Source organism: Carcharhinus amblyrhynchos, chromosome 9 (genome assembly GCF_965287045.1).
Source record: "Carcharhinus amblyrhynchos chromosome 9, sCarAmb.v2.hapA, whole genome shotgun sequence".
Classification (NCBI taxonomy): Eukaryota; Metazoa; Chordata; class Chondrichthyes; order Carcharhiniformes; family Carcharhinidae; genus Carcharhinus; species Carcharhinus amblyrhynchos.
Window position 1 is genome coordinate 71,415,104 of NC_137332.1, and position 144,179 is coordinate 71,559,282.

Genomic DNA, 144,179 nt, shown 5'->3' on the forward strand with positions numbered 1-144,179 from the left:
TTTCATGATATCATGTTTTTGGGAAGATCGTTCTCCATGTGTTCGGGACGATTAGTCAAGAAGCATAATTACCCCATTGTCAGTGTAGTTTTTAGCATGGCATCAATGACAATGGTACAGTATAAAAGTGACAAATCAGAGAGCTTATTTTAACAATGGAGGCTGTGCCAGTGACCTTCTGTGGAGCCAGGAGAAGCAATATGAATGCAACTCTGGGCTGTTTCTGCAGCAGCCTCCAGTGGTCCATTTAAGGGCTACAGATCAGACCAGGACTGAGCTCATGTTCCAAACTGGACCATAGTGTCTCAGAATCAAAAACCCACCTTCAGAAACAAAAGGGAACTGTGGTCTCCCAAGGTAAAAGGTCCCTTTACCCAGCCGTAGATGCATTGCCTTTAGCAGGGCTGGAAGCCCACTGACCACACTTCTGACGTAGTTATCTCCTGTCAACATTGATCTGACTGAAAGTCGGCTGATAATCGGCCCCAGGTATGCAGGGGGGTGCACTGAGCAGTGGCTGGTCTCTGAGGTAAATGTTGGTAACATTATGACACAGGCAGACCTTTCAAGGACAAACAGTGCTGTATTTGGAGCTAAACAACACTTCCTTTTAAATTGGCTGAATGTCTAATAGCCGCATAAGAGTTGCTTGTCTCGCAGAGTCAGAAGGAGTAGGAAACATTCCATCAGGCCTCGAGTTCCACACTGGCAGCTGCTGTTAAAATGTGTACCAGGAGCCAACATAGTGTGAAGGATGTTTTTCAACGTTTGACTGTTTACCTGGAAACTCAATGTTTAGAGAACAAAATCTGCTAACCTGACGTATTCTGTGGAAAATAACGACAGAATGTGTTTACGGCTCAAACTGTTGCTTTCTTTTCTCTAACAGACAAGCGATCCCAAGTGCTCCAAGTTGATTTCTTCCCAAACTATCCATGTATTCCTGAATCCGATTGCACAACACGTTCCCTTCGGATTCTGCCATAGGCCAAGTGCTCATCAATTTCATAAACAAATATTCATTACTGGATAAAAGTAGATATCAACTGGATTTCACATTAACAGACAGAATAATCCATTGGCTCTGAAATGTCAGTGATCTAGAATGTTGATTCCGTTATTCCCTCTCCATAGGTGCTGCCAGACCTGCTAAGTATTTCCGGCATGTACTTTTTTTTTATTTCAGAGTAACCATTAAATCTGATGCAATGGGCAGAATTTGCAATGGGTAGACCTGAAGTTTGGTAGGCTTGGGAAGGGAGCACCCAAAAATAGGGTGGAAATTCTATTGGATTAGATCCACAACATGGCCCCAGCTTCATGGGATTCTGGGGCACAGCTGGCACAAAAGTTATACATCACATTAGGAGGCTATCCTTAAAAGGGTTACAGTCCATCAATGCCAGTCTGGCATGCTACCCAGGCCAGAGGCACGCCATTCAATAGGGAAGGTGTTTTGCTAATAAACAGCTGTACCCGTTACTGTGGAGAACATTCATCTGCCCATCCGATGGCCCTTACCCACTTGCACCTTCTTATTATTCCCCCATTTGTGGCCAGAGACCACAATGAATATATTCCTGTCTTCCCTCCTGATTCAGCCGTGCCTACATCTGATTTGGGTCTTCTGGGTCCTCCAGTCTCAGGAACCCACCCCTCCACCATCCAAGTTCCAAGGACTGGCTCCTCCAAAATTTCCTTCAACAATCTGACGTTGGGACCCTATTAGGTTCTGAGGCCACAAATGGTCTCAATGCACCTGCTGAAGTCACTTTATGTCAGGGAACTTAGTAACTGGCTCCAGATAAGCATGGTGGGTGGAGCTGAAAGCAGAAAGCCTGATAAGGATGGAAAAATGACTTAACTGCTAATATAAAATGCCAATCAGTCCCCATGTATAAAAGAAATCATACATGGGATGGGGGCACCTCTGACCAGGCCAACATTTATTGCTTATCTCTTGTTGCCCTAGAGAAGGCGGTGGTGAGCTGCCTTCTTGAAATGCTGCAGTCTCTGAGTGAGTACACCCACAGTGCTGTTCAGAAGGGAATTATAGCATTTTAACTCAGTGACTGTGAAGGAACAGTGATATAGTTCCAAGTCAGGATGGTGCGTGGCTTTGAGGGGAGCCTGAAAGTGGCTCTGAAGAAGAGTCAGATAGACTGTCTGTTTTTCTCTCTCCACAGATGCTGCCAGACATGCTGTTTTTCCAGCATATTCCGTTCTTACTGAGGTGGTGGTGTCTCCCTGCATTCATTGCTGTTGCCTTTCTACATGATAGAGGTCACAGGTTTGGAAGAGGATGTAATCGATAAGGGCGAGGCTGCTTTCTAAAGCTGCAGAGGAAGACTGGTTCTCAAAGGAATTAAGCATGAAAATCATATGATACTCAAGGGAACGACTGAGAAATATTTCAAAATGACAGAACTCAGCATAGCATACAACGTTAATAAAATTACAAGAAATCAAACAGTGCAACACCAGTGCGCAGAAAACACAAATCAGAAGCATTAGAGCAGGCTACCTCTAACCCCGCTGCAAATGCCAGAGTTGTACCAAGGCAAAGTATTAGGAAATGCAGGTTAAAAAAATTCTGATGGCACAGAGGTGTCACAAGTGTATATTAATTCTATAGATATTACCAGTCATGGTAAATTACCATAGGAGAGGGACAGACTGATTTCCTCTCAACACATACCCAAAAGCAATATCATAGAATCATAGAATTCTTACAGTGCAGAAAGAGGCCATTTGGGCCATCGAGTTTGCACCGACTTTCTCTGACAGAGTATCTTATCCAGGCTCTTGCCCCTAAAATATCCCTGTAACCTGACACATTTATAGAATGTAGAACATAGAACAGTACAGCACAGTACAGGCCCTTCAGCCCTCAATATTGTGCCGAGCTTTGTCCAAAACCAAGATCAAGCTATCCCACTCCCTATCAATCTGAGGTGAATTTACCACAGCTAATCCCCTAACCCACGCATCTTGGGACACAAAGAGGCAATTTAGCATGGCCCTAACCCGCACATCTTGGGACTGTGGGAGGAAACAGGAGCACCCAGAGGAAAGCCATGCAGACATGGGAATAATGTGCAAATGGGATGGATAGGATAGAGGTGGAAAGACTCTTCCCGCTCAAAAAAGACAGTAGGACTAGGGGGCACAGCCTCAAGATAAAGGGGGGGCAGTTCAGAACGGAGTTGAGGAGGAACTTCTTCACTCAAAGGGTGGTGAATCTCTGGAATTCTCTGCCCGTTGAAGTGGTGGAGGCTGCCTCGCTAAATATTTTTAAGAAGCGGGTTGATGGGTTTTTGATAAGAGAGGGGATTAAGGGTTATGGGGAGAGGGCGGGAAAGTGGAACTGAGCCACGACAGATCAGCCATGATCTTATTGAATGGCGGGGCAGGCTCGAAGGGCCAGATGGCCTACTCCTGCTCCTATTTCTTATGTTCTTATGTTCTTATGTTACCCAAGGCCAGAATTGAACACGGTTCCCTGGTGCTGTGAGGCAGCAGTGCTAACCGCTGTGCCACCGTGCAGCTCCAGTATGTTTTTCAAGTTAACTTTATAAAGTACAGGCGGTCGTGTGTTTTTCTAACCCCTCATTTTGTTTTACTGTGATCCAATTTTACTAAATGTCCACAGCAAACTTGAGTTAGGATTCATTATTTCACACATGCAACTCAGCAAAAATGGAGTGTTTGCAACATCCCAGACTGCAGACACAGAGTGAAGGTGTGGGGTAGAAGGAATGAATTACCCAGTATAGGACCGCAGAATATGAATATTAATTCATGTGAGTTCCAGAGTTCAAAGTCAGACTCCACATGGGTGTTTCTTTCATGGTGGTATTCCCATTGCAATGCGTTTCTAGCTGGTTAAACGATTGATGCTGCTGCATGATGGGCTTTTCTGTGATAAAACCACTTGATAGGTGTTGAAATTAGATTTTAGATTCAAGCAGGCTTTGTGGAATTGAGGTTACTTACCTGCCTTTGTTCCTGGACTCCTATCCAATCAATGTTAAAAACAGCAGTCTGGCTGTCTGTTGCCAATGATGTATTATTAAATTGTCCTAAAGGCTTGAGGCTGGGGTCATGTGGCTTGTCTATTGAAGGCTAATCACAGCCTAATAATTAGTTTCAGTGCTCCTGACCAGGGTTCCATTGTTCCTCCTTTGAAAGGAGATGTCTTGGAGATTCACATCTCTTCCAGTAATAAGGTTCTATTCTTCTTCTTTGTGATAGCTCAGGGTAGAGGAGCCAGTTTGTCTGCACATCCTTCACTTCTTTTGATTAGATGCTGTTTGTACAATGAAGTGTGAAATTCCAGAAACTAAGAAAATGTTTATTTTTTCTTGAAACTACAGCAGATAATTTCCAGAGGGCCAAACCTGTGATCAGGTGACTTGTAACAGCCGTCTTAATGTTTATATATTCAGCAGAAAAAGCCCAGTTTAAAACAAAATAGCATAAAATGTTTTAAACATTATAAATAGATTGTTGGGTTTCTTTCTGTGCTGTAGCAATCTAGCAATCATTTCATTTGTGATCATTAGGGTGGCATGGTGGCACAGTGGTTAGCACTGCTGCCTCACAGCACCAGGGATCTGGGCTCAATTCCTGGTTTGGGTCACATATGTGGAGTTTGCACATTCTCCCCACGTCTGCCTGGGTTTCCTCCCGGTGCTCCAGTTTCCTCCTATAGTCCAGGGATGTGTAGGTTAGGTGGATTGGCCATGCTAAATTACCCCTTCATGTCAAGGGGACTAGTTAGGGTAAAATGCATGGGGCTACAGGCACAGGTCTGGTTGGGATTGTGGTCAGTGCAGACTTGATGGGCTGAATAGCCTCCTTTTGCACCACAGAGATTCTATAATCCCATAATTAATTGAATGATTGTTATACTGAGAGTTGTGCAAACTTACAGGTCCATTTTAGGGCATATCACTTTATTGACTATCACTGCTGGGTGATGTCGGTCTATAGAAATACTTACTTTTGTGGCCTCAGTAATAGTGTCATTTGAGACTCTAGAGATATGCAGACTTCTATTTTAGCAAAATTACTCCTCATGTGGTTCTCATCCCCTTATCATCCCTGGCTAAACAGCATCTGGAGCTGAGGCTATCCATATATTGCAGGTGAATGCATCAAATTCTTAACAAGACATTGCCAACATTTGAATCATGTGCAGCTTTTTGCAAATCACAGTCCTCTGGAGGTTTGATTAAATTATGCATTTGAGCTTGCTTAGGCCAAGGGCCTATAGTATTTTTTTCTCTAGGTGCCAGAATGTAGGTTAGTCTAGAAGTGTGCCGAATCTGCTGGCACTTACACCACAACATTTATTGAGGAGATTAAGAGATATTGCAGGGGCCTCACTCTTGTCATGGGCCTCTCAGGTGTGCTGCTCCAATACCCTGGCATTTGCAGCTGGAACCACAACATCCATCATGTCATGAATGTCAGTTCCTTTTCCTTGTTCCTCATGTGAGGAGGCCTCCGGCTCCTGCATGTCCCTGTCTGAAAATTCCTTGCTCCTTTGCTGTGCAAAGTTGTGTGGGACACAGCAGACTACTATAGAAATGTTGGGTTCCCAAAGACTAGTGACCAAGGACATATAATAAATGATAATTTATTCACTAACTGAGCAGCTATTGAACGCTCGTACTCTGGCAACGTTCCAGGGAAAACTCCCGCACTTCAGTCACATGACCTCTTAAGTAACTGCATCATCACATCATCATGTGATCGCTTGGTCTACAACCACAGTGGTCCTAGAGACATTGGCTGGAACATTTTGGCCTCACTTGAGCAAGACTGGAAATTCCTGCCCAAGGTCAATGGAAACTCCCCTTGTGAGACTCTTGCCCGCTCTGATTCTGGGCGCATGAGGTGGTAGATTTCCACTCTATGAGGTACATACTGCAGCGCTCCACCTGAGTGGCCCAGGCAGTGGAACCCATCTTCTGTATGCCAATGGTTTGTTCTATTGTTTGCTGTGTTGAGGTGTAAATGGCATTCTACTAATCCTCTGCTGGGTTTTGTGGGTCACGAACCAGATCTCCAATGGATATCCCCTGTCCTTCAAGAGACATACCTGCAATTGCTGAGTGGTGGTGGTTTGGGGCAGGAGTGGGTGGATGGGGAGAGTGTTGTGATATCAAAGAGTGACTTAGCATGCCGGAATCATGTAGATATTTACCTACCCAGTTGTGAACTTGAAAGCACATGATTCTTGGTTGTTATAGTGTTAATTACAAGGTACCAAGTATAATGTGATGGAATGGTGAGTTAACAAGTATGAATGACATGCTAATCCATTAAAAATAGCTTCCTATCATTTGCCAGGAGGTGGTTTGGTCCGCCTTCAATCCGTCGCAAGCTTAATTCCTTACTTTCACCTCAGGAACCTAACCTTTTGCCTCCCACAAAATTAAGTGCACCCACCAGCCTCATTTCCCATAGCCAGCAGAACTCAAGCTTGTCCATTGATTCCGTCTACACTTCCCACTTTCTCTGAAAGGACTTTAGAATGGACCTACCTTTTATTAAGTTGATCTTCCTCTACACCCCAGCTATGACTGTAACACTATATTCTGCACCCTTCCCTTTTCCCCCATGTACTCGATGAATGGTATCTTTTGTCTGAATAGAGTGCAAGAAACAATACTTTTCACTGTATACCAATACCTGTGATAATAATAAATCAAGTCTTCAACATTTTTATATCTGGTGAAGAAAATTCTTTAAAGGACAAAATAAACAATCTCTTTGAACATCCTGATGATATTTTTCTAGGATTGTACATGGCAGGGACCTGGAGATGGATTTTTAATTCCTGCAGACACCAGCCCTATCCTAGAGTGTTGGTAACCTCATCATGGAGTTTTGTGTTTGAATGGCCTAAAGCCAATTGTACTGCCAAACGTGAGTTAATTAATTTCACATCATTATGTCCGCAGGTTTCTTTGCACTGTCAGAGGTGTGATTGGGAGGAATTTTATTCATTCTTATCTGTGCGCAGAGCCTCCAGGTAAAAGGTAGTATATCATTTATCACAACTGAATTGTACTTATAAAAAGAAAGTAACATTTGCACCACAGAAATGCAAGGCAATGACCACTGCCAACAAGAGAGGATCTAACCATCTCCCCTTGATGTTTAAAGGCCACATGAATCCATCACTGAAACCTCCACCATCAATGTCTTGGTGGTTACCATTGAACAGAAACTGAACTGGACCAGACATTCTTTGGCTTCAAGAGGAGGTAAGAGGCTTGGAAGTTTGAGGCAAATAACTCATTTCCTGACTTCCCAAAGCATGTCCATCATCCACAATGTACAAATTAAGAGTGTGATGGAATACTGTCCACTTGCCTGGATGAGTGCCTCTTCAACAATACTCAGGAACAATTACACCATCCAAAATGAGACAGGCCCATCACCCCATTCACTTGCTCCACCACCAGTATGCAGTGGCAGCAGTACTGCAATGCAGCAACTCACTAACTCCTTCAACAGCAACTTCCAAACTGGCAACCTCTACTATCTAGTAGGACAAGGGCAGGAGACACCTTGGAATCCCACCAAGCATAGCTTGTCTTTCTAATCACATAATCATCGTGACTGGGACTATATCATCACTATCGCTGGAAATTTGGAACTCTCTCCCTAACAGAACTGTGGGCGCACCTACACAAAACATGGTCGTTCAAGAAAGGCAGCTCCAGGGTAATTAGGAATAGGTAATCAATGCTGGCCTCACCAAAGATGCTGAAATCCCAACAATAAACTAAAGTAAGAATTGGACATATCTGCCTTTGACTGAGCATACAAAGAACAAAGAATAACCCAGCACGGGAAACAGGCCCTTCGGCCCAACGAGCCCACATCGCCATTTCAACAAAGCATTTTCCTACACCTACCCTGCCCCGTGTGTATGTGAATGGTACCCTAATGTAGCCAGATTCAGGGGAGAATAGTGTAGAGTCAATTTGGTACACCAATCAGCCTAAGAGCACATCATTGGGGTGTGGGAGGAAACCGGAGCACCCGGAGGAAACCCACGCAACCACAGAGAGAATGCGTAAACTCCCACAGACAGGCCCAAATCCATGTATCTGCACAGCAATCAGTGATAGTCACTGAGCTGTTGTGGTGCCTGTCTGCTGGTCCAGGTTTAAGCACACACAACGACACAAGTACTAGGCCACTCCCGGAACCTCCAAGAGCAGCCCACGCATGACCCACCGTGTGCATGCCCCTCGTTTGACAACAAGGTGGACTGACACCTGTGGATTAAAAGAGACAAAACATTAACATGTAATATTACATTTCCAGTGTCATCCCGAGGCTCTGACCCTTTTTAATACCGTCTACTATAACCCTCCATCCCTGTTTTGCTCATGTGTCTATCTAAGTAAACCTTAAACAAGTCCAGCATGAATGGTGTTTTTCTGGTTGGTGATCAGTGACTAGGTCATAAAACCCTACAGTGCAGAAAGAGGCCCTTCTGCCCATTGAGCCTGCACTGAATGCAATCCCACCCAGGCACTACCCCCATATCACGACATATTATACCCACTAATCCCCTCTAACCTACATATCCCTGGACACTAAAGGGCAATTTCTTAGCATGACCAATCAACCTAATCCACACATCTTTGGACTGTGGGAGGAGACCGGAGTAACCAGAGGAAACCCACGCAGACACGAGGAGAATGTGCAAACTCCACACAGACAGTGACCCGAGCAAGGAATCAAACCCAGGACCCTAGAGCTGTGAAGCAGCAGTGCTAGCCACTGTGCTACTGTGCCGCCCACACGGTGGTGTCTCAGGGATCAGTGTTGGGACCGCAATTGTTTACGATTTACATAGATGATTTGGAATTGGGGACCTAGTGTGGTGTGTCAAAATTCACAGATGACACTAAGATGGGTGGAAGAGCAAAGAGTGCAAAGGACGCTGGAAGTCTGCAAAGGAATATAGATAACCTAAGTGCGTGGGGCAATGCAGCCTGTGCTCCCTGGCACTGCCCAAGGGGCAAGTGCCCATGCCCAGGGTGCACCTTGGCACTGCCCATCAGGCATCAGGCAGTGCCAAGGGGGATGGGCCCATTGTGGGTGGGGCCTAGGGACAATTGATGGTGGTAGGGAGTCCCGCTGCTATTCTGAATTGGGACCGGTTTGGGATGGAGGGAGGGCAGTGATTGGGGTGGGCTGAGGGGGTTGATCTGTCGGGGAGGGGGTGCGGTCTGCTGGGGGTGGGGGGGCCTGCCTCCAGGGGGGTCTGACCCGGTGCAGTCAGCAGGGGGATGGTCTGCTGGGGTGAGGGGGACGAGGGGATCATCACTGCTGGGGATGGGGCCTGGGCATTGGGGCACTCTGGGATGGGGGGGTGGTGGGGAGGGGTGGGGGGGTGGGCGGTGTTGGTGTCAGGGCTGGCCCAGAAATTGTTGTGGGAGCTGCGATCGGGCTGAAGGAGCAGCACTGTGGTGGTCCCAGGCTGGCCAGCGATTGAGCTAGCCAGCAAACGGTGAGACTGACTGATCAGGACCACTGCGCATTTGCAGAGTTCCAGAACTGTCAAACTCCAGCCTGAAAAGGTCCCCCTCCCCTGGGATTTTATTGAGATTCACGATGGGGGGCCTCTTTAGTACAGACTGCGGAGATTCAGGTGAGAAGCTGAATTGTCACAACTGGCGTGATCTAGAACAGCTTTGCCACTAATTCAGCACTTTTGGGAGATTTGCCTCCCTTGTCTCTTGCCATCCATATATGAATCAATGATGGATCCTGGCCCTTTAAGCTGTTGCATGTGTTTCTATTCTGGCTGCAGAATGGCATTCCCACTCACAAATCAATGTCTTCTCAATCAGAGGTGCTAACAACACCAGGACTTCACCCAGTGCAGATAAGAGGTAACTTTCCTGCCTTACCACATTGTTTGCAATTATTGATCCAAAGGAAAATGCCTGCATTCTAACCCCTTGAGTTCAATTATTTGTTAGGAAAAATTAACACAAAAGAACTAAATGATGACCTATTTTGTGCCAACAATGATTTATTGGTTTACCCTGTGAGATCTCAGTATCTTTCATTAACTCTCCAACCCTTTGGGATCTCTATTGTCTTCCAGCCCTGTCCTGCTGTGTATCCCTGATTTTTATCACTCCAACATTAGCAGCCATGCCTTCAGCTGTCACATCCCTAAGTTCAGGAATTCCTAACCTACACCTATCCGCTTATCTCTCTCGCTTTAATATGCACATTAAAATCAACTCCTTTAACCAAGCAATGTCAAACATTATCTGACAACAGTCCAGTGAAGGAACTTGGGTGTTTTACTACAGTAAAGGTATCATAGGTCATATGGGGTTGAGTCATCTCCTCACTCCGAGGCCTAAAGGTTGTAACTTCAGTTCCACTCCAGAGATTTGAGGAGAAAAATCTAGGCCGAAACTCCCATGAATTACTGAGCGAGTATCCGAGAGATGCTATCTTTCAGCTGAAATGTTAAACCTAGGCCCCTGGATTGGTAGGGCAAACCTGGGCCTGAGGGAATACATTGAAGGACAGAGCTAGGCATTGAGGGCACATGGGCACAAAAGGGTTGAGTGGAAGGGCAGAGCTTAGCACAGGGGGATATGCAGAGAGGAGGGATGAGGACTGGAGGACCTTTGTGATTTTTGTTCATGGGGACAATGTCTTACAGCACTGAGGCAGGTCTTACAGCCCATCTCTGCACACGGTAACCCCTGTAGCAGCCTCTGTACTTCTCACCTGGTGGACTGGCCCAACTTCAGCCCATACCAAGCCCCAGCCCCTTGCAGTGAAGGTCCTGACTTTCTCTTGAGGCAAGTGAGCTAAGTAGGGAATTTTCCCAACTCACTGACTCACCTCATATGAAAGTCCAGGCCCATTGGTTAGTCACTCTCACGCTCCAGACCATAGGTTCAATTCCCACTGTAGAGATTTGAGCACAAAAACCTGCACTAACCCTCCACTGACAAACTGAATGAGCATCGAGGAGGCGCTTTCTTTCAAATGAAATGTTAAATCTGCTCTCTCAGATAGACGTAAGAGATCCCATAGCATTATATAAAAAAGAGTGGGGCGTTCATCCTTGCTAATATTAATCCCTTGACCAATATCAATAAAATGAATTATTCTTACTATTAGTAGGATTTTGATCTGTGCAAGTTAGTTACTGAATTTCCTATTCTCAGAAAGTATTTCACTGGCCACAGAGTATTCTGGATGAGGTTGTGAAATGTGCTACATAAATGAAACTCTTGCTTCTCTATATAATTGCAAGTTGCTCTTATTGCGACCCAAATGTAACTTATTTTGTGGTAACTTCAGGCCAGAGAGACACATTCACAAGGAGGAAGGGGTTGGGTTTTTCCTGTTTCGATTACCTCCAATCAGTTCATCCTGCAGCTTTGCAGAAGTTGTCAACCAGGACAGAAGAATGTATTATTTCACCATCTGTCCCTGCATTCTTCTCCTCTACACAGCCATTGTTTCTGCCCTCAGTACAAGGTCACTAGTATTCAACGAAAGCAAACATGCAAGAACTTGCACGTGTAAGAGTTTTTGCAACAACATTGTACAATTTCATTCCTTAAAACCCAATTGAATTGTCATTGTGTTTAGCAAAGGAAAACCTCATTTCTTAAAACCTCTGACAGAAACCTTGGCCCCTGTATTTGTGGAGACGGGGTTGTGGTCGTGGGTTGTATCCTGTGAAGCTGGCTGAAGCAGGAAATGAAGTGGATGGGGGGAGCGACATTACATTCTGCAGGAGGTGAAATGTCAGCTTCCTGATAGTAGGATGAAAGTTGGTGGTGGATTAAAGGCGAGCCTTGGTTCCTGATAGCCAGCAACAGGAAGCTACTGTCAATGCACAGGGTGTCATGTATACTCATTAAAACTCATGGTCTCTAGATTCAATTGTAAATTTGAATTAAGTTGGCAGTAAATGAGAATGATTCACATCTGGTTCAAGGTGATGTGCAGCAGGTGAGGTAGTCTATCTGATTGATTTGGAATGAATAAAAATGGTTTTTCTTGGAGGGGGATTTTTATTGGGCCTAAGCTGTTGCATCGGGATCAGGTAGCAGCCGTCCAGGAAGGTTGAAGTATGGCCACCCGAGGGAAGGATGTTGAGTTGTTGGAAAGCATAGGAGGGAGCTGAGCCACAGAGGAAGGGTCATTCTGTACTGATAGCTCAAGCAGGATAAAGGGAGAGTTGAGTGTAACGGTGGGCAGATCATGGGTGATAGAGGGAGGCTCAAAGGTGACAGTTGGCATATTGACGATGAAAGGTGCCGAGGTGGAGAGACAGTGATCGGAGGTTGGTGCGGGGATAGGGGATGGTTGGGGTGGGGGGGGGCGGGGGGGGGGGGGGGGGGGGTGCGGGGGGGGGGGGGTTGCGGGTGGCGGATTCTGCAGCTCAATGTTAATAGGGGATAGCTCTGTGTTGCCAGACAATTGTTAGTGGGTGGGTGGTTTGAGAGTCGCAGAAGACAGTGTTGGATGATTGAGGGTGGATCAAAGCGAGTGGACATGACTGAGATCCTTGCAGAGAGGAAGTGTCCAGGGACATAGCTGCGAAAGCAATAGAGATGGTTTTAGAGCAAGTTGAGGAGGGAGCTGGCCATAGTGGGGATGAGGGGAGACCAGGGTGTCATTGATGCAGAACAGCGGGCACCCCAGAGATCCACAGTCATCAAGTCAGGAAGGAGGGTGAAATAGGCTGGATGGACAGATCGCTGCCTCTGTTTGTACTTCCCCTCAGGCGGCAAAACTCACATGCACCGAATGCTTTTCATTACTGTGGTGATGGAGAACGGGAGGAGCTGACAGAGGACTTCCCAGAGGCCAGGCACCTCAGTGGCCTGTTCAGTTCAGGATGCTGGCCATCAGGGGTCAGTGTGATGCCAAAAAACATCATGTAACCAAATATACTGCATGCAGAGTAACTGTCTAAAAAGGCCAGAGAGGTAACGTCAGAGATGGCTGAGAGTAGCAAGGTAGGAAAAAACTGACTTATGGCATCTGTTGCAGGACTTATAACCCTGGAATGGAAGACAATGTAACACCAGTAGCCTGAAAAATCACTGTGGCCTAGAATTTCTATGCCATTCTGTTATTCAGGGCTCCATTGTGGGCACATTTGGCACCTCCCAGTCAACCACACGTAGCAGCATGAGGGAGTTCATTAATATCATGTCCAAAAGGGCCAATGATTTTGTGTGATTCATCACAGACCCTGAGAGCCAGGTAGCCAGAGCTATTGGATCCAGCTCCATATCTTCCTCAGGTAGAAGGATCACATACATGTCCTGATGTGGTGCTGTGTGTTTAAAATGCCTTTATGGGATAGCGGTATGACAGCACTAGAAGAGAAATATGATCCACTTTTGCTTTTGCTTTGAATATGCACATATCTGGATGGAGATCAGGCTGCTCCATTCTGCATCTTGGGTTATCACCATTGTGTAGAGCCCATTGCCAGAGTGACAGGATGCTGGTCTGAGCATATATCCAGCAGTCACTGATTGTACTGCTGGACCTGGCTCTTTCCATGGTGGTAGCCACGTGTGCTGGAGATATGACAGATCTCATGGCTTAGATGGCCTACTCCACCTTTCACTCAAGGCTGCATGTAACCTTTGACATCTCTGCCAGATTTTCGTTGTCTGACCATGTGTCTCTGGTAGGGTTCATCCCCTACATGGGGCTCAGCATAGGCCTAGTTCCACACAGTCCTCCAACTGTCAGCAACCCTGACTGTCAAATCCTCTATCAGCTGCTGTGACGTATCTCTGATGTGTTCCCTAGTTTGTGACACTGAGCCTAATTGCGAATGCATTCCCAACAAGGTGATTGTCTTTGCACTGCTGAAGGGTATGAGGGAAAGATGTAATGGTTCAACCTCCACCTGCTCTGTGTCAACATCCACAGAGGTGGGAGTTCTGGTTTGCGGCAGACTGTGGCTGATCTACAAGGACCTGTACTGGAGAACACAAAGAATTAACTTGAGATAATGCACAATCCCATGTCCCAATGCAGTGTCACAGTGTCTGCTGTTTGTTGGCTTGGCAGTCCGGCCTCACCATCTGCAGCTGAGAATCTATCCTACTTTCTGGCCAAACTGACCACCTTCTCCTCAGGGTGGGTCAATATGTGGAGGTCACCATCAGTCTTCAAGCACTCCCTGACGTTAGGCAACCTTTTATCTTGCTCATTTTATGGTTGCAGCAGAATTTGAACTGTCAAAATATCGACTCAGGCAGCCAGACTGGTGCTGCTGGATTGTAGGCACTGTCGGCCTGTCTGTGTGTCTTAAAAATATGAACCCTGGACCTTTGACCCATTGAGGTAACAGCAGGGTCATCAGCCTCCCAGCTCCGCTCACCACGCCACTGGTTTCGATTCTGAATATCTAATTGGCTGCCTCCACATGGCAGAAGCCTCATACACTTCCAGCCCCACAACCAGAACCTTGATGTGGCGCTTGCTGAACCATGTTCCACCTTTAAGCTGCTGCCCATTTAGTTCCCAACTTTCTTCCCGCACCTGGGAAGCTGACAATTCACCTCCTGCAGAATTAAATGCATCCCGTCCTGTCTCGTATCATGCACCCAGGAATTTCACGCGATCCACCCATTATCTGCAGTGTGTGGTAGGGGTGGAGGATGAAGGTTTCTAGTGGCTGTGAGAAACAGAAATGCAGACAAGTGTCGAATTCTCATCAGGATCTCATTTGAATAGTTTTCTCCATTGCCTGGCTGACTGTTGTGGATCCCTTTATGGGATTGGATCACGGCATCACTAGAAAGAAGTGCATCGTATGATCTAGTTTTAGTTACACTTTTGCTTAGTGCAGAGCACAACCCAGACAGCTCTGCTGCTGATGTGTCTTCAGGCTTTATACCTGGGTATATCTATTCTCATGTACCTAGTCTCAATAAATGAACCCACAATGCGTTTACACAATCCCTTATCAGGAATTGGTGCCTTTATATCATCATAAAAGCATAGCACAGATAATCAGCCAAATTGAGAGGCTAGTTATCTGTGTCGGGTAGACAGCAGCCAGTAGGAGGAAAACAGAGATTCAGAACAGTCTTCAGATTGAGTGAAAGGAGGGATTTTGGATCCTGGAGAGTGAATGCAAGTTTGCTTGAGGGAACCAGAAATCAAACTTCACCCAAAACCTAATTAGCAAAAATTGGATTCTAAAAGTCTGATAAAAATTTGAGGCAGGAACCTTACTATCAGTTTGAATTAACTGAGCTGCTTCTCCAGAGCAAGTTAATCATTCACCACCTCTACCATTAACTCCCACCCTCCCCCCACCCCACCACCCCCATCCAACCCATCTCCATATAAACTGGAAATGGGCCCTTTCACAGCAGGCTGCAGTGAGGATTCAGACTAATGAAATTTTAGCCTCTCCCTCTCCCCTGTTTTCCCGCTTTCGTGGGCAGGGAAGAGGTAACAAATTCCCTCCCCACTTGGCTCAGACTTTGACCTGTGGCAATGAAGTCAGGGTAAGCACAGCAAAGGTACATTATTGGGACACATACACCATATTGCCTTTGGTTCCATCATTGTAAGTTTCCCAATTTGCACTTTCTGTAAAAGATTCATTCTCAGATATCGGTGCTGAGGACAAAACCAGCATTTATTGGTCATCCCTAATTGCCTTTGAGAAGGTGATGTTGAGCTGTCTTCCTGAACTGTTATAATCCTTGTGGTGAAGGTGCTATGAAGTAGGTCAGGGAGAGTTTCAGGATTTTGATCCAGTGACAGTGAACCTTGAAGCACACAACTTTCAATCTACCACTTTCCCCCTTGCTTTCTTTACCTCTGGGAACACATTCTCTCATTAACTGCTTTAAGCATAGTAAATTTTCCCTTACTGATATTCTGGCCTCTTTCCTCAGGAGGGAAATCCTTCCCACAGATGTGTTCTGCACAGGAACTGTTTCTTGTTTTCTCTCTCAGTGGGTCTGGGGAATGATGGAAGAGTTGATAGATTGATCAACTCCCGCCTTCTCCCTCTGCGAGTGCAAGTATTTTGAATGTCAACACATTGTTCATTTGCCAGATACAAACTGAATTCTGCTGAGTTCTGGGTAAACAAAATAACTGCACTCAGAGTCAAACTTGTTTTAAGTAGATTTTTCATGGTCATTTGGAATAATGGCTGACAGACAGGTGGGTTTATCTGGTAGGTGTTTGATTGTTTCAAAGCCTCATTAACTCTGTGTGTTGTTAACTAAAAACACGACTCAAAATCAACAAGTTTCGGATTGTTTATCCTCCACCTTGAGTTCCATTCATTTACAACTGTTCCTCACGTCAATGTATTGAAGGAATGTTGACATAACAGTGCTAGAACATTCATAGAAATCATAGAAACCCTACAGTGCAGAAGGAGGCTATTCAGCCCATCAACTCTTCACCAACAACAATCCCATGTCTGGCCCTATCTCCACAATTAACATGGCCAATCAACTTAATTTGGACTGCGGGAGGAAACCTACACAGACACGGGGAGAATGTGCAAACTCCACATAGAAGTGACCCAAGCCGGGAATTGAACCCGGGTCCCTGGAGCTGTGAGGCATCAGTGCCAGCTACTGTGCCACCATGTCGCCCCAAATGTGAATTCCCATACCGGGAGTCGAAAATTTCCATACTGGGAGTCGAAGTCAATAATGATTGTACTTGTCATTATGTATGAGGCATTTAATTATTCTGTTATTCATCAGTGCGTAGTACATATACCCTTACGTCGATTAAAGAAATAACAAATCGTCCTTCTTCAGGATGTTCCATTGCGGTTACAGACAGTGCTGCAGACTGGGAAACATGAAGGTCCATTAGTAACATTTAACCACCTAGTCCTTTGGAGTTGGCAAACTGTTTTGACAAGTTTTTGAAAGAAGATTTGGTAAGAACTTGCCCAAGCCCTGGAGGTCTCACTCGGGTAGTTTTCGGGTGGCACTTGGGTAAGAAGTGGGACGCGATATTGCCAGAAAGGGGCGATTAAGCCAACATGCTGGGCTGGCAGCCAATTAGAGACAGTGGGACAGCGTTCCGCATCGCCAGCCCCATCAGAGGGCAGGCAGCTCTGGAGCCTTGGCCGCACTCAAAGAGGTGCCACACTGAGGCAGCAAGGACAACATGAGGGCACTGCTATTTTGAGGCACCCTATGAAGGTGGGCATTCAATAAATCGTGAAGCAGGTAGGACACACAGTACAGGGTGGGTGGAGGGGGGACCCCTTTGGCGGCAGTGTTGGGCTGACAGGATGTGATTGGCTGCCGGCAGCCCTCTGCCTGTGCCACAGAGCTTCCATGTAATTGGCAGCCTCCCGTAGTGGTCATGGGGCTGCTCTGCCATTGACCAAATACAGGCAACCAGGAACAATCACCCTTAAATTGTCCATTGCTTATTCGGATAACAAGCTGCTCGCAATCCTACCAATGGGAAACTTTCTCAATCAGCATTTTACTGATCCTCACACCTCCATCCCCCACACCTCGCTAACTGGTAAAATTTCAGTGGGCTTTTAAAACAAGAATCAGGACAGATAGCAATATTAATACTGTGACCTGCAAGTTCATGAACCAGTCCACGATACCTTTCCACGCAAAGTCTGCCATTGAAGCTTTTGCATGTGTGGGTGGCAAGTGCTTAGCATTGCTGCCTCGCTGCGCCAGGGACCCAGGTTCAATTCCAGCCTCGGGTCACAGTCTGTATGGAGTTTGCATGTTCTGCCTGTGTCTGTGTGGGTTTTCCCTGGGTGCTTCGGTTTCCTCTCACAGTCCAAAGGTGTGCTGGTTAGTTTGATTGGCCATGCCAAATTGACCATTAGTGTCAGGGGGATTTGTAGGTTAAATAGTGAGATTAATGGAATAGGGTTTGGGTGGGATTGTAGTCAGTGCTGACTCGATGGGCCGAGTGGCCTCCTTCTGTAGTGTAGGGATTTTATGTGTGCAAGTTTTATAGCAGTTAATGTGGAAATTAAAAGTAGCATGGCTTGATCAGCATTGGCTAAGAACAGGCTGCATTACTGTTGATGAACATTTCCAATCTTTCCCAAAGGAAATCATTTGCATCCTGCAACATTCTGTATAGGATATCCTGGTGTCTTTCTGATTGGGAAATGACTTGCTGAGACACAGCATTACTATCCATTCAAAAAAACAACTCATTCATGGATTCTTGATTTTGAACCAAAGGCGTGATGGAGAAAAGCCTCCCCTAGCCTTGGGAAGGTGAAATATTGCTCCCTGTGTATCCTTCCCGAAGCCATTAGGAGCAGCATTTTCCTGCTGCTTCCCCATGTCGACACGAAGGACAGCCAAGCTAGAGTGTGAATTCATGTACAGCAACAATGTTAATATGGTACAGAGGAGATGAGGCTGAGCTATTTGGAGAGTGAGTTTCACATTGTACTGCCAAAAGCTTTTCAAGTCATGGAAACAACCTTTCTAATTATCTGAAGACGCATTCAGCCGAGATCAGTCAGCGATTCAAAGGTGTTTTCTCCCCCACTGTTATTGTGTGGTCATTTTTATTAGTACAAGCAGCAATTATGTCCCAGCAATCATAAATCTAATATATATATCTTATGTGATTTCCTAACTAACTTCAGCAAGGAGATTTCTTGGTTTGTCTGACTATCAATTATGAATATGAGAAACAGAAGTTAATTCCTGCACTACATTTTCATAGAATCATGAAACTTCCTTTGAATTTCGCATCAGGTATCAGCAAATCATCTTCACTCTCATTTCACATTCCAACCACAAACAAAGAAACATTGGAATTAGGAGAAGGAGTCGGCAATTCAGCTAATCGAGCCCACTCCGCCATTTAACATGATCGTTGCTGACCTTATCCTGGTCTCAACTTCACTTTCCTGCCTGCTCCCCATAGCCCTTAATCCCGCTTTTCATCAGAAACATATCTATCTCTTTCTTGGTCTGTTGACTGATTCTGCCTCCACTGCACTCTGGAGCAGTAATTTCCACAGATTCACAACCTTCTGAGACAAAGAGTTTCTCCTCATCTCAGTTTTGGACCTACCTCCCCTCACTCTAAATCTGTGACCTCTTGTTCTAGACTGCCCACAAGGGGGCACATTTGATCAATCTCCACTTTATCACAGAATCACAGAATACTGCAGTGCACAAGAGCTCCTTCGACCCTTCCGGTCTTTAGTGACGCATGAAATGCCCTGACCTGTCCACCTAATCCCACTTGCCAGCAAGGTCCGTAGCCTTGAATATTATGGCATGCCAAGTACTCATCCAGGAACTTTTTAAAGGATGTGAGGCATCTCACCTCCACCACCCTCCCAGGCAGCGCATTCCAGACCATCACCACCCTCTGAGTAAAAAATTTTTTCTCAAATCTCTCCTATACCTTCTACCCCTCACTTTTAATTTGTGTCTCATCACAACTGACCCATCAACTAAAGGGAACAGCTGCTCCCTGTGTATCCTGTCCATGTTCCTCGTAATCTTGAACACCTCAATCAAGTTGCCCTTCAGACTTCTCTGCACCAATGAAAACAACCCAAGCCTACCCAACCTCTCTTCATAATTTAAATGTTCCATCCCGGATAGCATCCTGGTGAATCTCCTCTGCACCCCCTCCGTTGTATTCATGTCCTTCCTATAATGTGGTGACCACAATTGCATATTGTACTCTAGCTGTGGCCTCACCAAAGTTTGATACAACTCCATCTTGACTTTTCTGCTTTTGTAATCTATGCCCCGATTGCCTTTTTCACCACCCTATCTACCTGCCTTTCTGCCTTCAGAGATCTATGGACAAACACGCCAAGGTCCCTCTGTTCTTCAGAACTTCTTGGTGTCAGTCATTTCCTTCCTTGTCAAATTACGCCTTCCAAAGTGTGTCACCTCACACTTTTCAGGGTTAAATTCCATCTGCCCATTTGGCCACCTCATACCCTAGACACTCAACCTCACTGTTAACCATCCAGCTAATTTTGGTGTCATCAGCAAACTTACAGATCTTACCCCCCACATAGTCATCTATGTCATTTATATAAATAACTAACAATAGTGGGCACAGCATGGATTCCTGTGGTATGCCACTGGCCTCCAGCCATCTGTCATCATCCTCTGTCTCCTACCGCTAAGACAATTTTGAATCCACCTTGTCAGATCACCGTGTACCCCATGTGCATTTGGCTTCTTAATCAGTTTCCCATGTGGGACTTTGTCAAAGGTTTTGCTGAAATCCATGTAAGCTACATCAACTGCACTACCCTAATCCACATGCTTGGTTACATGCTCAAAAAATTCAATCAAATTTGTTCAGCATGACCTCCCTCTGACAAAACCATGCTGTCTATCCCTGAGCAAACATTGCCTCTCCAAATGGAGATAGATTCTCTCCTCCAGAATCTTCTCCAGTAGTCTCCCAACCACAGACGTGAGACTCACTGGTCTCTAATTCCCTGGCTTGTCTCTACAAACTTTTTTAAATAGTGGGACCATTCTTCAGGCTGTTCTTCAGTCCTTTGGCACCTCCCCAGTGGCCAGGGAAGAATTAAAAATTTGGGTCAGAGCCCCTGCAATTTCCTCCCTTGCCTCCCACAATAGCCTAGGATGCAATTCATCAGGACCTGGAGCTTTGCGCGATACCTTGTCACTCCCTGTGATAATTTTCTCTGGAGTCTCACAGTCTCTCTCCCCAGGTTCCATAACTACCTCCTCATTCTCATGGGTAAAGACAGATGTGAAATCATTACCATTTTATATCAATATCGTTTTATATCTGCCAATCAGATCCCCCTCATTCTTCCAAACTCCAGCGATTACAAGCCTAAGTGATTCAGCCGGTTCTTGCATGGCAGCCCTTTCATCCCTGGAATCAATCTGGTGAACCTCCTCTGAACTGCCTTCAGTGCCAGCATATCCTTCCTCAAACACAGAGACCAGAACTGACATGATGTTCTAGGTGTGGCCTCACCAATAATATGTACAATTAGAACAACATTTCTACTTTTAAAATCCAGTTTTTTTTGCAATAAATGCCAAGTTTCCATTTGCCTTTCTTATTATATGCTGCACCTGCACACACACTTCCTGCGATTCATGCACACCCGAATCCCTCTGCACTGGTGAACTTTGAATCTGCTTCTCATTTAAATAATAATTTGCACTTTTATTTTTCCAACCAAAATAGATAATCTCACACTTACCCACATTAAACTCCAGCTGCCAGGTTCTGCTCCACTCTTCTAGCCTATCAATATCCATCTGTAAACTCTTTGGGGGTGATTTTACCATTGCATTGTGCCCATTTTAGGGTGTGAAAGTTTGGTAAAGTCGGGCGTGAGGTGAGTAGTGTGATCTGTGTCCGTTTCTGCACCGTTTTGCACTTTACCAAGGCCCGAAAATGGCAATGATCGGGAACCCACCCAAAACAGGCGCGACATCAATTTAAATATTTTTGCATGGATTCAATCCACTTAATGAGCAGTACATCCCACTTTACCACAGTTTGCCGTTACTACCACACTTGCCCAACCTGGAATAGACATGTTCAATAAAAGTTCAATTCAGGCACTCCATCAGTGAGGATTAGTGAGGAGGTAAGTGCTTGTTATTGGATGGGTCTGTGCTGCTTATGGGGATTCCTTTCATGATGTCTATGTTGTGTTTCCGGTTAGGAGGGCTCTGCGAGTGTGTGTGTGTGTGTGTGTGTGTGGGTGGGGGGGGGTAGTGGTGGGAGGGACAGGGGGATGCTTTGTTCAGCAGGGTGTCTGATGTCTGATTTGTAGCACTGACCTCAGGTTTTGGGAATGCTGCTGGGTCCTAATGCACACAGCACTCTTTCAGCTGAGGATGTGCCCAAATCCCTTTGAAATTGCACTGCTGCAGCCTCAGAACTTTTCAAGCAGCAGTGTCTATGCTCACTGCTGCATGGGTTCTGGGCGAGTAATACTGGGGGTAGGATAGGGGGTTGCAGCTGTGTTGGTAGGGTGCCTGTGGGTGGGGAATGGGGGGGCTGTATTGGTGGAGGATCTGTGGGTGGAGTACGGGGGGGGGCTGTGTTGGTGGGGAGTCTGTGGGTGGGGAAATGGGGGGCTGTGTTGATGGGAGGTCTGTGGGTGGGGAATGGGGGACTATGTTGGTGGGGGGTCTGTGGGTGGGGAATAGCAGACTGTGTTGCTGAGGGGCCTGTGGGTGGGGAATGGGGATGTGTATTGGTGGGGGGTTTGTTGATGGGAAATCAGGGGCTGTGTTGGTGGAGGCTCTATGGGTGGGGAATGGGGGGATGTGTTGCTGGGGGTCTGTGAGTGGGGAACAGTAGGGCTGTGTTGATGGGGGGGTCAGTGGGTGAGGAATGGGGGCCTGTGGGTGTTGAATGAGGGGGCTGTGTTGGTTGGGGGGGGGGCTCTGCGGGTAGGGAATTTGGGGACAGCGTTGCTGGGGGCCTGTGGGTAGGGAATGGGGACTGTGTTGGTCGGTGGGGGGGGGTCTGTGGGTGGAGAATTGGGGAGATGTGTTGGTGGGGGTCTGGGGCTGGGGAATGGGGGAACTGTGTTGCTGGGGGTCTGGGGGTGGAGAATGTGGGTCTGTGTTGGGGGGGGTCTGTGGGTGGAGAATGGGAGGCTGTGTTGGGGGGTCTGTGGGTGGAGAATGGGGGGCTGTGTTGGGGGCTCTGTGGGTGGGGAATGGGGGGCTGTGTTGGTGGGGGTCTGTGGGTGGGAATGGGGGTGTGTGTTGCTGAGGAGGCTGTGAGTGGGGGATGGGGGACTGTGTTGGGGGGTCTGTGGGTGGGGAATGGGGGGCTGTTTGGTGGGGGGGGCCTGTGGGTGGGGAATGAGGGTGTGTGTTGGTTGGGCTCCTGTGGGCAGTGTATGTTGCTGGACTAGCAGCATTCCTTAACCTTTCCGTGTGTTTCTTCCCTTCACCAAATTCGCCCACCCTTCAGAGTGATGAGATGGCTTTTGCGATGCAACCAATCGATCTTGCTGTTCTTTCAGTTGCTGCTGGAGCTGAGGAGGAGGAGCTGGAGGATGAATTGCAGGAACAGGAGGCCCAAGCCTTACCACTTGCACAGCCAGACGGAGACGATCACCAGAGGGAGGAGGTGGCCACCATTCACCCAGAGGGGGTTGCAGGAGAAGGAGGAAGCAGAAACCCCAGCAGTTCTGCACACGAGTGTCAATTGAACAAATGACAGAGACCATGTGCTGCCAACAGCTCTGGGCCACAATGAGACAGTGCAACACCTGTGCCACTTGTTGCAGGACCTGGTACCTTGGGGCGGGCGGGGGGGCACCGCTCTCGGTGGCGAACAAATTGACGGTCGCTCTGAACTTTTATGCCACTGGCTCCTTCCAGACCCCCAGCAGAGCTGAATGTGGCATTTCACAGTCTGCTGTCCACACCTGTGTCAGGGATGTCACGGATGCCCAGTATGCCCAGGCTGGGCAGTATATCACATTTCACCCGGACCAGGCCCAGCAGGAAGCCCGAGCTTCAGCATTCATGATCATTGCAAGGATGCCGAATATGTAGGGAGCTATAGACTGCACCCATGTCATCCTCAAGACCCCGCTTCAGAATCCACAAAGATTCTTTGATAGAAAGGGGTTCCGCTCACTATATGTCCAACTGGTTTTTGACCACAAGATGAGCAACACGAAGGAGGTGAAGGAAAGTGTTAAATTAAAAGCGGAGGAATTTAGAGTAGCTAAGAGCAGTGGGCGAGAAGAGGATTGGGAAAGGTTTAAATGTCAACAAAGATTGACAAAAAAGTTGATAAAGGAGGGTAGAAGAAGCTATGAAGCTGGGCTAGCGCTTAATATAAAAAAGGATAGCAAGAGTTTTTATAAATATATAAAAAGGAAGAGGCTGGCTAGGGTGAACGTTGGTCCTTTAGAGGATGAGAAAGGGGACCTAGTGGTAGGGGATGGGGATATGGCTAAGGTCTTGAATAACTTTTTTGTTTCTGTCTTCACGGAGGAGGACGTGAATAATTTGCCGGGTGTTAGCGATGGAAAGGTGGTAGGACTGGAGGGTCTTAATGACATTACTGTTACTAGAGAGGTGGTGCGCGACAGACTGGAGGGGCTGATTGTGGACAAGTCCCCAGGACCGGATGGAATGCATCCGAGGGTTCTGAAAGAAATGGCGGAGGTGATAGTGGATGCCTTGGTGGTTATTTTCCAGACGTCGCTGGATTCCGGGGAAGTGCCGGAGGATTGGAAAACGGCTAATGTTACGCCGTTGTTTAAGAAGGGTGCCAGGCAAAAGGCGGGGAATTACAGGCCGGTTAGTTTAACGTCTGTGGTAGGTAAAATGTTAGAATCCGTCATTAAGGAGGAAATTGCGAGGCATCTTGAAGGGAATTGCTTGATAGGGCAGACGCAACACGGTTTCATTAAAGGGAAGTCGTGTCTGACAAATTTACTGGAGTTCTATGAGGATGTGTCTAGGGCGGTGGATAGAGGAGAGCCGGTGGATGTGGTCTTTCTGGATTTTCAGAAGGCGTTTGATAAGGTACCTCACAAGAGGTTACTGCAGAAGGTCAGAGGACATGGAGTTGGGGGTAGGGTGTTAGCGTGGATAGAGGATTGGTTGTCAAATAGGAGGCAGAGAGTGGGGGTCAATGGGTGCTATTCGGATTGGCGGTTGGTGACTAGTGGGGTGCCCCAGGGGTCGGTGCTGGGGCCTCAGCTATTTACCATTTATATAGATGATCTGGAGGAGGGAACCGAGTGTAGGGTGTCGAAATTTGCTGATGACACCAAGATTGGGGGAAAGGCAAATTGTGCGGAGGGTGTGGAGAGTCTGCAGAAGGATCTAGATAGGCTGGGCGAATGGGCCAGGAAATGGCAAATGGAATTTAATGTTGGCAAGTGTGAGGTGGTCCACTTTGGTAGGAAGAATGGTAGGAAGGACTATTACTTACGTGGCGAAAAACTGCAGCAGGCGACGGTGCAGAGGGACCTCGGGGTCCTTGTGCATGAGTCGCAAAAACCCAGCCTGCAGGTGCAGCAGGTGGTCAGGAAGGCGAATGGGATGCTGGCCTTCATAGCGAGGGGGATTGAATATAAAAGTAGGGAGGTCTTGCTGCAGCTGTATAGGGCATTGGTGAGGCCGCAGCTGGAGTACTGTGTGCAGTTTTGGGCGCCGCACCTGCGCAAGGATATTTTGGCCTTGGAGGGAGTGCAGAGGAGGTTTACTAGGCTGATACCGGAGTTGAGGGGGTTGAGCTATGAGGAGAGGCTGAATAAACTAGGCTTGTACTCGTTAGAGTTTAGAAGAATGAGGGGAGATCTCATTGAGACGTATAAGATGATGAATGGGATGGATAGGATAGAGGTGGAAAGACTCTTCCCGCTCAAAAAAGACAGTAGGACTAGGGGGCACAGCCTCAAGATAAAGGGGGGGCGGTTCAGAACAGAGTTGAGGAGGAACTTCTTCACTCAAAGGGTGGTGAATCTCTGGAATTCTCTGCCCGTTGAAGTGGTGGAGGCTGCCTCGCTAAATATTTTTAAGAAGCGGGTTGATGGGTTTTTGATAAGAGAGGGGATTAAGGGTTATGGGGAGAGGGCGGGAAAGTGGAACTGAGCCACGACAGATCAGCCATGATCTTATTGAATGGCGGGGCAGGCTCGAAGGGCCAGATGGCCTACTCCTGCTCCTATTTCTTATGTTCTTATGTTCTTATGTAACATGCACATCTGCACCAGACACCCCAGCAGCTTGCAAGACAGTTTGATTCTGAAGAGCTCAGACATCCCAGAGGCCTTTGAGGAGGAGCCCAGGCTGCAGTGATGGCTCATGGGTGACATGGAGCACCTGCTTTGGACTTGGCTGATGACGTCTGTGGGGAGGCCTGTGACTGAGGTAGAGACCTGGGATAACGAGGCCCATGTTGCCACCCACGCGATAGTGGAGAGGTGCATGGGGCTCCCGAAAATACGGTTCAGGTGCCTGGACTGCTCTGGCAGGGCCCTACAATACGGCAGGGTTTCCAGCACATTAAGCCCCACCCACAGGCTTCTACAGTGAGAATCCGATTCACTGATATTTTTGCAAGCAGCATGAGTATGGGGGGGTGGTGGGAACAAAAAACAGGCCCAGAAAATGGATCTGAAACATTCTGTTTCAAGTCTGCCCAGCACTGAGACAAAAAAGGATAAAATAGTGCCCTCTGTTTGCTGCTTGCCACCCAGTCTGTTTTAACCCTTATACGGTGGACAAATAACTACAAGTAGACGTCTTGTTAGTACAACCAATATTTATTTAAACCCACACAATCAACAATCACCCACCCAACCAACAATAAGTTATCTTACAGGAAAATACTAGAATTCAAGTACAATACAAGACTTTGACTTAACTTTGCGTGACTGACAAGTGCCCAAGCAGATATTGGCCTTTATCTGTGTGCTGGTCTCGGTAGTCGTCTGCATAGTCTGGTCCTTTGGTCTGGTGTGGCGCTCTGGCTCTGATCCTCCTTCCTTCCTTCTCGGGTGTGGTGGCTCTCCTTGTGCTGGCGATGTTCACCATTCTTGTAGCTTGTTTGTGGGGGCAGAGAGAGAGAGAGATTCCTGGTTGTGCAGCACCCTTTATACCTCATTTGGTTTCAAGCCCCTTTTTGGCCATTGCCAATCAATCAATCAGGACTTGATCACCCTGATCGATAAGAGGCCAATCAGGTGCTACCACACCAATCTCTGGGTGTGACCCCAGCGGCCATGTCTGTAGGTGTTGGAGGCACATAGGTCATATACCTCCCTCCTAAATAAGGGTTCCCGGTGCCCCTATGTCTGGTACACAACCCAGTGTGACCAGAAAGCCTCTTTCATCCCGGAGACAACCCATATCCTGTTTATTCACTCAGCAGGGTTGCAGCCTGTTTGTCTCTGCCTTTAAACTGCAGCCTGTCGGTTTAGTTTCTTGCCCAATTGTTCCAGAGTGCTTTACAAAACACCATTTTAGATGGTCCGTTTGGCTACATGTCTCTGTTTGCAGATCATTTATATAATTGTAAATATTTGAGGTCTAAGAACTGACCCCTATGGTACCCCAATAATTACAGTTCGCCATCCAGAGAAGGACCAATTTATCATGACCTTCTGCTTTCTGCCAGTCAGCCAATCCTCAATCCAGTCTAGTACTCTACCCCCAATCCCCTCCGATCTCACCTTCTGGGTCAGTCTTTCATACAGCACCTTGTCAAATGCCTTCTGGAAGTTTAGATATATCACATCCACAAGTTTCCCATTTTTTTCATGGGATGGGAACACCAACAAATTGCTCTTGAACTGGCTAGGCCATCTCAGGAGGCCGTAAGATTCAACCACATTGCTGTAGACCCTGAGGCCAGATCATGAAAGGACGGCAGATTTTCTTCCCTTAGTGAACCAGCTGGGCTAATGCTTTCATGGCCATTATTAAACTTTAAATTCCCAATTTTTCTTGGATTCAAATTCCACCATCTGCCAATGGTGATGGTACCAAATAAACCTGTTGGATTTTAACCCAGCATTGTGAGACATCTAACTGTGCTTACCCCAGCCCAATGCTGGCATCATCACTTTCCCTGACTCCAGTCACTGAAGAGATTGCTGAAGAGGTCTCTGGAACGTTATCCTGTGTGTCTGGATTAATACTCCAGTAATAAAACCACTACATCACCATCTCCCCAGACCTGCCAACGAATGTATGGGGAACCAAATAACCATGTCGACAAGCTTTTCCTTTTCCATGTAAAAAATTACCTTCTCTACAAGTCTACGTGATTATGAGAGTTACGGGCAGTGTGGATAGTCAGAAGCTTTTTCCCAGGATGGAAGAATCAATTACGAAGGGACATAAGTTTAAGGTGCGAGGGATAAGGTTTAAAGGACATGTACAAGACAGATTTTTACACGGAGGGTGTTGGGTGCCTGGAACTCCCTGCAGGGGGAGGCAGTGGAAGTGGATACAATAGTGACTCCCAAAGGGTGCCTTGACAAATACATGAATAGGATGGTACTGGAGGGATATGGTCTCCAGAAGGGTAGGTGGATTTAGTTGAGTCGGGAAACATGGTTGGTACAGGCTTGGAGGGCCAAAGGGCCTAATCCTGTGCTGTAACTTTCTTTGTTTTTTGTTCTTTGTTCTGATTTTTTTAAATGTTGCCTACTGATGTGGATGCATAGTATGTGTATGGACTTCTTTCAGCGCCTATGTTATAGGGTTCTGCCAATTATGCAGCAAGAGACCTGGGGACAAAAAGTGGATGTTGGCAGCACAAGTGGTTTCCTCCCTGCAACAAAATGGGTCAATGACTGCAGAGTGTATGGCGCAAGAAAGGAAAGTGCCTTAAACAAGGTGAAAAGAGTGGAAATACTCCCAAGAGAGTCAGGAGCTAGAGATGAATATAGTGGCCATTACTAAGGAGAAGGTGCTAGGGAGGCTGAAGGGTCTGAAGGTGGATAAATCATGCATACCAGAGCTCTCAAATTGATTGCTGAAGAGATGGTGAAGGCATTAGCAGTGATCTATCGGGAATCACTGGGGTCAGGGAAAGTGATGATGCCAGCGTTGGACTGGGGTAAGCACAGTTAGAAGTCTCACAATGCCAGGTTAAAGTCCAACAGGTTTATTTGGTAGCACAAGCTTTCAGAGTGTTGCTCCTTCTTCAGATGAGTGAAGAAGGAGCCAGACTCCGAAAGCTTGTGCTATCAAATAAAACTGTTGGTCAGGGAGAGTCCCCGAGGACTGGAAAATAGCTAATGTAACACCCCTGTTTAAGGACGAAGGGAAGCAAATGATGGGAAATTAAAGCCAGTTAGCCTGACCTCGGTTGTTCGTAAGATTTTGGAGTCCATTATTAAGGATGAAATTTCGAAATACTTGGAAGTTCATGGTAAAATACCACAAAGCCAACATGGTTTCATTAAGGAGAGGTCATATCTAATAAATTTATTGGAATTTGTTGAGGAGGTAATGTGCAGGTTAGACAAAGGAGAACCAGTGGATGTTATCCATTTGGATTTCCAGGGGCATTTGTTAAGGTGCCATACAGGAGGCTGCTGAATAAGATAAGAATCCATGGTGTTCGAGGCATGGTGCTGGCATAGATAGAAGATTGGTTGACAGGTAAGAGACAGAGAGTAGGGATAAAGGGGTCCTTTTCAAGATGACAGCCGATGATTGGTGGAGTTCCATAGCAGTCAGTGTTAGTTCACAACTTTTCACTTTATACAGCAATGATCTAGATGAAGGAACTGACGACACTGTGGCCATGTTTGCAGATGATACAAAGATAGGTAGAGGGACAGGTAGTATTGAGTATGTGGGGAGGTTGCAGAAGTACTTGGACAGGTCAGGAGAGTGAGCAAAGCAGTTGCAGATGGAATACAAAGTGGGAAAGTGTGAGGTTATGCACCTCGGTAGGAAGAATAGAGGCTAGACTATTTTCTAAATGTGGAGAAAATTCAGAAATCAGAGTTCAAAGGGACTTGGGACCCCTAGTCCAGGGCTCTCTCAAGCTTGGGTTGCAGGTTGAGTTGGTAGTTAGGACAGCAAATGCAATGTTAGCCTTCATTTTGAGAGAACTAGAATGCAAAATAAGGGATGTACTGCTGAAGCTTTACAGGGCTCTGGTCAGACCACATTTGAAATATTGTGAACAATTTTGGGCCCTGTATCTAAGGAAGGATGTGCTGACCTTGGAGAGGGAGCAGGAGTTCATGAGATTGATCCCAGGAATGAAAAGCTTGACATTTAAGGAGCATTTCAGTGTCTGGGCCTGTACTCAATGGAGTTTAGAAGGATGAAGGGCGACTTCCTTGAAACTTAGAGAATAGTGAAAGGCCTGGATAGAGTGGACGTGGGGAGAGTGTTTCCATTGGTAGGAGAGACTATGATCTGAGGGCACAGTCTCAGAATAAAGGGACAACTCTTTAGAACCAAGATGAAGAGGAATTTCTTCAGCAGAAGGTGGTGAATCTATGGAATTCATTGCCACAGAAGGCTTTGGAGGCCACGTCATTGAGCGTTTTTAAAACATAGATAAATAGTTCTTGATTGGTAAGAGTATCAAAGATTACAGAGAAAAGGCAGGAGAATGGGATTGAGAAACATATCAGCCATGCTTGAATGACAGAGCAGACTTGATGGGCCAAATGGCCTAATTCTGCTCCTATATTTTCTGGTGTTATGATCAGGCAGCATCTCTGCTGAGTGTAGGGTTGCCAAGCACCGTGATTATCCTGGGATATAGTTTTATGTTTATTTATTAGTATCACAGTAGGCTTAGCCCATTTGGTTCACTAAGGGAAGAAAATCTGCTGTCCTTTCATGATCTGGCCTACAGGTCCACAGCAGTGTGGTTGACTCTTACTGCCCTCTGAAATGGCCTAGCCAGTTTTTCACTCAGTATAAGATTTGGGGACAAGGTCTGCCCCCGCTTGGCCAGCTCACTTGGCAGCCATTTAACAACTATTGGGTAGTTATTGGCATGCTGTGGGCCTACATCAGGGGTGGTAGTCTCGTCTCCAAGACTGCAAGACAATTAAATCCCTGCAGCGCCACTAGTGGGACTGCAGCCAGTCCTGAAGTAGGCATTCAGCAATGAAGGCAGGGATTTAAGGCAAGTCTGGGATCTTAGCAGGCCCCAGACAGGCCAGCGAATTGAATGGGTGTGGATGTATTTGATGGTGTGGACACAGCAGAGTGATTGGGGAAAAGCGAGTGTTGGGGGAGCCTCTAAATTGGTAACAGGAGTCCTGAAAATGGTAGCACCCCACCTCTGGACAGCCCACCGGCCCAACCAGTGAAATCTGTCGACTTGGCTTCGACCTTTCCCATCACAGGTAAAATCTAAGCGATAATGGGAGAAGAGGCTGAGGTCACAACTGACCTGCAGATGAGTGGGTGATCCTCCCAACACCTTCCCCCACTGCTGGTATAATAGCAGTGATGTGGGGACAGATAAGTGGCTGCAGGCACTCATAGCATGGAGCAAAATTTACCAATGCTCCGACCAACTGACAATCACCACCGCCCCCCCCCGCCAACACCCCGATGTTGTTAGCGATGAAGGCTTCCACAAGTGAAATATTCCATCAGTCTGAATTGTTCAAACAGACTTTGATTTTTAACAAGGTTTTCCTTTAAAATTGATCTGACCTCACAATGCTCTATGACAGCATAATTCTGTTACCATGGAAACTTTCCCAGCTATGATGACATAGTCAACAAAAACAGCTGTGCACTTCATTTCCGCTTGGGTCAACGTGTTGCGAACACTGTCGATCTTAGTGCTGTTTAGTGTATTTCTTGCCTTTTTCTTTCTCAGTGGTTTTTAGAGTTATTGGAAAAGCGTTATTTGAAGTGGAGTGAAAGAACAACCACTGCGGGAGCCTCACGCAGGTTTTGCGTGAAGCGCTATCAGGTATTTTGAAATCACTCAGAGTTGAGCAGAATTTGTCAAAGTTGGAATGTTAGGCCAAATTCAGATGCGGGAGAAATGGAAACATGAATGCCAGTGAGAGTGATCCTGTCTGCATTGTGGCAATTGGCAATGGCTCCCCACAACCAAAACTAAATTGGCCACTTTTGTGTCTGAACTGGGGCAAATGGAAAGTGTTTCTTCTGTCAGAGGTGCCACCTTCAGGATGGAACACTTTATCAAGTCTCTGTCCCTTAGGTGGTCATAAGATCCCATGATACTATTCAAAAAACAATAACAGAGTTATCAATCCTGTTCTGGCCAATATCGATTTTAAACCAAGTTTATTAAAATAGATGATTTATTCGGTATCGCATCGCTGTGTGTGACAATTGCTGTATGCAAATTATCTGGTCTCTTTTATATCTAATATCAGTGATGGTAACCATTGAAGCACCTGGGAAGTGGGAAATGTTTTGGGATATCCTTTGAAGTTCTATTTTGGATGATGTATTGAGGTGCCTGATGGATTATATCCCAGGCTAGCTCAGTGGTCAAGTTAAAGTTGAAATTTTCTTATTGAGACAAAGTAAACATTAAAAAGGCAATGGACATGAAGTTTGCTGTTGGCATCTGCTTAGGTCTGACTGCCATCTTCTACCTTCTATGTTTAATTTAGGCTTGATTGCAGTCTGATGTTTGTCTCATTTATATCTTAGATTTGACTGCACATCATCTTAAAAGTCACACTTGCAAGTAATCCAACGTCCGTGCTGCTGTTTAGAAGCAGAAAGGTGATTAACTATTTTCACTTCTTCATTTATGTTGTCATGGTTGAAACACAATTCATGGTTACAGACTTATGCTGCAGTCGTCAGACTGTAGTGAGATCAATGACACGAGGCAAAGATCACGCGGAATCATTGCTTCTTAAAAAAACGTTTTGAAAAATTGGCCAGAATTTTAGAGTCCCTTGTTACAGCCAATGAAGTACTTATGGTAATTTTTTCAAACTGCTTGTGGGAACTCGCTAACTGCAAATTGTCAACAGCATTTCCTGCGTTACAGCCAATGAAGTACTTCTGGTATGAAGCTCTTTGGGCATCCTTCCAGTTGTGCAAGGTGCTATAGAAATCAAAAATCCCATTTTGAGTGGCCCACTGAGGTATCTGAAGGATTCAATCCCAGGCTGTCTCGGCTGACATGTGTTGGTTTCTCCTGTGACAATTTAACAGGGCATTCAGATCTTGAGAGAATGGCATGAATGTGACATTATTGAAGCCCATGCCAGCTGGCTGAGAAGGTAAAAAGTAAAGAGAAAGGAACATGTTTCTTTGAACACCAGAGTAAAAAGAACTGTGCAAAATCTCAGAAGCACGTGGAGACCATGGAGTGCCACAGAGAGGCAACACAATTGGATGAGGGGAGATTCAATTTGAATAAATGCATTGAGAAATGTTGACTGCACAAATTAAAGCATTATGTTTCTGAGGAAGACTTAGCAAACCCTGAAAGGGCAAGAAAATGGTGGCATATGAAAACTGTGACATTTTTCACCCAGTGTTTAAGTTTGGATGCAATCTTCAACCTTAAGTTTTTAATTTAATTTTGATGTAAATCTGATGTGTTCTCCTTTATATTTTAGATTTGACTGGATATTATCTTCGAAGTCTACTTGTATAAAATAATCCAAGTTTTGTGCAGCTGTTTGGAAAGAAGACAGGTGATTGTTTATCCTCAGTTGGTCACTATATTGTCAGAACTAAAATATTTTACCGCAGATCACAGTGTTTAAATTGACGGGGTGTGTAAGACAACCCTGTTTTCAGCCCCAATCGTTGGTGAGATTATCCAGCCTCCCAGCTGTAAGTTTCCCGTCAGTGGGAGGTAGGACGTTGTTTGCGAGTGGCAGGAGTCTTTGTGCCCGCTGCAGTCATTGACGTCACCCCACGCCGGCAGGTGAATAAGTCAACCCCAGCACCCCACCCCTGCCCCACGCAGCCCCCCACCTCCCCCATCACCACTCTACTTGCAGCTTTTCAGACACAACATGCCATATTCACACTGATAGTCAACTTCAATCTTTCACCCCACAGATAGAGGTTTAACTTACCGGTATGCAATAACTAGTGCAAGAGGTCCAGCAAGTGATATGGGCTGTGTTGCGAAAATGTGTGGGAGTTTAAGATATGCCCACAGAAAGCAAATACGCCACATGGTGAATGATCAAAATGGTGACCACCCACAACCAGTTTGACCATTCATTTTTATGCTCAGCATATAAGTCAAATCACACTTATTGATGTTTTGAGGTTCTACTTTGGGTGATGTACTGGGGTGCCTAATAGATTTATAACCCAGACTGGCTCACTGGTCATGTTAAACTTGAAATTTTCTTATTCAGACAAAGTGAACATTAAAAAGACAATGAACATGAAGTCTGCTTTTTGCATTTATTTACGTCTGACTGCCATCTTCTACCTTCCAGGTTTAATTTAGCCTTGACTCCAATCTGATGTTTGTCTCATTTATATCTTAGATTTGTCTGCACATCATCTTTCAAGTCACACGTGGAAGCAATCCACGTCCGTGCTGCTTTTTAGAAGCAGAAAGGTAAATAACTATTTTCATTTCTTCATTTATGTTGTCATGGTTGAAACACATTTCATGGTCACAGATTTATACTGCAGTCGTCAGACCGTAGTGAGATCAATGACACAAGGCAAAGATCACTCAGAATCATTGCTTCTTAGAAAAACTTTTTGAAAAATTGTCCGGAATTTTACAATCCCTCGTCATAGGGTTGGCAGGCAGTAGACACAATTACATTGAGTCAGTTGGCAGGGGATGCTTGTGTCCATTGTCTACTTGGCTCCACTGGTATGTTACCATGGTGGTAGGATCGTTGGCAGGTACCTGCCCTCCTTTAGACCACTTGAGCTCAATTGATAAACTATTAAGGGGTTTTCTTCCTCAGCTGCAGCTCATATTTTATGTGAGGGACAGGGCCAAAATCTCATTGTGGCCAATGAGCAACCCATCCCAGCAGCAAGGCCCAGCTCTTCCTGGAGTACCCCTTCCCATTCTGGATATTCAAGCACACCACCCCCAATCATCCCCTTTCCAGGTTCGGATTGATGACTCCTTCTCACTTACCTTCAAGACCATAAGATATGGGAGCAGAATTAGGCCGTTTGGCACTTCAAGGCTATGCCACCATTCAATCATGACTGCTAAGTTCCTCAATCCCACTCTCGGATGTTGGTGAAGCCACATCTGGAGTATTATGCGCAGTTTTAGTGTCCTTATCTGAGGAAGGATATCCTTTCTATAGAGGGAATACACACTCTTTGCCACTTCAGGAATTGTCTTACTTGGTGACATCAGGTTCGTTAGTTATTCTGCAATATTCGGCCCATGGGGAGGTGGCATTCACCAGGAAAACAGACAGAACAAAGATCGTTTTGGAAAGTGTGCTTTTAATAGTGCCCATTGCAAATGAAGAATTGAAGTATACTTGAGTTAACTATATGCTGTGAAAGTTGGTGGAGTACTTTGTCATTCATCGCTGATTTCACCAGTTTAAATATAACTCTAACAAATGAAGCAACTTAACTATTAACTGTTGAACAATATTTAAAAGTGAAAGGAAACAACTTTACTTTTTGGCTTATGACTATCCAAGTTCCAAAAAAACCCCATTCATGCATAAAACAAATCCACTTTAAAATGTTTTATTTATTTGTTTAGTATTGTCACAAGTAGGCTTACATTAACACTGCAATGCAGTTACTGTGAAAATTCCTAGTCGCACACTCCAGCACCTGTTCGGGTACACTAAGGGAGAATTCAGCATGGCCAAACCACTTAACCTGCACATTTTTTAGATTGTGGGAGGAAACCAGAGCACCTGGAAGAAACCCACACAGACATGTGGATAGCATTAAGCAGAGGTTGAAGAGATACCTTTAACCTATCTCTTTAAACTATGCTTAATCTCTTCATCCTATGCTTAATGCTATCTCCACTCACATTGTCTGCTCCTTTAAGACTTGATTAGTTGTAAAGAATCGCACTCTAATCAGTATTCTGTAAACTGAGTGAGTGTCTTTACATGCCCTGTTTGTGATCAGAACTCCCCATTCACCTGACGAAGGAGCAGCACTCTGAAAGCTAGTGGCATTTGCTATCAAATAAATCTGTTGGACTTTAACCTGGTGTTCTGAGACTTCTTACTGTGTTCACTCAGTCCAATGCTGGCATTTCCACATCATTAGTGCTGCACCATGACAACCCTGCAAGAAGTAGGTGTCAGTCTTGCCACTCAATCTGACATATGTAGGTTGCTGAGATTTGTGCACATAATCTGGGCTGACAAATGTGTCCAGTACTGGGCATGTGTTGCGCTGCCAGAGGCACCATCTTTCAGAAGAGACATTTAAACCAAGCTTCATCTGCCCACTCCAGCAGTCATTTGATTCCATGGTATTATTCTAAGAAAAGAGTAAGGCAGGTTTTAGTGGTGTTCTGACCAACATTTATTTATTCTCAGACAACACTACTTAAACAGATTATCTTGTCATCATCACATTGCTGTTTGTGGGAGCTTGCTGTGTGCAAATTGATTTCCCTACTTCCCTGTATTATCACAGTAACTATACTTCAAAGGCCCCTAATTCACTTCTCCTTTGGAACACTCTAATGTTGTGAAATTTGCAATTGTCTTCTTTCAAAGTAATAAACCATGGAACAAAAAAACTGGCAAGTGTCACACTGACAAACCCAGCACTAGTCCACACTAACTATTTTTCAGCTAGTTTTTATCCCAATCTTCATATCTTCCTGGAAGGTGAAAAATCCACAAACTGGTCTGGGACATTGATGACAGGATATCACTCCTGCTGAGATGATAATCATCTTCTATTATCTCCACAAGAGATAGCAGTTAGTCTCTATGTCCTTTGTGCTTTTGATGTGTCCTTGTCTTAAAACAGAGTGTGAATTCATTGTTTTTCTCTTTGTATCATACGCTAGCAATTTAGCCAGTGATTGAATTTACATCCTCAGCCATCGTTGACTTTTGTGTCTATTTTTAAAATCACTGGCCTTATTTAAAAGTTCTTTATGTTCATACATATTATTCGATTTTCTTCATCATCATGACATGAGAAATGTCTTATCAATTCATTTAGACAGTGAAGGCTGAAGAGAGAATGGACAAGACTTTCTGCAGTAAGCTTCCCCGCTGCATCAGTGGAGGCCCCCCGCCATTGGAAGAACCTGACACTATGAGCGACGAATTTGGTTATTTAAACCTATCGTTGCCAGAATCGAAGCGCAACCACACGGAACAGTTGACAAATCTCTCCCAATCTGGGAGTGTTAAAAGCAGACGCAAATGGGTGAGTCTAGAATGGAGCTGAAAGGAAATTACAGATTTGTTGAGGGGTATTCTATCAGTTTTCATATTAGATGCTGATAAAATATCAATAGTACAGAGAAACCTATAAGTACATCAAAGTGGGAAACCTATTGAATCTAATATAAGGAGTAAAATAATAATGGAGAAAATACTAGAATTTCAGTTCGGTAGTCCTACTGGGTAATTTTAAGGAACTGGTGGGATAATTGCAGGCATCCTGGATATAATTTCCAACATGCTCTATATTGTGGAATTATGTGGTTAGATTGTAAAATAGGAATGTCACTCCATTATTTATCATTTAAGAAGGGTGAGAGAAACCCAGGAAACTTTGGGGGTGATTCTCCCATCACAACCCTTAAATTTTCTGGTCAGTCGGGTTGGGAGATGCGCGTGTAGGCCATTTCACAGGTTCCCCATGAGCGTTTACAACCTGCTTGCATCTCCCAACCGGAAAGAAATGGCACCACAGGGACTGCGCAGAAAACTGGTGTGCCGCTGATTTGCATGTCTTACCATACCCCAGCATGCCATTATCGGGATCGACATGGCAATCTCCAGCCACATTTCCATCTCCCACCTCTTTGGCGTGATGTCACTTTGGCGCGAATCAGAGTAGGTATATAAAAGTCTCAACCTGGTGTGGCAGCCTTGAATTGGCATGAGGAGTTAACTGCTGCTAACGGAGCATGGGGGATGTTGCAGGCAGGCCCTGGAGATGCCTGGTGGCCTTTGTCCTGCTGTCTTCAAGTGTTGGCCCATTGACCAGTGATATCTGGGGTGAAGGGTTGGGGGGGGCGCAGAAGGCTTCCATTTTATCAGAGCTCTCTGGGTGAGGTTCCATGAAAGAGTTCTGCTCAGCCCTCCCCTCCAGGGCACTTTGCAGTGACATTATCTTGCCGTGGGGTGTGGTCAGGGGTTGTACTAAGTGCTGGTATTACGGGGTTGGGGATGAGTGTACCATGTGCTGACTAAGGCCTAACCAGATGAAGCAGCTGCTGCTCCAGGCCAGGCTACAGAGGTTCAGACAGGGACTGCATGGAATCTGCTGTCACTGGGCTCACATCTGGTGCTGATTTGCAGTCTGTCCCTGCCCTGTGACACAGACCAGCAACGCATGCCTGTAACAGATGCTGCAGTTGCACATGTAGCAATGGCTCAAGGGTGCACATTGCCCACGGCTGCACACTGACCTGCATAATCTGTGCCAGCATTTGGCATGATGGGAATCTCACACAACCCTAACCGGGCCACTCGTTGTGTGGTGTTGCCAACTCCCACAAGTGGGAGTTCTGGCCCAACTGAGGGATTGGGGTGGTGCTGGGTCTATGCAGCCAATTGTAATAATTTGTCATTCCATGCTGATTCCAAACCCCACTGTGTAGATGGATCGTAGTTTTCTCAATTTGGAGTTGGCCATTGTGGTGGCTCTAGGGGTAGAGGAGGAGGAGGAACAGACAGCTTAGAAGGTGGTGGGTATGGAGAGACAACCACAAGAGCAGCCACCACCAGACCCTCAGGAAGGAGGACATGGGGCTGCTGCTCAGGGCCAGGAGGTGGGTGAGCATCTCCCGAGAGGATGCACAGAAAATGGAGGATGCTGAGGCTAAGGAGGTACAGGCCCCACAATTCCTTCCAGGCTCTCTCAAAGGAGATGTGCTGTTGTCGGCTGTGCCTGTCCAAGACCACCGTGAGACACCTTTGTGAGGTGCACTCACACCTGCCACTTCAGGGGAGGGGCGGCCACTCGTTCCCTGTTGATGGGAATGTTATGGCTGCCCCAAAGTTTAATGACTCTGGCTCACTTCAGGCACCTGTGACACAGATATGGGTCATGATATGGGTCTGATGTGGGCCGTGCACAGCAGGATACCTGGGCTCTCAGCTTCGCTTCTATTGCTGGGATTCCCCATCCAGAGAGCAGTGACCGGGACACACATCGCCTTGCAGGCCCCATATACAGGGCCCCAGCAATTTGTGAACAAGAAGGGATTCCATTCCCTGAACATCTAAATCGTCTGCGACCATCTAATGAGGATCATGCAGGTCAATGCATGTCCCCCAGGGAGTGTTCATGACAGCTTTGTGCTCAGGCAGTCAGACATCCCTGGGCTCTTTGAAGACCAGCCCAGGCTCTTGGGATGTCTACTGGGTGACAAGGGGTACCCACTAAGGTCATGGCTGATGATGCCTGTGCAGAGGCCCCAGACCGAGGCAGAGACCCACTACAACAAGGCCCATGCAGCCACCCGGTCCATCGTTGAGCGGTGCATTGGCTTGCTGAAACTGCGGTTTCACTGCTTGGACCGTTCTGAGGGGCCCTCCAGTGTGACCCTGTGCATGCTTCATGCATCGTTATCATTTGCTGCTCTTTTCACAATTGGAAAGGAGGAGGAGGACGAGCAGCGAAGGGGCCAGGTGTGCACCCCACCACATGAATAGCCGCAAGAAACAAGGCAGGCGGCAAGAACATAAGAAACAGGAGCAGGAGTAGGCCAACTAGCCCTTCGAGCCTGCCCCGCCATTCAATAAGATCATGGCTGATCTGTCGTGGCTCAGTTCCACATTCCCGCCCTCTCCCCATAACCCTTAATCCCCTCTCGGCAGCCTTGATTGCAGCTGGTGCTGTGCAGTGAAGCGGGTGCAACCAACACATGTCCACCACTCCCCAGGAGCAAGTGCAGCCACTATTCCCCCTCCAAACCACCTGGACCCCCAAACCACATCACCCTTCCCATGCTCCTGTCATCCCACTACCCTGTCCCCCAGAATCTTCCAACCCTATTAATCTGCCTGGACTGGCAGTGGTTGTGAGTCTTGACTGGAGGATGATGACGACTCGCTGTTGTACACACTGGGATCCTGCCCCTGGTGCCACTCAAGTCTGTACTTGGAATGCACACTGTCACATAGCCATAAGGGTTGGGGACACGTGCCTTTTGGCCAATGTGGGGTAGGGGGTGAGTGGTGGGGGCACTTGCACCAAGGATCTGGTGGATGTTGGGGAAGGTAGGGCAGGCACTCTGAAACATTGGCTGAGTCTTCAGGCTCAGCAGACAGCACCTCTATGTTTGGGACTCAGGAACACTCAGCTCTGTGGGGGATGAGGGGGGAATCAGAAACACATTAGTCACAGCTGTGAGGTGCAATTAACAGTTTATTATGTTCTTAACATTATTGATTAATAAATCCTGACTACTGGTGACCTTCACCTGTGCCCTCTAGTGAACTATAACTTTCTAATTTTGTGTGGTCTACTGCTTCTTCTAGATCTGGAGGGCTCCGGCTGACTTGCGGATGGCAAGGTTTCGTGCCACCCTGTTCACCTCACTGCTCTTGAGATGCCCTGGTGTGAGGAAGAGGGGAATTGGAAGGTCTTGGGACATCCGGGATCTCCTGGGTGTAAGGCCCCAGCATGGGCTCAAGCCCTTCCTCTTCCCTTGGGGTGCCCAGAGGCTCCAGGGACACTCCATGGGATGCCAGGGTAGCTGGACTGAGCTCCAAAGTTCTGGCATCACCTGGCTTTGTCAGTCCTGGAGGCCTAGATGTGTCTGCCCCATGATTTGTGATCCCTCAGCCCTGTTCCTCTGCTTCAGCATTCTGTAAGCAAGCCAGGCTCTGGAGCCTCTCAGCAGTAGCCCTCTGAGCCTGGGCTAAATTGTCGAGTCTCACAGCCACTGCCTGCTGCATCTCCAGAACGCCAGCGAGAGTCCCAGCCGTGGCCAGTAGTATCTCCCACACATCCCCGACACCCACGGCCAAAGAACCCTGTGCCACCTGGATGACGGAAACATACTTGCCTTTGGCCCAGAGTGTCTCCAGGATAACCTGGACCCTGGCACCCAGGAGGACAGACCCCTGAGCCAGACTTTCCACTGCAGTTGCCACCCTTGCAGTGTTGGTCTGGGGTCTGGGTCTAACGCTGTGTCAGCACCACCTCCTGCAACAGCACTCTGTTTGACTCCCCTAAACAGCCTTGCAGTTGCAGCATGGTTGCTGACAGCCCTTCCACAACTCCCCAGGTATCCTGATGTATCTCCACCAGCTTTGGGAGGAACAAACCCAGAGGCCCAGCAGCTGACCTGAGGACAGCTGAATCCTGGCCTCCGGCAGACCTTTCTGTGCATCTGTGAATGGTAGGTCAGGCTGGAATGAACTGGTTGAATTTTTGTGGTGCTCACTAATGATGCAGTTAAGGGAATACCGATGCTATTTTTAAAGTTGAGCCAAGTTATTTAGGTATGAAACCAAGAAGCAGCTGTTTGTACACATGTCATGTCTTGGACATATGGAAACTTTTGTCAGACTACAAATGTTGGGTTAATTCAAAATTCCAAGACCAGATAGAAAGGGAGATATGGTGGCGTGGGCTCGTTGGGCCGAAGGGCCTGTTTCCCCGGCTGATTTTGTTCTTTGGTAAATGTTTATTTTGTCAGGGCTTTGAGGGATATGGATAAGATGGGTAGGTGGAGTTGCTAGAGAAATTAGTCATGATCTGAGTGATTAGAACACATTCAAAAGGCCTCCTAGTCTCATGAATGCAAATAGAATGGTTTAAATCTTGAGATTTGCAGCAGACAGAATATTGGAGAAAAAGGGCATATATATTGAGGGTGCTAGAATACAGATTGCAACAAACTTTGCTGCTTAATGTTAAATTAAGTAGTGTTGTAGATAATAGGATACTTTAATTTAATACTGGTCTAAGTTCCATCTACCTTGAAGACAATATACCTCAATTATATGTATTTATTAAAACATAATTGAGCTCCATGATGTAAAATGCTGGGGTCAGTGGAGATGACTATTCTGGTTTTGGTACCTCTTCAATTTATATAAACAAAAAAAATGTTTTAAATGAAATTACTTTTGAATCACAAGCTGCAGAGGACGGTTTTCACCTTTTAATTGAGGTTAATGATGGACCTTGAGTGGTGCTGCATGTGTTGGCCTCCTTCCATCTGCTCTCCCATGTGTTCTCCCTTCAGTAAACAGATTCCAAATTCAAACTAGATTTTCAAACTACTTCCTGGACCCGATACAGGAAAATAACATGTCATCTGCTCGGCAATCCTTCTGTTCACTGTAAGCATATTGTGGTATTATGACTGCCAAAACAAGGAAAACAGTGTTCCTGTGCATATATACTTTCTAAGTTTTTTACCTGAATGATTGCACCAGAATTGATGTTCTCCTCTGCATATTTAACTTCAACACCCCCATCAGGTTTTGCTTGGAATATTATTAAGCTTCAAAGATTTCTTCCATCCCCGTTGATTGCTTAATTACTCCATCTATTCAATGTGCTGTAAAAAAACACAGCAGTTTTGATTTATGGCTGTGTATATTTGTGGAGTGGGGGACAGCAACACGCTGTGTTGGATTATGTATGTTTTTTGGCAGGCTCTGTGAGCATTTAAAGGGTTTTGAGATACTGGAGGTCAGAAATACCCATAGTGTACACTGGGATGTACACTGCCAGGGACCTGGGCTCGATTCCTGGCTTGGGTCACTGTCTGTGTGGTTTGCACATTCTTCCCGTGTCTGCATGGGTTTCTTCCAGGTGCTCCAGTTTCCTCGCACAGTTTGAAAGACGTGCTGCTTAGGTGCATTGGTCATGCTAAATTCTCACTCAGTGAACCCAAATAGGCACTGGAGCATGGCAAGTAGGGGATTTTCACAGTAACTCCATTGCAGTGTTAACGTAAGCCAATATACGACACTAATAAATAACTTAAAAAATAACTCTTCTTCTGTTGCACCATGCACTGAATGGGAAGGAAGGATTGAGGAGGAGCTCAGAGAGTGAGGAAATGATAATGAACCCCATGTGGCGTGGGAAGAAGCCAAGAGTGTCATCGAGTGAGAGCACCACCCCCACACCACCCCCCCCCCCCCCCACTACCCCCCTTCCCCTACCCCCTCCCCAAATGCAGCACAGAGCCAGGTTTCTGGACTTCTCTATAGAAAGCCTATGATTATCAGAGAGGATGCCATAGAGCTGAGTTATTTGGAAAACTTAGCATTGATATCAAACACACTGATTTAAGAGTAATTAAAAGGGTGATTATGAAGAAGGAAAGCTGAGCGAAAGTTGACAGCCTGCTACCTCCATGGCAAAACAAATGGAAAGAATGATGAATAGAGTGAAAGAGGAAGAGACCAAAATACTTCACGCATTGTAAAAGTCAAAGGGAATGTATTGACAGCTGGTAGCCTTTATTTTAGAAATTTATTGCAACCACTTAATAGTTTTGTTTTTTTGCTGAAGCATGGACTTCCCACAATCTCCTTCACTCAGATTGTCAAAGTGGTTGAAAACCGCCAATTTATTTTGCTATAATTTGTCTTACTAGATTGAAATGTGATGACACATAATCAACAAGAGCATTGTATCTAGCAGTGTTTTGCCGAAACAACAAAGTGAATGATATGTGGCCCTTTCTTCCTGGATTGAGCTCATAACACAATGCAGCACACATAAAATTATAATTACTGATTTCAGCCACAATGGTAAAGTTAGGCTTTGATACCAAGTTACGTTGGGAGATCAAAGTGAATTGGGCTTAATTATTCTTGTCAAAACCAGCTGTTAAAATCATTATCAGCATCCTGGAAGTTACCATTGACCAGAAACTGACTTGGACTAGCCACATAAATGCTATGGCTGCAAAAGCAGGTCAGAGGCTGGAAATGCTGTGTGAGTAACTCATCTCCTGACTCCCCAAACAAAGCCTGTCCAACTTCTACAAGGCACGAGTCAGGAGTGTGATGGAATACTTTCCCCTTGCCTGGATGGGTGCAGCCCCAACAGCACTCAAGAAGCTCAGCACTATCCAGGACAAAACTACCCTTTGGATTGTTACCCCTTCCATAAACATGCACTCTCTCCTCCTTGGATGCACAGTGGCAGCAGCTACAAGGTGCACAGCAGCACCTCACAAGGCTCCTCCAATGGAACCTTGCAAATCTGTGGCATCTACCATTTAGAAGGCCCAGGACAGTAGACACATAGGGATGCCACCACCTGCACTCACCAAGCCACTCACCATCCTAATTTGGAAATAGAGCCTCATTCCTTCTCTGTCACTGGGTCAAAATTCTGGAATTCCCTCCCTAACAACACTGTGGCTGTATCTACACCACATGGTCTGCAGCAGTTGAAGAAGGCAGCTCACCACTGTCTTCTCAAGGCCAATTAAGGATGGACAATAAATGCTGGCCTAACCTCTGACACCCAAGCCCATGAAAAGAATAGTAAAATAACAAAATAACTTTAAAATTCAAATGAGCATTTTTGATTGATGTCAGATATGAGACCATAATATTTACAGAAAGATGAGAAAGATTCAGGAAGCTGAGACTGACTGAAGGTTGGGGCATGAAGGACCTGTCAAACTTTTAAAGCAGAATTTCTAACGTAACTGGCAAGAAGGATAGTGAGATCTAGTTATTAAGTATGCCCCTATGAGCTAAGGGTAAATAAAAAATCACAAGGTAGGCCTGGCAACTTGAACAGTGGGACTTCTTTATGAGAGGTGTACACTCATTCACAGTCAAGTCTTAGACTGCCCAACAGGGTTCCATACTGGGAGGAGCTGGGGTTACCCGACCCGCATTTTTAAAGGGCCGTTCGCACTCCAAACTTCAACATACAACATATATGTATACTTCACACCCCTCTAGCTCTCACATAGTGAGAAAGGCACTTGCTTTGTGGAGACAGCACCTTCCTCCTCGCTTTAATTACCTAAGAAAACCAAGGTCCCAATTGTTCTAAGGCTTTATTTTAAATGATTTGTGTAAGTGCCCCCGCCCTAACGAGGCTGCACACTTGAATCTCCACTGTTTTACAACAGATGTGTATGAAGCATATTGTTAGCATATTCCCCATTTACTGCCTTTACTGCCCAGCATGGATGTTTGAATGATAATTTCTCGGTCCAGCAAGATTTTCTGGTTAGCTAGTTCATTTGAGCATTAACTATCCATACTTTTTTCCAAATCAGAAAAAGACAAAGACAGATAAATTAATTGTTGTAGCATGACAAATTTAGCATACCAATCCACCTAACCTGCACATCTTTGGACTGTGGGGTGGGGGGCGGGGGGAAACTGGAGCACCTGAAGGAAACCCACACAGACACGGGGATAATGTGCAAACTCCATACAGTCACACAGTGCTGGAACTGAACCCATGTTCCTGGCAGTTTGAGGCTGCCGTACTATCCACTGTGCCACTCACCGTCACAGGGCTGGGTCTGGAGTCATGCATTATTTGCAGAGGCAGTGGCCATTTTATTCACCAGCTGCCTCCACTGAAGAGAGAATTTGGTAGGCAGGAATGTGAGACCCAAAGTGTGCAGATTAGACCAGGTAAGAAGAGGTCTGACCCTGATGGAATCATTTGGATAGCCAGACCTTGTTGTAGATCACATTTGCAGGAGTTAAGGCACACTTTTGGGGGAGGTAATGCATCATTTGGGGAGTTAAGGTATCCTTTGGGATTGTTAAAAGTAAACATTATTATGTATAGAATGTGCATACATCTACTGGAATTCTCAACTTGTTAGAGAACAGTCAAGGAACTGTCAATGATTTCAAAAGATGCTAGTTGCGTTGGCAAGGAAGAATAGAGGCAAAGGATAATGGATGAAGATAGTGTTGACATGCTGATTACCATTATTTATGCCATTACTGATGCCAGCACAGATAAAATTTTGCACTTATCTATTAAAATGATGGATCAGGAAAATGCCTCAGAGTATTCCAAAGGGAAACTATATGGTGGATTTCCCGATGGCATTAAAATATTACAGCTGCTTAGGAAAGATATTTTTTGAAATGTTTATGATCTCCACAGTTTCTAGAATGTCCAGGTATGGTTGCAGAACCATCATGTACTGTCATTGCACGGTGAACCATGCTCCAATACTGATCAAGCAAGGCAACACTTGAGACTGTCAACATAATGCAAAATTTTAACTTGAACTGAGGTGGTTTGTCATCACATTGTCCTCCTTGAGAGAACTACTCTCAATTTTCCCATATCCCATTTTGTGGAGAATGTGCAAAAAATTGCTCCAAACATATTGGGCAAAATTAAAATGTATAATGACTTGGTAGAGGCAAAATCTGATAAATATTAATTGTAACACAGAGCAACCAGCAATGAGCAAGATGATTGCTAGCATTGGCCCAGGTCACAAGGACACATTTTAAAAATAGGGTTTAATTGTAGAAATTGTCATATTTGTAGAGTAGATGACATTGGTTCATAAAGATGATAACATCTTGACATCTGTACATGCAGTTCAATGCAATAAACTTACTTAAAGAAGTATTATTAGAGGGGCCAATTTGCTTAATTCCTGATTATTTTAGTAATACGTTACTGGTATGTATGAGATGCCTTGTATTTTCTATAAAACCAGGTCTCAATGCAATAGACATGCTGAAGAAGTAATTGCTTGTTTTTATAGCACCAGGTGGTGCTAGTACTTCATTGTGCTGTAGGAATTGTGTGCTGTGTGCTATTTGCCATGCTGATAGCAGCATATATAAACATTGAACGGTAGACTATGGGCCTATGTCAGTTGAAAGAAGGGAGATTTATTCACCATGAAATACACTACCAACTTCAAGTTGTGCATTTATTGGACACCTACCCAGAGACTCACATTCTAATTATTACAATAATTGCACAGCTATAAGCAATCTTTGAGTCAGTGGGAGATGAATCACTTGTTTGGTTAGACTGTTGCCGACAGTTAATGTCTACTCACTCAATCCCCTACACCATTATTGCCTTTCAGTCAAGTCTCCTCCTGAAGTAGCTTTGCCACATTGGCTGCCACATTTCCTCTATTCAACAAGTGCCCTTGACAAAATACTTCATTGGCTATCGCTTTAGGCATCCTGATGTTGTAAGCGGTAATTATAGAACAGCAGGCTATTTTCTCTATTTGAAAAGAAAATGTTCCACCCATGCCCCTGCCTCAGACGGATTGTCCCGTGAGCTACAACAACTTGCATTTGTTTAGCACCATTGTGTGAAACATTCCAAAATGTTTCAGAGGTGTAAGGGTGGATACAAGAGAGACTGCAAAGCCCGTGCCTGCTGCATCAGCTACTATCCACTAAAGCAACGGCAAGATACTAGAATTCATCTTGGCATCACGGGGTTAGGGAACAGGATGCTGTCTATTCATGTTGCAGTCCAAAAATCCCTGCTCATTTCCCCTGTCAACGGTCACCTGGGCATCTTGGTTGATAATGGAGACTTAACCCTGTGAAAATAAAGAGAGGAAAAGTAGCTCTTCAATGTTTCAAGTAAATATATTCCCTCACTGACAAATCTCAATCACGCATCTTATTTTTCAATCTCATTTTCCTTTTCATAAAATGAAGAAAATGTGTGTTAAAGGCATCATACCTTTCAAGCAAAGGTCAAAGTCACCAGAGGTATTTTGTTGCACTGTTGTAAAGCTTTCTGATTTACCAATCCAATGTCGTTAATGACAAGGGAACAGTCATGTGGCAATGTTACTGGATTAGTAATCCAGAGGCCTAAATTGATGCACCAGAGACAAATCCCAGCACGGCAGCAGGAGGAATTTAAATGTAATGTCTATGTAATGGTGACTCTGAAACTACTTGATTGATTTAAAAATTCCACCTCTTCCATAAATGCTCTGCAATGGAGGAAATCTGCCATCTTCACCAGTCTGGCTTACATGCACCTGCAGATCCACAGTAATGTAATTAACTCTTAACTGCCCTCTAGCCTGCAGTACCTGCAGTGCCTGCGGCATGGTGGCACAGTGATTGGCACTGCTGCTTCACAGCACCAGGATCTGGGTTCGATTCCCAGCTTGGGTCACTGTCTGTGCGGAGTCTGCATGTTCTCCCCCTGTCTGTGTGGGTTTCCTCCGGATGCTCCGGTTTCCTCCCACAGTTTGAAAGATATGCTGGGGGTGGGGGTGAGGGGGTGGGTTTACAGTGGTGTTACAAACACAGTATTAAATAATTGGATGATCTGCTGTCCTTTTAAAAATGTAATGAACTCAAGTCACTTTCAGTTATAAACTTGACAAAAATGAGAAGGTATAACCATATTTAAGTTGCCTTCACTGTTTGTGCTCCACAAGAAGTGAGGATATTGCCCTAGTTTTGATTTCTCTTTAATGTGGCACGCTATCAGTTGCTTTTCCTACATTTCTGTCCAACATTTATTATTTTTCCATGTGCCCAGTTATCATGTATTTGATCTACTGTGTTAATATAATGTGTTGTAAGACTTATTTAGGGACATAGAAGCAGCAGGAGGCCATTCAGCCCATTCAGCCAGCTCCACCATTCAATGCAATCATCAACTTCATCCATTTTCCCCACATTATCCCCATATCCCCATATCCCTTTGTGTCAATTGTGATTTAGAAATCTGTCAATCTCTGCTGTAAACATACTCTGTAAACATAGATGGGTTTTATAACAAATGATAGTCATGGTCACTGTTATTGATTTTTCATTCGAGATTTATTAATCAAATTAAAATTCCAACAGTTGCCATGATGAGTTTTGAACCCATGTCTCCAGAACAACAGCATCTGAAGTGTTCCAATTCTGGGGTTAATCGACCTTATTTTGAATTAAACAGAATGGTCTGTCATTTTAACATGTGACTGATCTCTGCGCCTCCCAGTCCTCCCCCGCTGTATTCTGATAACTTTTTTTCTTTCCATAACAGCACTGGTTAAAATGGTGCAGCAGTCACCTCTATTTTCATTCCTTACAACACAGACCAGTCTCTGAAGCTCTGCCAAGAACAACACAGACAGTGGGGAATGTTGTTTTTTTGAGACACCAGTCAGTCACAGAGCATTGTCTCTTATTCTTCACGAGCTGTGCCAGTGCTGAAAGTGGATTTAATCACTGAAATAAAAACAAATGGAATTGGGTAACAGCTTCTTAAGCCAGCTCGATGCCTCCAGTAATTATCCCCTGTGATAACTGCGTCTGTCTTTATTCCACAGTAAAACTGCATTAATTCAAAAGTGGCTGTGACTGGAAAAGCTTTTCAGTGTAACTTCTGTGTCATTCTATGATTTGTTAGATAAGTTCCTTTTCTCTCCCATTCTCCCCGTATTTCCAGCCTCTTGCTGCAGGGCTACTTTCTGCATTGAGAAGTGCTTATCTCACCCAAAAGAAGTATGGACAGGATAGAGTCTTTGTACACTGTAGTGTCTTGGAACTTGTGACTGCTTTTCTTATTCACAAGTTTCATAATGTGCACGTTGCCACAATCTGATCCTTCAGTCCACAACGTCTAATATCAGCGGCTGCAATCTTTTTTTTTGGGGGGTGGGGAAGAGATATTGGAAGTAAAGGTTTAAGTCCAGGGATCCATACAGGAAAGTGTTGCGTCACACACAGCGTGGGAGGAGTTGCAGCTGAATTCTGTGTCAGAAATGGATTTATTATTGTGCTGCTTAGCTTTGGAACTCAGTGGAGTATGTGACAGGATTTCTAAAACTTCAGTTCAGAGTGCTCAAGGATCTCTGGAGTAATTGTCATGAAGAGAAAAAACGAATGTGGTTACCTTGGAAGTATAAAGTGGTACAGTTAGTTATTTTTCTATGTTTCATTTAAATGGACCTGACAGAATCAGAGCCAAAGCTCTTGTAGTTAGTTTTTCCTTGTCACTGAATATGCTGGTCTTGTAATGTAGTGTCTGAAACACATTGTGTTGTCCTTTTTTGCTGCCTAGTGAACATAAATGCAATTTGATGTTCCACAAGGTCCTTTTTCATGCTTGAGCTTCTGTAAAAATCCATTGTGGTCCCATGGGATCCTTGCTAAAGTTTAGTTTCATTTTTTAGTTGATTCCTATTATACCAACATCAATTAGGCTTAATTTGATTATGGCCAAAGGAGAAACTAAAGCAAAGGATTGCAATATGTTTGCTCAGTGAAATGCTGCTATTTCGGTATCATCCGTTTGTTACCAAAATTTTATATTAAGATCGGTGCCCAGATTTTCCCAGGATATTTTAGGGAAAATGCTGGGACACGAGTGGGAAGAGGTATAGAGGGTTTTTTCCTCATTATCAAGTTGTCCATTGTACTATATGTACAATGTTCGTGAATCAATGAGCAAAATTAACACTATTGTGATTATTAATACAACTCTGCAGTTTGTAAACTAAAATTGGAAGCTGCTTTTTAAACTTCTATTATACTGTGTGAAGACATTCTGCACTGTGGATGTCAGGAAAATATCAGCACAATGGGAAATGGCACGTGTGAATGATTTTTAGTATAGACTTTGAAACGGTTAATTAGCATTTCTCGTCAATTTAATTAATGTTGAAAAGTCTAACTAAAGTGCTCAGGAAGTCCCGTGAGCATTGTCATTTTAATGTCATTTTGAGAGTAATATGTGAAGTAGACAAAGTTTCCTCAACCCTACAGGAGTCTTAGATATAATACTGTCTGCATTCTGGATGCAAAATTTCAGGGACTTCTCCAGAGGAATTTACTCTATTTTTGGTTTGATTTCTCCACAGCACAATTCAGTTGAAGACTGGAGTGAAGAGATAGAAGAAGAGGCTGTTTATAATGTGAGCTTGAAGAAAATCCAAACACAACAAACGGCCAGCAAGGGTGCAAGGTGGCTGGGGGTGAGTATAACTTAATCTTCCCTTCCACTTTTCCTCCTTTTTGTTTTATAAACAATGCATGTACATTGAAATGCTTATATTGGGGTTAAACTCTGGCTTTGTTACATGCTCAAAAGGTTGAATGGGAATTGCCCATTTCATCAGGAATACATTTATCTAAAATCCTGTGTATTGAGGTTACTCGCTGATCAATCACTAAGGAAGGGGAAACAAAAATGAAGCGATATAGCATCAAATGTTAGCAATTAAATTTGATGAAACTAAATCTTTGGCAAATGTCCTTCATCTAGATTAATTTGGTTGTTCCCAGTACTTGGTCAAATTTAGCCATGTACTTTCCTGGTTAATCTTCCAAAGCAAACTTCAGATATATCCAGTGAGTGCTTGTGCTTGGCCAAGTGATTCTATGGGCGTGCATGAAATATTCCTATACCATTGTGGAAAAACCACTTGAGCATTTACAGGGACTAGAGATGCTCACCCTTTTTACCAAGAAAATACTTTCTTTGTTACCTCCTTAGTTTGACCTGAAACTGAGAATTCTGGTGTTCCATGAGGGATTTCACCCACAAAAATAGATTGTACATTTGATGGCTGATTGCAATTGTGGATATTCAGCTCAGACCCTTGTTTACAGTACTACTTTACAAATAAGTTTGATACCATGCTGTTTTTAATTTCCAAATAGCACAGCTGAGATGTTTATAAAACTGAACCAACACTGGAATAGAGCTAGGATCTTTGCAACTTGATAGGGTAGTGAGTTAATGTGGTGGCATTGGGATTACAACCTGATATAGAAGGAGCAATCTAATTTTGTTTACCGATTGTTCTCTCACTTTGTGGTGCATTTAATGCTTTCAAACATGGTATCTTCTTTAGAATCCCTACAGTGCAGAAAGAAGCCATGACATTTGTATCAACTCTGACAAAGCATTTTGTCCAGGCCCTTTCCCTTGCCCTTTTCCTGCAACCCTACACACTTACCATGGCCAATCCACCTAACCTGCACATCTTTGGACCATGGGAGGAAACTGAAGCATCCAGAGAGCCCACACAAACACAGGAAGAATGTGCAAACTCCATACAGTCACCCAAGGCCTGAATTAAATCTGGGTCCCTCAAGCTGAAGTAGCAGTGCTAACCACTGATGTTGGATCTAATGTACAACCATGGAAATCCAAGTTACTCCTGTGATAAATTTGGAACTTGGGATGTAGGAAGTTCAGCCCATTTTTCTGAATAGAGTTGATCACTAATACAGAGGCTTGAGGAGAAATATTCAATTGGAAAGACTTTGTTAAATAGGTGACTTCATATTGTTTGAGAAGCTTATTTTGTCCACAGCCCCTACTTTGTGATTTTTTTTAAAAGAAAACTCTATTTGCATGGAGCTGCCATTTGCTTAACCCCTTCCTTAGATGCATAATCTCACTTAATATTGTCCTTTTGTTATTGTCATCATAGTACTAACAGCACCTGCCGAACCCTGGCCATTTCATCTGCAACTCCAGAACATAAGAGCATAAGAACTAGGAGCAGGAGTAAGCCATTTGGCCCCTTGAATTTGATCAGTCACTGAATAAGATCATGGCTGATCCTTTTGTGGACTCAGCTTTACTTGCCTGCCTATTCACAACCCTCAATTCCTTTATTGATTTTAAAATCTATCTATCTTAGCTTTACAAATCTGCAATGAGATAGCCTCAACTGCTTCATTGAATTTCACCTAGATAACAAGGACACCGATGTCAGACTCCTATTTATTGACTACACCTCAGCCTTCAACACTCATTCCTGTACTCTGTCTCGTCATTGTTTGAGGTCCGACCCACTATGGTGGTGCCTCCAGCAAACTTGAAAATCAAATTGGAGGGGGATTTGGCTGCACAGTCATAGGTGTCTAAGGAGTATACTCATCTCTGAACTCCATGGCGTAGGCCTTGGCACCTCCCTCTGCAACTGGATTCTGAACTTCCTAACTCTGAGACCACAATCAGTAAGGATAGGCAACAGCACCACCTCCACGATCATCCTCAACACTGGTGCCCCACAAGGTTGTGTTCTCAGCCCCCTGCTATATTCGTTATACACCAATGACTGTGGCTAATTTTGCCTTCAATTCGATTTTCAAGTTTGCTGATGATGCCACTGTAGCGAGTCGGATCTCAATCAATGACAAGACAAAGTACAGGAGAGAGAGAATCTGAACTGATGCAGCAACAATAATCTCTACCTCAATGTCAACAAAACAAGGGAGAATGTCATCTACTTCAGGGAGCGTAAAGGAAAACATGCCCCATCTACATCAAAGGGATGAAATAGAAAGGTCGACAGCTTCATGTTTTTAGGTATCCAGATCACCAACACCCTGACTTGGTGCCCCCCATGCCGACATTATAGTTAAGAAAGCCCAATAACGCCTCTACTTTCTCAAGACTAAGGAAATTTGGTATGTCAGCTACGACACTCTCCAACTTTTACAAATGCACCACAGAAAGTGTTCTTTCTGGATACTTTGGTATGGCTCCTGCTCTGCCCATGACAGCAAGGATCTACAAAAGGTTGTGAATGTAGCCCAATCCATCACGCAAACCAGTCTCCCACCCGTTTACTCTGTCTCCACTTCCTGCTACCTTGGCAAAGCAGCCAGCATAATTAAGGACTCCATGCACCCTGGACATTCTCTCTTGCACCACCTTCCTTCGGGAAAAAGGTACAAAAGTCTGAGGTCACATACCAATCGACTCAAGAACAACTTCTTTCCTGTTGCTGTCAGACTTTTGAATGGACTTACCTGCATTAAGTTGATCTTTCTAGCTATGACTGTTTCACTACATCCTGCACTCTTGTTTCCTTCTCTGAAGTATTTTGTTTGTATAGTGCACAAGAAACAATACTTTTCACTGTTCATATACATGTGACAAGAGTAAATCGGATTCACAACCTTTTGGGTGAAGAAGTTACTCCTCAACTCAATCCTAAATCTGCTTCCCCTTATTTTGAGACTATGTCCCTTGAGTTCTAGTTTCCCCTGCCAGTGGAAACAACTTCTCTGCTTCTATCTTATATTCTCTTAATTTTGTGTTTGTAAGATTCCCACCTCATTCTTCATTCCAGTGAGCATGGTCTCAGTCTCATCATAACCCAACCCTCAACTCCAGAATCAACCTCATGAATCTCCTCTGCATCCCCTCAAGTGCCATTATATCCTTAAGTAAGAAAACCAAAACTGTACACAGTATTCCAGGTGTGACTTCACCAGCACCTTATACAGCTGCAACATAACCTCCCTATTTTTAAACTCTCTCCCTCCAGCAATGAAGGACACAATTCCATTTGTTTTAATTATCTGCTGCACCTGCAAACCAACTTTTTGTGATTTATGCACAAGGACACCAGGCTCCTCTGCACAGCAGCATGCTGTGATTTTTTACCATTTGAGTAATAGTCCATTTTGCTGCTATTCCTACCAAAATGGATTACTTCATATTTAACAACATTTGTACTTCATGCCCTACCCACTCAAACTATTTATATCCCTTTGCAGATGTTCTTGCACACTTTGCTCCACCAGTCATCTTCGTGTCATCTGTAAACTTAGACATTCACTTGGTCCCCAACTCCAAATCATCGATATAAATTGTCAATAATTGTGATCCCTGCACTGATCCCTGAGGCATACCACTAGTCACTGATCGCCAACCAGAAAAACACCCATTTACTCCCACTCTTTGCTTTCTGTTAGTTAACCAATCCTTTACCCATGCTAATATAGTATCTACAATACCATGCACCTTTATCCTGTGTAGCAGCCTTTTCTATGGCACCTTGTCAAATGCCTTCTGGAAATCCAGATACATCACATCACTGGCTCCACAGTGCTTCTAATGTCCTCAAAGAATCAGTAACTTAGTCAAACATGATTTGACTTTCATGAATCCATGCGGTGTCTTCCCAATGGGACAATTTCTATCCAGATCTCTTGCTATTTCTTCTTTGATTCAAGCTTTTTTACCCACTACAGAAGTTAAACTAACTGGCCTATAGCCACCTTTTGTCTACCTCTTATTTTAAAAACAGTGGCATCACGTTTGGGGCAGTGCCAGTAGATTGGAAAACAGAGTCAGCAAATTTTGATAAATTGCCACAAATGCATTTGCTATTTTTCCCCGCCATCTCTTGCAGTACCCTGGGATGTATTCCATCAGGGCCAGGAGACTTGTTTCCCTTTAACCCCATTAGCTTGCCCAACACTGCTTATTTAGTGATAATGACCATTTCCAGGTCTTCACCTGTCATAACCTTTTTCACCAATTTTTGGCATGTTATTTGTGTCTTTCACTGTGAAGACTGACACAAAACATCAAAATGTTCAATGCCTTTGCCATTTCCAATGATTAAATTCCTGTTCTCATCTTCTAAAGAGCAAATGTTTACCTTTTCATTTTATATCCTTGTAGAAACTTTTGTTATTTGTTTTTATATTCTGAGCTCATTTACCCTCCTCTATGTAGGTTTTTTCATTGGCTTTCTGCTGAGCTTTAAAGATTTCCCAATCCTCTAGTTTCCCACTAGTCTTTCCTGCTTTGTATGCATTTTCTTTGCATTTGATATCCATGGCTGATTATCCCTTTTTCTACGGTCCTTCCTTATCACTGACATATACTTTTGCTGAGCACTTTGAAAGTCCTCCATTGTCCTATCATAAAGCTATTGCTCCCAGTCTACCTTGGCCAACTCCTCCCCCATCCCATTGTAGTTTTCTCTAAGACACTTAGATTTGGCCTTGCACTCCAGGGTCCTGCTCCTCTGAAATAGCCATGAACAATAGAGCTATTCCTCATTTACAACTCCCAATGTAATCCTGAAAATAGTGCTCCAAATTAAAATCACCTTGGCCTACCCCAGTGTTGAAGTGGAAATTTTTCTGCTTCTTGACTGTGATAGAGAGAAAGGCTCAATAAAATTCATTCCGACCAAATAACTAGTCTTTATTTACGAAAGACTGCATGCAGTAGTGGCAGTAACATGAGTTTGGAGAGCCGTTGTTACAACTTGCTAATTCCTTCTCAAGTACGAGCTTAGATAAAGACTCAGTTCAGTATTTATACATAATCATTATCAGTTTGCCTGATCAGAGCTTATTCAGGAATTTGATCAGTAGTGGCGTCATAAGCAATGTCATAAATCATGGTACAACTTCCTAGAACTCTTTGTCTCATCAGTCATGCCTTTATCTTGTCCTTTAATAGAACAGAAGAAACTTGGTGACTCCTTCATCCCTAACCTCATCTTGCCGTACTCATACAGCCCTAGGTTATGCAGAGATAGCCTTATCAGGTCTTGACCTTCTCCAATCTTATTCATGTCTAGGGTTATGCGGAGTCAGTTTTCCTTATTTTGTACCAAATGGTTGACCAATTTTCCCATCATGCCATTACTTTATTCGTACAACTTCACAACAGCTGTATTCAGCCCCTCAAGCCTGATGGCCATTTGGTTTCTGCACCATGTTTACTCCCCCGATAACCTTTCACCTCTTTGCTTAGCAAGAATTTATCCACCTCTGCCGTAAAAACATTCAAAGAGTGTTTCCACAATGTTTTCAGGAAGAGAGTTCCAAAACCTCAAGACCCTGCTGCCATCAGACTTTTGAATGGACCTACCTTGCATTAAATTGATCTTTCTCTCCACCCTAGCTACGACTGCAATACTACATTCTGCTGTCTCTCTTACTACTTCGAGTAGTATGCTTTGTCTGTGTAGTGCACAAGAAATAATATTTTTCACTGTATGCTCATGTGACAAATCAAAAGCAAACTCTCCAACCCTCTGCTCCATTTTAAATGGATGACCTGAGTGGCTTGCTAGACAGGATAGTCATGAGTGAACCACTTTGCTGTGGGCCTGAAGTTTCATGTAGGTCAGACCTGGTGAGGGTAGCAGAGTTCCTTCTCTAAAGGACATAATGAATCAGATTGTTTTCTTTACAATTGGTAACTTTCCTCCCCTAGATTTAAGTGAATTCAAATTCCATCAGCTGCTCTGATAGGATTGGAACCCATGTTCGTTACAGCATTAGTCTAGGCCTCTGGATTAGTAATCCAATGACACTGTCACTGCCACCATTCCCTCCATGCTCTTCACCCACCCCCCAAAAGAAAACATGTAATAAGGGTGGGTTATGTGCCTGACCTGAAATACGTACATTCAAAAACCTATTGGCTGCCTTGAACCTAACTGGCTCAAAAATCCTCAACTCTTGATTCTCAATACAATTCAATTACCTCCTTGCTGCTTCCCACTGTCAGCTCACTGCCACTCCTGATTCCCCTGCTCAATGCTTCCCTTTGCTACTGTAAGCAAGGGCTTGGGACATGGATGGCGAGAGCAAGGGAGCAAAATGAGTTGCAAGTGTCAAGGCACATGGGGAATGTCAGGGTGGGAGGTGGCAAGCAGAACAGTCACAAAGGGAGATGCCTAGCAATAAACTGTGTCCCTATTAAAATGAAATAGCACAATTGGAACATCCTCTAATTTGACAAACTCACTCAAATGCATGTGTTAGAATGTACTTAAAACAGGTGATGCTTCCACACTGCTGTGACATTGCATTCGTTCTCCCTGCCACAGTTTGTTTCTTGACCCATCTTCAATTCTTTGACACCGTTGACCGGAATGTCCTCTTCAATTACGGTTTCTTTCTCCATGTTAGTGAGACTGTTAATCACCATTGTCTCTCGTCCTCCACTGAGTTCTGTCTGACTGCTTGTCTGATGTGTAGTCCTCCAGGTGGTGTAATATATCCCAGCTTAACATTGAGAAGATTGAATCCACAGTCACCAGGTCTTGTCACTTTATCCCCAACTCTGAACTTTGTCTTCATCATTGACAGTCTTGGAGTTCAGTTTAATTCCATACGCGACATCATAATTGACTACCTAACCCTTGTTGTTTTCTCCTCCAGACTTAACCAATCAAAAATCTTCAGGTCTCCCATCCTTCTTGAACTTTGCTACTCGAATGCTGTCTCACCAAGCCCCACTCACCTTTCTCTGCATTATCAGTGACTTACACAGTAAATGTCACATTTTAAACTTCTTCTTGCCATTGTCTTGAACACTTCCAGCACATGCATTTTCTCCAACACTATCCTCTTTTGTCTGCTGGTTGACTGTTGGCAAACACACCACTGTCTAGGTTTCACTCAAATGCCTCCTCCCAAATCTCTTTGTTATTCCACTGACCACCTTTTTGCTTTCAAGAGCTCCCTTACCTAAAACTTTTGAGCCAAAGTCTGAGAACACCAAGTTGCTCTGGATATATATGTAAGGTGATGCTGCTTATTAGTACTTATTTGAGAAGTGGTGTAGTGGTTTTGATTTACTTTTGAAAGTGATTTACTAGAAGGGTGTGTGATGCTTGTGTCACTAGCTAATGTGAAATAGGAAGTGAATAGCAAAAAGAGCAGGCTCTTTTTAGACAGCTCCTGGTTCATCTATCTAATCTCTGTCTACCTTTCTTGATTCTGTAACTTTGAATATCCTTGCCTAACCCAGAATGCTGAGTGGCACAGCTCTGTTTCATCATTATTTGCTGAACTAGCAGTACAAATTGCAATGAAGGGATAGAGCAGGAATAGGTAATCTCTTGTTTAAAATTGTCAAGGATTCAACATTAGAAAATTTGCCAAGTCTGCCAGCAAATACTGTCAAAGTGTGTGTGTGTGTGTGTGTGTGTGTGTGTGTGTGTGTGTGTGTGTGTGTGTGTGTGTGTGTGTGTGTGTGTGTGTGTGTGTGTGTTTGTCAGTCAGAATCAGTAGTTCAGGCAAGTGGGAATGAATCTATGCAGGATGTTGGGCAGCAAGTTGTTCAGTGCCGTCCCTGTGAACAATGTAAGATTTTGCATCCAGGTCTAAACATCAATATTGTGTTGTTGCAAGCAATGGAATAGCAATGGATTTTGTAAATAAATAATTGCAACAGTCACACTTGTTTCCTGTGATATTTTCCGGTCCTTTCTACACAAAGGAGAAAGTTCAGACAATGTGATCCATCAGCAGTACTGGACTTTGGGAGGATATCCTACCAGCAGTATCCATTGCCTGTCTTGTGAGGCTGCTGTTCTAGGCAGCACTTCTGAATGGGACTTCTACTCCTGAGGTCCTTAGTCCCAGAGCAAAGGGTGGCAACTGGCCTGTCAAGTTCCTGAATGAAATCAGATGTAGTTGCCCTTGCTAAAAAAAAGCACACAGGGCTCCCATTAGCTAGCAGCTGGCAGCCGAGACCTCCAGCAGTGTACTTGGGCTATAAACTATTTTTCCTTTCCTTCAACTATACCATGTGCACCATTTGAGCCTTCTCCATGTGTCATTCTTGCATAGTCAGTCCGTCTATTTATTCCTTACTTAGTAAAGAAGTGACAATTTCTGAGCTTGGACTCTGTTTCTTTGGGTTGTAATTAGGTGATGGTAGCCAGTAGCGTAGCTCATTTCCAATTGTATGTAATGGCAAAATATTAACAATTGTTTCCCTTAAAAATGTATTTTCTTTGCTTCTGTTCTTTCCTTTGCATTTTTGTTGAACATAAAATGTGACAACAGTGTCTAAAGTCTCGAGCCTGTAAAGGCAATCTGCTTTTTCTGTCCTTGAAACATACTTGTGTGTCAAGCTGTCATATAATGGTACAATAATTCATATCTGGAAGGTTTAACTCTGAGGTGTAACAATTCCTCTTAAATATGCCAAATGTTAACATAAACATTTAAAAGAAAGCTAAGTGTGCATCAGGGAGAAAGGGATGGATAGATAGTACTGATAGGATGAAATGCAGTAAGGTAGGAAGAAGCGGACTTTGAATGTTAACACCAGCGCAGACAAGCCATTTGGTCCAAATGGTCTATGCTGTTGATTCTGTATATGTAAATTATTAATTATAGCCCCTTTTTTTTTCAGAATTTGCTTGAGTTTATAGGCGAATAGCCATGTAATCACCATGGTTGTCAGTTTGATTAAAAATCCAGGAAGGCATGTTATTTCTAAATAACCTCTTGTTAGGATCTGTGGTTGATGTTAACTTGGTTTGTGATTGTTGCCACAAATGACTCCTGTTTTAATAGCTGGGGAGAGCGCAATATCTTGACTTTGAACCACATTGCAGCTATCCTTTTATGCAATGATTCTTGCGATAAGCAAGATGACAATTCGTTGGTTCAGTCCATAATGGACTAACCCTAAGCAGTGCTGTGATTTAGGATTCACCCCTTTATAGCTCACACTCGCTAGCTGAGCAATTGTCCCTCTTTTTATTTACTATTAATTTGTGGGTTATCCTGGTAATCACTTCATCAAACTGGCTTCCTGTGGCAAAATTTGCTGTTCAGAAAACATGTTCAGTATCATTTTACTGAATTGCTGTCTCTGCAATGAATTGAGCCTAAAATTGGTTGGAAGTAATACATTTAATGGCAGGAGAATGGCAGCTGAAGGGTGAATATACATGAACACCATTGAAAATAAGATTCTATGTCAAACAGGTTGATAGTGAAAGTGAGGAGGCCCCTCCAATGGACCTTGGGTCAGGTTGGTTTTACCTGAGAAATGAATCAAATAGTTAACTTTTTAAAGAACACTTGGAGTTGGGGATATGCTTGGCTGAAAAGCATTAGTCACCTCCAGCTAACTCCTCACTAATTGTTTTTTAAATTGTAGTGTTCTAACAATCACCCCTACAAAAGTTATTTCATTTGATTGGTGTCCTTTTAAGTGTGGCAGACTTGAGGAAAAGGAGTGATATTTGGTTGTATGTTAACAGGATTCAAATGAACATTTGCTCATAGCTTAGAGGAGATGGCTTGTAATAACCAGGCATGAAATCCAGCCAGGGCCATAGACCAGGCTTGTATTGTAAGTGCCCAGAAGGCCACTCTCATCCAGTCGATTGTGCCTTAAATTGTGGTGTTTGCGCAAGTGTTGACTAGGTTGCTGGTCTTGTTTGTCTCTTAAGAAATGAAATAAAGTCTCATTATAAAAGTCTCACATTTAGCTGGTATAATTTATGGGAAGATAATGTCTGTTCCACAGGCTCCATCAGGTTCAATCGTTTGCAGGACCATGCTGCATGTTGCAACCTAGCCAGTCACTGTCAATAAGCTGTCTGACCATGGTCAGCATTACAGCTGAGCTTGATCATGCCCCCTTAAACATTTTAATAATGTCATCTATTCAACAGAACCATAGGGAATGCTCCTTGTGACCACTTGTACCCCAGTTCTCTCAGTAGCCAATAAGAAATAACTGGCCCTGGAGTATGATATTTAAATTTTGGCTCAAGTCAGTGACTTTTTCCTTATTTCAACGGAAGCCTCTGCTTTTACAACTGCAATCCTCAGTGACGTCAATCCCGCTTGTGTATTTTTTCCCCCTGTTATTGCAGAATCTTTATCTTGTGCTGCCTGAATGTGCTTTTCTGTTTTAATATTGAACACATGTTTATGCTTCTGACATGTAGATCTGAACTAAGTAGTAATGCAGGCAACTTTGAAAACCAAAGTGTGCAGTTGTACACTGCTTTTATTGCACGAGCACCATGGGATCGTGGAGGCTTTTTTTCTGTTGTTATTGTCATCCCTTTTCTCTGCTTTAGTAAACTGTAAAATGAGACTACTTGGTATTTCTACTTGAGAAATGGAAAACACATTATGGAGTGGGGCAGCAGCATTTTGGACAGTGTTTGAAAGATAAGTCTCATGAGAGGAGCTAAGGATCATCTATGAAGTGGTTTAGATACCAATCGCCTGAATTTAATTGTTTTTCAGGTCCTTTGCTTTATCTGATTACACAGTCATTTATTTTACCTCTTGCTTTTGTGTGGCAACAATAAGTACTCTGGTAGACAAGCCTGTGACTTGAGAATCTGACATATTGCATCTATTTTCCTTTATCCAGATGATCCCAAAACTTGGTGTAATAGGTCAGCTAGCTTTTAATTTGTTTGAAATTGGATGGAACAAAAGTATTGGCCCGGATTTTTCATGTCAGCAGCAGTGAGTGTTGAGATGTTAACTGCCATTGTACACTGGGACCTTGCTAAAGTCTGGCCTGACTACATGCGTGGTATTGCCTGGGAAGTTAAATTTCCAGTGGGCACTTTCGCACTACCCGCGCTTCTCTGAAAATACTCTGACACTGACCTTCGTGTCAGAAACTTGGGCCAATTGCTCAATACTAGAATAATGATCTATGTAATGACCTGTTCTGGCACAGGTCAGTAGAGCCTGCACCCTTTCCCCACCTTAAATTGCCTAGACAATCTTGGCCATGATTATCCTCCTTTTTTTCTGCTTACCAGTTTCTTTCCTTGCATCCAAGTCCCTTATTGGGATATGATTCCACAGATGGATGGGTATCAAAGGTTTATTCAAGTACTCATTTGATTTGAGTGAGCCCTCAAGGGTGAGATTGTAAAGGATGATTTCACCAAGGATGACCCAATTCTCAAGTTTATAGTCACATGACTTTTGCCTTCCGACATTTGGATGTTAACAAACTTTTCAACTTTGGTTTGCTAAGCATTATCACAGGATGGGTTTGTGAAGCTGGTAGTTGCTGTTTTGTATCATGATGGTTTAAGGCAGTCTGCCCAGAGGGGCAAAGCCTCTATACCTATGGACCTTCCAGGGGTTCAGGATAGCAAACAGTCCCACTCTCCCTTCTGATGAGAGAAGCACAGAAGCCAATGGTTGTGGTCCTACAATTAGCCCAAATAGACTTGGTGCAGTTTTAGCCTTTAGGGTTCGGCTACTCCCTGGTTGAAATGGCTGAGAACTTACAGATGCCTTGAAGGAAAACAAACAGGGACAGGCTCTACAAGTTCTCTAGTTTTGTCAGCCAGTTGTTATCATTCTTTTGCACCAGCCATTGCTCCCTATCCCTTGATGCCTTTGCCTAATTTTGACAGATGGAGAAACTGCTTTGGTTGCATATGGCGAGAATATGGACAGGAATTCCTGTTTTGGAAATTTTTGGTTCCAATTGCTGCTAACCTTTTTATGTAGGAATCACCTCTCTGCGCTTGATTCCTGTGTGAGCTCATTTTCTTTTTTTTAGAATCCCTCACCAGGGAAAATAATTTTTATCTACACCATTAGATCATTATCTGAATTTAAAAACTCTAACTCAACTAAACATGGGAAAACCAATGTGTCCCATTTTTGTATTTGGAAATGAGGATAAAGTTGTTGATTTAGTTTTAAATATCTCAACTGAAGTCATGTTTGATTCAACATTATTTTGCTATCCTCCTGCTGCCAGACACCGTGGCATTTTGCTTTTATTAATAATTTTCCCTCCTTCATTCTCATTCTCTTCCACCACAATCAGAATTCTAAGGGAAGCAATTATCCCATTCCAAGGGAATAGATTTTACCTCAGGGACTTGCTTTTCAGCGCATCTGTCTCTGTCCTGCCTGCTCTGAAATTCAGTTAAACCATGGCTGATCTGCATCTCGATTCCCATCTCGCTCCCTTGATACATCTGCCTAACAAAATTGACCTGTCTTGGAAGCTGCACTGCAATTGTTCGCGCACCCACAGCTTTTTGAAGAAGAATTTAGGAGGTGGGGGGAGGCATTGATAACAGGAGCCCAATGCTGCAAGTAGTGACTTATTTTACAAGGTAGCAATCGGCAGAAGGAAAAGATGTGATAAATGAAGTGAGTTCTCCATTAGATTTGACTTAATGCTACCAAGTGCCTTAAGTCGAGCATTTGTCTTTTAAATAGTTCAGTTATAGCCTTGACTTGGGCAGGATGCAAAATTGTGTTCAGCACTTGATGAATTTTCCACCATGTCCCTTTGCTATACATTGCGGGGACAAAATAACAAACATTGGGTTTATGCTGGGTCAAAACCTGCAAACAACTGTAGAATGCAATTCTTGAATGTATGCTTTGCATTTGCTCATTAGGAAGGCTGAGTTCTAATTATTGGAAATCATGTATAGTAACCCATAAATTAGCTTCCCTTCCCGCCACACTCTGAATTATTTGTTGAGTATCCAATTCGTGAAATGTAAAACAGATGTGCACGTTTTAAGGAGTAAAAATGTGCCTGCAGCAGCAATCACCCATACAGACTTGCACTATCCAGCTGAAACACATAAGCTATAATTGAGAGGTAACATGCAAACTCTTCTCACAATAACACTGTGCTTCTCATAGCTTGGTCTTTGGTTTTGTTATTTAATTCACAGCTTAATATTTATCCTGCTGAGTATTCATCCCTTAAAAGCACCAAGCAAGCTTCCCCAGCCAGGCAGGGATTTCTACTTTAGCTGTGCTTTTTGTTGAGACCATTATCACTGTTGCTTTTTAGAAGTTGCAACAAAGGAAGCCTCCAAATTAGCTGGGTCTCAACATGTTGATGGCAGAATGCTATTTTTTGTGTTGGCAGGAAAGCGCAATAAACTGGTGTGTTAGCCGCAGTTGGATCCAGCTGTCAATTTTGAAACTTGATCAACACGTGGGAGACCCTGTCTTCCTTGCAGTGAAATGCATCTCCTGCCAGGGTCAGGGGAGATTGAGAAAAGTTGATTGATTGGACATGACACTTGATATGTTTCAATAATCCAGCTGTGGCTTTCTCCTGTTAGCTCTCACTGTTAGAATTTTATTTTTCAAGATCGATTTTAAAAGTGGACTAGAACTGTACAGTAATAGCCTTGCTATAGTGGTGCAATATTTGTCTTTTCAACTGTTCTTCATTTGTACTGGAATGGTTCAAACATTCAATAGTGCTCTGAATTTAATTGAAATATGCTTTGCAAACTTTGTTTTCTGTTGATTTGGAACAAGTCTTGGAAAATACATTTCCGGTAGTTATAGGTGATTCATGACTCTGGCACAGTTGAGAAGCAGACAGAAAGCTTGGCTAGCAAAGTTCAGAGGTTCAAACTTTACATCAAAGTTCAAACCAGGCTGCCCAAAGAGGTAAAATTCCATGACCCACCGCACCTCCATTATCAAAGATGATTCCTATTCCAGCTGGGCACTTGTTGCTGTGAAGGAGACCAAATTTAACACCAGGACGGTTGTGCCATTTTAAAGCTATGAGATCCTGAAGCCCTTTTTTGTTCAGCCCTTGATCTCTCTACACGGCCAGGCTGAATAATCACTGAGGCAGCATATGGAAGAGACTTTGCATAAAGTAAAATCAGAGCTTTGCTTTTTTTATCCACCCTCCCTCTTTTTTTACATTTCCTGTCAGCTCAGCAAACGTTTTGCATTTCAACTTTGCTTCCAGCCAAGGCAAGCTTGCTTTCAAGAGTAATTAGATTTTCTAAAAACAATATTGTTGGGAAATGTGAGGCCTATGATAATGTAGTGGAGGATTCAGACATGATTGAAGCCAGACTGACCCGCTTCCTGTTGTGTGCTGTGGCCCGGGGCTGTAGAACATATAATTCCACAATGCCTGTGGAAACTCACTGGGCTGCGTTACAAGCTATTTTCTGCCAAAGACCTTGTTGGGTTTTTTTTCTGGTGACTGGATTGAAGTAGAAATTGTAAACCAGCGCGTGGGCAGATAATGAATTTAATACTGAAAGTTTTTTTTATTTAGGATTAAGGTTTGATATTGTTGCCCTGTATCCAAAACTAACTTCAAGTTTCAATTTGTGCTTTAGTATTAATTTAGCTTTCATTACATTTTTGTTTGAACTTATCATTTATACTTACCACACGCATGAATTTTTTCAACTGACTGATCCAGCTAATATTAACAGAAAATGCAGAAAATGAGGGAAATGAGTTTGAGCTCAATATGACTCTTCAGAAACATGTTTCTCCCTCTCCACAGACACTGCCAGACCCACTGAGTTTTTCCAGTTTCAGCTTTCCATTTGCAGTATTTTTGCTTATGTTCTAATGAATAGCATGTACAGTCTTTACAATATTACCCTCTTGTGTGTTCTGTTAGTCAGGATTCTGGAAATGCAAATGCAAATGCCAGTAATAGACACAAGCAGGCTTGGGTGCATCTGGGGTAAGAATGGTCATATCTTGGGGTTTGGATCCATCATCTTAACAGATGTTGATTGTCCTCTGCAGCATTTTCTGTTCTGGGTCGAAACTCCATTTCAACCAGGTATGCAGCTGCATAAACACGTTTAGTGGAGGGAGAAAGATCTGGGAAGCCCGTTGCTGGCAGTGCACTCACCAGACACTGGGAATTCACATTTGCTAAAGAAGGATGGATTACAAAGAACAGAAAATTACTGCACAGGAACAAGCCCTTCTGTCCCCCAAGCCTGCACCGACTATGCTGCCCGATTTAACTAAAACCCCCTATGCTTCCGGAGACATTCCAACTTGACATCCATTTGTGGGATAAATACCAGCTGGGAGCTAAGTGGCTCATTGGAATAAAAGTTGTATGATCCTGCATTTCTGAGAGGCGCAAGTGGTGAGACAGTAACTGATTGCAGGGCCACCATGAAGTACAAGATTGATTTACAACAGAATAGTACACATTACAGAAATGAACATGTGCTGACTACTGGCAAATTGATCTGTGTTTAACCTGGTGGTGCAAAGTATTTACTAATTGAAGAAATTGGTGCGATTCTGGATAAAGTTGGTTTTGACCATGAGGAAAGTTAGCAGTACTGCTTTCTGTATGTACAACAACTGCAAAGAGCTTTCAGTACTAGCTCTTCTTGGAGTGCACAGTAAAGTGCTTTATATGCTCTGTCTGAGGCCAGAAATCTCCATTCACCTGACGAAGGGACTAACCCCGAAAGCTAGTGAGTGTACTATCAAATCAATCGGTTGGACTTAAACCTGGTGTTGTCAGACTTTTTACTGTGCGCAGTAAATACAGAATAAATTTCAAATTTAGAATTATTCTATTTTTGTTAATTGTTGAATTGAAAACCAGCCAGGAAGAGTTAGAAAATGGAGAGCTGAACTAACCAAGAACATTTAATGTTGAAACTTACAGGTGGCTGGTTAGTTGGATGACTTGTTATTCCATTCCATCTCATCACTTCAATCACACCCCTCCAAACTAATTTCCTTAAAGTTTATGAAGGAAATGTAATAAGTTAAAAGGATCCTGGAGATGATTATAAATCATGGAAAGTTTGTTTGTAATTTAAATTTCCCCTTCCTGGATGTGGTACAGCAAGCCAGATATTTATGAGTAGCTCATACAGGCGTGAGCTTAAACAGAGTTCCAGCCGGCCATTTTACCATGTGGGGGTGCAGCAGCATCGCAGCAGGCCCTATCCTGTACTTGCCCAACAGAGGCTTTTTTCTTCTCCTCCCTACTCATGAGTTTAATTGTGGAACCCCCTCATCCTGCTCCAGCTGGACAGCATTGGAACTTGGAACATTCTTGTTTGGCTCCATTGGGAAGCTTTCTCTTTTCTCATCTACTGGGGATTACCCTCTGCATTTTTTCATGCTCCAGTACACTAATTCCTCCAATTATCAGTGAACTAGTCACATGCACATAATGTTTTGGCTTTAACTATTTTGTATGAAATGGTTTCCATAATACATGAAATGACCAGTCAATGTCAAATAAGATTGAACAAAATCAGCCTCCCTTTCATTGTAACCACTTCCAACCTTGCAATGCATGCACTCTTATTGTTTATCCCTGATTTTGTTTCATTCTGTGATTGGTGACCAGGCCTTCAAATGCCAAATCCTTAAACTCTGGAATTCCTTCCTAAAACTCATGTTTTCCTTACCTCTACTGGTAAAAGACTCCTCTTTAAAAATGTATATTTCTGATCAAGTATTTCTCTTCAAGACTTGGTCTCAATTTCATTTAATAATGATTCTGTGAGGCATCTTGTAATGTCTCTACAACATAAATGTTATGGAAATGAATGTTCTTGTTGCTGTACTTTTGCGTGGCATTGACCTTTTTTATCTTTGCATCCCGTAGGTGGAAAGAGACAAGGTGCCTCCAGGTCACACCGTCAGTCAGTTTGAAACGCGCAGAGTCCGTACAATTAAGGCTGGGACCTTAGGGAAGCTTGTAGAAAATGTATTTACAGCTTCTGATGACAATGATTTCAGCTATATCGACATATTCCTCTCAACATACAGAACTTTTACTACGGCTGATCGTGTGTTGGAACTCTTGCTGGATGGGTGAGAACAATTAAGTGGCATCTCTTGTTTAATGGCAGTAGTAGAAAGGATTTTTTTGGTCAGGTTATTTTCATGTTTGAATCTGCCCCACATTTCAATCATGGCTGATATGTTTCCTGGCCACATTCCCCCTTTAATCTCCTTACTAATCCAAACCCATCATTCTCTGCCTTAAATACACCTGGTCTTCTGTGGTAACAAATTTCATAGATTCTCCACTCTGTAGCAGAAGAAATTCCTCTTCATCTTGGTTCTAAAGGGTCAGCCCTAAGTCTGTGCCCTCAGATCCCGGTCTCTTACTAATGGAAACATCTTCTCTTCCACTCTATTCAGGCCTTTCAGAATTCTGTAAGTTTCAATGAGATTCCCCCCTCATCCATATAAGCTCCACTTGAGTACAGACCCAGAGTCCTAAATGTTTCTCATTCATCAAGCTTTTCGTTCACGAAATAATCCTCATGAACCTCCTCTGGACCCTCACCTCAAGGTCAGTATATCCTTCTTTGGATGTAGGGCCCACAATTGCTTTCAATATTCCAAATGTGGTCCAACCAGAGCCTTTATACAGCCTTTGCAATACATCCCTGCTTTTGTATTCTAGTCCTCTTGAAATGAATGCTAACATATTTGCTGCCTTAACTACCAGTTCCACTGCAAGTTAATTTCGAGAATCCTGAACTCGGACTCCCAAGTCCCCTTGCACTTCAGATTTCTGAATTCTGTCCCCATTTAGAAGATAGCCTGTCTCTATTCTTACTACCAAAATGCATAACCTCACTTCCCCATGTTGTATTCCATCTGCCACTACGCTGACCACTCTTAAAACCTGTCAAAGTCTTTCTGCAACCTCCCCACATTCTCAATGCTACCTGTTGCTCCACCTATCTTTTGTATCATCTGGCAGTTCTCTGCTGGAGGCACCAGCCCAGCTGGTTAACTCCATTGGCACAATACCATCTAAACTTGTGTGTAATCCTTTTCCAAATGTTGCCTTGCAGAAAGCAATGATACTTTTCTGCTTTAGATGAAGGCGAGCAAATGTTTGTCTCACTGATTGCTTTCTTAGAGGTTACAATTGACATTTGCATTGATTGTTTTTAACCAGAATTCACAAGCAATACATAACCATTCTCTTATTCAATATGATGAAAAGTTAAAATCTCAAACATTTTTCTTGTATTCTAAATGAGAAAAACAACTACTGATCCCATAAGCAAAGAGTTCCAGTAATGCAGATGTAAGAACAAGAACAAAGTTACCGTTAAGACAGTCTTGCAGCATGTTCCCCACAAAATATGCTTTGTTCATCTTTGATTCCACTGTTTTCAACACTTTTCCAAACAATAAAATATTTCATGTTTTCCTATTGCCTCTATTTTTGGGTCAAATAATATTTAATAACCTTCCCTTATGAAATCTTTAAGTTGCAAAAGTTCCTTGCTCTTCTTTGAAGCTGGAAAATCTAGTCTCTCCTACAATTTGCCTGTAGATTCACTTCACTGTGGCATTTTATTAAAAAATTTATGCATTTAGTACCTTTATCTCTTGACTCTGCCAGACAAATTCTCTATTGACCTTTTCCCAGCCTAATAAATTTACACACAAAAAGTAGCAAACTACTCCCCAAATGGGGAGCTTGGTTTTGCTTAGTTGGCTGAATGAAGCAGACTGACACTAAAGCATGGGTTCAGTTCCTGTACCGGCTGAGGGTTATGCCTGAAGGCTCTATCTTCTCAAACTTGCCCCTTGCCTGAGGTGTGGTGATCCTCGGATTGAATCACCACCAATCAGCTCTCCCCCTCAGAGGGAGCACACTATGGTCATCTTGGACTATGTGGTGACTTTACCTTTATTCCCCCAATAACAGCCATACCAACCCCTCCTCTTGCCAATCCCTCCTCCCTGAAAAAAAGACATTCAACATAATGAAGCATCGCATGTAGAGGTTTGGGATAGAACTGAATAAAGCAGAACCACAAAACATAAATCCACAACCATGTGGTAATGTTTGTGCTCAAATGATCACAAAATAACTGTGATCTTGCTCGAGCCAATCATGTACAATCCGTACAAAGTTTGAAAACGCAGTAAGCAGTTTGCCATGATGACCGGACACCTGTATTAAAAGTTTATTACCATTACTGAGACTTGTTGTTTGTAGGTTATAGCTACCTGCATCAGGTAATATTCTGAATGTGTAAATGTCTGGAGGGTTTAAAAAAATTGATTGTTGTTGTGCCCATTGTAAAGTTTCTAAATTGAATATTTAAAACTAAGCCTGATTAGAAAATCTGAGATGTTGGTCAAATCTGTTTATTACTGAAATATGGAAGATATCACAATCATTCTGCAGCAATGACACATAAAGTACTTTTTAAATGCCATCAGAGGCAAGACTTTGGTTTCTCCTTGTCTGTTCCTCACACTTACTGTGCTTCACAAGTGGTCAATTGGGGTCACTGTGCACAACTCAGTAGTGGTGCTAGCCAGTGTGCCCCAACTGAGTTGATGACCTTTGTGTTCTGACTTTAGAGGGACAAACTGCATTTGGGGAAGAAGAGTTTACTAAATATTCTATAGTTGGGAAAGCTTAAAATTGGCAAAACAACCACAGAAGATTTTTCTTGAAAGCTACAAGCTTGTGATTTGGTTTGCACTGTCTGCAAGGGTGTTGGAAGTATTAATAGCAATATGCTTGAAAAGGAAGTATTGCATGGCCATGTAGAAGGAGTAGAGTTAACGTACAGCAGTTTCAAGAGCTTACACAGGTCTATAGTGGGCTGAATGTCCTTAACCTGTGCAGGCTATGATTTTAAGATAGAAAATGTCACCGTGCTAAAAATGGTGACATTTCTCATCTCTTCCCTCTGTTTCCCCAAACATGTTTTCATGTCTATTTGGGCTGCCTTTAATATTTGTATCAATCCTAGAGATTCAAAAGCTTCTATTTTAAAAATTGCATAATCACAATACCTTCAATGGAACTGTTATTTAGGTCTTGAAGTTAAGGTTGATCTGGCACTGTTGGACAATGAAACAAGGATAAATATATTGAAGAAATGGATCATCTCTGCTGCACCCGCTGCAGCCTCATTTTTGGTATCCTGTAAACTTCCTATGAAGGTTTTGAAGGAAATCATTCATTGCAGTCATACATCTAGAGTGACTTACAATTATAGAATCCCTGCTGTGCAGAAGGAGGCCATTTGCCCATCAGGCCTGCCCTAAGAACTATTCCTGTAACCTCCATGTGTTTACTCTGACACTTTTAATAACAGCCAAATGTCAATGCAACTGTTTTAATAACTTTTTCCTGACCAATTGCTGGTGCAGAAACTGTGATAGTCTAAACTATGAGGAAAATCGTAATTGTTTTCCCGGGCATTTGCAGTCATCAGACGGCAAGTTCAATCCAATGTGTAACCACTTACAGAAATTATAAAATATTAAAGAAATGAGTTTGCTGCTTCCTTCCACGTCTCCCTTGCACGCTCTGTCTCTTCCCAGGTGCAGTTATCCGTCTGGAGTGTGACAGATCAGCTTATCAAGGGTTTAAATATCAAATCCTCAGTCTGCAAGGGTTCATTTTAAATGGCCAGATGCAAATGCTTGTTGGAAATGATTTAATTTGTGCGTTTTGATGAATTGCAGGTATGGAAACCCCCACAGCCCCAACTATATTGCAAATAGAAATCGTACTTCTCCAGGAACAACTGCAGTGATCGGAGAGTAAGTTAAATTCTGCTTCATCCCAAACAATGCAAAAACAGAATTGCTGGAGAGACAGAAATTCTTGTAAGATTATGTGGCAGCAGCTTTCTGAATGCATCTCATGGAAGTGCCATTTTGGACAATATCAACTGAATTAGAGACTGCTTGACACAGGAAAAAAATCTGTAATTTGTGATTGAAATTTTATGAACAGCTGGTCAAGTCTTTTTGAGACTGTTAAGTGGGAGCTGATCTTCCTTCAGGCAATGGGACCCAAGGCTGCACGCTACCAATAGTGACCAGTTAAGAGACTGCAGCTGGGCCTACTATCCAATTTAGGATGCAGTCTAGTCCCAAGAGCTTCTGGTCTAATCAGATGGATGGCAAATTAACAGCCTCTCCTCCAGTGGCTGCTGAGGATAGGGCATCTCAATGATGGGTTGGGGGGTGCCAGAAACTTGAGACATTGGTGGGGTTTAGAAGCTGCATTTATATGACAACAGAAACTGGTGCAGCAGCCCCTCAAGGCAGGAAGTGGTCCTCAGTTGGTATTGTAATTGGCTGCCCAGTAGTTTTGCCAAGCTGCCCAAGTGCCACACTTTTGGCAAATATGGCATAGCACTGGACAAGGATTAGGCTAGACTACTGATTACTTCTTATTATTTTGCCAAAATTCATACCCCCTGGCCCATCACCAATTGTCCAGGAAAGTGCAACACTGTATTGACACAGCATCAAAACTCTTCAATGAGTAATTGGAAAATGACGTGCCCTTCAGGCATGTTCACTTCCAGCAACTGGTTATACCACAAAGTTCCATTTGAAATTTCAAAGATTTAAAAAAAAAGTCACCATCTCATGCAATGATGAGTATCTTGAGTGTGATCTGTTTTGTAAACCCTGCTGATCAAGATTTGAAATACTGCATCTTCAGTTTAAAGGGGTGTGGGGAGAGGGATGTTTAATGGGTTTAATTTTGAATGCAAATACATGCTTTATGACCACAGCGATGAAGACTTTGACATGCCAAACTGCAAGCTAGTTTCAATGTTATGTTCTTCAGGAACTAACTCAGTCGAGTAATGTGATACAACAATCACATTACTGACTCTCTCTGCATTTGTCTTATTCTTCAATATTTCTAAATGAAAAATATATTAGTACAGAATAAAAGATGATGCATTAATGCAAACCAGCTGATCAAAGGTTGAAATATTGAATCCCAGAGTCTCCTGTTTTTTAAATGATGGCCACTTGTGGATGCATCACTTTTCTTTGTGACCAATTGCACCTGCAGAAACTGTGACAGTCCAAATGGTGAGGGAAATGGAAATCATGTTTCTCCAGGAGCCATTGCAGTAATTGGAAAGTGAGCTTAATCTGATGTATGGCAGCAATTCCTTCTTCCAGAACACCGCAATGTAAATGTGAATGGTTGGGGAGCTAACAGTTCCTGTAGATAATGTATGAACTTGCTCATAAGGGCATGTAATAGTGCAGCAAACACCATCTAGACCATAGCAATCACATGAAAGGAACTGACTGAGGTCCTGGCACAGTAGCACAGTGGTTAGCACTGCTGCTTCACAGTACCAGGGACCCAGTTCGATTCCTGACTTGGATCACTGTGTGGAGTTTGCACCTTCTCCCTGTGTCTGTGTGGGTTTCCTCCCACATTCTGAAAGATGTACTGGTTTGGTGCATTGACCCAAACAGATGCCAGACTATGGTGGCTGGGGGAATTTCACAGTAACTTAATTGCAGTGTTAATGTAAGCTTTATTTGTGAGTAATAATGTTTTTGCATTATTCCTAGAGGTAGTTTTTAACTTTTTGTGAGAGTCTTTTTTGAGGGGTTGGGGGGGCAGAAAACGATAGGAGGAGACAGAAAGAAGGGGAGGTTTTGTGAGTGATGGCAAAGCCCTGCTGCTGGTTCTGAAGTGGCCTTGGACCCAGGGCAGCATGTTGCTGCGGGTGGCCAGCTCTCATGAACCTGATCCAATAAATGGTGTTGCCTGGTCTCAGACTGCCTGTCTAATCACTGGGATGTCACCTCAGGAACCACTCATTCAGCGGTACTGGTCTCCATTGCTGAGGTTGCCTCCAGAATAGGCCAAGATTTACCCGGTGATTTCCCCAAGTGGTGAGCAGGGTTGCCTGTGGAGGTAGTAGCAAGTAACGGGCTACTTTTTTATCCATACATGGGATGTGGATGTCACCGGCTGGGCCAGCATTTATTGCCCATCCCTATTTGCCCTCCAGAAGATGGTGGTGAGCTACCTTCTGGAATTGCTATTGCCCCTGAATGATCTGAAGGAAACTTGATGGCGGCGTTTCATGTGTTTACTCTTTGTCCTTCTAGGTGGTAGATGTCTTGGGCTATTATTGTTGAAGTGGGCCTTGGTGAGTTCCTGCAGTGCATTTTGCAGCTGATGTATATTGCTGTCACTGATGGAGGAAGTGAATATTGAAGGTGATGATATGGTACCAATCAAGCAGGCTGTTTTGTCTTGGATGGTGTCGAGCTTCTTGTATTGTTAGAACTGCTGTCATCAATGGGGAGAGTATTTAATAACACTCCTGACTTGTTGATATTGAACAGGTTTGGAAAGTCAGGAGGCAGGTTACCTGCTGCAGAATGCCCAGCTCTGACTTGCTGTTATAGCTGTTATATCTATAGGCTGGTCCAGTTTTGTTTCTACCTTGGGGGTTATGATTCAGAGATAGTTGGGAATCAGCAACAATGATGCAATTGAATTTCAAGGGGTGATTGTTGAATTCAATTTGCAAATGGTGCTGAATCATATATGGTCATCAGCTAACATGACCACTTCTGATCTTATGGGGGAAAGGTCATTGAATGAAGTAGTTGATGATGGCTGGGTCGAAGACACGCTCTCTTCTGAGGAACTCCCGCAGTGATGTCCTTGGACTGAATTGACAGACCTCTAACAAGCACAACCATCTTCCTTTCTGCTGCTTGCAACTTCAGCCAGAGGAGAGTTTTACCCCTGATTTCCCATTGATTCCAATATTGCCTGGGTTCCTTGATGTCGATGGCAGTCACTCTGACCTTGCCTCTTGATTTCCATTCTTTGTGTCTGTTTGAACTAAAGTTGTGATGTGGCCAGGTGCTAAGTGACCCTGACTGAATCCAAACTGAACACTTGTGCACAGGTTATGCTGTGTGATAGCACTGTTGATGGCCCCTTCCATCACTTCCCTGATTGAAAGTAGACTGATGAGATGGTGATTTGCTGGGCTGCATTTTGTGTGCAGAACCTACCTGGGCACATTTCCACGTTTTTGGGTAGATACCAGTGTTGTAGTTGGACTGGGACAGCGAATTCTCAAGCACAAATCTTCAATACTATTGGTGTAATGTTTTTGGGGTCCTTTGAGGTATCCAGTGACTTCAGATGTTTCTTTGTTACATGAAGTGAATCAAATTTGCTGAAGGCGGTTTAGAACGGAGTTGAGGAGGAACTTCTTCACTCAAAGGGTGGTGAATCTCTGGAATTCTCTGCCCGTTGAAGTGGTGGAGGCTGCCTCGCTAAATATTTTTAAGAAGCGGGTTGATGGGTTCTTGATAAGAGAGGGGATTAAGGGTTATGGGGAGAGGGTGGGAAAGTGGAACTGAGCCACAACAGATCAGCCATGATCTTATTGAATGGCGGGGCAGGCTCGAAGGGCTAGATGGCCTACTCCTGCTCCTATTTCTTATGTTCTTATGTTCTTAAGACTGGCATCAATGATGCTTGGGTCACAGAGGCCAAAGTGGACCCAGTTCGATTCCTGGCTTGGGCCACTGTCTGTGTGAAGTTTGCACTTTCTCCCTGTATCTGCATGGGTTTCCTCCCACATTCTGAAAGGTGTGCTGGTTTGGTGCATTGACCCGAACAGGTGCTGGACTATGGTGAGAAGGGGAATTCCCCAGTAACTTAATTGCAGTGTTAATGTAAGCTTTACTTGCGACTAATATTTATTTTTGTCTGATGTTTGCATTATTCCTAGAGGTAGTTTTAACTTTTTTGTGGGTGTTTGTGGGGAGGAAAGAGAGAAAAGGGGAGGATTTTTTGGGTGATGGCAAAGTCCTGTGCTGGTTCTGAAGTGGCATTGGACCCAGGGCAGCATGTTGCTGGTGGTTGCCTGCTGCCATGGATCTGACCAATAAATGGTATTGCCTGGTCTCCAGAACTGCCTGTCCAATCACTGGGTTGTTTCAGCAACCACCTCTACAGCGCTACTGGTGGCCATTGCTGAGGTTGCCTCCAGAATAGGCCAGGATTGACCTGGTGACTTCTCCAAGTGGTGGCCATGGTTGGCATGAGCAAAATGCCTGTGGAAGTAGCAATTGATTGGCTACTTTTTGATCCATACATGGGATGTGGGTGTTCCTGGCTAGGCTAGCATTTATTGCCTGTCCCTGTTTGCTCTCCAGAAGATGGTGGATGGTGAGCTGTCTTCTTGAATTGATATTGTCCCTGAAGTGTCGGTACATCAATGGTGCTGTTAGGGAGGGAATGCCAGGACTTTGACCCAGCAACAGTGAAGGAATGGTGATATATTTCCAAGTCAGGATGGTGAATGACTTGGAGGAAACATGGGAGGTGGTGGCGCTCCATGTCTTTACTCTTTGCTCTCCTAGATAGTAGAGTACAAGGAGGAATAAGAGTGTTGAAGTTGGCCTTGGTGAGTTCCTGCAGTGCATCCTGCAGCTGATGTACACTGCTGTCACTGATGACGGAAGTGAATATTGAAGGTGATGGATATGGTACCAATCAAGCAGGCTGTTTTGTCTTGGATGGTGTTGAGCTTCTTGTGTTATTGGAACTGCAGTTATCAATAGGGTGAGTATTCCATATCATTCCTGACTTGTGAGTTATAGATACTGAACAGGTTTTGGAGAATCAGGAAGCAAGTTACCTGCTGTGGAATTCCCAGCCTCTGACTTGCTGTTATAGCTGCAACACTGGTCCAATTTAGTTTCTGATGAATTGCAACCCCCAGATAGAGATAGTTGGGAATCAGCAACAATAATACAATTGAATTTCAAGGGATGATGGTTGGATTCAAGTCACAAATGGTTCTTAATCATGTGCAATCATCAGCAAAATGCCCACTTCTGACCGTTATGGAGGGAAGGTCATTGAAAGAAGCAACTGAAGATGGCTGGGCTGAGGATCACTCTCTCTCTCCCCTGAAGAACTCATGCAGATATGTCCTAGGACTGAATTGACAGACCTTACAAGTACAACCATCTTCCTTTCTGCTGGGTACAACTCCAGCCAGTGGAGAGTTTTCCCTCTGATTTCCCATTGACTCCAGTATTGCCTGTGTTCCTTGATGTTGATGGCAGTCACTCTGACCTTGCTTCTTGATTTCAATTCTTTTTGTGCCTATTTGAACTAAAGTTGTAATGAGGCCAGAAGTTAAGTGGCTCTGACTAAATCCAAAATGAACACTTGTGCACAGATTATTCTGTGTGATTTGATGGGCTGCTGCTTGTGTGAAGAACCTACCTGGGCATATTTCCACATTGTTGGGTAGACTCCAGTGTTGTAGTTGGACTGGAACAGCTTGGATAGGGGCACAGAAAATTCTCAAGCACAAATCCTCAATACTATTGGTGTAATGTTGTTGGGGGTCTTTATCTTTGAGGTATCCAGTGACTTCAGATATTTCTTTATTACATGAAGTGAATCAAATTTGCGGATGACTGGCATCGATGATGCTTGGAGCACTGGGGAGGCCAAAATGCATCATCCACTTGGCACTTCTGGGCAAAGATTATTGCAAATGCTTCTTCAGCTAATTCTTTTGCACAGATGTGCTAGGAGTGGGGATAATTGTGGACTTGCCTCCCCCAGTGAGTTGTTTAATTGTCCACCACCATTCACAATTAGATGTGGCAAGACTGCAGAGCTTGGCTCTGATCCACAGTCTATCACCTTGCTGTTTATACTGTTGGGCAGCAAATAGCCCTGTGTTGTAGTTTCACCAGGGTTGTGCCACATTTCTAGTTTTCCTCCTGGCTTGTCTGCTTGTACACTTCATTCAACTAGGGTTGATCCCCAGCTTGTTTATAATGGTGAGGAATTTGCAAGTTCATGAAGGATATTCGATAAACCCAGGTGATGAAGCCTTGAAATACTGCATCTTCAGTTTAAGGGTGGGGGGGTATTTAATGGGTTTAATTTTGAATGCAAATATTTGCATAAAATGATATGATGATATGCTTTATGACCACAGCTATGAAAACATTGACAGTCCAAACTGCAAGGAAGATAGTAAGCCATCATGTTCATCAGAAACCAAGTCAGTCAAGAAGTAAGTTTGATCGAATGTCTGACTAAACTCTGCTTCATTCAGAATCTGTGTAAAAAGGAATTGCTGGCGCTTCCTGTAAGAATCATGGAGGAACAGCTTCATATAATAGTGTAGTGAAAACCATTCCAGACCACAACAATCACATTACTAACTCCCTCTGCATTTGTCTTATTTCTTGACATTCCTAAATGAAAAATACGTTCGTACAGAACAAAAGATGATGCATTAAAGCAAACCAGCTTGTCAAAGGTTGAAATATTGAATCCCAGAGTCTCCTGTTTTTTAAATGATGGCCTCTTGTGGATGCAAGCGTTTGTTTAAAATTACTTTTCTTTGTGACCAATTGCACCAAATGGTCCAAATGGTGAGGAAGCTGGAAGTCGTGTTTCTCCAGGAACAATTGCAGTAATCGGAAAGTAAGTTTAATCTGATATGTGACAGCAATTCATTCAGAACATGACAACATAAATGTGAATGGCTGGAGAGCTAGCAGTTCCTGTAGATAATGTAGGAACTTGCTCATAAAGGCATGTAGTAGTGCAGCAAACACCATTGCAATCAGAAGAGAGGAATTGATCGAGAGCTTGGCACGGTAGCACAATGGTTAGCACTTCTGTTTCACAATGCCAAGAACCTGGTTCGATTTCCGGCTTGGGTCACTGGACTTTGCATACTCTCCCTGTGTCTGTGTGGGTTTCCTCCCACATTCTGAAAGATGTGCAAGTTAGGAATTAAGTTGACTTTAACAGGTGCCGGATTATGGTGACTAGGGGAGTTTCACAGTAATTAGTTGTTGTGTTTATGGTAAGGTATACCTATGACAAATAATTTTTTTGTCTAATGTTTCCATTATTCCTAGAGGCAGTTAAGATCTTTTCTGCGTGTGTTTTGGGAGAGGGAGGAGGACGTTTTGTGGGTGAAAGCAAAGCCCTCCTGCTGGTTTTAAAGTGGCATTGGACCCAGGGCAGCATGTTGCTGGTAGTCGCCTGCTGCCATGGACCTGATCCAATAAATAGTGTTGCCTGGTCTCCTGAACTGCCTGTCCAATCACTGGGATGTTTCAGCAAACACACATTCAGTGCTACTGGTGGCCATTGCTGAGGTTGCCTCCAGAATAGGCCAGGATTTATCTGGTGTTTTCCCCAAGTGGTGAGCATGGTTGGCATGAGCAAAATACCTACGGAAGTAGCGAGTCATTGACTACTTTTTGATCCATACATGGGATGTGGGAGTCCCTAGCTGGGCCAGCATTTATTGCCTGTTCCTAATTGCCTTGAGAAGATGGTGGTGAGTTATCTTCTTGAATTGCTATTGTCCCTGAAGTGTAGGTACATCAATGGTGCTGTTGGGGAGGGAATGCCAGGACTTTGACCCAGCAACAGTGAAGGAATGGTGATACATTTCCAAGTCAGGATGGTTAATAACCTGGAGGAAACCTGGGAGGTGGTGGCATTCCATGTGTTTACTCTTTGTCCTCCTAAGTGGTAGAAAACATGGGCTAATAAGATTGTTGAAATAGGTCTTGGTGAGTTCTTGCAGTGCATTTTGTAGCTGATGTACACTGCTATCACTGGTGGAGGAAATGAATATTGAAGGTGATGGATATGGCTGCTTTGTCTTGGATGGTGTCGTGTTTCTTGTTGGAACTGCAGTCATCAATGGGGAGAAGATTATTCCATACCACTCCTGACATGTGACTTGAAGATACTGAACAGGTTTTGGAGAGCCAGGAGGCAAGTTACCCACTGCGGAATTCCCAGCCTCTGACCTGCTGTTAGAGCTGCAATATCTACAAGACTGGTCCAATTTAGTTTCTGATGAATCGTAACTCCAGGATATAGAGAGTTGGGAATCAGCAATGATAAAACAATTGAATTTCAAGGGACTTCGGTTGGATTCAAATCACAAATGGTGCTGAATCATGTGCAGTCATCAGCAAAATGCCCACTTCTGACCTTATGACTTTATGGGGGAAGGTCATTGAAAGAAGCAGTTGCAGATGGCTGGCCAAGGACACACTCACCTGAGGAACTCGTGCAGACATGTTCTGGGATGAATTGACAGACTTAACAAGCACAACTATCTTCATTTCTGCTGGGTACAATTGCAGTCACTGGAGAGTTTTCCCCCTGATTTCCCATTGACTCCGGTATTGCCTGTGTTCCTTGATGCTGATGGCAGTCACTCCGACCTTGCTCTTGATTTCAATTTCTTTCGTGCCTGTTTGAACTAAAGCTGTAATGTAGCCAGGAACTAAGTGACGACTGAATCCAAACTGAACAGTTGTGCGCAGGTTATGCTGTGTGATTTGCTGGGCTGCTGCTTGTGTGCAGAACCTACCTGGGCATATTTCCACATTGTTGGGTAGATTCCACTGTTGTAGTTGGACTGGAACAGCTTGAATAGGGGCACACCAAATTCTCAAGCATAAATCCTCAATACTATTGGTGTAAGGTTTTTGGGGTCTTTACCTTTGAGGTATCCAGTGACTTCAGATGTTTCTTTATCACATGAAGTGAATCAAATTTGCTGAAGACCGGCATCAATGATGCTTGGGTCACCAGGGAGGCCAAAATGGATCATCCACTTGGCACTTCTGGGCAAAGGTTTTTGCAAATGTTTCTTCAGCTTTGTCTTCTGCACTGATGTGCTGGGAGTGGGGATAATTGTGGACTTGCTTCCTCCAGTGAGTTGTTTTATTGTCCACCACCATTCATGATTAGATGTGGCAAGACTGCAGAGCTGGGCTCTGATCCACAGTCTATCACCTTGCTGTTTACGCAGCTGGGCAGCAAATAGCCGTGTTGTAGTTTCATCAGGTTGAACGCTGCATTTTTAGGTCAGCCTTGGCTTGTCCTCTTGTACACTTCTCTCAACTAGGGTTGGTCCCGCAGCTTGATTTATAATAGTGAGGAATTTGCCAGGCCATGAAGGGTGTGCCCTGTTCAACAAAACCGGCTGATCAAGGTTTGAAGTACTGCACCTTCAGTTTAAACAGGGGTGGGGGGGGGGGGGGGGGGCGCGGAATGGGTTTAATTTTGAATGCAAATACTTGCTTAAAATGACCTACTTTATGACCACAGCCCTGAAAACTTTGATAGTCCAAAGTGCGAGGAAGATAGGAAGCCATGTTTTTCAGAAACCAACTCAATCAAGAAGTAAGTTTGATCTAATGACTGAACACTGAAACAGAATACTTGTGTGCAGGTTATTCTGTGTGATTTGCTGGACTGCTGCTTATGTGCAGAACCTACCTGGGCATATTTCCACTTTGTTGGGTAGAGTCCAGTGTTGCAGTTGGACTGGAACAGCTTGGGTAGGGGCACAGCAATTCTCAAGCACAAATCCTCAATATTATTGGTGTAATGTTGTTGGGGGTCCTTACCTTTGAGGTATCCAGTGACTTCAGATGTTTCTTTATTACATGAATTGAATCAAATTTGCTGAAGACCGGCATCAATGCTCCTTGGGTCATCAGGGAGGCCAAAATGGATCATCCACTTGGCACTTCTGGGCAAAGATTATTGCAAATGCTGCTTCAGCTTTGTACAGATGTGCCGAGAATGGGGAAAATTGTGGACCCGCCTCCACCTGTTTAATTGTCCACTACCATTCATGGTTAGATATGGTAAGACTGCAGAGCTTGGCTCTGATCCATAGTGTATCAATTTGCTGTTTATACTGTTGGGCAGCAAAAAGTCCTATGTTGTGGTTTCACCAGGTTTACGACATATTTTTAGGTCTGTCTGGTGTTCCTCCTGATATCCTCCTGTACACTTCATTCAACTAGGGTTGATCCCCAGTTTGATTATAACAGTGAGGAATTTGCCAGGCCGTGAAGGATATTCAACAAACTCAGGCGATGAAGGCTTGAAATACTACATCTTCAGTTTAAGGGTGCAGGAGATGTTTAACGGATTTAATTTTGAATGAAAATACTTGCATAAAATGATATGCTTTATGACCACAGCCATGAAAACTTTGACAGTCCAAAGTGCGAGGAAGATAGAAAGTCATGTTCTTCAGAAACTAACTCAGTCGAGAAGTAAGTTTGATCCAATGTCTGACTAAACTCTGCTTCATTCAGAATCTGTGTATAAGGGAATTGCTGGGGTGCTGGTTCTACCTGTAAGAATCATTCAGGAAGAGCTTCAAATAATAGCATAGTGAAAACCATTCCAGACCACAACAGTCACATTACTGAGTCTCTCTGCATTTGTCTTATTCCTCAACATTTGTAAATGAAAAATACATTAGTACAGAATAAAAGATGATGCATTAAAGCAAACCAGCTGATCAAAGGTTGAAATATTGGATCCCAGAGTCTCCTGTTTTTTAAACGATGGCCACTTGTGGATGCACGCATTTGTTTAAAATCACTTTTCTTTGTGAACAATTGCAACTGCAGAAACTGTGACAGTGCAAATGGTGAGGAAAATGGAAATCGTGTTTCTCCAGGAAACATTGCAGTAATCAGAAAGTGAGTTTAATCTGATGTGTGACAGCAATTCTGTCTTTCAGAACACTGCAATATAAATGTGAATGGTTGGGGAGCTAGCAGTTCCTGTAGATGTAGAAACTTGATCATCAAGACACGTAATAGTGCAGTAAATACCATCTAGACCATAGCAATCACATGAAAGAAACTGACTGTGGTCCTGGCATGGTAGCACAGTTGTTAGCACTGCAGCTGCTTCACAGTGCCAGGGACCCAGTTCGATTCCTGACTTGGGTCACTCACTGTCTGTGTGGAGTTTGCACCTTCTCCCTGTGTCTGCGTGGGTTTCCTCCCTCATTCTGAAAGATGTACTGGTTAGGTGCATTGACCTGAACAAGTGCCAGACTATGGTGGCTGGGGGAATTTCACAGTAACTTAATTGCAGTGTTAATGTAAGCTTTACTTGTGACTATCTAAATGCTTATTAAAAGATAAACTGTTACCTGTCTATACCTCTGGCAGCTTATTCCAGACACTCACCACCCTCTGTGTGAAAAAACTGCCCCTTCGGACGCTTTTGTATCTCTCCCCTCTCACCTTAAACACATGCCATCCAGTTTTAGACTCCCATATCTTTGGGAAAAGATATTGTCTACCTCGCTTGTCCATACCCTTTCTGGGCAAAGATTATTGCAAATGCTTCCTCTGCTTTGTCTTTTACACAGATGTGCTTGGAATCCCCATTTTTCAGCATGGGGATAATTGTGAACTCACTTCCTCCAGTGAGTTTAATTGTCCACCACTATTCACAATTAGATGTGGCAAGACTGAAGAGCTTTTTGTTTCAAATCATTTGATCTGGCTGCAAGTTCTTTGTTTGAAATGACTTAACATGTGCTTTATAATCAATAGTAGCGATGGAAAATTTGACGAATCAAACTGTGATGGGAATCTAAGTTCACCAGAACCAAGTGCACTAATCAGAGAGTAAGTTTAATTTGATGTGACTAAATTCTACTTCATTTGGAATACAAGATTGTGAACTGTTGCCATCCCTATATTTAAAAAAAAATAGAAACTTTCTCATGGAGGCCTCCCATAACAGTGCAGCAAACACCATTCCAGACCATATCTATCATGTTAAACTGCTGGATTGCCTCTAAAAATTGTTATTGCAGCAGAAGCCCATTGTGACTGCCCTGGCTCTCCAAATGAACATTCTGACTTAGTGCCATTGTCTTGCCTTTTCCCTATATCCCTGCACATTGTTTATATTAATGTTATCATTGAATGCCTTGTTTGAACCTGCCTCCATCACAATTCCAGACCCAAACCACCCGTTGTGTGGTATTTTTTCCTTGCATCACATTTGTTTCTTTTGCAAATCATTTTAAATTCTTGCCCTCTCATTCTTGATCCCTTGATGAACAGAAACAGTTTCTTACCTATTCTATCCAGCCCCCTCATGATTTTGGACATAACTATTCGATCTCCTTTTGGCCGCTGCCTCGCCAAGGAGAACAGTCCAACCATGAAGATGTTCAATGGCGTATGCATGATAAAATGGCATCAACATAAATATCCAGAATTCTGTTTACCTCAACTATTTCTAACCCCCTGTCCCCAGCCACACTACTTGTGAAAGTTTCAAAAACCACCATCTAATGCAGTCATGCACCTGGAGAGTGGCCATTAACAAAACCAACTGACCAAAACTTTAAATAGTGAACCTTCAGTTTTTTTTTCATGGTGAGCAGCCAATGGTGGATAGATGCTTAAAATGACTTGACTTGGGCTTTGTGGCAAATTGAAGGTAGGGAAGCCTTGATAGTCCAAACTGATGATTCTTTGTGTTAAGAAAAAACACTTTCAAATGTAATCATTTATTAGCAGATTGCATCCCTCATGCAATTATGAATAATTCATAGATTAATAAAAACCATAGGTACTTATTTTTTCCTTTCAACATTGCTGGGGTCATTTTAATTCCCTGGATCAAGTTAATTAACTCACTGGAGACCTAAACCCAGGATTATTCTGGGCTATGTAGCTCTTTACCTAAGCTCTAAACTCATGATACAACAAAAACTAAATTATTAGCAAAAGCTTGTAAACAGCCCATAAGCAATAATGTGGAATTAAGCTTTGAATCTGAGTAGTGTATATCATGGACAATATTACATACACTGAAGCTCTAGGTCAAACGTTGAGTTGGAAGCTTATGTTTGAGGGTCGAATTGCAAATGGTCTGTTAAGAGCTTGATTTTTTTTGTTAGAATTGAGAGAATGGGACGTTGTCTCTGGACTTGAATTTCCTTTGATTAAAGGAAATGAGAGCAAGAAATTGGTGACAAACAGAGAGGAATCAGTCCTTGACAGGCATGTGAATGCTAAAAGAGTGGTTTAGGGATCAAATGGGGAATCTATACATGGAGGCAAAGGATACGGCTGTTAAATGAGCACTTTGCATTAGTCTATACCAAAGAAAATGCTGTCCAAATGAAAGAGAAGGTAATTGAGGCACTAGATGAACTGGGCTTGGTAGGTGAAGTATCAGAAAAATTGGCTATTTAATAATGATCTAGTCTTCATGATTTACCAGACATCCAAGGATAGTTAAAGTGCAAGTGGAACCTGCAAAACTATCCACACAAGTGGAACAAGTGCAAGTGGAACGTGAATAACTTGTCCATAACTGTCCAATCCTAATTACAGCAATAACGCCAGAGCACTTGAGAATTGCAGAAGTTACAACCTTGTTAGAAAGGTGTGAAGATAAACCTAGTTAGTGGGAAAGCACTTAGAAATGATATTCTGGGCTAAAAGTAACAGTTACTTCGAAAAATGTGATTTAATTTTGAACAATTAAGATTTTATCACCACGTCAGTTTAATTATATATTTGGAGTGTGATCTATTTAAAGCCCATTGAGCCAAGCTTGAAATACTGAATCTTCAGTTTTGGATTTAATTGTGAATGAAAGTCTTGTTCATTTTGTGCTTTAAAACCAGTTGCAGTCACGGAAACTATGACAGTCCAAACTGTGAGGAAGATGAAAATCTAAGTCTGCCAGGAATAAGCGAAATAATCAGGAAGTAAGTTGGATTTGATGTGTGACTCAATTCTGCTTCACCAGAATGTAATGTGAAGGGGAATTGCTGACGATTCCTGTAAGATAATGTAGGAATTTCCTCGAAGACATTCCATTGCAGTGTATTAACTGATAACAGCAATCACATAATACTTGCACCATTTCGAGAGATGCAAGAAAACTGTCAGTGCAAAACATGGTTATTAAATAGTAAGCAATTTTAATGACCAAAGTCTTGAGTTGTTTGCCCTCAGTTTAATATTCATGGACTATGCAGCAAGGATGAAATATTGGGGAAATGGATGCCCCCCACCTTCTCTCCCCTCTCTCCCCATTGCACCCATCCCCACTCCCAATTGCCTTGGCCCTCCAGCCTTGTGGCAATGCCCTATAAACTTCCTGCGAAAGGTTGAAGGGGAAAAAGGAAATCACCATCCATTACAGAGATACATCTGCAGTGCAACCTGTTCAACAAAATGAGCTGATCCAAGTCCCAAGATGCACATTTGATTGTTTGGATTGCTTTGAACAACTAGCCACCACTGTAGATGTGTGCAACGTTTTAAAGATTTATTTTGTGATCAATTGCAGATGCGGAAACTTTGGCACTTCAAACTATGATAAACTTTTCCAGACAAGTTTTCCAGAACCGAAAGCAGGGCTCAAGAAGTAAGTTTTGATCGAACATGTAACCACCAAATGCCTCATTCAGAATGCTATGAAGTGAAATTACTGGAGAGCCAGCAGTTTCTGTAAGATTATGTGGAAACTTTTCCCATGTGGACATCTCATTGCAGCGAAGTGAGCACCATTCCAGACCATAGCAGTCCCATTAGAGAAACTGGTGGAGAGAGTTTAAAAAATATATACATCAGCACAAAATATCTGAAACTCTTGAGTTGGGTTGATTGGCTGACAATATCAAGATCTTGAGTTACTTTATCTTGGATTGACATTTTTGAACCTTGCATTAAGGGTATAATTAAGTTGGCTTCCCTCTTTCACCTTGGCTTCTCAACAATGTCCTTCAAACTTCCTGTCAATGTTCGAATAGAAAATAAATCGCCCAATTGGTGAAATCATTCATCTGAACTGTGACTTGTTCCTGGTATCCTACCTTGGTAGACTTCTCACTAAGTTCTCATTTGTCCAGCTGGTTTCTAAATTAATGCTGTCAAGTACTTTTTCCAACTGTTTGAATCATGTTAGTTGAGACCTGCCAAGGGTATTTGACTGTAGGCAGTATCACATACAATGCTGCAGAATACATTGGCGATTGGTGGGAACGCTGTATATATTTTAAAAAATTTGACCGATACCGATTTTTGCTGAGGTCATTTTATGGCCATGGACCAAATCGTCTGTTAATTGAGTTGAGACCTGGGATTAAACGCATGGGTATTCTGGTCAATACAACTTTTCAATTAAACTCTGAGCTATTTAACAGGAAAGAAAGGAAAGGCATCAAAAAAGATTGAGTGGTGGACTTGGAGTTTGGTTTCTGTGCTCAGGCAGTAGTTCTTTTTCCTGTTTATGGCTTGCTCACTAATTTGTTTTTTTTGAGTGGAGATATTGTGTTTTGTCACTTTGATTAGTGAGAATGACCTGAAAGACCAAGGAGCAAAAAACAAATTTGCTGCGATCAAATTGAAAAGCATGTTTGTGTTGTATTATAAAGAGAATTGGTCAGTTTGGTGGAAAGACAGTTTTCTGGGAATGCTCTCTCTTGCAATGAAATAGCAAGCAATTCCAATGGGAATGCATCGACACAAAAGAAACCACTCATCAATCTCTGTACATGCTTGAAAATGGCATGCACAAAAAAACCCTCCGCTCAATCCAACTGTTGCAGTACCTACCATGCCACCCCACCAAGAGATCTGTGACCTCTTGGAATAAGCAAAAAAAAAGTTTATCAAAACCTGAGGCGTGAGGGAGGGAGAAATCCTCCAACCCCCTAACTAACTCATTTTAGATGGGGGAAGCTAATACAGGAGACTACATCTTTTCTGAATGAAGGTTACGTGGATCCTTTTATTGTACCAGGATGTGCATACACAATAATGAAACAGGAAGGGGCCAAAATATTGCTGATTCCTCATTGAGGAAAGCGTAAATCACATTAAGATAATGTGCTAGTTGGCCAGTTACTTCGGAAGTTGATCTCTACAACCATTTTTGGGTAGAGCGAGGGCAGTATGAAACTCTTGCTTTTTTTTCCCACGGAAACATGATTTTTGAACTGCTGGCATTGCATTTAGTTAAGCAAATGCCAAGAACAATTTGTATTTAAATGTCATTAATATGATGAAACATCCATGATACTTCATAGGAACACTATCGAACAAAGTTGCAAAAATAACCAAAAGCATGTTTGAAAACAGGTGTTTTAAGGAAAGTCTTTCAAGGGGGGGGACAGAGGTTTGTGATGGAGTTGACATTGAAAGTGCAATAAAACTCAGATGCCTCAAGACACGGAACTGGAGCAAAGTGCACAAAATCCACAAACTTGGTGATTTGCAAATGAAGCATGTGATGTGAGGAAGAAAACACCTTCACATTGACTTGGGATGCACTGCCCGGCAGTGCAGTGGAGGCAGGTTCAATCGAGGCATTCAAGAGGGCACTGGATGATTACTTAGAAAAATATGCAGAGTTCTGTGATACTGTGTGTATTATTTGAAATATTACCTGAGATTACAATTATTTCCAGTCCTATCATGTCCTTACATTTTTCTCCAGTGTCACCACAGTCCTGAGTATTTTCAGTGTTGGCTTTCAGAAGTGACCATTCTGGGTACTGAAAAGAATGCTATTGAGTAGTTAAATCTTAACAGAACAGAAGTTTCAGATGACTCAGTGGCAATATACTCACTTGTTAATTACGTGTTGCAAACAGGGGTTTTATTCCAGCGGAATCACAAATTAGTGCTTTGGGCCAAATTTTCTTGGCTGCAGGTACTGATTAAATCCTACCATAATGAGTCAGCAGGGTAGAGCCTCTTTAGCTCTAACTTATTCCCAACTGGGCATTTTGCTGCTGAAATAAAGTTTTATGGTTGTGATCGTTTGAGTTTCTTTCGTATATCTTTGGAGTATTAATGGTTGGATGTTTTTAATGCCTACACTATTTGATTTGAGCAATACCAGGCAAGAATTTCTTGGTGCAATAAATCATCCTGGTTTCTTTCTGTGGTCTTATTTCACTTGGAGAGCCACTGTTTCCTCAAGCGAAGGTAACTACCTGAAATATGGTTACCTTTATCAAGGTTCCATGGCTTTTTTCCCCTCTCTCTCTCTGATATATTTCTTGAACCTAATGCTGAGATTTCTGATCCTCTTGTGCATCTTGGATTTCCTTTGCCTTGCCATTGACAGCTGTGCTTTCAGCTGTTTTGACCCTAAACTCTGAAATTCCTATGCAATTGTTTAAAAACTATTATTCATCAAGGCTCAGGTAATGCAGCTGACTTCACTGACGGAATTTACTGATATTTCCAAAAATTCCAGTACTTCACTTTAAATTGATTCCGTATCCTTAAAAATTTAGGCCACCAGTTTTGGGACTGATTTGAAAGAACAGTTATCCCTGGATTTAATCTGTGATCTGAACACCGTCATACTGAAGACAGATGAAGTAAAAATCATCCCTGCAGTGCAAAATATTTCTAAGAATGAGTCATCTCATTATCGAACAGCACAAGACTATTACTGCATGTGACACAGCAAGCTACTGCCACCTCCCCCATCCACCCCCATTTTAATAAGAATGAAATTGGTTAGTCTCAGTAGAGTCTGTGCATGCGTGTAATCCACATAATATGGAATTACTGAGAACAGATGTGTGCAACTTTTAAAGGCATGTCCTTCTGTTTCAGTTAAATGGAGCAAAAAAGGTAAAGTGTCATAGTCCAAAATGACTATAGGCTGCTCTCCCTCTCAAACAATTAACCTGAAGATCCTAAGGCAAGGGACAAGATTGAGAAGATGGGGCTTTCGTGTATAATCTTAGCCAGTATGGCAATTGAACCTGTGCTGTTGGCATCGAAGCAGCTGTCCAGCTAACTGAGCTAAACCAACCTCCAGTCAGATGTAGTAAACAGTGCAGATTTATAGAAGAGTTTCCTAATGAAAAACTGATAACTTCAGTATAAATTGTATGTTATTTTAAGAAGAATGTTTCACTTTAGTCTTTACAAAAAAAACTCCTACTTTAAACTCTCCTTTGTATTCGTAATCTCATCTGGAATTCAGTCCATCTCTATTTGCTGACCCAAATATTTTCTGCTTCACCAATGCCTGAATTTGATTTTTTGAATAATTCTGATTTCTCCATGGCCTCCTATCTCTCTCATCCTTGTGAATCCCTAAAATACTTCTGGAGTTCCATGTTCCACTAAGTATGGTCTGTTGTGTATCTCAACTGGATAAATCCTTCCCCTTAAACATCTCCATCTTTCTCTTTTTAAGAAGCTCTTGGAAAAATTGTCTCCCTTGGTTTGTCTGGCTTTGTTTGATGAGCCTCAGGAGGTTGAATCAGTGAAAGTCCCCAAAGAAGAAATACCTTGGGAACACCACCACCCCTCAAAGTTCTGTTCAAAGACATGCCACATCCTGATGTACCTTCATTCCTGGAGTGTCACTGGGTTAAAATTCAGCAGCTTGCTGCCTGATGACACCATGGGAGTACCGTCAGCTAGCACACAGCAGCAGTTCAAGAAGGTGGCTCATCACCACTTGCTCTCAGCTAACTAGGGAGGTACAAAGAAATGCTGGTGTGACCCATATCAGAAGAATACATTCAAAAGCAGTCTTGATCTACAAAGTTTAAAGTTGCAGATTACTAACTTAATTTTTGCTTGATGGACAGTTACTAATTCTTCACTTGTCTAATTATTTCCAGTACTACAGTCTCAATTCTACGAGCCTGGCTAGACCAGTGCTCAGAAGACTTCCGCCAAGTTCCAAATTACACATGCCTCTGGAAGGTTATTGCCTACTTGAGGCAGATGATGCCAGGATCTGAGCTTGAGCAACAGGCACAGAATCTCCTTGATCAGTTTCAGAAGGAAGAATCAGGAGAACAGGAGCTTGACAGTAAGATATTAATTTTTGCATTGCAAAGATAAAAACTGCTTGTCAAAACAACAGAGGTAGAATGGAATTTTACTGTCTTGGTGGCCAGAAAATAGGATGAACTGTTCAAAAGTCCACTGACTTCAGCAAGGCCAGGAAATTCTACTGGGGTGGGTGGGTGGTGGTTGCAAATATTTTATTGTGATTGCAAATACTACCGTGAAGCTTATTTTAATTTCATCTTTCAAAGCTTATTTATGCCATACACATGAAATAACATCAGAATTATAGACCTCCAATCCCTCTACAACCCCTTTTTCCTTCCTTCCTTCCCACTGTCCCAAAACCAGAACAATATCAGAGCTCTCTGTTCCTTCCTTGAATGGAGACCCATCCACTACCTTACCATACCTGAATGAGCCTGTCCTAATTCTGAACAACTTCTCCTTCAACTCCATTCACTTTCTCCAAATAATTAACTGTGTGGGTCCTAGCTATGACTGCATTTTTCTTTTTGCAAGACCAAGTGGAACATTCATTTTTCCAGTCCTAGGTGGGGCCCTCCCTTATCTCATTTTTCTTGTATGTTGATGACTGCTCTAGCCATGATCTGGGAAATTTAATTGACCTTGTTTTTGAATTCCACCCTTCCCTCACCTTCACCAGGTCCATTTCTGATTCTTCCTTCCCTTGATTTTTCTCAGTTTCTGGATTCAGCCTGTCAATTAATATTTGCCACAACTACATTGACTACATTTTTTGCACTGCTTTCTACATCGAACATAGAACAATACAGCACGGTGCAGGCCCTTTGGCCCTTGATGTTGTACCGAGGTTTGTCAAGATCAAGCTACCCCACTTCCTATCGTTCTGGTGTGCTCCATGTGCCTATCAAGTAACTGCTTGAAAGTTCCTGAAGTGTCCAACTCCACTATCACAGCAGGCAGTCCCATTCCACACCCCAACCCCTGAGTAAAGAACCGACCTCGGGCATCCCTCCTATATCTCCCACCATGAACCTTTTATAGTCATGCCCCCTAATAACAGTTACATCCACCCGAGGAAATAGTCTCTAAATGTCCACTCTATCTACCTCCCTCATCATCTTATAAACCTCTTGTCGCCTCTCATCCTCCTCCGCTCGAAAGAGAGAAGCCCCAGCTCCGTCAACCTTTCCTCATAAGACCTACCCTCCAAACCAGATAGCATCCTGTAAATCTCCTCTGCAGTCTCTCCAATGCTTCCACATCCTCATAGTGAGGTGACCAGAACTGCACACAATATTGCAAATGCAGTCTCACCAAGGTCCTGTACAGTTGTAGCATAACCCTGTGACTCTTAAATTCTAACCCCTGTTAATAAATGCTAACACACTATAGGCCTTCTTCACGGCTCTATCCACTTGAGTGGCAACCTTCAGAGACCTATGGATATGAACCCCAAGATCTCTGTTCTTCCACATTCCTCAGAACCCTGCCGTTGACCCTGTAATCCACATTCAAATTTGTCCTACCAAAATGAATCACCTCGCACTTATTAGGGTTAAACTCCACCTGCCAGTTGAGAGTTGGAACCAGCACATTCACCTTTGGCCAAATGGTTGACCTGTGTTTCACTTTGAAACATCTTCATAAACATACTTTGACAAATGCCAGTTAAACTACTCTACAGATAACTCAAAAGATAAAGGTTTTCAGTCTCTCTGAAAGATAAAACGTTTAAATATACACTGGATTGTAATGGAATTAATGAAATTGGGACAATGATATTTTAAAGATTATCAGATCTTTAAAAAAACACTATTAACAAATTGTAATCACCAACGTGCAAGACATGTTGTTACAGCAACACCATTTTACCCACAGATACTCCAATTGAGTATTCTGCCAGGTTGAGAGAATCATTTCCGAATGATGTGGTGTTGTGAATTAGTTTATTTATGTGTATTGTTTACAGCTTTTCACATTACTGGCATTCTTAAGTAAACTAATTCAGAACATCTGCTAACCACAGGTTCATGCAGAGTTATGCCCAGTGGTTTTGGAGTTCATTTGGGTTTCCTTTCGCATTTTTTGGAAATTGTTTCTGAATTCTGAATTTATAATTAAGCTAAGCTTGTTTAAAAATGAATCAGAGTTGAGTGTTGTGCTGACATTGACTGGAAGAGGGTCTTTTTTTTTGTTGTGGTGCCAGATACTTATTTTCCATTTCAGTCTTGACCTTTTGTAAAGCCTGTATCTGTCAAAGTATCAGAAAGGCTTTTCCAGAACTTGCAGTGTTTCTGGAAAGGACTCTGAAATGTTTCCCTCTCCTTCTCTAACCCCAATCTTTTCCTGCCCCCTCCTTGCACTACCAATTTGAGGCGTTATGATTACAGAATACACAAACACAAGATATACATCATGCAACCTTAAGAGGAAGATGTACTATGATCTGATTTTTGCCTGGCAGCATTTATTGTGACCTATCGGCAATTTCTTCTAGCTGTTGCTATCAATGGTATCTTTATTAAATTCTGTGACTGGCTCTAAGACAAAGTTATGAAATAAGAACATACTAAGTGTGGTGGAAGATTTATTCAGACACAGACTAGCTTCCCATCTATAAGGACTGCTTGGTGGGATCACATCAATAAATATTTTCTTGCTACTCAAGTGCTCTCCATTAAGAGACTTTGACTGTAACATTGTTGAAGATTTATTTCACTGAATCTAGATTTTAAAAATACAGCTGTAAGAACATTTTAGTAAAAAGTCTGATAACACCAGGTTTCAGTCCAATCGATTTATTTGATAGTAAACTCACTAGCTTTCGGGTTAGCCCCTTCGTCAGGTGAATGGAGAGTTCTGAGGCCAGAAAACGAAGGGGCTAACCTGAAAGCTAGTGAGTTTACTATCAAATAAATCGGTTGGACTGAAACCTGGTGTTGTCAGACTTTTTACTGTGTTTACCCCAGTCCAACGCCGGCGTATCCACATCATGAGAACATTTTAGACCAGTGCTAGATTTCTAATTGTGCATATTTGAGAAGTGTATTGTTTTTAGAAATTTTAGTTAAGTGCCATGAACTTTGGGCACAAAATAAATGTCTCCTTTCAATTGTACAGGTAGTAACTATGGAAACATCACTTTCCAACTGGGAGAGGAAGGGGATGTAGAGATAGAGGGAGTTGACGAGAAACAGGACATCCTCTCCTTCCCGTCAGACATTGTTGCAGAGCAGCTGACATACATGGATGCTGTGAGTAAACGTGAACTTGGGGCCGTTCTGTGGGAATAGTTGCCCATTACGCTGCGTGTGATGTTTTGGATGGCAGTCAGTGATCCAATCTCTCTTCACGTCATTAGCAGTCACTATAACTGAGTTCACACACAATGCAGTGTCTAAGACACCAGAACATGTTTGACATGTGACCTCAGTAACAAGGTTGGAGTGTCTTTCAATGAAAACTTCAACAGCTGCCTTTGTTTTGCTGAAGGTGAAAGTCATGTGAAACAAGTAGCCTTGGGAGTGACTGAAAACCCCTTTCTTATTAACATCTACTGTTAGACTTCTATGCATTGTGTAATAGTATTGCAGGAGTAAAGCTGCAATGTTTACAGCTGGCATAAAAATGGTAACAAATATGAGCAGGCCAGTGCATTTTCCTTTTTAGTTTTCAGATAAAGACTGATGCAAGCCTGGCTTGCATGGAGAAAGCTTGGCACACTTTTCATGGTGTATAGCAGTCAAAGTGCAACCAGTCCACTCGATTATCCTAGAGAGTTACAGCTTGGAAACAGGCCCTTCAGCCCAATTTGTCCATGCCACCCAGTTTTTAACCATTAAGCTCGTCCCAATCGCCCATGTTTGGCCCATATCCCACTCTACCAGACTTATCCATGTAACTACCTCTGGCAGCTGGTTCCAGATGCCCACCACACTGTGGAGGGGTGGGGGGAGAGGGAAATTGCCCCTGTAGACCCATTTGTATCTCTCCCTTCTCACCTTGAACCGATGCCCTCTAGTTTTAGTCTTCCCAACTTTGGAAAAAGATGTTGACTATCTACCTTATCTGTGCCCCTCTGTTTTATAAACCGCTAAGGTCACCCAAAGCCTCCTATGCTCCAGGTAAACAAAGTCCCAGCTTCTCCTTGTAATTCAAACCATAATGTCCCAGTACCATCCTAGTCAATCTTTTTTACACTTTTTTTTTCCTAGTTTAATAGTATCCTTTCTATAATAATAGGGTGACCAGAACTGTACACAGTATTCCAAGTATGTCATGTACAAGTCCCAACTGCTGTATTCAGTGTTATCATTTATGACGAGACCAATTTAACATATGCTATTGGAGGGTACAAATAGGCTGTAAAATTAGTCTTTTGCCCAATCCCATCTTGACAAGTTAAGTTAAAATTGCAACCTATAGTTGTCTCAAAATAAAATGTTTTAGAAATCTGTTTAATTGAAATGCCTAGTCTATGCAGGACATCTTACTTCTTTAGAATATTGGGAAAGGGCAGCTGTTTAACAGTAAAACATTGTATCTATTGACTTCCTTTAGTCCAGATCAGTTATCCTCCTCTCCAAACATCACTGGATCCAGGGAATAAAGTACATGCTGCTTTAGCACCCTGAACCCACCCACCCTACTTCAACTACATGCTGCCTCTTTGGCAATATGATCTGCAGACATGGAAGTTAGCTTCTACAGGTACTTTGATGCCTAACTCTACCTCTCTGTCATTTTTCTTGACCTTTCGCCTTGTCATTTGCATTGTTAGAGTGGCAGTTTATTCAGTTGTGCATGAACAAGCCATAAATTTCCCAGCATTGATCATGGAGGAGAATGGAGGCATAGTCCATCTTCAGCTGGCACTAGAAACTGCATGCTTTCCCAGTCACTATCTCTGATTAAAAACAAACTGTCTACAGCATGCAGAAGTGTCACTTTTAACCCCATTGCACAAAGAATTCAGTTCAATTCTAATACTGCCTGCTTTTGATCATAGAACAACCAATCTTCCACTGAAGCCATTGTTCATGCCTTTCATTTCCATATCCAAAACTCTTCAGGAGCTCCTCCAAAACTCTCGACACTGTATCCTATCAGCACAAATTCACCACTTCTCCAACTCTCGTATTTTCTGCCTATATTCCATGCTTGCATTTCCTCCCCAAATCGTTTCTGCCTCTTCCTGCTATGGCCTTTCTTAAAACATACATCTTTGGCTAAGGTTTTGGTCAACCTTCCTAATATTGCCCCTTGTTTCTGGCTATGTCTTGAATCCCATCTCCATATGATTGAGTAATATAGTTGTAGCTGTTGTGATTCACTCTCACCTTTTAATTTGAAGATCTTGTTAGGTGTTACCAAATATTTTAATTAGTGTATGACAAGCTCTTGTAAAGTAGATAATCTGGTCAAAAATAATCTATCACTCACTTATGGGGTAGAAATTTGTCTCAGGTGATTGGGCAAATTGTGTGGTATTGGATTAGCCACTCATTATATACACACCATCCAATGTTAGCAGGCAGCTGAACAGATCCTGCATGTTTCACTCCATTAATGCACTCCTGTATCTGTGAGAATTATACACTGTCACTGTCTAACCTTTGTATTTTAGTTTTAAATGTACAAAGCAGTGAAGCTGGTTGACCTTTATCTGGGCAAGTTCTGTTTGCACTTTAGTGTTCAAAAGGTCTATGGTAGTAAAAACATCTTTAGTATTCATTTTTATTTTTGATCAGTACCTGTTCAAGAACGTGGTCCCCCATCATTGCCTGGGATACATCTGGTCCCAACGGGACAAGAAGGGAAACAAACATCTAGCACTTACAGTCCAGGCGACCATCACCCAATTCAATCTTGTCACTAAGTGTGTCATCAGTACCATATTAAAGGATCTCCAGTCGAAACCACAGCAGAGGGCTAAAATAATTGACAAGTGGATTCACATTGCTCAGGTATGACATTGTCTATCGATCTCTATGCAAAAGGCAAAATCCCACAAGGATGTGGAAGGCAGCATGCAAGCAATTTGGGTTGGGTGTTAACAAGTACAGAAAACCTCATGGATAGTGGGTGAGGGAGGAGCAGTGAGGTAGGTTCTTGAGGAAGAAAAGTTGATTGCTTCTGTAGAATGTTGAATCATGGCAATCATAATTCCCACAGTGAGTTTGGAAGCTGAAATCAGTATAATTTGCTTTTGTAAACAAAAACCCAGTATGTGCTGAACATTGTATCCTTTGGCTGCAAATAACAGAGTAAGCTGAATAAGCAGCCCCTTCTTAATTTGCAGTACCTATTACAGAAGCTCGGCAGTGGGAATTATGACTGATTTAATTTCTCCTGCTTCCTTTTGTAGAGCCAAGTGTATGGTGGGCACTGCTGCTGCTATCCTAGTTGAGATCAGCTGACTTGGATATCAACAATTTTATTTTAGTCAAAATGTAGCCAATAAAAATGTACTCAATTTTCTGATTTATATGCTTTTCTTTATCTTGTGCTGCCTGTACTACCCTTTTTGCACTTTTGTTCGAAGTTACAATATTTTGTCACCAATTCATCAGCCTAAGAAAATGGGCAGAGGCTTCCCCTCTCCTCTTCCCTTCCCTTCCCTCCCCTCTTTCCTCTCCCCTCCCCCTCTTCCCCTCTCCCCTTCCTCCCCGCCTCTTCCCTTCCCCCTCCCCCTCTTCCTCTGAAACACACCATCTGACCACAGCTGAAGAGATTGTAGTGGAGGAAAAATAAGGGAGTAACAAGCGTGAAGTGTGACAATGTTTTTCCGTAATCTGTTTTTGCTGCTGTTATTTTCACAGCTGAACTTCTGTTGATACCTCAGGTTCTGTTCTTATCAGCAAATGGGAGCTGCTGTTACTTACACAGAACTCCTTTGTTTTCCAACAGGAATGTAGGATCTTGAAGAATTTTTCATCTCTGTATGCGATTGTGTCTGCAATGCAGTCAACTCAAATATTCAAGTTGAAGAAGACTTGGGCATTCGTATCAAAGTAAGCTCCTTTTCCACTGTCGCTGTGAAATATTTCTGATAAACATACAGTACTGGATAGCAAGTTCTACGTGTGTCAATAAGACTACCAGAGGTACTTGCTGTGCACTCCTAACAATTGGCTAATTGTCAGAATTGTTCTTCCTTTGGCTAGCACCAGGGACCTGGGTTCAATTTAGGCCTTGAGTGACTGTGGAGTTTGCACATTCTGTGGCTGCATGGTTTTTCCCCTTGTCGTCCAGTGGGACTAACAGGGTAAATCCATGGAGTTAGGACCTAGATTAGATTGTTATTGGTGCAGGTTGGATGGGCTGAATGGCCTCCTTCTGCACTGTAGGAATTCCGATTCTTAATAAAGCTGTTCACCTTGAACTTTAAATTATTGTGCTCCCAAACTGATCTACTCTTAGATATAACCTGCCTCAATTCTCCCAAAATGATGCTGTGCCAGCCATATAAGATGGTGGATAAAAGCAAATTCCTGTGGATGCTGGAATCTGAAAAGAGCTGAACATTCAAAGGGTGTTCTGGACTCAAAACGTCAGCTCTTTTCTCCCCTGAGATTTTCCAGCATTTTTCTCTTTTATGATTTTGTACAGAATGCTGTAAGTATGGAAAAGACAGTCTTTTATCTCCTGAGGAAGTGCAATAAACCTCTAAGAGCATACACCTGTAATTTTTATCTCTGTGCTGCAGACAATTTAATCCTGTTTGCATTTTTGAGTTTCTTGACAGTTTCTCTTGCTGCCAATAATATTTGCCAAAGGATAGCTAATCCGATTCATTAACATTAAATTCTGTAAAACTCCCAAAATGCTCATCATTCTCCACTGTCTTTGTTACCTGTTTGTAGATGTCGGAGTCCTTGGCAGCCATTAGTTAATCTCCTTCTACTCCCTCATGAGTAATTTGTCTCATTCTCTTGACTAGGCACAGTACTTCAATGTTTCACGAGCTTTCAGGTATATTCTCCAATGAAAATAACTCTCTGACAAATAGAGACCTGCTAATGAAGGTAAGATGTTGCATGTGGCCCAATGGATCTATTTTAGTGAGCTGTTCAATGATTTAAAATAAATAATAAATAGTATCTATAATGAGTTAAACTGGCTGCTGACTACATGTGAATGTTGTCAACCGATGAAGCAATAAGTGTACTAGGTGGTCTGGTTTGGCTTAAGCATTCAAAGCCTGTCGGATGCTAACTTTTTAAATAAACATTTAATGTGGGTATGCTGCCAAGAATACAACCTGAGTATATCTTAGAAATTTGAACTTGAAGTATAAAGTGAGACTTGTGCCAATGATTTTTTGTTTTGTGCACTGAGGGCATGTAATTAAAACCCAAAGTGGAAGAGTTACAGATTCGATTGGTTCCCCTAAGTATTTATTTGTTAAATTATCACCTGTTTTTCTTGTTTGTCCTCTATAATAAGAACTAGTTGTTGCATGAGAACTGGGGCATATTTGTAATCCGATTGCTTTATTTGTTGAATATTTCAGACTGTAATGATCTAATTTCATATAGTTTGTATCAAAACAGACACCAATCACAGCATCTGGAAACATTGTGCTTTTTTTTTGTTTTAAGAGAGCCACGTACTCCAGGAATACTGAATTACCGAAATTTTATACATCGAAATTTACAGTGATGAAGGGGTCACTCATCCCATTGTGTCCATACTGGCTGATTAGTAGCCGTCAGTCTAATCTCACTTCCCAGCTCTTGATCCGTAATTTTGATAGGTGTATATCCAAGTAGTTAGAGGATCTCTTGTCACTACCAGTGAGTTCCCAAACCCTGCCACTATTATTAGTACCATAGGAATATCCACCCTTGTGGTTTCTAGTAAATCCTGATCTTTATTTGGTTCTGCATTGGTTCTTAATGTATTCTAACAAAGTCTTTGGGTTTCTTTGATTTACTTGCCAATATCTTGATGCCCCCTCTTTACTTTCTTAATTTCTCTTTAATATCACCTCTACACTTTTTACTCCTCCTAAGTTCTTCATAGTACTGAGCCTTTGGTATCTGTCAAGAGCTTCCTTTTCTTTCTTCTCCTAAGCCTCTTGACATCCAGGGACTCTGGATTTGTTAGTCCACCTTTTTTGACGGGAATATTTGACCTAAACTCTTGGTATCTCTTCCTTGCCTGCCTCCCATTGAGAGCTAAGACCAGTTGAATAACAACTCCTTTTCTCTGATGTGCTTATCAAGAATATTGGATGGTTGTTAATGATTTTGCCAGGATTTTTTTGAAAGTTCTCGAAGACAGCCAAGTATATCCTCCACCCAGAAAAAAAGCCCAACTCGGAATGTGCATCCACCATGTTTTGGATATGGCTTGCAACACCTAACTCTCAGTATCTGAGAAGGACCAAAATGCAATCGGTCAAATTGAGGGGTTTGACAGGATTGCCTGTTTTAATATGTGTTTGACATGATTTTGCAATGCCATGCTGTGGTTGTACAAAGTTGATGTGACTATTTATTGGCTTGCTAGATTTTGGCAGTGTGACAATAATTCAGTTCATCTGAATGGATTTTGCCTTTTCTAAAAGAACATGATTCAGCTCGAGCACATGTTGTTGCACTTCTAGGAATTGCAGCTACATTCTTCTCCTTCTACCCTTTTCACCACCGTGCCTGTTTTTAGTGCTTGGCTCCATGAGGAGCATTTTTATTTCCCCACTCTCAGGCACTCCCTTTCAAACATGTCTTCTTTGATTTGAATTAGTGTCCAATAGGATGGGAGGCAGTAAATCTATGCTAATATTGTAACAATCAACACTGATACTTGTGTTTTGAAGAAAATGATGATCTCATAAAGCATTTGTCCATCTCTGGGGGACTGTATCCCCCAAATTAGATACAGATTTTATCTTGAAGTGCTTCCAAAGTTGTTTTTTACTTGATTAAGCTGATTGGCCTAGTAAATGAACATAGAACACTACAGCACAAACAGACCCTTCGGCCCACAAGTTGTGCTGATCATATCCCTACCTACCAGGCCTATCTATAACCCTCAATCCCATTAAATCCCATGTACTCATCCAGAAGTCTCTTAAAAGACCCCAGCGAGTTTGCCTTCACCACCACCAACGGTAGCCAATTCCACTTACTCACCACCCTCTGAGTGAAAAACTTATCCCTGATATCTCCTCTCTACCTACTCCCCCATACCTTAAAGCTGCGTCCTCTCATAGCGACCATTTCAGCCCAGGGAAATAGCCTCTGAGAATCCACCCTCTCGATACCTCTCAACATCTTATAAATCTCTATCAGGTCGCCTCTCATTCTTCGTCTCTCCAGGGAGAAAAGACCCAGCTCCCTCAACCTATCCTCATAAGGCATGCCACCAAATCCAGTCAACATCCTTGTAAATCTCCTCTGCACCCTTTCAATAGCTTCCACATCCTTATTGTAGTGAGGCGACCAGAACTGCGCACAGTACTCCAAGTGGGGTCTGACAAGGGTCTTATAAAGTTGCAGCATTATCTCCCGACTCCTAAACTCAATCCCTCGATTAATGAAGGCGAGTACACCATACTCCTTCTTGACCACATCTTCACCTGTGAGGCCGATTTAAGAGTCCTATGGACCCGGACCCCAAGGTCGTTCTGGTCCTCTACACTGCTAAGAGTCCTACCCTTGATATTATATTCCTTCATCCCGTTGGACCTGCCAAAATGGACCACTACACATTTATCTGTGAAGTCCACCTGCCACTTCTGCGCGCAGTCTTGCATCCTATCTATGTCTCGCTGCAACTTCTGACATCCCTCCGGACTATCCACAACACCACCAACCTTCGTGTTGTCGGCAAACTTACCAACCCATCCCTCCACTTCCTCATCCAGGTCATTTATGAAAATGACACACGGCAAGGCTCCTAGAACAGATCCCTGGGCACTCCACTGGATTTGATTTTGCTTCTCCCTGTCGTGGAATTTTCCTGCATATTTTCAGTTGAACAATTGGGCTGAATGGTCAACATAGTAGTCAAGAATAAGGCACAATCCCAAAATTCATAATTTGTGGGCTGCAGCAAGTTTTCAGTCTGTCTTGTGCTGTTTTAAAAAATATTAACACACTCCAACATTGTCTGTACATACAATAGAACATCCTGGCATATTTATCATCATTTGGGTATCAAGAAGCCATTGTTTCTCGCTATTGCCATAAGCTCCCTCCTTTGCTCAGACTGAACTGGACAGTGGAAAAACTTTGGCTTTCTGTTTTATGTATCATGTGTCATTTTAGATCTAAATTGTTCCACATTTAAGATGATCCAAAGCTAGTATGGACAGCATCTTCCTCATGGTCTAGACGGTAAAGGCAGTATTCTGACTCAATCACTGCTGAGTGTACTGATGTTCACAAGTATAGAAATTGGGGCTCCCATTTGGTCACCTATTTTAGGATAAGGAAGGAAGAACTAAATTCCATGCAGAAATAGGTAATTAGGGTCAGCTCAAGTCTGTTAGGCTGAATGGATTAGTTCTGGGGATGGATGTATAATCCTGTGAAAGATCATGCAGGTCAATGCACTGGATTGGAAGAATGAGATGGAATCTCAGTGAAATGCAAGATTCAGGATTTGGCAGGAAATCTATACACAGAAGAGCTGTGGACACTTGGTTGAAGATCAATAGATTTTGAATTCAGGAAATCAAGGGAGATAAGAATCAAGCCAAAAAGTGGAGTTGAAGACGGTCACTTATTAACTTACTGAATGGTGGGAGCTGTAGGGTCTACTCTAGTTGTTACTTGAGTTCTTTTGAATCTCCTTCTGCGCGATAAAATAACAAAACTAGTTGGCACTGCTGATAGCTGACCATTAACTCCTGCTGGAAAGCTGCATATCTGATCATTATTTAAGGATTCAATTGATCTCAGCTGTCGTGCCTTTTGATAGAATTAGACACCAATGATCATCCTCCAGGTCACCATATGAAGACAAGTTCCAGCCATGAATTTCTGGTAACAAAGGAGAAAAAGAAAATAAAGTGATGGAGGATAATATAATGTTTTGCCTGCCCTTACAATTAAGTGAACTGCTTATAATTTGGTGTTAGGAGAGGCAAATGTTGTATTTGACCAATGCTGTTTATGTTTATTACTGTTTTGTACATAATTACTTATCACTTGAGTGTTCACCATTAGCAAGAATGGGTAATCTATTTATAAGCCCTGATGTGTGAGAGAATTCCCAACCTTCAAGTGACTGATATTGATCAACTCAACATGGGAGATCCAGTTCTAGCTTTCTATTCCATGGTATAATCTGTAATTAAATAGACTCGCATGTTCGAGTCGCAAACTGATTTAGTTGCATACTAAAGGGAATGGTTTTAAGTATGGATAGTATGTTTGGGAAATGTGACATGCATTTAAAATGGATTAAACAATTTTGCTCCTCTTTTATAGGGTGTGATGCAGGGAACTGTGCCCTACCTGGGGACTTTCTTAACTGATCTAATTCTATTGGACACTGCTCTTCCAGATTATATTGATGTAAGTCTCTTTACGACATGTTGTGATTTCTTCTTTGCTATGATTACAGTTGTCGTGCAAGTTGCTTGGAGATGGGAACCAAAGTGACAATAAAAGAATTAATGAGACTAATGAATGGAGCACATTAAAGACAGTACATGCATGGCTTTGATTTGATGCTTTGTACTATGAATCAATCACTTGGTGATTTGCATGCAGCTTATTCACAAAGCAGCCAGTTGAGTGTAGCCCGATTTATTTGTAGCCTGAAAATGTTATATAAATTGCACACTTTTTATTTGCGCAGTTAAGATTCTGTTAATTGAACATTGTTTTCCATTGCATTCTAAACTTTAAGTTTATTAATGTCACAAATAGGCTGACATTAATACGGCAATAAAGTTACTGTAAAAATCCCCCAATCGCCACACTCTGGCACCTATTCGGTTACCCTGAGGGAGAATTTAACATGACCCAAGCAGCTAACCAACACGTCTTTCAGATTCTGAGAGAAAACCAGAGCACCTGGAGGACACCCATGCAGAGAGGGGGAGAACATGCAGACTCCCCACAGTGACCCAAGCTGGGAATTAAACCCAGGTCCCTGTTGCTATGAGACAGCAGCGCTTGCCACTATCTCCCCTAGCTTGCCTACTTGTATAATAAACTTGGTGTTTACAAATTTGACTGTAGTAGAGGATTCTGTATAATTTTGCAAAATAATGCTCAGTGCAATGCATTTATTTGTGTTGTACACATGATTGAGTTTTGCTACATTTTAATTTCTTTAATTATGTTCTTATGTTCTTATAATTTGGAACCAGGTTTACAGGACTTGGATTTCACTCCTAAGAATCCTTTCAAGTTCACAATCTTGTAGTGTGATCTGACCTTTCTACAAGTCAAATTAATTTTTGCTGTTCTTGTTTGTCTCATATAGAATGGTTTGATCAACTTTGAGAAGAGACGGAAGGTTAGTATAAATTATTGCACCGAGCAAAACTTCAACAGTTGTATTTGGGGGGGATGGGGAGCATGCCTCTGTTATTGGCTTTGGAAGCGGGAATCCAAAACTCCAGATCTGAAACATAAAAGTCACTAAAAATTGGATGAAGAAGGAACTTGGCATGGTTGTCTTTCCAGGAAAGCGAAATGCATGGAAAAGAAATAAGAGAATGTTTGGAGTCTGATGAAGACAGGAGAGGTGTAAACACCAGCGCACAACCGGTTGGGCCAAATAGCCTATGTCTGTGCTGTTAATTTGAGTAAGAAGTCTCAGGTCAAAGTCCAACCGGTTTATTTGATAGTAAACCCACAAGCTTTCGGGGTTTGTCCCTTCGTCATGTGGGTAGAGAGTTCTGGTCTCAAACAGAGCGTATAAAAGGCACGCACAGTTTACAGAATACTGATCAGAATGCGAGTCTTTACAGCTAACCTGCTATTCAAGTCTTAAAGATGCAGACAATGTGAGTGGAGATAGCATAAGGCATAGTTAAAGAGACGTGTATTGTCTCCAGACAGGACTGTAAGTGAGATGTTGCAAGTTCATGCAAGTCATGGGGGTTACAGGTAGTGCGACATGAACCCAAGATCCCGATTGAGGCCGTCCTCATGTGTGTGGAACTTGGCTATCAGTCTCTGCTCAGCGATTCTGTCATAAGAGCATAAGAACATAAGAAATAGGAGCAGGAGTAGGCCGTCTAGCCCTTCGAGCCTGCCCCGCCATTCAATAAGATCATGGCTGATCTGTCGTGGCTCAGTTCCACATTCCCGCCCTCTCCCCATAACCCTTAATCCCCTCTCTTATCAAAAACCCATCAACCCGCGTCTTAAAAATATTTAGCGAGGTAGCCTCCACCACTTCAACGGGCAGAGAATTCCAGAGATTCACCACCCTTTGACTGAAGAAGTTCTTCCTCAACTCCGTTCTAAACCGCCCCCCCTTTATCTTGAGGCTGTGCCCCCTAGTCCTACTGTCCTTTCTGAGTGGGAAGAGTCTGTCCACCTCTATCCTATCCATCCCATTCATCATCTCATATGTCTCAATGAGATCTCCCCTCATTCTTCTAAACTCTAACGAGTACAATTCTAGTTTATTCAGCCTCTCCTCATAGCTCAACCCCCTCAACTCCGGCATCAGCCTAGTAAACCTCCTCTGCACTCCCTCCAAGGCCAAAATATCCTTGCGTAAGTACGGTGCCCAAAACTGCACACAGTACTCCAGCTGCGGCCTCACCAATGCCCTATACAGCCGCAGCAAGACCTCCCTACTTTTATATTCAATCCCCCTCGCTATGAAGGCCAGCATCCCATTTGCCTTCCTGACCACCTGCTGCACCTGCAAGCTGGGTTTTTGCGACTCATGCACAAGGACCCCGAGGTCCCTCTGCACCGTCGCCTGCTGCAGTTTTTCGCCACGTAAGTAATAATCCTTCCTACCATTATTCCTACCAAAGTGGACCACCTCGCACTTGCCAACATTAAATTCCATTTGCCAGTTCCTGGCCCATTCACCCAGCCTTTCTAGATCCTTCTGCAGACTCTCCACACCCTCCGCACAATTTGCCGTTCCACCAATCTTGGTGTCATCAGCAAATTTCGACACCGTACACTCAGTTCCCTCCTCCAAATCATCTATATAAATGGTAAATAGCTGAGGCCCCAGCACCGACCCCTGGGGCACTCCACTAATCACCAACCGCCAATCCGAATAGCACTCATTGACCCCCACTCTCTGCCTCCTATTTGACAACCAATCCTCTATCCACGCTAACACCCTACCCCCAATTCCATGTCCCCTGACCTTCTGTAATAACCTCTTGTGAGGTACCTTGTCAAACGCCTTCTGAAAATCAAGAAAGACCACATCCACCGGCTCTCCTCTATCCACCGCCCTAGACACATCCTCGTAGAATTCCAGTAAATTTGTCAGACACGACTTCCCCTTAATGAAACCGTGCTGTGTCTGCTCTATCGAGCAATTCCCCTCAAGATGCCTCGCTATTTCCTCCTTGATGACGGATTCTAATATTTTACCTACAACAGACGTTAAACTAACCGGCCTATAATTCCCTGCCTTTTGCCTTCTTAAACAACGGCGTAACATTAGCCGTTTTCCAATCTTCCTGCACTTCCCCGGAATCCAGCGACGTTTGGAAAATAACCACCAAGGCATCCATTATCACCTCCGCCATTTCTTTCAGAACCCTCGGATGCATTCCATCCGGTCCTGGGGACTTGTCCACAATCAGCCCCTCCAGTCTGTCGAGCACCGCCTCGCTAGTAACAGTAATGTCATTGAGACCCTCCAGTCCTACCACCTTTCCATCTCTAACACCCGGCAAATTATTCACGTCTTCCTCTGTGAAGACCGAAACAAAAAAGTTATTCAAGACCTCAGCCATATCCCCATCCCCTACCACTAAGTCCCCCTTCTCATCCTCTAAGGGTCCAACGTTCACCCTAGCCTGCTTCTTCCTTTTTATATATTTATAAAAACTCTTGCTATCCTTTTTTATATTAAGCGCTAGCCCAGCTTCATAGTTTATCCTACCCTTCTTTATCAACTTCTTTGTCAATCTTTGTTGACATTTAAACCTCTCCCAATCCTCTTCTCGCCCACTACTCTTAGCTACTCTAAACGCCTCCGCTTTTAATTTAACACTTTCCTTCACCTCCTTCATTATCCACGGCTTATTACCTCTCCTCCTACGGTCCTTTTTGACCATCGGAATAAATTTCTGCTGAGCACCAAGAAAGATCTCCTTAAAGATCCTCCACTGCTCCTCAGCAGACCTACCTTCCAACGCGGTCCCCCAGTCCACATTCGCCAATTCCTCTCTCATCCTACCGTACTCCCCTCTGTTCAAACAAAGGACGCGTGTCCGGGAACCCACTTTCTCCTCCTCCATCTGCACCAGAAACTCCACCATACAATGATCACTCTCCCCAAGAGGATCCTTCACCACAAGGTCCCTAATTCTACCTGCCTCATTACATAACACCAGATCTAAGATAGCTCGCTCCCTCGTTGGCTCCAACACACACTGTTCAAGGAAACTATCCCGGCAGCATTCCAATAACTCCTCCTCGAGTCCACCGCGTCCAACATGGGTCGACCAATCAATATGCAGATTGAAATCCCCCATAATTACGGCCGTCCCATTCCTGCATGTGTTGTGTGTCGTGAAGGCCGCCTTAGAGAATGCTTACCCGAAGATCAGAGGCTAAATGCCTGTGACCGCTGAAGTGTTTACCAACAGGAAGGGAACAGTCTTGCCTGGTGATCGTCCAGCAATGTTCATTCACCCATTTTTGTAGTGTCTGCATGGTCTCCCCAGTGTACCATACTTCGGGACATCCTTTCTGCGGGGTATTAGGTAGACAACATTGGCCGAGTTGCAAGAATATGTGCTGTGTACCTGGTGGATGGTGTTCTCACGTGAGATGATGTCACCCATGTTGATGATCCGGCATGTCTTGCAGAGGTTGCCGTGGCAGGGTTGTGTGGTGTTGTGGTCACTGTTCTCCTGAAGGCTGTGTAGTTTGCTGCGAAGAATGGTCTGTTTGAGGTTATGTGGTTGTTTGAAGGCAAGAAGTGGGGGTATGGCAATGGCCCTGGCGAGATGTTCATCTTCATCAATGAGATGTTGAAGACTCCAGAGAAGATGTCATACTGTCCTAGCTTCTCCGCTCTGGAGACAATACACATCTCTTTAATCTATGCCTAATGCTATCTCCACTCACATTGTCTGCATCTTTAAGACTTGAATAGCAGGTTAGCTGTAAAGACTCACATTCTAATCAGTATTCTGTAAACTGTGTGTGCCTTTACATGCTCTGTTTGAGACCAGAACTCTCTACTCACCTGACGAAGGGACAAACCCCAAAAGCTTGTGGGTTTACTATCAAATAAACCAGTTGGACTTTAACTTGGTGTTGTGAGACTTCTTACTGTGTTTACCCCAGTCCAACGCCGGCATCTCCACATCATGACTGTTAATTTGATGCAGTTTGCCTACCAGCAGTCACTGCTAGGTAAAGCAAGTATCTACTGGTGTTACATGAATTATATTATAATTTAGTGTTTTGGCAAGACTGAAGGCCTTAATCCTGAGACTGGTTGAATAGTTCCTCAATAATCAGATAGCAGTTTCCTCCAGAAGAGAAACATTTGCAGCAGTCATGGCATGTCAGTAAATTGAAGCAGGATTGCAGCTCCTGATTTTAGCACCAGTGATGGATTTTTAACACCCATTTCTGACTTTGCTACTATCAACTTTGCAAACATGCTTTATTGCTATGGTTACAGTTGAGCATGTTTGTGCTAGTTTCATTTTATGCCACGGAGAACCTGCAAATGCTAACACAATAGGAACCTGACCATGTGGAAAGCAGTGACACTTCATTCCTAAAACTGCAACTTGAGCTCCACTTTTTTAGCCGAACCCAGGAATGAGATGGGTTCCTACCTGATCCACTTTGCACCCTGTGTGGTTTGACTCCAGTGGTTCATGAAATCAGGAGGGACGCAAAATGTGTATCTATCCCAAATCCATACATTCCCCACCTAGGTGGATACAACTGTAGTCTTATCAACTGACCAATTTTACACTTTTCAACCCAACGGTGCAATGCTTTTGTCAAATTTTCACCCGGATAAAGTCTTCCTCTTTTACCTGTCAAACTGACACTGAATGCAAGATAGAACAGAACGGCCACAGCCCATGAGGAGAAAACTCTGCAGCGGTTAGGTTCCAGAATATTCTAGCTACACATTGTCCACAAAGTTCATGGTTGAATAATCTATATGGAAATTCATTGCTGAAGCACAGCATGGGCCATTGATTCCCAATGAAAGGTTCTGAGGCATGAGCCACTACGCATCAAATCTAGCCAACAAAATGTTTTAAAATAGTTTTGGTGCTATTCTAAAATCAATGACTCGGGTAAAGCAGCAGCAATTACAGCAGCTTTGAATCTCAACTTCCAACGTTTCTTTCCATGTTCTTTTTAGGAATTTGAGATAATAGCACAAATTAAACTGTTACAGTCTGCTTGCAATAACTACAGCATCAATCCAGTCCAGAAGTTTCTAAAATGGTTTCACGGTCAACAATACTTGACTGACAAAGAAAGGTAAGAGGGTATTGCAAACATGTGCTGATCAAACCATCAAGGGTTGTATAATCTTCCACCATTAATGAGCTTGACAGTTCCCTGTTATAAATATTTTTGTGATGAGAACCATACAGCACACAAGTTCATTCAGCCCATCTTGCCTGTGCCTGCTCAAAGATTGTTTTAAAAAATAGCCGCCTACTCTAATCCCGTGTTTTAGCAACTGGTCCGCAGCCTAACTAATTTAAAAAGGTACTTGGATTATAACCTGAAAGTATCTGCCTCTACCAACAAGAATTCAGACACTCACCATGCTCTGGGTGGAGAAGTCCATCTACCAATCACCTTAAATCTGTGCCCCCTGGTAATTGACCTCTCCGTTAGGGGGAGCTGGGCTTTCCTCATAGCCTCAATTTTCAAGCCCTGATGACATTCCTGTAAATCTCCTCTACTCCGGAGGAATTATGTTGTTCCTGTAACATGGCAGCCAGGACGGTACATAGTTCTAATTGTGGCCTAACTGGTGTTTTATATGGGTTCCAGCATTACATCACTGCTTTTGAAATCTATATCTTGTCCAATAAAGCAAACATTCCGTATGCCTTCTGTATCATAACCATCTGTATTGCCACCTTCAGCGACCTGTGGAATGGACTCCGAGGTATTGCATTTCAACTACCCCTCCAGTTTATTTCCTATTCCCTTGCAACAACTTCAGGTTCAATTCCATTTGCCAGTTTTTCCACTTGCTCAACCAAATCATTTTGGGTGGATGCACAAACACTGCCATCATATACATGTCTTTATATCAGTATGTAGTAACATGCACCAAACAAGTAAGCCAATACTTATAGGAAAAAATGAGACTTTGAATCAGAAACCATGTTTTGAGTTTCTACTTTGAACACATCTGCTGATCCAGATGTAAATTATGCTACTTTTTGAAGTTTCTGCTCAAACATGTTTCAGCACCACTGGTCTTTATCACTCACAATTGGTCAGCATTTTGGAAAGTGATTTTTTTTAAAATAATTATACAAAGTGTTTGCCTCAAATTATTCCTTGATGTACTGCTGTTTTATTAATTATGTCAAAAACCCCAAGTTTAATCAATATCTCATCCTCCACCTGGGATTTGAAATAATTGAAATGGACTTGTAGAAAGCTTTTATACAGTTGCATTGAATTGCAACAGTTGGCTTCTTAGTAAATGAACAAAAAATGAGCTTAAATATTCTTGCACCTTTTACACCACCTCAGGCTGCAGACAGACCTGCTGAGCCATTACCTGGAATGATTCATTTGAGCTGGGAGTATGGCCATTTTGTGGGTGGGGGAAGCTTTTATTATTTTCCTTTTTGGAATGGCTTGGTTGATTTTGGGAAGATTGCACCAGAAATGTTGGCAGCACAAACTCTTGCCCTTTTAATGTTTTGTCTGCTCCCATCATTGCCAGTCAACAAGATCTGCTCCTCATTTTGGTATCTGTACACCTAGCACATGAGTGTTAGTCACTCAGTGAATGATGGACCAACTCCTTGCATTAACAATGAGTAGCTGCCCACCATCAGCTGTGTGCACTCATGGGTCAGTTTAACTCAGTTGGCTAGATGGCTGGTTAGTGATGCAGAGCAACGGCAACAGATCAGGTCCAATTCCAATATTAGCTGAGGCCAGTAATGAAGTCCCTGCTTTCCCAACCTTGCCTCTTGCCTGAAGTGTGGTAATCCTCTGGTTAAATCGCCACCAGTTTATACTCCCCATCCAAGGGGAGAGTCGTCTTTGGTCATCTGGGACTATGTCGACTTTACCTTCATGTGAAAATATAGATAAGGCCAGGAACTGCTGGTGACTTTACAGCCTAATGCTAACTACTGCACTTACTACTGCTTTATTTTCCTGTAACTGATGTTCAGGTTGGATGATTTTGTTCCCTTCAGTATGTCCCACAAAAAGGCAATGATGATAATGGTGGCTGTCTTCTAAGAATGTCTGACACATGAAGTTAAATTCATTTCCATCTGCATTTCATGTGGTACAAAAGATTGCAGTTCCAGTAGTGAGAAGCAGCAGTTAATCATTAATCAAAGTGCAGTGTTCTCCTGCCTGAAAATAAGTGCCTTTTGGAAGCAAATTAATCATTCATGCAATTTTTTTGTCTGTACAAATGAGTTTTTCAAAATGCCAGGAATATTAAGCAAAGACATCTCCTTATTTTAAATGAACCTTGTGTGAAGTATTGTTATCTGCCATCCTGCAGCTATCGTGTGTCCTGTGAGCTAGAGGCAACTCCTGATGTTAGTCCTACATCACCAAAACCCAGAAAGAGTATAGTGAAACGCCTCAGCCTGTAAGTATCATAAACAAAGGGTGGAATCTCATCTGGTTGCTTCCTTTGTAATAAGTACCAATAGACAGACATGATGTGCATCAGTTCCACCATGAATGTATATTTTAATTTGTGGCCAAAATTTTTTACTGGAGTGTGAAGATTCGGTGGTTGATAAAATTTAGTTTGAGATAATGTGATAACCGTTGGGGTAGTTCTTGCCTCGAGCCTATATCTGTTGTCGACTAATTGATAGAGACTGATTGCTAATGACTAATCAATGACTCCATTATCATTGTATCATTTGATTGGACCAGATAGTCTTGTCTAGCAATTCCTATGTATCAAATGATAGCCAGCGTATACATGGCTAGACCTTTCCAAATTTGCACTTTGAGGAGGAATCTCAAAAATGGATTAAAATGAAAAGGCTTTGAGCATTGTTGTGTGCCTACATAATAAAAACTGAATGGAGTTGATTATTTGAATGCAAATCCAATCATCTACATTCCATTTCCTCTAAAGTTTACTGTTATGTGGATCAACGAACAGCAAAACAAATCTATCTGCAACTCTATCACTGGTGATTCATGTTTGAAGGTCAAATGTACAAATTAACATGCAAGTGTGTGTGCATCAAGATTACAAAGACATTTTGTTCTCAGTTTGTTCCTGTCGTAGTAAAGCACTATCTTTTATTTATCTCCACATGGGCAAGGACTAAACAATGTGGAGGTTGAGGGAGAATCACTCCTTACTACTGTGTTGTACCTTGCAGTAGTCTGTATTGCAAATTGTGATTGTTTTGGTCATAGAGAATATTGAAGTCGAGGCAGAGAAACATATATTCATTGCCTGGTATATCATCTTTCTGTATAATTGGGTTGGCTTTAGTTGCATGTTATAAGTTCATAAGATATCGGAGCAGAATCAGACTCTTCGGCCCATTGAGTCTGCTCCGCCGTTCAATTACCCTTCAACCCATTGCCAATTAAAAATCTGTCTAACTCCTCAAATTTACTCACTGTCCCAGCATTCACTGCACTTTGGGGTAGCAAATTCCACAGATTCACAACCCTTTGTGAGAAACAGTTTCTCCTCAACTGTTTTAAATTTGCTACCTCTTATCCTAAGACTGTAACCTCTCATCCTAGAATGCCCCACAAGAGGAAGCACCTCTTCCACGTCTACTTTATCCAAACCTTTTATCATTTTGTATACCTCTTGACCTCCCCTCATTCTTCTAAATTCCAGAGAATATAGGCCTAAACTGTTTAATCTCTCTTCATTCAACAAGACCCTCATCCCTGGAATCGATCGAGTCAACCTCCATTGATTCCCTATCCTACTTCCCGGAATCCTTCTGTTCCTTTGCCCATACCTAGCTCTGTAATTTTCTCTGGCTCTGGGGGACCTGTACAGAGATTCTGCTGAATTGTTTCTGATCATCTTTGAATTCCATCCTCCCCTCCACATAACAATTGGCAAAAGACTCATCGGCATGTTAGATCCTTCATCCTAAATTGTTCTGTGTGTGCCCACCATGAGCCTCCAGAAATCTTATCTGCCATCTGCCCGACTACAATGAAGTGCTTTGAAACATTTAACCACCATAAAGATGGGATGTAAATGCAAGTTCCTGTGTACATCCTTGTAAAAGTTTTTTGTGCAGTTTCTATCAAATAAGTGTTGTTTTGCCCTTAATTTTTCTGAAAGATGAATTTTATTAAGTACACATTGGGAAATTTTGTGCACTAAATATTTAATACCAGATTTTCACATAAGAGATTAATGGCAGGGTTGGAATAATACACTGAAAAGTCTAGGCTGCCGTGTCATCTGAACACACAAAACAAAAAACCTCATGGATTTTTCCAGCAAAAGAGGGAAGATCTCCGCAGGAAGCAATTACTGCCCAGGATCTTCAGGGAGCAATTTTCCTACCTCTATCTCAGTGAGGAATTAATCACGCATCAGATCCACACTGCAAACTCCTCTCTCACCCCACCTCCCCCACCCCCACCCCCCACCACCCCCACCTGAAACCAGACGTTTTGCAAAAAATAACCAGCTTTTTGGGGTCTGAGGATATTTAGCCGTAATTATTGAGATTATCACTTCAAAAAAAAATTCAACAAGTCAGCTTTTCAGGAGTTTTTGCAGAGACTAATAGTATGAAATTCACTAATTTGCATATAGATAACACTGCAATCTTGCAGAGCTTATGGAGAGCATAGGGTGACAGGCAATTCCTGGGTATTCTACACTGAGAATTGTCAGCTTCAGTGACTGGAGTCTGTTTTGCTTTCCGTACAAAATCTATTGTTTAAATATGACATAACAAGCCCTTTGCTGTATATTGCATATAAGACAACCCTATTTTCTGACTTCAAAAGTCATGGTTTTTCCATAACGCTTATACTTTCAGTCCTGTTTTGCTACACTTGTATTTGTGGCCTCAATTTTTCACCTTACAAATGCATTTTTTCTCCCTCCGATACATATAATGCTGCACAAGAAATCAGACAGGCAATATGGGCTGTGTTGTGAAGATTTTGTGCGGGTTTATGATGTAGTAGACCCCATGTGGTTAACGACAAGGAAAGCGACTGCTGAGGCCGCACTGTTCACTTTTACCTTCACCGTACAAGTCAACCCTGTTTGCAAGAATTTTTCTAGGTTTCAAAGGACAACTAAGGCCAGAATTCTCTGATGTAAGCCCTGCCACCACTGTCAGTGACAACAGTGCTGAGGCAGCAGTGACCACTGCAATAAGTTGCATAATCAACTGTGGGTGGGAAAGAGTATGTACCTCTACTTCAAAATATGTCCATGTATTGGGCCATTGTTGGGTAACCAAGTGCCACTTTAATCAGCTGTAAACTCTTTCTGTAGAATGCAATGACTTTTAATAGTCTTCTAGTATTTTTGCTGACTGATCCTTTTTCTTCATGCAGCCTATTTCTAGGAGGAGATGGTAATGCAAACGGCACTCCGACTAAGAGCTCTGACCAGTCTAAACCCCCCGAGAGTGGGAGTTCAGCAGAGAGCATCAAGTCGGTCAGCGTTTCATCAAATTCCAGCAGTTCAGAAAGCGAAGAGCCCTGCACTTCATACGCTTACGCTCAAGAAGGACCCCAGAAAAAGGTGACAGAGGCATTTCTCACAAAACATATTGTGGGAGTTCTTTGTACTTTGTACTTTGACCATCAATGGGATACAAGGGTGCTCACCAACACCTAACCTGATCACTGGTTCTGCCTGCCCAAATGCAGCATGCCTTTCTTCATGGGCACATAATATCTGATTGGGCTAACACACCTCTTGGGAACAAGCTGTCGTCCTTAATTTGAATGTATTAAAAGCGACAGCCTCATAATTGGCTTCTGCCTGCAATATGCAACCCCAGATTACAGCACTGGTCAAAGTTTCAGATCTGCAGGTGAGACTTCAGTCTCAACAAAATTCAACCCATGTTGTTTATAAAGCCATCAGATGCCAGAAAATTTATAATTAACTGCATGGAATGCAAACTGATTTTGTTCATATGAAATACGAGCTTCTTTTGCATAGATTTTATTAAATATGTACAGAGGCAGATCCACGTCACAGTAATAACCAATATCATGAATTTAAGTTTGAAACATCTTTGATAGTGCAGGCTGATTTTTATGGTAAATTTAACACACGGGCTGTTGTGACCAGAACAACTTCATGTGTGTGGTCCACAAAAACAGCACTTTGGATCAAAATCTAACAAACTACTCCACCAATAGCAACAAAGCAATGCGGCTCTGCTTGTACATCAGAGTCCCTCTTGACTGCCTGCTTTGATTCTTTTCTGCACTTGACCTTTAGTTATTCTGCAGCATATTCTCCAATGGCGAGTGATATTTCTTGGGAGATTATCAATGACCTGGATCGTCACTTAGAATATGTTGACGACCTGTTCTTTGGAAATTTCAGTAATTCAGAAGTTTTAAAATACCCTCCCTCTTTATAGATTCTCCTTTTTCAGTCCTTGTATTCCATCTCTCCAATAATGCTACTGCATTGCCAATACTCTGCATCTCAAGATCTGCATTAAAGTGATTTGGCTTTTAATTCCCTTCTATCTTCCTGTGTTTTCTTGTCTCCTTTTCTGGTACTTTGCCTCACCTGCACAAAGCATCACCACTGGATGTATTTCATTTCAATCAGTGTCAGTGGGTGCTGCAAGTGAGTAACCAGGTGAGGCAGGCAGGATAACATTCCTGTGAGTATGGGAGTGCTCAACATTGTGTAAACCAAAATCCCAAAGGGACTATTTGACAATTTAAGCATAGCTTAAATACCTGAATGTAATGGCCCACCGGGCACTTATACATATGTGCTAAATGATAACTGCCAATGTTGGCTTGGCGACTAGTAGACATTAGATGGTATCATTCATCAGCATTGATTTTTGGCTTGGAAGAATCACAAGGTAAAGATTTCAGTATAACTACCTTGAAATTGTGCATTCCTCAAGGCCAAACTGTTGTGTCCACAATGTCCCTACTTCTGAGGGAATGGCAGAAAGTTTGTGTCAAAGTAAATGTAACTGGGAAGAAGGACCTCTCTGAAATATAATCATTGGCAATTTTTTTCTAAAATAATTCTGCAGTCATCCGAATCCTTGTCTTCTGCGGACACCTCCTGCTCCTCGGGAATTACATTCCGAGTATCGCCACCGCCAGTATCGCCGCCGCCAGCATCGTCAGTATCGCTGCTGCCAGTATCATCGTCGCCAGTATCACCGCCATTACCCAAGCCGACCAAGGTTCACAAGTGTTTTGCCTCAGTCACTCAGTCAGGCAATGCAGGTCCCATGCTCGACAAGCAGAAAGAAGATAGCTGTATTATACAGGTCAGCCTAGAGAATGACGATGGAAATCTATACAAAAGCGTTTTGGTAAGTACGTGGATTGTTTTCTTTATTCATGTTGTATAAAGGTTGTTAATTTCTGCCAGTACAGACATAAATGCAAGAGGACATTTATTTTTGAGGGCAAAAACTGGCCTCTGAACCATTTGTTACCACACAGTCATACTCAAGATGACTTGTGTGACTGTGACCAGTGCTACTTCACTGTCTACTTTCCATGTCACTGAAGCTTTTGATTCCTGAGCGCTCTGACCATTTCAGCTTTCTTATAGAATGTTGTAGCATTTTGTTTGAGTTTGGAGCCTTTTTTTAAATGTCCTTACTCATGAACTATACAGAACACAACAAGGTGTAGTACTTTAATATGTTTATTTAAGGGATGAGCTGTTACTAATTATGTACTATTTCCTCACCCCTTGTGCAACAATGCAGTTAAGAGATACAAATTGAAATCTAGGTCACTTGATTACCGCATGACTAACTATGGGTAGTTCTGGTCCTCCTGTTGGCTAATTGACTAATTTTTGCCAGGCATTCCTTGGGGCTTGCATGGAATTTAAAAGAATAGAGAATAGAAAAGAGCAAAGCAAAAATGGAGGTGATGAAAGGGTGCAGTTTAATTACCAATGATAATTGTTTAACTACACTGCTTTTATCTCTTAACCAATTTTGTATCCATGTTGCTACTGCTTCTTTCATCCCAGTGGCTTCAATGTTGCTTGTACTGTGCAGTACTTTAGCAAATATCTTTTTGAAAATCTTTAAGTACTCTAGTCACTCGAATAATTTAGTGAGGTTAGTCAAACAGATTCATGCACCTATCATTTGACACATTTTTTCCTGAATAATGAAGATGGCAATTAACAATATCAAACAGATACGCAATCTCCAGATCTGATTGGAGGAATTTAGCCTATCATCTTCATCTGGACTGAGACACTTCAGTGTGTACAACCAATTAATTATACATATTAGTTGTAGACACACCTTGTGTCTGAAACAGCACCTGAGCCAAGACAGCCATTAGAAGTTGAAATTATTTCAATTCTGCTGTTGTTCAGGACAGTCTTCTTGACCCAGTTTGGTTAAGATATTGTAGAAATCATTTTTCACTTGAGATTGAATAAAGTCAACAAATTAAAATATTGTTTCAAACTGAAAATTTGCAATGCAGCATGCCTCATGAATGCTGAAAGGAATTGCCCCATTTAATAGATTGGAATTGCACTTGTAATCAGTATTGCCATCAATGTACAGAGACTGGGTTAGTTAAAATTGACTTCCTTTAAGAAAGATCCACACAATTTTCCATACAAGCATTCTGAATATATCGTGATAGTCTTTCATAATGGGGGAGAGCTTTTCTAATGCCAAAGATGTATGCAGAAACTTTTCTATCATAAGGTACCAATCCCACCAAGAATAACAGGAAACTTGGAATGTGTGAAACATATGTTTCTCTGTTCTATGCGTCTTCACAAGATTACACTCTGACAATGCTATGAATGTGATGCCAACTGGCAGAGATCCAGCTTGTGAATTCATAACATAACATTGCCATGTTTGAACTTGGCACAAGTAAATTCTTTTCAGTGCTCAGATTGATAGCTTGTCATGGGGATGGAGCTAAGGTACACATGGAGCAATCTCGGGAGACCAAGCACATCTTCGCTGATATGCATCCTGACAGGTTAATCAGAGTGGTGCGTGAGATCACTGCAGACAAAGTCTGCACCAGTAACTGGACTAGTCCTTCGGCAGCTGACCATTCCCAAGAGTTCTGTTACCAAATGACAGCATGAAATTCATTCTTATGAATGATAGACCATCCCTTTCTTATGCTGGAGGATATTATCATTAATCAGGAGGTAGGTTTGTTAATTTACAGTACCTTGAATGTCTTGCAATTCATCCTGGAACGACATGATTTTTAACATGTCCAAAATTTGAAAATACTGAATATGCCGATCAAAGATACAAAAGGTTGTAGTTCTCGGATATTGACAATTGCGAATTGATGGGATCTCGTACTATAACATTGTTGCTCTTCCGTATATTTACGAAGAGCTTTGTTTCTGAGTGGTTGGAAAAATTGTATTTGTAAACCACGGACTGCAGCTTAAAAGAAGAAAAGCATGCACAGTCTCTCAATTGGGAAAACTTCCCAATTCTCTCAAACAAATACCCAGATCTGCCAGTGTACTTCATCTCATGGGATCAGCCATTTGCTGGACTGCTCAAACTTGAGCTGGGAGAAATGAGCTCCAGATGTAACATAGGACTGAACAAAAACCAAAAGGAGTTTGTTTAAAAAAAACACTGCAGTACATTTTGGTCACTTCAATATCCTGTTTACCTACACAAGTCCAGTGTTTCAAAATTTGAGACAAATATTAAGTTTCTGAACTCCATTCAGGGACTAAATGTTGCTTCATGTCACAATTATTTTTATGAATCACTTTTATATAAACGTGAACTAATATTATATGTCAGATTGAGAATTGAGCTTTTAGCTCTATGAACAATAAATGTTAAAAGTAAGCAAATGGTATAGGGGAAAGAATGGAGCATTTAAATTGGTTTTGTTTTGGACAAATTTATTTGTTTGCTTTAAACTACAAATATAGGTAAGGTTGCCCAGGAATCCTTGTGGTGAAACACTGGGCTCTGTTTCTCTCAGATATTTAAGCATGTTCCCTCACTGCTCATAGCAAATGGATTTTGGTGCATTGAAGGCAAGTTTTTGCAATACCAGTCCTAAGACATTACAGTTATATAAATGGATATTATTTCTCTGTAGCTTGTACAGTGTTTAATACAATGCCACTATATATCTACTGAGCGAAAACAGCCATTTTTAAGGGCTTGCACTTTTTTTATTATTCCTAAAGAAAAGTAAATATTTTTTCTATTTAGGTGACAAATCAAGATAGGACATCTGTGATTATCCAGAGAGCCATGTCCAAGCACAACCTTGAACCAGAACTGATGGAGGATTATCAGCTCATACAGATCATCTCAAAAGATAAAGGTGAAAATTGTATCTCAATTTACGATAAGTAGCCACCTTTTGGCAGCAGATTGGTATTTTCTTTATATTTCACCAAAAAGCTTGGAAAATCCATATTCCTATTATTGAATGGCTCCAGTTGCACTCAACTGGATCCAACTTGGAGAAATAAAAATAGAGCTTGAAAAACTCAGCAGGTCTGGCAGCATCTGTAGAGAGAGAAAAACAAGTTAAAGTGATACAGACTTGATGTTGACTCTTTTTCTTTCTCTGCAGATTCTGCCGAACTTGCTGAGTTTTTTCCAGCATTTTGTGTTTCTATTTCAGATTTACAGCATCTGCAGTATTTTGCTTTCTTTCCAACTTGGAGGAATTTGAGTTTATATTCCTCAATAAGTAACAATTGCCTGGACCTAATGAAAGCAACTAATATCAACCAATTCTCTGAAAGCAATATTGTGTTGAAAGATGCACAGCTGGAGTTGGTTGCAAATAGTTAACATTATTCTGGTTTCTTCTTTCTAATCCAAGCCAGGTATTTTGTGGGGGGAGAAAAGATGCAAGAATCATTATTTTGAAATTGAAAGCCTTTTTACCTGCCTTTTTTTGGCCCTCTGGCAATTTAGCAACGAAACAAAAAAATTGAATGGGGTTTCTGCTAGTTTTCTACTGAGCCAATCAGCACTATCAAAATGCATGTGTAAATAACCTTATACATTTCCTTTGCTTTTCAGAGCTTGTGATTCCAGACAATGCCAATGTGTTTTATGCTCTGGACCCTTCAGTGAAATTTCACTTTATTCTGAGAAAGCGGTACTGCTGCAGACGACAGGTTAAGCCACAAATCCGGTCATGCTTGACACTACCCAGATCAGCGCATAGACTAAGCAAGGTTACTCTGTAAGGAGTGCCACTTTTCACACAGCTATACCCATTGAAGCTTAAATAAAACACCACTTAGTATTGAAAAGCCTTGTATTATATGTGAATAAATTACCTTGATAGTATTTTACTTAAATTATTGGACACTATGGATAGCATTGTCCAAACACTTAACTTGAATGCAATGCTTGTCTGCTGTTGAAACATTTTGTACATTGGCCCTTCTGAAAGAAGGCTGTCAGATTAGATCCTGTCACCAGAGTCTGCTGGTGAGCTACAGACTTGATGAAGATCATATGCTAGTTGGAATTGGTGGAAGAGGAAAATGTTTTTGTTACATATGAATTGTGTGACTATTTGCAAATGAGCTGGTCTGCAGTTCCTCCACAATCACTTTGTAACCAGTGAACCAACTGCCATCTAGTTAATTGGCCGAATGATGACTACTTCAATGAAAGTAGTTGGATTGGCCCTTGAGCTCTTCAGCACACCTTTCCTGCCTTCCCTCTTTATTTTTCCAGCAGCTTAACCACCTTCTGGAATATACAGCATCAACTTGCCTTCAACGAAGACAACTGCAAGAAATTATGGAATAGTTTATTATTGCCAATGATATTGCACTTGTTTTGAATTGATGTTCAGCTTTATACTAGAACAATATAGAATTATTATTTTTTGTATATGTATTTGTAAATGTAAACCTTTTTGGGAAAAAAATCTTTAAAAGCTGCAGAGGGGACCAGATCACCTGAGATATGAATACTTGTTTTTTTTGTCCCTCATTTATCTTGTATTCAATTACTTAGAACTGCCATTATTTTGTGGGCTAGCCTACAATAGTAAAAGAATAAGCAATACCCTTTCTGTGTTAAACTACGGATCTTAGTAGTTAAAGCATAAATCAGACACTAATTCATTGCCCTCTTCATTTTTATGCAATCACTTCTCAGGTGTAGGACAGCACTGACTATATATGTTCGCTCATTAGATTTATCCCCAAAAAAACCCTTTAAAGTAGCAACAAATGCCAAGAATGTCAAGAATTATCAAATTCAGATTTGCACTATGTATAAATTAACCACCAGAAAAGGCAAGTGCTGAAGCACTTTAACATTTCAAGCGTCTTCCACACATGATGCTTCAGTGTCTTTCCCCCAACATGAATTGACGTGCCTATGAGTTGTGGTGAGGGGGGGATTTAGGGAACTCACCACTTAATTTTTGGAGGTCCATGTATTTTTCTTGTTGCCTCCCATCAATCACTTGCTGCCCTGAATAGGATTCACTAATCAGGCACAATTACACAAGACCACTTGTCACTAAACAGGTTCAACATCTGTGCCAGCAACACTTGGGCACAGGTATTAGAGGAAATCATCTGAGTTATTTGTATACTTTTCTAAGTGTACACTTAAATACTTTCCGTATTCCTCATATAATTTGTTTTAAATAAAATGTTACTAAAATTTCAAAACATTCATGCTTCATTCTTTTGAAATGGAAGGCAGGACCTGATATGACCAGATATGTTATGATGGATCTACTTTAGTTGAGAGTTTACCTTCATGTGAACTATACCATCTGGCATTATGGACAGTCCTATCCTAGAAACCAAGGGCAATGACTGATAACTGCAGTGTTCCCATGTTTTTGCAACAGCTGATCAAATAATATAACAAAGCCATGCGCTCTTCAATGATCCAGTGGTTGATTTGAAAAGCAAAATGGCTAACCTTCTGCATTAATCATGTACAAGTTGTGGTGTGAACATTGAGTGGCCAGCTTCAGTATTTCCCATTTTTCTACTATCTTGCCCCACCCCATGCTGAAATCTTTAACTTTTTGATTTGTTGTTGCCTTTGGTATATTCTCAATCTCTCCTTCCCAGCTCCACCTTTTTATCACTGCTAGGTAGTTCAGATTTAAAGTGGGTTGCCATGTGTAGTTGGAAAAGTCACAAGGGTGGCTACCTCGCACACAAAGTTACTTGGGAGAGACACATTAAGCAGGCACTGACTTTTAGCAGACCATCCATAGCGGTTAGTTAGCACTGCTGCCTCACAGCACCAGGGTCCTGGGTTCGATTCCCAGCTTGGGTCACTGTCTGTGTGGAGTTTGCACATTCGCCTCATGCCTGCACTAGTAGGGGTCAGGCACTGTGAGATACTAGTGGATGGGGCAGCATCCATATCTGTCACCGACCTACTCTTACTCACTACAAATAAAATGATTTACCTAACCGGGATAGGGGGAAACAAAACACCCACTCACATGAGTGAGACCACATTAGTAGAGATAAAAAATCTGTATATACTAATGAGGGTTTATGTGTGCAAAAATAACAAGGATATAATAATGGGAAATAATCTGGTCAAAGAATAAGATTTTGATAGACTTGGAAAGGGAGAATTAATCTGGCCAAGACAGGATGGTCGTAAAACTAGAATAGGGAAACTCAAGTCACCTCAACCATTAAGGTGACTAGTCATCACGAGAAATTGGGAATTAGAGACAGGAGGGTTCGGAGCCATCTGTGCTTCCGTCCTCAGGGTGTGGGTTAAAACAAAGGTAAATACCAGTTTTACTAAAAAGTGCCCAATAAAGGGGCTGGGACTGGAACATAAGCCACACTGACAATACCCAATAAAACCAGAGGCAGAGAAAGCGGTAGTGGAGATAGTTAAAGTGTTAGTGGAAAGGAAGATTCTGAGAGAAACCACAAGCACCACTAATTCCCCAACATGGCCAGTGAGCAAGCCTGACAGAAGCTATAGGCTCACGATAGATTACACCAGACTCAATGAAGTCACACCCAAGTTGCACCCCATTGTAGCAAGTCCTTCGACAATCCTGAATGGCCTGTCACAGGAGAACAAAATATGGGACATAGCCAATGAATTCTGGTCCTTACTGTTGGATCCTGAATCCCAACACAAATTTGCCTGTACCGTGGGAGACAAACAGTACACTTGTTTACCACAGGGATTCCATAATAGCCCTGCTATATTCCATCATGCAATAAGTGACATCCTGAATGGTGTAGAACTGCCAGAGGGTAGTACGGTCCTACAATATATAGACAACATCCTAAAAGCGTTGTAGTCCAAGTCAGGGCATCAAGAAGCCTTATATTTGGTACTGAATGAATTAAAAACCACAGGGTTAAAAGTGAGCCCCAAAAGAAGGCACAAATCAGGAAAACATGGGTCCTATACTTGGGACACCTTATATCCCAAGGCCTTAAAGAAATGTCAACAGACCGAAAGAAGGTGATTTTAAAAAAAAGCCATGACCGGTCACCATAAGAGGTGGCAGAAAGGTGCAAGGATTATTCAACTAGAGCCGGCGTTTCATCCCAGGGTTTGCAAAATTAGCAGAACCCATACAAAGACTAGTCAAAGGGGGAAAACTAGTCAAAGGAGGAAATCCCTTAAAATGGGAACCTGAGCAAGAAGAGGCTTACAACAAACTGAAAACAGAACTGATATCAGCCCCAGGACTAGGATTACCAGATTCTAATAAGGACTTCCACATCCATTGTAGTAATAAGGGAGGGTTCTATTCTGCAGTGGTAACACAGGACCACGGCGACAGAAAGAGACCCATAGGCTATTACTCCACCGCAGAAGGGCCGGTAGTCACCAGACTACCAAGGTGCATAGCCTCCTTGGATTGCGCCGCCTGGGCAGTAAAGGTTAGCGAGCCAGTAAGCATAACAGGGAATATAACCCTTCACACCAAACACATTTTGGTGGAAATGTTGAACACGGGAAAACTAAGGTCAGTCTCAAACATGAGAAGGGCTAAAGTGGGAAGCTGTCCTCCTACCTCCAAGAAAGTCCGTGATAATAATAAGGGATACAGGGACTAACCCAGCAGAAGGGATTTTAGACGTAGGAGAGCCACACAATTCTGACGATATAGATAGGGACAGAGGAGAGAGTAGGATAAAGGATATACCCTGAACAGCTGTGGAGACCCTTTATGTAGGTGGGTCATGCAAATATGTGGAAGGATCACCCCGGACAGGGGTGGGCAGTGGTGAATGACAAATTAGACACAGTAAGGTCAGGAAGGATTGATGGAGGTCTATCCGTGCAAGTGGCAGAACCCATGGCACTCACACAAGCAATAGAGTTATCTGAAGGTAAAATGGTGAACATCTATACAGATAGTTGCTATGCATTCGGAGTCATACATGACTATATGACAGCAAGGGGAAGAAGAGGGTTCATAATCACAGGAAGATCCCCTGTTAAGCACCAGCAAAGAATTGAAGCATTGTTGAGAGATAGCGAGAAACCTAGAGAAGCTGCAGTAATCAAAATTAAAGCACACCAGGAAGAACCAGGAAGAGATAACCCGGACTGGTTAAATTTCAAAGGGAACCAAGCCGCAGACAGAGCGGCACAGTTAGCCTTAGGACAGGAGACAATTGGCAAGCTGCCAAAAGCAACGATAGAACAGACCGGACAAAATAGATATTCGGGACTTACATGAGGACACCTCAAAAGAGGAAAAAGAGAGATGGGAAGCACAGGGAGCAATCAAAGGGACTGATAACATTTGGAGATGGGAAGATAAGGAAATAGCACCAGAGTGATTACAAAACACACAATTAAAACTACACCATGGACTACTCTCACATGTGGGTAGAGAGGCCATGATAACTAGTATAGGAAAGGAATGGTGGTGGAAAGGAATGGGAAGAGATATAGCCCAACACTGTCACCGATGCGTGATGTGCGTGCAACACAACCCTGGTAGACCCATAAAAATTAAAATGGGACACCAGCCAAGGCCAAAGGGACCCTGGGAACATCTGCAAATAGATTTTACAGGACCACTACCACAATCCCATGGCAAAACTTATTGTCTGGTTATTATAGGCAAGTTCACCAGGTCGGTAGAAATGTTCCCTACCACAAATTGTACTGTTTCCACAGTGGCTAGGATATTGGCAGAAGAGGTAATCCCTAGAGGGGGAGTCCCCCTACAAGTCAATTTGGACCAAAGGATGCACTTCACTGGAAAGATGGTGAAAACAGTATGCCAATTAATGAGGATAAAACAAAAATTTCACATCCCTTACCACCCACAGAGTTCTGGAATGGTGGAACGTATAAATAGAACGCTTAAGAATGCACTAGCTATAGCCATACAAACATTGGGAAAAATGTGGACAGAGGTATTGCCCTCTATACTAATAAGATTAAGAGCTACCACAAACCAGACAACCGGATTAACCCCTTATGAACTAATGACAGGACGGGCGATGCAATTACCAGAAGGCATCATAACGGGTGGCACTGATGTAGGTCCATTTAAAGATAAAATCAGGAGATATGTTTTGGAACTAAGCACCCAACTCAAAGGGATGTGCAAATTGGGAAAGGACAATCAAGAACAAAGAGACACAGAGAGAGAGCTTGAAATGCTCCCTGACGTTCCAACAGCAGGAAGTCACGTCCTAGTAAAAACATTGCCTGACAAACCAGGGTTTGCACTAAAATGGAATGGGCCATATGAAATTATAATTAGTGGAGACACCTGTGCCTGTATAGACATAAGAAGGAAAGGTATATAGAAACATTGGACACAGCTGAAATTACACAAAGAAATGCATGAATGAGTGAACGAGTGAACTAACAGAACTGCTTTCCTCAACACACGCAAAGACTGCAAACAAGAACAACTGGCACATGCAAGTCAGTAGATAATATAACTTTTGGAGATTATATAAATTATAGCTTTAGGTTTGATATCTGATCATTGTGAATATGTACGTAATCTCATATGTAACTGTACTACTTAGCATTGTCACGACTGTAAATTTGATTGGATTGGAGGATAATCTATTTTACAAAGCTCATGTACATTTACACAGGAATTGAACTGTATGTTACCCCTCCCAGAGGGGCATAATTGGTAGAGGCCCTATTTGTAGCAACACCTGGATGGACCTCTCATGACTTATATACTGTAGATCCATCAGATGCACCCTGTAAGGGACAAATTGGCAAGTATAAAAGAGGTATACAGGGGAGATGTGTGGAACTTCCAAATCCCACAGACCCTGTGTGCAGGGGGTTCCAACAGGTGGGAGGAAAAGCTTGTTCAGTTACTGCAAGCTATCCGCATTGTTTTACGGGGCAGGGATGAGGATGTGCCTGTGCCTTTGTCTCCAAGAATGTTTGCTGCGTGTAGACACAGTGTGTCCGTCAACACTTTTGGGTTAATAATGGACAGTTTATTTGCACTTGTGATAAACAGAAATGTCCGAATATAACCACGGGAAAACAGCTCATTTGTGGACAGTGCAATGGAACTCACGTAAGCTCAGCCAAATGGGCATGCCCATTTGATACTTAACAGATGGTGGATTCAAACGGGGAGTCAAGTAAACCAAACAACTGGCAATATGAACAAACTCAAAACACTAGATGTTACCGGGCTAAGAAGGGATATATGTTCCTCTTCAATGGTACTTACACGACAGAAACACCAAACCTCCCAAACAGTTTTGCAGTGGCAACAATAGGACCACTGACAGTTCCATGCCCTCGAAAGGGGCATATACGGAGAAGAATAGTAACTCAGGCTATCAGCAAGGGACTCTATGCTGATTGGGAAGACTCGGGCACAATGGGATCCTCACTGGGATACAGGTTCCTTGGAGCCCTATCTCTGGGAGGGGCAGCAGGAGTGATTAGAGCAAAGAATATGAAATATATTGTTTGCGAACGAACAGACCTGGGAACAGCACTTCAAAAGCACTAGAGGCTGTTAACCAAGAAATGGCTGAACTGAGATTCAATGCACAACAGACATGATATGCAGTGGACTACCAGTTAACACAACAAGGGGTGTGTGTACAATTATAGGCAATAAATGCATAACCCATGTCACAGTCGAGTCTTATAACATTACACAAGTTATCAAAAACATCAGAGAACAACTTGGTAGCTTCAGACAGGGACCCAAGAAAGGAAGTAACTGGCTGGAATGGCTAGTGGGGGATTGAAGGAGGGGGGGGGGGGTCCTTGGAATCTTATTTATGACATGGATGGTCATACTCATTTCAATTGTTTTGTCTGTTGTCTAATTGTTGGATGCCTAAAAGTCTGCTGCAAGGTATAGAGTCATAGAAGTTTACGACATGGAAACAGGCCCTTCGGCCCAACTTGTCCATGCTGCCCTAGTCTGGGGTCTAGTGGTCTAGTCTGGCTTCCTCATATAAATTGCGGTTCTGGCTCAGCACCCTAACATACTCTATTTGCCAAATGGTTGCCCACTCAATTCACCTATCTGCGTCCCTTTTGTATTCTTACATCCGCTTCACATCTTACTTCCCACCTGTCTCTGTTTCATCAGCAAATTTAGAAACTATACCTTTGGTTCCTTCATCCAAGTCATTTATACATATTGAAAGAAACAACTGAAGCACCAGCACTAAACCATGCATCACAACACTGGTTACATTTTGCCAAACAGAAAGAGACCCATTTATACCACTCTCTGTTTCAAGTTAACTAGTCAATCATCTATACATGAGTCCTAGGTTACTCCTACACCATGAGCTTTTGTTACTCACAATAACTTTGCAATGTGGCACCTTAACAAATGCCTTCTAAAAATCCAAGTATAATACATCCACCAGTTCCTCTTTATCCACTGCAAGTCATTTCCTCAATGAACTTCAGGTTGGTTCAATATGACTTCCCTTTCAAAAACCATAAGGAGTCTGCCTGAATTTTTCCAAGTGTCTTCAATAACAGTAATATTGATATTAGTTTCTAACAACTTTCCCTAAATGGTTAAACAAACTGACTCATTTTTTCCCTGCTTTCTGTCTCCCTTCCTTTTTGAATAAAGGAGTTACATTAACTATTTTCCAATCAAATGGAACCTTCTCGGAATCTAAAGAATTTGGGAAAATTAAATGCGAATCACAAAAGAAATGGAGGCAAACTACTGCAGATGTTGGAATCTGAAACAAAAACAGAAAATGTTGGAAAATCTCAGCCGGTTTGATAGCGCCTGTAGAGAGAGAATAGAGTGAATGTTTGGAGTCTGGATGATCTTTTGTCGGCTCCAGATTCAAAACAATGGCACTATTCTCTCTCCACAGATGCTGGCAGACCTTTTCCAGCATTTTCTATTTTTACTCACAAAAGAAGTGGCTAAGGATGTAGTTTAAAACTCTAGGATGCAGTTCATCAGGGCCTGGGGACTTGTCATTCCTTGGCTTCAAATATTTGGTCAGTACCACTTTCCTGGTGATTGTAATTTTCTTGAGTTCTTCCCTGCCTTCCTTTCATTTCAAGCTGAGTTACAGCTTTTTCTGGGATGTTACTTGTATTTGCTCATGAAGACTGATGCAAAATACCTGCTCAATTCATCTGTCATCTCCTTATTTTCCATTATTAATTTCCCAGACTCACTTTCTACAAAATGAGCATTCACTTTAACTCTTTTCACTTCAAAATATCTATAGAAATTCTTGTTGTCTTTATATTTATATTACTTGCTAGCTTTCCATCATATTCTTTTTTTCAATATGGTAACGAGAATTGTGCCAGGAGCTATTGTATCCATCGAGGAAGAACCCATGATGAAGATCCCTGAAGACATCAGAAGAAATGAAGAAGGAAAGAAGAAAATTGACCTGTACATGTGAAGATACAGCTATTAGTCTAGGTATTATTAAAAATAATAATAATCCGGACCAAAAGAGGGGATTGTAGTGGGAAAAATCACAAAGATGGCTATCTGGCACATAAAAAAGTTACCTGGGAGAAAGACATTAAGCAGGCACTGACTTTTAGTGCAGACAGCTACTTGAAACTAAAAACATGCACGACAACTAAACTAGGCTTGTACTCGTTAGAGTTTAGAAGAATGAGGGGAGATCTCATTGAGACGTATAAGATGATGAATGGGATGGATAGGATAGAGGTGGAGAGACTCTTCCCGCTCAGAAAGGACAGTAGGACTAGGGGGCACAGCCTCAAGATAAAGGGGGGGGCGGTTTAGAACGGAGTTGAGGAAGAACTTCTTCACTCAAAGGGTGGTGAATCTCTGGAATTCTCTGCCCATTGAAGTGGTGGAGGCTGCCTCGCTAAATATTTTTAAGACGCGGGTTGATGGGTTTTTGATAATAGAGGGAATTAAGGGTTATGGGGAGAGGGCGGGAATGTGAAACTGAGCCACGACAGATCAGCCATGATCTTATTGAATGGTGGGGCAGGCTCGAAGGGCTAGATGGCCTACTCCTGCTTCTATTTCTTATGTTCTTATGTTCTTATGTTCAGACCGTTATTTAAAGCTAAACATGCAGGAATCAGATACTAGAGAGCTTGAGGCACTTTTAAGATAAGGACAAACCTAGGACAATAAGGAGATTAGTCATAAATGGGAACAGGAATGCATAAATGCAGGAAAACCAATTCTTGTGTGTATAGACCGAAACTAAGTCATTGATAGTTATGATAGAGGAAATGTATCCATTCTATGAAACAACGCAATATTAAATGCGAATGTCTGTATATGACAGGCTGTAACGATGTGTTAAACTATCGCTCCTGCTCAACTATAATGATGTGTTAAACGGCTAATGTCCAGACTATCCGTAGCGGCACAGTGGTTAGCACTGCTGCCTCACAGCACCAGGGTCCTGGGTTTGATTCCTGGCTTGGGTCACTGTCTGTGTGGAATCTGCATGTTCTCCCTGTGTCTGTGCGGGTTTCCTCTGGATGCTCTGGTTTACTCCACAGCCTGAAAGACATGCTGGTGAGGTGGATTGGCCATGGCAAATTCTCCCTCAGTGCAGCTGAACAGGTGCCAGAGTATGGTGACGAGGGGATCTTCACTGCAGTGTTAATGTAAACCTAATTATAACACAAATAACTAAACATATTGTGGGTGGCACGGTAGCACAGTGGTTAGCACTGCTGCTTCACAGCTCCAGGGACCTGGGTTCGATTCCTGGCTTGGGTCACTATCTGTGTGGAGTTACACATTCTCCTTGTGTCTGTCTGGGTTTCCTCTGGGTGCTCTGGATTCCTCCCACAGTCCAAAGATGTGTGGGTTAGGTCGATTGGCCATGCTAAATTGCCCCTTAGTGTCCTGAGATGCGTAGGTTAGAAGGATTAGTAGGTAAAATGTGTAGGGATATGGGGGGTAGGGCCTGGGTGGGATTGTGGTCAATGAAGATTTGATGGGCTGAATGGCCTTTTTCTGTACTGTAGGGTTTCTATGATTTCTATTGAGAGAAGGTAGCTGCCCAGTACTGCGGAGTGCCAGTGCCTTTTCTCCACGAAGCTTTGTTAAATAAAACTGTATTGTTGCACCCCAAGTCTGACTCCGAAGTGGTCATTTCCCTCAACACCATGATTCAAATCTTTAAGGTCTACTTGATAGTTTATTTTAAGATTGAAGCAATCTTTCCACTCAAGAAATCCATATGCATGACCTTTTTCCAAATGTTGGAAAGAAAGTGTTCAGAAACTTGCGTAATTAGTAACTAAGTGGATCGGTTGATATTGCTGAGTGTTTACTTGGACTTGTGTGGAAGGAGTTTATCTACATACTAGGTCAGATAGCAAGCTCTGCAATCAATACAGACTGAAAGGGAAGACAATACAGCATGTCTTAATTGAAAAATTCTAAGTGGAGGATGCTGTGCTAATCATCTGTGTGCAGACTCAGCTAGAAATATGTATGGGTTGTTTTCCATGTCTATAATCTGTTCTCCATTGTTGTGAGCCATACAAAGTGCTGAGAACACTGGGCTAAAAACCAACAGCAAGCCCAAGGAAATGATGCTTCTGGGTCAGAATGTTACAAAGAACAAACAAAGAACAAAATCAGCCCAGGAAACAGGCCCTTCAGCCCAACGAGCCCGCGCCGCCATCTCAACACCACCAGTCCACCTCTCTACCCACGACCCCTATCTAATGTTTTATGGCCATCCAGATTGAGGGAAACTGATTTAGGGACAATTTATTCCTGCCAATCAGCCTAACAGCACATCTTTGAGGTGTGGGAGGAAACCGGAGCACCCGGAGAAAACCCACGCAAGCACGGGGAGAATGTGCAAACTCCCACAGACACTGGCCCAAATCCATGTGTCTGCACAGCAATGAGCGATAGTCACTGAGCTGTCGTCTTGCCCAGTATCTTGTCCAGTTTAGGCACACACTAACGACATGAAACACCAGGCCAATCTCGAACAACCAAGAGCAGCCCCAGTACAACCCATCGTGTGTATGCCCCTCGTTGGACACGAGGTGGACCGACTCAAAACCTGTGAATGAAAAGAGAAAAACATTATTATCATACTATACCCATTTACATTTCCAGGGACGCCCCAATATTAATGACCCTTATTTAAAAGGATCTCCTATATCCACCCATCTCCAACTCAGTCATGTGCCTGTCTAAGTTACTCTTAAAGGACTCTAGCGTGTTTGCCTCCACCACCTTACTTGGCAGAGCATTCCATACCCCCACTACCCTCTGTGTGAAAAACCTCCCTCTAATATCTGTGTTGTACCGCTCCCCCATGGCCCCTTGTCCTATGTGTCTTTATTATAGGAAATAGCTTACCTCTGTTTACTCTATCTATACCCTTCATAATCTTATATACCTCTATTAGATCCCCCCTCAGTCGGCATCTTTCAAGGGAAAAGAGCCCCAATTTCTTCAATCTTTCCTCATACCCCAGTCCTTCCATACCAGGCAACATCCTGGTAAACCTTCTCTGCACTCTCTCCAGAGTCTCCACGTCCTTCCGGTAGTAAGGCGACCAGAACTGTACGCAGTACTCCAAATGCGGCCTGACCAACGTTCTGTACAACTGCAACATTAGACTCCAGCTCTTACATTCTATACCCCTTCCTATTAAGGCTAACATACCATAGGCTTTCTTCACCACACTCTCCACTTGCACTGCCACCTTCAAAGACTTGTGCACTTGCACCCCCAGGACTTGTTGCGACTCTATACTCCTTACAGGCTTACCCTTTATCATATAACTTCCCCCGACATTATTCCGGCCAAAATGCATCACCTCACATTTATCCAGATTAAACTCCATTTGCCATGTATCTGCCCAATCAACCAGCCTATCAATATCCCGCTGTATTGCCAGACACTGCTCCTCACTGCCCACCAATCCAGCCACCTTGGTGTCATCAGCAAATTTGCTGATCACACCACCTACTCCCTCTTCCAAATCATTTATATACACTACAAAGAGAAGAGGTCCCAGTACTGAGCCCTACGGCACACCACTAGTGACAGACCGCCAGCCAGAAAAAGACCCCTCCACAACTACTCTCTGACTCCTCTTTGCAAGCCAATTCTCTACCCATCTAGATACCTGACGACATACCCCATGAGCTTTAATCTTCTGTACCAACCTACCATGAGGGACTTTGTCAAACGCCTTACTGAAATCCATATAGATGACATCAACGGCTCGTCCTTCGTCAACCATTTTTGTCACCTCCTCAAAGAATTCTACCTGATTCGTTACATCTCAATGATATTAAATAAGACTTTGCTGGAAGTTGAGTAAATTCTTCTACATTGTGTCCATGATAGACAGTCTACCTTGATGTAGAATTTGACTTGCATTGGAGAAAAACAGATGTAACCTTTGGCTGACTCAGGAAATGTGCATGAAATAACATCAATCTGACTTGAAACCTGGGTGCTGGTTTGAGGCCTGTGTTCTCTGGATCTTGTACATGAGTGAAAAGTGGACAACTTGCAGTTATCATGAAAGGGATCCCAATAACTTCCATCTTTGCTATTTGTGGCAAATTTCAGGCAACTTATGGAAAGATAAAATGACAAATGCAGAAGGACAAATTTCCCATCAGGCAGTGGTGACTTTGGCTTGGGTACATTTGAGGGATGGAAGACGGTTGGGTGCCCGTGCAAGGTATCCAAAATCAGAAAACCAGTAGGACACACAAAGCAAATCTGAAGTTTGATTTTTTTTACAACTGGACAACACTAAATGACAGGAAAATGCTGGCATCATCTATGCCTCAGTGTGCACCACCATGATGAGCAGTGGCTTGGCAACTGCTGTCAAAACCAAAAGCAACCCACATGACATGATCACTTTGTATGTAACACTTGTGGCTGAACCTGTCTGCCAAGGTTTGGTCACTTTAAGCTGTTCCATTCCAAAGGAATTTAATTAGCTGTGTCTCCATTTTACTTTGATATTGACAGCTTTCCATCTATGTGATGCTGTATTCTCCACCTTTGCATTTTCAGCCATTAATTTGTAACTGATTGGACCAAAGCAGGGCAGAAAGAGGCCATTCAACCATCAAGTCTGCACCGACTCTCTCTTACCCAGGCCCGGTTCCCATATACTGTGGCTAATCCATCTTTGGACTGTGGGAGGAAACTGGAGCATCCAGAGGAAACCCACACAGACCATGCAAATTCCACCAGTCACCCAAGACCAGAATTGATCATAAGAACAGAAGAAATAGGAGCAGGAGTAGGCCATCTAGCCCTTCGAGCCTGCCCCGCCATTCAATAAGATCATGGCTGATCTGTCGTGTCTCAGTTCCACATTCCCGCCCTCTCCCCATAACCCTTAATCCCCTTGCCTATCAAAAACCTATCAACCCGCGTCTTAAATATATTTAGCGAGGCAGCCTCCACCACTTCAACGGGCAGAGAATTCCAGAGATTCACCACCCTTTGACTGAAGAAGTTCCTCCTCAACTCCGTTCTAAACCGCCCCCCCTTTATCTTGAGGCTGTGCCCTCTAGTCCTACTGTCCTTTCTGAGCGGGAAGAGCCTCTCCACCTCTATCCTATCCATCCCATTCATCATCTTATATGTCTCAATGAGATCTCCCCTCATTCTTCTAAACTCTAACGAGTACAAGCCTAGTTTATTCAGCCTCTCCTCATAGTTCAACCCCCTCAACTCCGGTATCAGCCTAGTAAACCTCCTCTGCACTCCCTCCAAGGCCAAAATACCCTTGCGTAAGTGCGGCGACCAAAACTGCACACAGTACTCCAGCTGCGGCCTCACCAGTGCCCTGTACAACTGCAGCAAGACCTCCCTACTTTTATATTCAATCCCCCTCGCGATGAAGGCCAGCATCCCATTCACCTTCCTGACCACCTGCTGCACCTGCAGGCTGGGTTTTTGCGACTCATGCACAAGGACCCCGAGGTCCCTCTGCACCGTCGCCTGCTGCAGTTTTTCGCCACGTAAGTAATAGTCCTTCCTACCATTATTCCTACCAAAGTGGACCACCTCACACTTGCCAACATTAAATTCCATTTGCCAGTTCCTGGCCCATTCGCCCAGCCAGATCCTTCTGCAGACTTTCCATACCCTCCACACAATTTGCCGTTCCACCAATCTTAGTGTCATCAGCAAATTTCGACACCATACACTCGGTTCCCTCCTCCAGATCATCTATATAAATGGTAAATAGCTGAGGCCCCAGCACCGACCCCTGGGGCACTCCACTAGTCACCAACCGCCAATCCGAATAGCACCCATTGACCCCCACTCTCTGCCTCCTATTTGACAGCCAATCCTCTATCCACGCTAACACCCTACCCCCAACTCCATGTTCCCTTACCTTCTGCAATAACCCCTTGTGCGGCACCTTATCAAACGCCTTCTGAAAATCAAGAAACACCACATCTACCGGCTCTCCTCTATCCACCGCCCTAGACACAGCCTCATAGAACTCCAATAAATTCGTCAGATACGACTTCCCCTTAACGAAACCGTCTCTATAAGATCTATATGTCTCTATAAGATCCCCCCTCATCCTTCTAAACTCCAACGAGTACAGACCCAGTGTATTTAGTCTCTCTTCATAGTCCAACCCCCTCATCTCCAGTATCAGCCTAGTGAACCTCCTCTGCACTCCCTCCAAGGCCAAAATATCCTCCCGCAAGTGCAGCAACTAAAACTGCACACTGTACTCCAGCTGCGGCCTCACCAGTGCCCTGTACAGTTGCAGCAAGACCTCCCTGCTTTTATATTCTATCCCCCTCGCTATAAAGGCCAGCATCCCATTTGCCTTCTTGACCACCTGCTGCACCTGCAGACTGGGTTTTTGCGACTCATGCACAAGGACCCCCAGGTCCCTCTGCACTGTAGCATGCTGCAGCTTTTCACCCTTTAAATAGTAATCCCTCCTACTATTATTTCTGCCAAAGTGGATAACCTCACACTTGCTAACATTATACTCCATCTGCCAGGTCCTCGCCCACTCACTCAGCCTATCCAGATCCCTCTGCAGACTTTCCACACCCTCCACGCAATTTGCTTTTCCACTCATCTTCATGTCATCAGCAAATTTCATCACCCTACACTCAGCCCCCTCCTCCAGATCATCTATATAAATGGTAAATAGCTGAGGCCCCAGCACCGATCCCTGCGGCACTCCACTAGTCACCAACCGCCAATCAGAATAGCATCCATTGAAACTAACTCTCTGCCTCCTATTAGACAACCAATCCTCTATCCACGCTAACACCTCACCCCCAACTCCATGCCCCCTTACCTTCTGAAGCAACCTTTTGTGCGGCACCTTATCAAACGCCTTTTGGGAATCTAAAAACACCACATCCACCGGTTCCCCTCAGATGATTCATGAAAAATTGGGCTTGCATCTGGTTTCTCACTTCTCCCCATGTTACCAGCCCCAATCTGCCACTGAAATCAGCCTCTTGCTAGGAGCAAGAGGATGTCTGGAACAGGCAATTGAGGCGGGCTGGGTGGTGAAGTGACGGGTTTGCCAGTACATTGTGTACGATTGTACACAGTGTACGGGGAGATCAGGGCACTCGCACAATGACCAGCTCAGCAACCAACTTCATGGTGTGAGTAGGCTCCGCCTACTCCCCCTGATGGCGAGAATCACATTTTGCCTCTTTTTTTCTAAGTGCCACGCGATTGTGACGGGGAGCTTGCCCAAAAATGGGTATGATTCTCTCCTGTTTTCATGCTTGTTTTGCACTTAGAATTCCCGTCATCCCCCCACTCCCCCCGCCACCATCCCCAGAAAGTTCCAGCAGCTGTTTTCCATTTCTACAGTTAGTTTTTACATAAAAGGCATGTAAGATATAAGACTGGTTATTGACTTGCTATCAGATTATAAACCAAAATGAAAATTATCCTTACACAGTGTACGAGGGCTTCTTTAGTGAGGGTGGAGGAATGGAGTGGGCTTTTAATGATGATATATGGACCACTGTATTTAATGTTTTTAAGGGTAGTTGGTGGGTGCTGAATAGACAGCAATAGAAAATATTGCGTCATGATTTTCAGAGATGGAATAACTGCACAAAAAAATGCTGGTCTGCGAGCCTCAGACCAGGAACAGTTCACCAGCTGATTGTATATGGGCACAGAACGTTGAAACGTGCTGAACTCGCTTCCAGGGTTTATGTGATTTTTCAGTACGTTTCACTCAAATTGGTTACTGAAGGCTAATTTAATTGCTTTACCCATTAGGTGGGGAGTCAAAGAAATTGTAATATAAAATAAATGTTCTGGATAATAGCAGGGTGATATCAAACAATTTAAACAGCTCGATGTCTAGCAATGAAAAGTAAGAGCATTCCAAAGGAACAAGCAGCAGAGAGGGTGAAATTAAACACTTCTAGATGCTGTGTGGTTGTTTAGAATTCACCATTTCTCTCTGTAATTGGTGGCACCGCAACTTGGGAAGATAGAGGGTTATGCAGGAACAAAGCTTCAGATGCTAAGCTTTCAGGCAGCTCTGATCCAGTTGCTGGTTTAGATCTCTGTAGCTCAGCCTTTTTTTAGATGTGTTTTCTTTTTGAATTTTCCAACGAGTGCTTTCTCACTGAATATTCCCTAGCTCTTGGTTTCACAGAAGACGTGTTGAAGAAATTTTCCCGTCCCGCCCACCATGGGAATCGTAGCGGGTGGTGGGGGGTGGCCGGGGGAGGCGGGGGGTGGGGGGGGGGGTTGGTGGAGGGCGGGGAGGCGGGGGGGGGGTGGTTGGTGGAGGGTGGGGAGGCGGGGGGGGTGGTTGGTGGAGGGTGGGAAGGCAGGGGGGGGGTTGGTGGAGGGTGGGGAGGCGGGGGCAGCCATCCAAAGGGCCGTTAACCTCGGGCGGGATTTTCCAGTTTTGGGGTGAACGTGGCTGGAAAATCCCAGCCGTCATCTACCTCTTCCATTCTGATCTTGCGCTTCTCTCATCTTTGCCAAAGTTTTATACTGTACAGCAGTCAAAGCAACAACGTGTTTATTAATATATACTACTACTTTTTTTGATTGTTTAATTTAAGAAAGCACATTCCTTGTATTGAAGATGCAATTTTAAATTATTTTAGACTATGATGTAAATAGGAAAATTTACTGGTGTAAAATCAAAGAGTTCTTCAGTTCTCATGTCCTGAGCAATGGAATGTTCTTACTTAATGTATCACCTTTAACTCTTTCTGTGCTATAATAGGATCTAAAAGATGAACAAAGCTTTCCCTTTTTGGTTTGATATGATTTAGACATGTTTAAAGGATAAATGTAAGTGTGAAAATACTATTCTTTCCACACTCAGTTAAGATGCTACCTGACATTGATTTGTTTTCTCATCTTGTGTTATGAAATCTTGCCTATCTTTGTGTGTGGAAATGGGATATTATGTGCTTTCCACAGTGTATTTTTCATGTAAGTTTATTTCCCTGCATTAACCATCCCCTTCAAAACCTGTATTTCTTAAAATACAAATACACACGCACACGTACACACACACAAGTACACACACACACACACACACACACACACATACACACGCGTGCACAAACTGCACAATTCTGTATACGGACTGTGAACAGAATTTAAACAATCACACAAAAAGCATGTTATTTCACAAAATAACCTTCTCAAGTCCCAGACCTCAGGTCCCAGCTACAGCATTGTTCCCAGTCGGTGACAGGGTCACTCAGACTGGTTCTGCTTCAAATCTGCATTTCTTTCTGTCTGTGATTGTTCTTAAAAAAATAAATTCTACTCGGAATAAAAGGCTTCACTGCGTTATTGGAAATGAGAAGTCATTCTCTCTGTCTGCGTGATTTGATGCATGTGTAAATGTATTCTTCTCAATCAATATAGTCCCTGCTCTCTCTGAAAGCCATTTGCTGCAGAATTCCTCCGTTCTTCGGAAGCTTTTTTAAAAGTCCATCTTTTTGATGGTGCCTTTTGTTCCATTTCTCCCCTAGTCATTCCCTTCTTTTGTTCAGGAAATATATTATCCCCGTAAAGTACTTTGAGGTATGACTCTTAATGGAAGCTTTGGTTTAATTGTGGTGTGTGCTGTAATGGGTGGTTACGTTTTTAGTCATTTTGTAAAATAGTTTACGATATACTTCCCTCCCACACTCAAGTGTACAATGCTACACATTAAATGAAACACTCATTATCTTAATTACATTTTGCTGCCAATTCACAAACAAATATAGACAGATAAAATGTAATGTGCAGTGAAAAAGCAGAAAACACTCGAAATGTAGAGTAAGTCTGTCGGCATCTGAAAGTGAGATTAAATGAATGCTTCGGGTGTGACCTTCTTAACGTTTCATTAGAATAGAGTTATGTACAAAATCTCAGAAGTTATGTTTCCATTGAAGTTTATTTATTACTGTCACAAGTAGGCTTGCATTAACACTGCAGTTAAGTTAGTGTGAAAATCCCCGAGTCACCACACTCCTGTTCGGGCACACTGAGGGAGAATTTAGTTTGGACTTAACCAGCATGTGGGAGGAAACCGGACACCTGGAGAAAACTCATGCAGACACAGGGAGAACGTGCAGACTTTGTACAGAGAGTGACACGAGCCAGGAATCAAACCTGGGCCCCTGGTGCTGTGAGGCAACAGTGTTAACCATTGCGCCACCGTGCAGTCCCATTACAGACTGGCTATTTCCATTATATTTTCTGTTTGTAATTTCACAGTTACAGGGATGAAATTGATCTTCCCCAAAATTGGTTCACGACAGCACATTTTACATCATACCCAATAATGTTTCCTGTTGCAGTCGGTGTGAAAAGGGTTGCTGATTTAGGACCAGCCATACAAATACCATGGCTACAAGAGCAGTTCAAATCTTGGAACACTGCAGCAATTAACACACCTCCTCACCACCCCTCCCCCCGCCCCACAACCTATCAACTGTCTAGAAGATACAGGTCAGGAGGGTGACGGAATATTTTCCACTTGCTTGGATAAGTGCAGCTCCAACAAGCTCTGTTGGATGAAGCTCTGTTGCAACTTATCAAGAGTCTTGCAGTACCCTCTATTATCTCAAAGGAGAAGGGCAGCAGATGCATAGGGATGCAGCTATCTTTAAGTTTCTCTCCAAGCTGTACACCATCTTGACGTTCCTTCACTGTCGCTGACTCAGAACCCTGGGACTGTTGAGGTACAAGAAAGTGGCTCCTCACTATCTTTTCAAGGTCCATGAGAGATGGACAACAAAATACTGGCCTTGCTAACAATGCGCATCACCCATGAAAGATTAGGAAGCTGGTGAAGATCAATTTAACTCCTCTCCATATCCCAAGTCATCAAGTCAGTAAGGAGAGTGAAATAGGCTAGGGGGCACAGCCTCAAGATAAAGGGGGGGGCGGTTTAGAACGGAGTTGAGGAGGAACTTCTTCACTCAAAGGGTGGTGAATCTCTGGAATTCTCTGCCCGTTGAAGTGGTGGAGGCTGCCTCGCTAAATATTTTTAAGACGCGGGTTGATGGGTTTTTGATAGGAGAGGGGATTATGGGTTATGGGGAGAGGGCGGGAAAGTGGAACTGAGCAGTGACAGATCAGCCATGATCTTATTGAATGGCGGGGCAGGCTCGAAGGGCTGGATGGCCTACTCCTGCTCCGATTTCTTATGTTCTTATGTTCTTATGGATGAACAGATCATCGCTGTCTCTGTTCGCACTTCCCCTCAGGCGGCAAAACTCTCATGCACCGAATGCTTTTCATTACTGTGGTGGTGGAGAACAGGAGGAGCTGACAGAGGACTTCCCAGAGGCCAGGCACCTCAGTGGCCTGTTCAGTTCAGGATGCTGGCTATCAGGGGTCAGTGTGATGCCAAAAAACATCATGTAACCAAATATACTGCATGCAGAGTAACTGTCTAAAAAGGCCAGAGAGGTAACGTCAGAGATGGCTGAGAGTAGCAAGGTAGGAAAAAACTGACTTATGGCATCTGTTGTAGGACTTATAACCCTGGAATGGAAGACAATGTAACACCAATAGCCTGAAAAATCACTGTGGCCTAAAATTTCTATGCCATTCTGTTATTCAGGGCTCCATTGCAGGCATATTTGGCATCTCCCAGTCAACCATACCTAGCAGCATGAGGGAGTTCATTAATATCATGTCCAAAAGGGCCAATGATTTTGTGTTATTAATCACAGACCCTGAGAGCCAGGTAGCCAGAGCTATTGGATCCAGCTCCATATCTTCCTCAGGTAGAAGGATCACATACATGTCCTGATGTGGTGCTGTGTGTTGTAAAATGCCTTTATGGGATAGCGGTATGACAGCATTAGAAGAAAAATATGATCCACTTTTGTTTTTGCTTTGAACATGCACATATCTGGATGGAGATCAGGCTGCTCCATTCTGCATCTTGGGTTATCACCATTGTGTAGAGCCCGTTGTCAGAGTGACAGGATGCTGGTCTGAGCATATATCCAGCAGTCACTGATTGTACTGCTGGACCTGGCTCTTTCCATGGTGGTAGCCACGTGTGCTGGAGATATGACAGATCTCATGGCTTAGATGGCCTACTCCACCTTTCACTCAAGGCTGCGTGTAACCTTCGACATCACTGCCAGATTTTCGTTGTCTGACCATGTGTCTCTGGTAGGGTTCATCCCCTACATGGGGCTCAGCATAGGCCTAGTTCCACACAGTCCTCCAACTGTCAGCAACCCTGACTGTCAAATCCTTTATCAGCTGCTGTGACGTATCTCTGAAGTGTTCCCTAGTTTGTGACACTGAGCCTAATTGCGAATGCATTCCCAACAAGGTGATTGTCTTTGCACTGCTGAAGGGTGTGAGGGAATGATGTAATGGTTCATCCACCACCTGCTCTGTGTCAACATCCACAGAGGTGGAGTTCTGGCTTGCGGCAGACTGTGGCTGATCTACAAGGACCTGTATTGGAGAACACAAAGAATTAACTTGAGATAATGCACAATCCCATGTCCCAATGCAGTGTCACAGTGTCTGCTGTTTGTTGGCTTGGCAGTCCGGCCTCACCATCTGCAGCTGAGAATCTATCCTACTTTCTGGCCAGACTGACCACCTTCTCCTTAGTGTGGGTCAATATGTGGAGGTCACCACCAGTCTTCAAGCACTCCCTGACATTAGGCAACCTTTTATCTTGCTCATTTAATGGTTGCACCAGAACTTGAAGCCAGATTGGTGCTGCTGGATTGTAGGCACTGTCGGCCTGTCTGTGTGTCTTAAAAATATGGACCCTGGACCTTTGACCCATTGAGGTAACAGCAGGGTCATCAACCTCCTGGCTCCGCTCACCACACCACTGGTTTTGATTCTGATTATCTAATTGGCTGCCTCCACATGGCAGAAGCCTCATACACTTCCAGCCCCACAACCAGAACCTTGATGTGGCGCTTGCTGAACCATGTTCCACCTTTAATCTGCTGCCCATTTAGTTCCCAACTTTCATCCCACACCTGGGAAGCTGACAATTCACCTCCTGCAGAATTAAATGCATCCCGTCCTGTCTCGTATCATGCACCCAGGAATTTCACGCGATCCGCCCATTATCTGCAGTGTGTGGTAGGGGTGGAGGATGAAGGTTTCTAGTGGCTGTGAGAAACAGAAATGCAGACAAGTGTCAAATTCTCATCAGGATCTCATTTGAATAGTTTTCTGCAGTGCCCAGCTGACTGTTGTGGATCCCTTAATGGGATTGGATCATGGCATCACTAGAAAGAAAGTGTGTTGTTTGATCTAGTTTTAGTTTCACTTTTGCTTAATGCAGAGCACAACCCAGACAGCTCTGCTGCTGATGTGTCTTCAAGCTTTATACCTGGGTATATCTATTTCTCATGTGCCTAGTCTCAATAAATGAACCCACAATGCATTTACACAATCCCTTATCAGGAATAAGAACATAAGAAATAGGAGCAGGAGTAGGCCACCTAGCCCTTCGAGCCTGCCCCGCATTCAATAAGATCATGGCTGATCTGAAGTGGCTCAGTTCCACTTTCCCGCTTTCTCCCCATAACCCTTAATCCCCTTGCCTACCAAAAACATAACTACACGCGTCTTAAATATATTTAGCAAGGTAGCCTCCACCACTTCAACGGGCAGAGAATTCCAGAGATTCACCACCCTTTGAGTGAAGAAGTTCCTCCTCAACTCTGTTCTAAACTGCCCCTCCCTTAGCTTGAGGCTGTGCCCTCTAATCCTGCTGTCCTTTCTGAGCAGGAAGAACCTCTCCACCTCTACCCTATCCATCCCTTTCATCATCTTATACGTCTCAATAAGATCCCCCCTCATCCTTCTAAACTCTAACGAGTACAAGCCCAGTCGATTCAGCCTCTCTTCATAGCTGAACCCCCTCAACTCCGGTATCAGCCTAGTGAACCTCCTCTGCACTCCCTCCAAGGCCAAAATATCCTTGCGCAAGTACGGCAACCAGAACTGCACACAGTACTCCAGCTGCGGCCTCAGCAGTGCCCTATACAGCTGCAGCAAGACCTCCCTACTTTTATATTCAATCCCCCTCGCTATGAAGGCCAGCATCCCATTTGCCTTCCTGACCACCTGCTGCACCTGCAGGCTGGGTTTTTGCAACTCATGCACAAGGCCCCCGAGGTCCCTCTGCACCGTCGCATGCTGCAGTTTTTCGCCATGTAAGTAATAGTCCTTCCTACCATTATTCCTACCAAAGTGGACAACTTCACATTTGCCAACATTAAATTCCATTTGCCATTTCCTGGCCCATTCGCCCAGCCTATCTAGATCCTTCTGCAGACTCTCCACACCCTCCGCACAATTTGCCGTTCCACCAATCTTGGTGTCATCAGCAAATTTCGACACCATACACTCGGTTCCCTCCTCCAGATCATCTATATAAATGGTAAATAGCTGATGCCCTAGCACCGACCCCTGGGGCACTCCAGTAGTCACCAACCGCCAATCCGAATAGCACCCATTGACACCCACTCTCTGCCTCCTATTTGACAGCCAATCCCCTATCCACACTAACACCTTACCCCCAACTCCATGCCCCCTAACCTTCTGTAACAACCTTTTGTGCGGTACCTTATCAAACGCCTTCTGAAAATGGAGAAACACCACATCCACCGGTTTCCTTCCATCCACCGCACTAGACACATCCTCATAGAATTCCAATAAATTCGTCAGACACGACTTCCCCTTAACGAATCCGTGCTGCGTCTGCTCTATCAAACAATCCTTCTCAAGATGCCTCACTATTTCCTCTTTGATGACAGATTCAAGCATTTTTCCTACAACAGACGTTAAACTAACCGGCCTATAATTCCCTGCCTTTTGCCTGCAACCCTTTTGAAACAGCGGCGTAACATTAGCCGTTTTCCAATCTTCCGGCACTTCCCCGGAATCCAGCGATGTTTGGAAAATAATCACTAAGGCATCCACTATCGCTTCTGCCATTTCCTTCAGGAATTGGTGCCTTTAAATCATCATAAAAGCATAGCACAGATAATCAGCCGGGTTGAGAGGCTAGTTACCTGTGTCAGGTAGACAGCAGCCAGTAGGAGGAAAACAGAGATTCAGGAGGGTCTTCACATCGAGTGAAAGGATGGATTTTGGATCCTGGAGAGTGAAAGCAAGTTTGCTTGAGTGAACCAGAAATCAAACTTCACCCACAACCTAATTAGCAAAAACTGGATTCTAAAAGTCTGCTAAAAATTTGAGGCAGGAACCTTACTATCAGTTTGAATTAACTGAGCTGCTTCTCCAGAGCAAGT

The 144,179-nt window shown here is 43.1% G+C and overlaps 1 protein-coding gene across 1 annotated transcript; it reads left to right on the top strand.

Moving 5' to 3' along the window:
• Nucleotides 1-49,418: 49,418 nt before the first annotated feature.
• On the top strand, nucleotides 49,419-120,391 carry rgl1 (ral guanine nucleotide dissociation stimulator-like 1). The gene is made up of 17 exons (XM_080196768.1): nucleotides 49,419-49,525; nucleotides 50,476-50,589; nucleotides 67,548-67,756; nucleotides 85,252-85,329; nucleotides 90,229-90,422; nucleotides 93,509-93,642; nucleotides 96,139-96,354; nucleotides 97,298-97,401; nucleotides 98,331-98,415; nucleotides 102,832-102,918; nucleotides 103,838-103,870; nucleotides 108,914-109,035; nucleotides 111,278-111,367; nucleotides 114,304-114,493; nucleotides 115,992-116,279; nucleotides 119,169-119,283; nucleotides 119,997-120,391. Exons 1-17 carry the CDS (start codon nucleotides 49,499-49,501, stop codon nucleotides 120,164-120,166), a joined length of 2,256 nt encoding a protein of 751 aa, XP_080052894.1. The 5' UTR covers nucleotides 49,419-49,498; the 3' UTR covers nucleotides 120,167-120,391.
• Nucleotides 120,392-144,179: the final 23,788 nt, after the last annotated feature.

Coding starts and splice junctions, on each gene's coding strand:
- rgl1 (XM_080196768.1), top strand. CDS start 49,499: ATGTGGTTACCTTGGAAGTATAAAGTG. Junction 97,402..98,330: donor ACTTGGGCATTCGTATCAAA/GTAAGCTCCTTT, acceptor TCTCTTGACTAG/GCACAGTACTTCAATGTTTC. Junction 111,368..114,303: donor ATAGTGAAACGCCTCAGCCT/GTAAGTATCATA, acceptor TTCTTCATGCAG/CCTATTTCTAGGAGGAGATG.